Source organism: Schistocerca gregaria, chromosome 8 (genome assembly GCF_023897955.1).
Source record: "Schistocerca gregaria isolate iqSchGreg1 chromosome 8, iqSchGreg1.2, whole genome shotgun sequence".
Lineage (NCBI taxonomy): Eukaryota > Metazoa > Arthropoda > Insecta > Orthoptera > Acrididae > Schistocerca > Schistocerca gregaria.
The window spans coordinates 157,754,460-157,882,520 of record NC_064927.1 but is presented as its reverse complement, the minus strand read 5'-3'; the positions used below and the strand labels follow the sequence as shown (position 1 = coordinate 157,882,520).

General features: G+C 41.9%; 1 protein-coding gene across 1 annotated transcript; it reads right to left on the bottom strand.

The window, feature by feature from the left end:
• Positions 1 to 58,184: 58,184 nt before the first annotated feature.
• LOC126285086 (odorant receptor 83a-like) lies at positions 58,185 to 122,728 on the bottom strand. The gene is made up of 7 exons (XM_049984411.1): positions 122,477 to 122,728; positions 113,871 to 114,011; positions 96,003 to 96,502; positions 91,498 to 91,597; positions 77,838 to 77,951; positions 69,834 to 69,989; positions 58,185 to 58,265 (listed from the first exon to the last, which is right to left on the bottom strand). The coding sequence occupies exons 1-7, from the start codon at positions 122,726 to 122,728 to the stop codon at positions 58,185 to 58,187; spliced, it is 1,344 nt and encodes a 447-aa protein (XP_049840368.1).
• Between the last annotated feature and the right edge of the window lie 5,333 nt (positions 122,729 to 128,061).

Genomic DNA, 128,061 nt, shown 5'->3' with positions numbered 1-128,061 from the left:
TGCGGTGCATTTGACCTGCGGTCGTCGCACGGTGGCGCTGGGAGCAGTCCAGATATGCAGAGGTGTGTTGGTGCATGTCAGAATACGGTGCAGCGAGTAAGTGTGCAGAAGTTTTCAGACGTGCTAATGGTGACTGTGTGTTGAAAATGGCTCACAGAACACGTATTGATGACGTTATGAGGGGTAGAATGCTAGGGCGACTGGAGGCTGGTCAAACACATCAGGTCGTAGCACGGACCCTCCGTGTGCCACAAGGTGTGATCTCAGGATTATAGCTACGATTTCAGCAGACAGAAAACGTGTCCAGGCGCTACAGAACCATCAGTGCCCCCACACGGCCACAGAGTACTGCAGGTAGCCTTGCTCGGGACCTTACTGCAACCACTGGAACAATTGTCTCCAGACACACAGTCTACTGACGACTGAATAGGCATGGTTTATTCGCCTGGAGACCTGCAAGGTGCATTCCACAGACCTCTGGTCACAGGAGAGCCAGTAAAGCCTGGTGTCATGAACACAGTACATGCTCATTGGAACAGTGGTCCCAGGTTACGTTCACGGACGAGTCCAGGTGTAGTCTAAACAGTGATTCTCGCCGGGTTTTCATCTGGCGTGAACCAGGAACCAGATACAAACCTCTTAATGTCCTTGAAAGGGACCTGTATTGAGGGAGTTGTTTCATTGTGTGGGGTGGGATTACGATTGGTGCACGTACACCCCTGCATGTCTTTGACAGAGGAACTGTAACAGGTCAGGTGTATCGGACGTCATTTTGTACCAGTATGTCAGCCTTTTGAGGAGTGCAGCGGGTCCCAACTTTCTCCTGGTGGATGATAAGACACGGCGCCACCGAGCTGCCATCGTGGAGGAGTACCTTGAAACAGAGAAGATATCAGGCGAATGGAGTGGCTTGCCTGTTCTCCAGACCTAAATACCATCGATCACGTCTGGGATGCTCTCGGTCGACTTATCACCGTTCGTCTTCAAACCCACACGACACTTCAGGAACTCCGACAGGCACTGGTGCAAGAATGAGGGGCTCTACCCCAGCAGCTGCTCGACCACCAGATCCAGAGTATTGTGCATGGTGATCATATCCCATTCTGATGTCGGGGTACATGCGCAGGAAACAGTGGCGTTTTGCAGCACATGTGTTTCGGGACGGTTTTCTCAACTTATCACCAATACAGTGGACTTACAGATCTGTGTCGTGTGTGTTTCCTATGTACGTATACTGTTAGCGCCAGTTTTGTGTAGTACCACGTTGTGTGGCACCAAATTCTGCAATTATCCTTAATTTATGAGCATGAGAGTAGAATAGCCGGCACGTATTGAGGACGCTGAGGGGAAAAGTGCATTGTGCAAAACACCATACAACGGACGCTTCAGTCAGTAGCGTCATCCGAGAATTACACTGCTGGATAAGCTTTACAGATACACTCCTGGAAATTGAAATAAGAACACCGTGAATTCATTGTCCCAGGAAGGGGAAACTTTATTGATACATTCCTGGGGTCAGATACATCACATGATCACACTGACAGAACCACAGGCACATAGACACAGGCAACAGAGCATGCACAATGTCGGCACTAGTACAGTGTATATCCACCGTTCGCAGCAATGCAGGCTTCTATTCTCCCATGGAGACGATCGTAGAGATGCTGGATGTAGTCCTGTGGAACGGCTTGCCATGCCATTTCCACCTGGCGCCTCAGTTGGACCAGCGTTCGTGCTGGACGTGCAAACCGCGTGAGACGACGCTTCAGCCAGTCCCAAACATGCTCAATCGGGGACAGATCCGGAGATCTTGCTGGCCAGGGTTGTTGACTTACACCTTCTAGAGCACTTCGGGTGGCACGGGATACATGCGGACGTGCATTGTCCTGTTGGAACAGCAAGTTCCCTTGTCGGTCTAGGAATGGTAGAACGATGGGTTCGATGACGGTTTGGATGTACCGTGCACTGTTCAGTGTCCCCTCGACGATCACCAGAGGTGTACGGCAAGTGTAGGAGATCGCTCCCCACACCATGATGCCGTGAGTTGGCCCTGTGTGCCTCGGTCGTATGCAGTCCTGATTGTGGCGCTCTCCTGCACGGCGCCAAACACGCATACGACCATCATTGGCACCAAGGCAGAAGCGACTCTCATCGCTGAATACGACACGTCTCCATTCGTCCCTCCATTCACGCCTGTCGCGACACCACTGGAAGCGGGCTGCACGATGTTGGGGCGTGAGTGGAAGACGGCCTAACGGTGTGCGGGACCGTAGCCCAGCTTCATGGAGACGGTTGCGAATGGTCCTCGCCGATACCCCAGGAGCAACAGTGTCCCTAATTTGCTGGGAAGTGGCGGTGCGGTCCCATACGGCACTGCGTAGGATCCTACGGTCTTGGCGTGCATCCGTGCGTCGCTGCGGTCCGGTCCCAGGTCGACGGGCACGTGCACCTTCCGCCGACCACTGGCGACAACATTGATGTACTGTGGAGACCTCACTCCCCACGTGTTGAGCAATTCGGCGGTACGTCCACCCGGCCTCCGGCATGCCCAGTATACGCCCTCGCTCAAAGTCCGTCAACTGCACATACGGTTCACGTCCACACTGTCGCGGCATGCTACCAGTGTTAAAGACTGCGATGGAGCTCCGAATGCCACGGCAAACTGGCTGACACTGACGGCGGCGGTGCACAAATGCTGCGCAGCTAGCGCCATTCGACGGCCAACACCGCGGTTCCTGGTGTGTCCGCTGTGTCGTGCGTGTGATCATTGCTTGTACAGCCCTCTCGCAGTGTCCGGAGCAAGTATGGTGGCTCTGACACACTGGTGTCAATGTGTTCTTTTTTCCATTTCCAGGAGTGTAGTTCGAACTTCTAGCACTCTAATTGACATGAAGTATGCGGTATCACATGTTGATACCATTCTATCGGTGTCAAAATTGGTAACAGAATTTGAATATTTCTTCAGACGCCTATAGCTGTGGCGTGGGATCAAGCACACCCAATGGCGAGCGTTCTTGAACCACGCCTCCAACTGCTCTGGACTGCGACCGCCCACTGACGCGGCAATATGGGACGGCCGGTAGCAGCCACGAAGCCCACTAGCGCTCAGAGGCACTTCGCTATGCAGACGCTGCCTAGGAGAGGCATCGTTCATGCTTAAGGGCAGGTTTACTATCTTTTGGTTCAAAAAATCGATCGTTTTTAAATTGCATTTTTGGATCCATAAAAGTGTTTAGAATCCACCCCTGAAACGGTTTTTCCGAATACGGAACGGAAACGTTTGTAATTCGCGGTTGAACAAAAAAATGCACCTGCCTGAAATCAGCCTTTTTCACGCACCAGTTTTTTTCTTTCGGTGGTCAAGCAGAACGCCCTCTATGAGGAAGGACTAGTTTATGGACCCGGAATAGCAGACTGAACGTGAGTTGCATAATATTGCATTTATATGTAGTCAAAACTTCAAACGCGTCTTTCTCGAAATGAATCTTTTTTTTAATGCGCGGTATGGTAACTTCAAATCTACTAAACCGATTGGCATGATTCTTTGTTTCCGACGAAGCTAACTAAATTGTCTGGGAATTGCACCACTTTTATTCTGATCCATCAACTATAAATATTTTTATTTCGCCGACGTATTCGAAAAATCGATGAAAAAAACCCTATTTTCTTCAAATGACCCCAATTTCGTTTCCTCGGATCCAAATAACTTAAGTGAAGTACAACTCCTAAAGAATCATATATACTTCGCTAACGTCAACTCAGTTTTGATTTCAGACGAGCCGGCTGACCTGTGACATACCGCGCGCGGAGGTCTACACCGAAATTTTGTTTCCTTCCGACGGCACTTCCACCTTTGCTGTTTGACAGTTCCAGTCGAAAAAACTCAAATTTTTAGAGGAAATATCAATAAAAATTTTGACCAAATTTGACATTGATATCTGTAACACATCCCGAGAAATAAATTCTCAAAAGACGTGCATTTCTCGGGCCAAAGATAGTAATTCGGAGAGCCTCATCCTTGTTGATATTGAGTAAGCTGGACTTTGTTTCTTGCTGCAATATTTATAATGAGTCTTCATACACCTAGAGAAATACAGGTACAGTAAATCTTCTGTGTTAAGTTGTTGGCAGATCATTTCTGCTCCTGTCCAACTTTCCTAGGGTGAAAGTTTCCGAAGCCCACCTCTCCTTAAAGTTGTGTACGATATCATTCTCAATAAGGGACACATAACAAAAGTGTAACGATCTTAGGAATGGTTGTTGAGTCGTGGAGGGGGGGGGGGGGGGGGCTCGCAATCAATTTCGCATGTCTTGATTTTGGGCGTCATTCAGTGGCGCTACTAATGGCGCCGCGAATCAATGGCGGAACGAGTCGCAAAGAACGCCTCCAGTGGCGTTGGATGGGCGGTAAGAGCAAAACAGCGAGTGACGCCGAACTAGAGGGTATCACAGGCTGAATACAGGACATAATCGGTCAGTCGGCCGATGCTCTGTTTATTTCAAGACTTGGTGTAATTGGTGCAGTCGGAGTTACGAAATTCAGCTGAATACGGCGTCCTGAGCACACTGATTTGTCCGGCTTTGATATTCTACGCTGTGCAGGGCTGGCTGCTGGGAGCCGCAGTGAAAAATTTCGGGAATATCAAATATCTGCCACATCGTGCGTTTATGGCGAGCAGTTCTCGCACTACGATACATCCATCTCTATTGCCTGCGCTTTGTGGCTTGCTGAAATATTTGTTTGGTTGTAATTACCTGAGCTAAGGTTCAATTTCTTCAGATTATTTGCATTTTTGATCAATCGAATATTTGGCTCTGTATGTAATTGTGCCTGCACCGGAAATGCTGCAAGCAACTGCTGATCACGACGTTTTAAGGATGCAGCATCTCATCAACGTCTCTGGTACTCGTGTTGAACAAATTGTGTAAGCGAGGGTTAATAATAAAATCAACGTTATACCTTTCTCAATTGTTTCACCTTTCCTGCCCACGTCCCGTTTCGAAATTCTTGCAAGACATTTCTACACGTCTTTCTCGTATTAACAGCGCCAGACTGGCACATCATGGCCAAAATTCGAACCACTTTTTCCAGAGTAAATCTATACCGCATTAACGCATTAGAACACCTTCCAAGTTTCAGTGCCACACGATAATTGACGCCAACACTGAGCCTCTGTGTGCAGCTGCACTTTAAATATAACCACCCGGTAGTATTCCAGCCTTCCTTTCCCCATAATACATATATTTTGCTCTTCCACTCCATTTTTATTCGTATTAGCCGACAATGTTGTCCGCTGAACTGCTCAGAGATATGTCTTCCTCAGTATTGTGCCAGTTACTGCAGAGCAAATAAAAATATTTGAAATACTGCAGTGCTGTGTCACTAAGAGAGTCTAAGGAGGAAATGTATTGTTGAACCTCAAGCGATGTCTTCTTTTATCCACTTGTACACTATGGATGAATTTTTCTTCCCCTGACAATTTTGTTATTATTTGCCGTAGAAGGTAGAGCATCCAACGCTGCACGATTCAGGCGCTGTCACTTTTTGATTCTATATCTAATTCTTCTATAGCCACATCAGATTTCCTAGAAAGGATGTGCTCCCTGTGGCCGGGATCATTGTCGCTATTATCTGCTAGTATACACTATCGAAATAGCGTCGTTTCCTTGTGCCATAGCCGGCCGGTGTGGCCGAGAGTTTATAGGCACTTCAGTCTGGAACCGCGCGACCGCTACGTTCGCAGGCTCGAATCCTGTCTGGGGCATTGATGTATGCCATGTTCTTAGGTCAGTTAAGTTTAAGTGGTTCTAAGTCTAGGGGACTGATGACCTCAGATGTTAAGTCCCATAGTGCTAAGAGCCACTTGAACCATTTGAACCTTGTGCCATAGAAGGAATGTGCATTTGTTTCCATCTGTGAAAACCGATCACAGATTGGTGATGTTGCCTACAATCAACATGCTTTCTACGATCGCAACTACTAAAAATTTATCATAGATAAACGATGTTGCCCATGAGGAACATTTTTTGTGACCAATTTTATGTTCTCCACAATACAGAGCCATAAGATTTTCAGCGTTACAACTCACTTTCAAAACTTCTCCTAATACATAAATGCAAATATTACTGCGGGTCAGAAGGTACAATGAGTAAAAAAAAATATGTTGGCTGACATATGGTACAACCTGTATAGGCAGCTATGCAGAGACTGGTAACTCGGAAGTTTCCTGCTGACACTTTCTGCAACTAGAGGTGTTAATTATCTCTGAACCTCATAGAGTAAACGTTGCTTGAATGCATCATTACGAAAGAAAGGGCCAGAGAACGTTTTCATCTCTCTAAACGACCCTTAATTTCTATGTTGCTTCAGAGAAACAGCGCTTAATAAAGGTTTAATATGTACGCTTCCGTGGATTAACTAGCTTCTCTCTTCTGGAGTCCGTTAATTCACAATTTCCAGAATTTCCGTGTGGCTCTCCTGCGGGTGAAACAAACAAGCGAACGTTCGTGCCGTCCTCTGTATACGCTCAGTATCACCTCCTGGTGAAATTTGATACGTGTCCCATACAATTTAGCAATGTTCTAAAATGGGGTGCACAACTGATTTCTAAACGGTCATCTTTGAAGACTAACTTCATTTTGCAACGACAATGAACCAAAGTGTGGCACCTGCCTTACAAATGTCTGAACCTTTCTAATCATTCCATTTCACTCCACAAAGAAGTGTTATGTTCTTGTATTTGTAAGATGACTGATTATAATTTTTAATCACTAATATCATTGTCATAGAATATTTAGTATTCTCGATTTCGAAAGAACATAATTTTACAAATCTGTATATTTGTTGCAATCTGCTAACGTTTGCATTATTTTCAAGTCTTATCAGGACCTGGTTGAATATTTGAGCAGCTTTTTCCTGAGAGTATTTCAGTGCAGATAAATGCATCATCTGTCAGTGAGCAGAATGACCGCGTCCGTCAGGCGGACGAAGTATTTTGAGTACTGCATACCCCAATTCGATCGTCTGGATACAGAACCAAGATCTCTATCCACGGTGAGTAAAGAGGGTTTGCTGTTGTAACGTAATATGAGAGAAAGCTAAGATTTGGATTTCACTGGTATGTGTTACTTGTGATTTTATTATATTTTTATTTTTTTACAGTTGCAGTGGTGCCTTTTTAGTGGGCTAATCTACAGTTCTTAGGCAGCAGATAAAAATATATTGAAAACACATCACTGCACTTCCCACGTTATGTTCCGTGAGGCTAGAGTTACTATCTATACACTAAAAAGTGAGTGACTCGGTCTAGGTAAATCCATCCAACTAGTAAAGTCTTCCGCTGTTGTAATCACATGGGAAAAATGTTACGCCAACTGCTGTAATGTGAGTTACTCTTGTGTAATGGTTCCTAGTTTACCTACTCGGTGAACAGATGTCGTGGTGAGCCTGTTTCTGAAAACAACGTTGCAATCGGTTCCACGTTAACTATAATGAGGTTTCGATTCACTACAGGTTAGATATTTACGTCACCAACAGATCACTCTTATACTGATTTCTGTTTAAAAATAGATGGCTTAAATCGAGTTTTACAAGTAAAGAAACCATCAGCAATCTGACTAATCAAATGAATGAAATAATAACTTGCACTATACTTAAATTTAAACTTAATCAACATACATTTGTTATTTGCATTCCCCTGGTAGTAAATGTTTCAATGCTCAATGATATTTCCTTCCTAAAACCCTTTTTCGTGTGCATAACCTCACAGCCTCGCAGAAGATACGACACTTCATTTGCCTACATCTACATCTATATCCATACTCCGCAAGCCACTTGACGGTGTGTGGCGGAGGGTACCTGGAGTACCTCTATCGGTTCCCCCTTCTATTCTGGTCTCGTATGGAAAGAAAGATTGTCGGTATGCCTCCATGTGGGCTGTAACCTGATTTTATCCTCATGGTCCCTTCGCGAGATATACGTAGGAGGGAGCAATATACTGCTTGACTCCTCAGGGAAGGTATGTTCTCGAAACTTCAACAAAAGCCCGTACCGAGCTACTGAGCGTCTCTCTCGCAGAGTCTTCCACTAGAGTTTATCTATCATCCCCGTAACGCTTTCGCGATTACTAAATGATCGTGTAACGAAGCATGCTGCCCTCCGTTGGATCTTCTCTATCTCTTCTATCAACCCTGTCTGATACGGATCCCACACCAGTATTCAAGCAGTGGTCGAACAAGTGTACTGTAACCTACTTTATTTGCTTTCGGATTGCATTTCCTTAGGATTCTTCCAGTGAATTTCAGTCTGCCATCTGCTTTACCGACGATTAATTTTGTATGCTCAGACCATTTTAAATCACTCCTAATGTCTACTCCCAGATAATTTTTGGAATTAACTGCGTCCACTTGCTGACCTGCTACATTGTAGCTAAATGATAAAGGGTCTTTCTTTCTATGTATTCGCAGCACACTACACTTGTCTACATTGAGATTCAATTGTCATTCCCTGCACCGTGCGCCAATTCGTTGCAGATTCTCCTGGATTTTAGTACAGTTTTCCAATGCTAAAACCCCTCGATATACTACAGAATCATCCTCAGAAAGCCTCAGTGAACTTCTGATGTTATCAACAAGGTCATTTATGCATATTGTGAATAGCAACAGTCCTACGACACTCCCCTGCGGCACACCTGAAATCACTCTTACTTCGGAAGACTTCTCTCCATTGAGAATGACATGCTGCGTTCTGTTATCTAAGAACTCTTCAATCCAGTCACACAGTTAGTCTGATAGTCCATATGCTCTTACTTCGTTCATTAAACGACTGTGGGGAACTGTATCAAAAGCCTTGCGGAAGTCAAGAAACACGGACTATACCTGTCAACCCGCATCTATGGCCCTCTGGGTCTCGTGGACGAATAGCGCGAGCTGGGTTTCACACGATCGTCTTTTTCGAAACCCTTCCTGATTCCTACAGAGTAGATTTCTAGTCTCCAGAAAAGTCATTATCCTCGAACATAATACATGTTCCAAAATTCTACAACTGATGGTCGTTAGATATGTAGGTCTATAGTTATGCACATCTGTTCTACGTCCCTTCTTGAAAACGGGGATGACCTGTGCCATTTTCCAGTCTCTTCGAACGCTACGCTCTTCTAGAGTCTACGACACATCGGTGCAAGAAGGGGAGCAAGTTCCTTCGCGTACTCTGTGTAAAATCAAACTGGTGTCCCATCAGGTCCAGCGGCCTTTCATCTTTTGCGCGATTTTAATTGTTTCTCTATCCCTCTGTCATCTATTTCGATATCTACCATTATGTCATCTGTGCGACAATCTAGAGAAGGAACTACAGTGCTGTCTTCCAAAAAACACTAGAGTATTTAATAAAAATAAAAATAATAATATATTAATACATCACCATACTAAAGAATAATATTGTTTTTTATAGGTAAATCTATCCCGCCCATTAAAAAAAAGTCTCTGACGCTCTTTGGGTTTCCTCTCCCGTGCACAGATGTCACTGTCGTTGACAGTTGATATCCTCTCTATAATCTACAACAAATGGCAATACTCTCGTCTGTCGTAGGTTGTCTCTCTCAGGACGTCTATCGTTTGCGGGATGAAAAATGGAATAAAAACATTTTAACTACAACTTCCTCATGACCTGCCTAATTAAAAACGTTTCAGTTTATTTTTATCCCATTTCTGAGCAGCAATAAATTATCTGCATTTCATGGCGCACAAAATACACAATTCTTGTGAAATAAATTCCTGTGAAAATATATACGCAAAAAAAAAAAGATGGCTCAAATGGCTCTGAGCACTATGGGACTTAACATCTTAGGTCATCAGTCCCCTAGAACTTAGAACTACTTAAACCTAATTAACCTAAGGACAGTACACAACACCCAGGGATCACCGGGCTGAGAAAATCCCTGACCCCGCTGGGAATCGAACCCGGGAACCCGGGCGCGGGAAGCCAGAACGCTACCGCACGACCACGAGCTGCTGAATATACGCCAAAAAAAGTTAGCTTACATTGTCTGCCAAGTCGTTAATATACGACAAGGACAACAAGCGTCCCAACACATTTCTCTGGTGCACACCTCAAGTTACTTCTACTTCTGTTTCTCACCGAGCGAGTTGGCGCAGTATTCAGTAGACTGAACTCGCGTTCGAGAGGAAGACGGTTTCAATTCTCATCCAGATTTAGGTCTTCACAAACTGCCTAAATCGCTTCAGTCAAATGCCAGGATGCCAGGATGGTTCATTCGAATAGGAGTTGGGTGTTTTCTTCGCCATTCTTAAAACAGTCCGCGCTCCGTCTCTAATGACATTGTTGTCGGCATGGTATTAAACCCCATTCTGCCTTCCTGCCTTCGATGAATCTACACCCAAAATAATATTGTTGCGTCGTAACTACGAAGGAATCCTGAACTCACAGATTTCTTCCAAATTATAGTATATGCAGGCCTTGGCTAGAAGTAAAAGACAGAATTGGGAGTTCTAGATGGCAAAACGTTTAGAAAAAATAGCGTTATTGGCGCGGCTTGCGTGAGGCATGAGACACTTATGGTAACGAAGCTTTCGGGCAGCGGTTGACGGAGTGAAAAGAGTGCAGAACGGTAAAACGAGGCTCGTGGGCCCTACCCCCTATACGAAAACCTTTTTAATTTTCAGTTTTTAGGCTTCCTACACTTCAAATAAACATAAATAAGGCTCAGTATATTGTTGTTATCTACATTTCCATAAAAGGCATGAAAGGAAATGAGAAGGAAAAGTTGAGATTACAAATAAATTTCCAAGGAAGGATTGAACTTACAGCGTCCACGAGGACACTGCATAGGTCATGGATGATGATGATTTGGTTTGTTGGGCAATCATCAGCGGCGTGGTTATCAGTGCCCGCAGAAATTTCCAATCTTTTTACTTTCCAGTCTCGTCACTTTTCCGAAATGATGATGAAATCTACATCTACATGATACTCTGAAATTCACATTTAAGTACCTGCCATAGGGTTCATCGAACCATTTTCATACTACTTCTTTATCATTCCACTCTCGAATGGCGCGTGGGAAAAACGAATACCTAAATCTTTCCGTGCGAGCTCTGAGTTCTCTTATTTTATTATGATGATGATTTCTCCCTACGTATGTGGGAGTCAACAAAATATTGCCGCATTCGGAAGAGAAAGTTGGAGATTGAAATTTCGTGAATAGATCTCGCTGCAAAGAAAACCGCCTTTGTTTCAGTGACTGCCACCCTAACTCGCGTATCATATCAGTAACACTCTCACCCCTATTGCATGATAACACGAAACAAGCTGCCCTTCTCTGAACTTTTTCGATGTCCCCCGTCATTCCTATCTGGTAAGGATGCCACACCTCGCAGCAGTATACCAGCAGAGGACGGACAAGTATAATGTAGGCTGTCTCTTTAGCGGGTTTGTCTCATCGTCTAAGTGTTCTGCCAAGAAACTGCAGTCTTTGTTTCGCCTTCCTCACAATATTATCTACGTGGTCTTTCCAATTTCAGTTCCTCGTAATTGTAATTCCTAGGTATTTAGTCGAATTGACAGTCCTTAGATTTGTGAGATTTATCGTATATCCAAAATTTATCGGTTTATTTAGTACCCATGTGGTTGACCTCGCACTTTTCTTTGTTTAGTGCCAATTGGCACTTTTCGCATCATACAGAAATTCTCTGTAGATCATTTTGTAATTTGAATTGATCGTCTGGTTATTTTACTTGATGGTAAATTACAGCGTCATCAGCAAACAATCTAAGAGGGCTGCTCAGATTATCACCTAGATCATTTATGTAAATCAGGAACAGCAGGGGGACTATAACACTACCTTGTGCAACGCCAGATATCACTTCCCTTCTACTCGATGATTTACCGTCTATCACTACGAACTTCGATAAGGGCAACAAAAACACCCAGTCCCCGACCGGAGAAAATGCCCAACAAGTAGGGAATCGATCTCGGGACCCAGTGATATACGGGCGGCTACGCTAGCCATTTGACTATTAGCTGCGGACTCGGCCGTTGGAGACAACGCTAGCTATGCCTACGGACTTTATTCGCTCGCCAGCTCTCGACGGAATAATGTTAAAATTGGAATAAAAATAGCCTCTACCGCAAGAAAACAGTTGACGTTCACCGGCGCCTCCTACTATAATGGTGTAACTGTGTATGGTCAGAAGATGGTCACAGTCTGACTGAAACCGCTAACCATTGTATAAAACTGTTTATAATACATTTTTAAAATTCTTTTAGCCACACTTTGTTCTAAAAAATTACAGGGTAACGTGTGTTTTTCGACAGTGTGTCAGAACACAGTGAGAATATCGTTTTCTATTTAAATCTTAAAACAACCGTGCACCTTTAAAAATTGGACGTTTAGGATGTGCAAGATTTTGAGAAAATTACCGCTGCGCCTATTTTCAAGATAAATATCACCTCCGCACGTGTAAATCAATAACTGTAAAATAATAATAGCACCTAATTTTATATACAAAGTCCTCGTGTATGCCTTACAACCCATTCCTGTAAGTTTATTTGCAATCCTAAATTCCCCTTTGCCTTTCATTTTCATGTCTTTTATGAAAATATTAATAAATACAGTAGAATAAGCTTAGTTCGGTCTGTTTGCTGTGCAGTGTAGATAAAGTAAAAATTGAAAAAGGAAAAAAGAACAAGACCGAGTCACCGACCCTAGAATTAACGTTGTCTACTCAATCTGCTTCGACAACCACTGCTAACATAAATGGCTGTGCCCCTTCCTATTCGCACCGGAGGTAATACTTTTACGGTCCCTTGCCTCAGTCTGTGAAAACGGAAGGGTTATAGGGTCGATTTGCAGTCCGCCCGTCCGTTTGTCTGTTAATCCTACCGTTAAGAACCGTTATTCTCAAGAATGGGTAGACCTACGAAGTTCAGAATTACGTCACATATTAATATCTACGGGTTCGGGAAGGTGTAAAAATTTTAAGCTTCTATGTCACTTCATTCAAAAGTTACGGCCATTTGTGTCATATTTTGACACTCGCAAACACACTCATCAAAACCTACAGGCTGCTTCCCGTTGACCTATAATCATCAACTTTGGCAAGAACAAGTATCAACAATACAAGAAAAAAACTGAAAATTGATAATTGGTCATTATATAACACGACCAAGTACTTTTCTTTTGGTAATTTTTTATCCTTCTGTCTGTTTGCCTGTCCGTCTGTTCAAAAATGGCTCAAATGGCTCAAAGCACTATCGGACTTAACATCTGAAGTCATCAGTCCCCTAGACGTAGAACTATTTAAACCTAACTGACCTAAGGACATCGCACACATCCATGCTCGAGGCAGGATTCGAAACTAAGGCCGTAGCAGCACCGCTGTTCCACCCACAGCGGCGCGCGCGCGTCTGTTAAAATCTTTTTTCTCTGTGACAGTTTGGCGTATCAATTTCAAATTTATGTCACGTACTAATGTCTATAGTCGCTTTGGCGTAATAATTGTAAGCTTCAAAGGTAATGCAAGCAAAAGATACGGCCATTTATGCTACATATTTTGATATTCGAAAACACAATCATCAAAACGTATAGAGCGCTTCCCTTTGACTTAGAATCATAAAATTTGGTAAGAAGCAAGGTTTCACAGTACAAGCAAAGGAAAAAATCTGAAACTTGTTAAACTGTAATATAAAATGTATTTTCTTATTTGAACATACACTGCATTCCTCGTAGGTCGAAAGCATAAGAGACGAACGTTACTGCATGCAAACATAACATGTAAGTTGTAGTCATGTTTCAGTAAGTAAATAAAATGGTTTTATTAAATTTTCTCACTCCACATATACAAACTAAAACCCCTGTACCCTTCTTTTCGTATGCTCGGGCTAGTCTGAGAACTGCTGTGGTGATTTTGATACGGTCCTGAAATTCCCGGGACCAATATCTTACCAATATCGATATCGATAAAAGGCAAAAGTCATTGATATTCTCCAATCCCAAGATGTATGAACTACATATATACAAAATTAAGTCCTGCTCGCACTTGGCCATTTTTTCTAGACGCTCCTGTTTCTGTCACTTTCATTTTCGTCGATGCCCTGCATACACTAGAAATCTGAACGAAATCTCTGATGACGAGTAGGCACGGTCCCCTTGTCAGTGACAATTTCGTTTGTTAGTCCGGTAATCGCAGACTGAAGCTTAAGAGACCAGGCGTGAGTGGATTCGGGTATCTCATTTGCAACGAATGGTACTGCAAAGGATAGTCCGGTTTCGTGGTCTGGCTTATAGCATAGTTTAAATTCTTCCAAAAATCCCATGGTGAACCTAATAGCAAGTCTCCTCGCCACGTCCGCATGCAGCCTACCTGTGTGCCTCGAACGACAGAACGATTATTCTGGCAGCAGCTCTTTCTCTTAACGCGTCCAGAACTCCCCGGTGCAGAATCTGAGGGGTGGCAGTGCTGCGTGCTGTTAAAAAGAAAGGGCCGCCCACGTTACGACACTATCTTGTCTCCGTTCGCGTGACCCTGATAGTCTTTAAAACACGACATCATTTCAAAAGCTTGCTTTGAGCCGTGTCACTTGTACGTCGCCTTGTCCCTCCAGAACTTAAAAATTTTATACTGAGATTCCGCCGGTTCCCTTGCCTCTGATCAGAAATGGTCGTTCTCGAATTGTCGTTCCGTTGTTTATTATGTACGGATCTGATTTCCAACGTCCCACCTGTATTGCGAGAGACCACCCCTTGTTTACAAATCGAAAGCGTGCGGCACGAATTGTTGTTGCCGCCCGAAAGTCTCGTCTGTTCGTTTCTAATCACATAACCTCGGGAAAAAATCTATAGTTGTTTGTTCAGCTTCCTACTCCAGCAATACATTGCGCAACTAAACGATACGTAATCCAGGAAGAAATGAGAAATTTTTCATTTGTTGATAATCCTTGCTACTATTGACACAGACTGGAGCAAAGAGTACGTTCTGTCTTTGAACTGAAATACTCAAAACATAAACTTAATCTCACTTCTCCACAAAGGAGTCCAGTGTAAGAAATGTCTTCAAATAACTCCTTTTTCTACATAAGTAGTCTCTGCACCATTGATGTTAAACCACAATCACTTTATATTAAACTATACGTATAAAAGCTTAGTGGACGATCTAAGTTACAATATGAAATAAAGTTTCAAGAGCAAATAACAAAAAACTAATTGACAATCAACTAACAACGGCACGAAAACCAAACACAAATCAGGAAAGCTAGACAAATTTTAAAAAAGGACAACATTTCAAATAATTTGCACGTTAATGTCCTCGCCAGTGACATGCAGCTCCCTTGCTAGAAGGTTATCAACGGTGAAATCGCAACAAAGGAGAAGCTATACATTTGTCATTCAGTAATCAATGCCATACTTGTGACAGCGCAGACAACTTCCCACACAAGTTTTACGAGAAGAAGACTTCAGGAGCTGGTTAAGGACCAGTGACGAAATAAGTAAATTTTGAGTGTGGGGTTGGTTGCCTGGATAGGACAGAGGATCCTGGCGTCTTTCCCTTGACATGTAACGAAACAAACTTACAAAAACTCCCATTTTAAACTGTTTAGATATTTGAAAAATATCAAAGGAGTGCAAAAATATTTTTTTTTGTTCTACAGGGAAAAATTTTTAAATTCCTTGAAATGTGTAGCATTCACAGCCTTTATCTAAGCACCTTCATTTGTATTATTGTTATCATGACAAACACAAGCTCTATAAGTCTTTTGTAAACATAGAGCTGCTAAGCAAATTAAAACTGATAAACTGAAATTACAATACCTATATTTTTCCAATTTAATGCACAAACATATATACTTATATTTTTAATGTAATATTTGTAAAGACGTGAATAGATAGTAAATTATTTTTTGTAATTTGCGTTTTCAATAAATTTACAATGATACTCATCTTGAAACAATGTAATATCCACATTAATTATCTTCGTAGGATACTGAACTTGAGAGTAACAACCCCAAAGAAGAACAATGTAAATATATAACGCTGTTCCAGTGGCTCGAAAGCTTACCTAAGGTGCATTACCCAATAATTTTTAATGTAATACTGTACTCTTTTAATACATTGAGGGTTTAAGATGTGACATAGTACACTGTCTTACCAAAAATTATCGTGTGAATGTTTTTCGTATTAATACAGTATACGGTATATTTTGTGTGCTTCATGCACATTAACAATTGATTTTCACTTTTTCAGTTTTTATATAAACTTGTCAAAAGTAATCCATGTGTATGACTATTAATTACTCGATATTTTCACATATCGCAGGAATAACGGGCTTTGCATTATCTTCCCTTAAGAAAACGCATCTTTACTGTTCTTTCTCTCCTTCTAAATTGATGGATGTGTACTTTTTTTGGTAATAATAACGTTTCTATGGATATACAACAAAGCAAGCCCAGTTACGCAGTTTTGCCCATAACGGTTTCTTAGACAAATCTTATTGACTTTCAGAGTCGAGAAAGTTCTTCCTGCTGTTCCAATTGATATAGAAAAAGAAAAAAGGATCATTGTTAAAGATATAATTGAAGGGAACATTTCTGGGGGGTGTGAAACTGCAAACACTCATCTGCATAACCTGACAGAATTGTTTCATTAGCATTTTTCCATTTCCGAATTGCCACCCACAGCTTGATTCCTGCCTTTATGTTTGAAGCCTGTCAGCTTCATCCTCCACAACTACTTTGCAGTAGCTGTTGAAGACGAGCAGAGTTTTGGTAGAAATCGGTCAAAATATCAGAATGTTCGCTAACGTGTATCTTTGTACGCGTCAGCAAGGCACAAGAGAATTACGATGAATTCTTCGTTACTGACTGCGTATAAATGCTGGCGGTATCAATTGAAAAATGTGACCACTGTGAAATTTCCTCACGGTATGACACGTTTTTTTTTTTTTTTTTTTTTTTTTTTTTTTTTTTTTTTTTTTTTGACAGGGAGATGCCTTCCTATGCACCACTTACCACGCATGGAGACTAGCTGAATCCTATATGCTTTCCTTTGTCTGATAAGGAGATAACCTTTTTAACGATCCCAGTTGAGTTTCACATTAACTGCACGTCGAAGTCTTAGAAACAGAAAAGCTTAAAGAATGATTAGGACAAGGGCATCATTTAGAATTATTGTATTCTTCCTTTACATGATGACTGCTTCCATAACCTAAGAGGTCACGAAGTGCCTCCACCTGTCATAATATCGATGCGTTTATAAGTTCGAATTTAATGCTTCTGAAAATCTTTAACACTGTTTTACTTAACTTTACTCCAATAATTCAGATATCTTTATTCTTTTCAACTGCTTTATCTGTCTCACAAATATCGACATATTCGTCACCTTTGAAAGACTACTGTTTATCACTTTCAAAAGATGAAACCAAATCGTCATTTACTTTAGGTTTCAGGAGAACTTTCAGAGTTTATTTTCAGAGGTCTTGACTCCCGCAGATTGAGAGGACCTGTGACATCTTGTCTGATCAGCTCTTGGTAAATAAATCTCAGAAAAATGATCATCAGCGTTTTGACACCAATATCAATACTAATTAAATCCTACACTGTAAAATCCGTTTCCTTTATTCTGTATAATATTTGCGAAACAGTTTCTCCATCAGAACGTTCAATTCAGCTGCTTTGTACGGTTTCACTAAGAAATTTACCGATTTTACTATCAGAGTTTTACGACACACATAACTCAGTATCTCCACATTATTCGTCAAGAATGCTATAAGTTCTTTAGAGTTACATTTATTTGATTGTCTGATCTCTTTTGAGACAACAGAGTCATCGTAACGGTGCCCTCTAAATGTATGTTCTGTGGTTTCTGTAAAAAGGCAGAAAGTCGTTAGCATGTTATAAAGTTTTCAGATGGTATTGTATTTTGCTGCCTTCTCCTAGCAACTTTGTGGTTGGCATTGTTCCAACTTGTAGTGTAAGCTGGCAATAGCTACGCTGCCTGGTGCAACCCAAACCATTGGGACCACGGCTGTTTGTCTGTGGGGCAGCGAGGAGGAAGTGGAGAGTGTACAGAATGAGGACGAATGGGCTGTGACTGGATAAACAAAGGTAACGTGTCCTTGGTATATAGACGAACTAGCTCCACACGTAAGTATAAATGTGTTACAACGGCCACTGTTGTCGACAAATTGAGTTTTATTTCATTTACTGAAATTGTACGAAATATTGTAACTAGTATTGCTGCAAATACGCAAGGGAAATTTTATGAACGCAAACATATGTTTGTATGAAATACTACAATTTCACTGTTCATTTTCATATCAGGGCCGTCTGGCAGTGTGCTTAGGTACTGGAAGAACTCTTCGCAATATATCTAAATTAAAAGTTATAATACCACAATAGGGTTCCAAACAGTTGAAATCTAATATTTAATCACCATAAGTATTAATAGTTCCGTTACGTGACGAAATAGCGCAAGCAGTCAAATTTTATAACAAAATGTATCAGGTTGTTGTATTTATTCAAGTAATTTAATTAATTTTAATGATTACATTAATTTACGGTGGGACCGAAAAACTGCAACGTGCAGTGAGTGGAGTACGTATTCTTATACACGAAAAATGGAAAAGGAAGATAAGATTTTTGTCACTATACAGCTGTACACGGCCATGTATTGCTGTAACTCAGTCTGGTTCAACGGAAAAGAAGGAAAAGCGGATGCTCATGTCTCTAATATGTACAGGGATTGGTTGTATGTCATCATCTCCTTTTCCCCTGGTGCTGTCCGTCTCCTTTTTCCTGTCTCTGCGTTCACCTCCTTCTCCTCCTCCCCCCCCCTCTCTGGCCATCTCCTCCTCTCTGTCATCTTCTGATTTGCGCTCTCTGTGTCCATAGCCTCCCACCACTTTGCCCATGTCCTCTTCCCACTGACCTCCCACCTTTTTTTATCGTTATTACAAAGTAAGATTCCATAGTAGTAGTCCTACCATAATCTGATAAGCTATAAATACATTTCTGTTTACTGTTGGAACCATCTGTGATGAAGAAAACAAAACAGCACATTGTTGCTATTTAATTTATGTTTAAAACATATGGAATGAGAAAGAACATATATGGGAGAAACAATTTGTCTATTGGTTTAAATGTCCCACTATCGTAGTAAAAACTGCCTGCGCGAAATGAAATAAACCAGCACATTTTACAGCAGAGCATTTTTCTTCTCGCAATCAGTTTTAAGAGAAAACCTGTACAATGTTGTTTAAAAAATATGTAGACTATGTCTGTCTAAGTGTTAAACAGAGTATCGTTTAAAATTTGAGGTAAATACCTCAAGAAATGTTCGAAATTTTTGCTACCAACTTCTCGCTGTTATATATTTCATATGCTTATATTAGTATATCATTTTGAGAGTTTTGGCAACTTTTCCCTATTTCCTCTTTATATATTACATATTTATTTATATGCTATATATACTAAGCAATAGTAATTTAAAACACGCGCTTATTCGAATGTAACTTTGTGTAAAAATTTCACGTAAATCTACCAAATATTTTTCGAGTTTTCAAGCACAAATAAACACAGGCTGTATTTTTGTATATAGTGTGCTCAGAAACAATCTTTAAAGCTTGTAAGAGTGTTGATACGGAGGTTGTACCGAGAAATAACTGTTAAGACAAAATTAGATATGTTGTACAATTTCCGAGCTATTTAGCGTTGAAGTTGGCCAATCAGGTCATTGGCCGCGCAAATTCAAGCACTTGCACAATCTAAAGTGCGGTAATGCACAGACATCTATTCATCTGTGAGTTACAGTTTGTTGAAATGTTCAATAAAAGTTAAAATGTACCTTTTTAGGAAGTCAAAAATTTAAACTAGGTGAGCAACAGCTAAGTTTCTTCGGTTTGAGGGATCTAAACGAAGACTACATTTCGCGACACCACCTATGGCAGCCTGCTTGAATTTGCTCTCATGACAATCTGACTGGCTAACTTCAGTACATATAAATGATAGCAACTGCTATCATTTCATTCATCTTTATACAGAGTGGTCAGAAATAGTCTGAAATGCTTGCATGGGTGTTGCAGGGGAGGTTGTGCTGAAAAATTTAAGCAACAAATTCGATACATTCCGCATTTATGTGTCATAGAAGCATATGCATCTGAAGGAGGAAAATGCGAAGGTCCTGATATATTTTATGAAAAACTACAAAAACAAGTAAATCAGTATATAAAGCTGATCGTTTGTTAATATTAGGAGACATGCAAGAGTAGGTTTTGGCAGGTTTTAACTGAATCTTACTCTGAGTTTACCCCAAACACACATAGTAGCACAAAAGTTGTGGATATTACAGGTCTTTAAAATGGGTGCCAGTTTGCACATGAGTACTATAAAGGTTGGCACTAATGTGGCAACACAATACGAAATAATCAGTTACGTTTATTAAGAATATTTTTCACAGCACCTGGGTATGTGAAGCATCCGGTCTGTCTGAGATAGTGAGCTAGTTGATGAGTTGCAGAGACGAGCATTAGAACCAAAGGCCACAGTATACGAACTGACTGAACAACTCACCAGCATTTTCATCTACCAGTGTTAAAGCGACTGATCCGAGTGAGGTAAGCTTGGCAGCTGTTGCTACTTATGATGCACTTGTAGGAACTATAGAAGTAGTTGTATCCCCAGTCAACTACATGGGTCACACATGATCTTCCGTCATCTCCTTGACAGTCTGATTGACTTGGTTGGTGTGGATAAGGAACAGGCTCGGAAATTAATTACTTATAGCAATACCATTCTGGAGTGATTTCACAATAATGATAATAGATTAATGGCGTTGCACACCAACAGTAATTAAATGGCCCACAATGGGGAGATGAACGGTCTTGCACACTATATTTACAAAGTTACGGAATCCGTTAGAAGATATTTTGAATCACTGCGCAAATATGTATACTGTACTTCTTGTATTGCACTTTCGAATTTAAACATAGAGCGTCCTTTATGGAAATGACTGATTTAGTTGCATTGAAGTCAATTGCAGTAACGATAAAGGATGAGCTCCGGGAGGAAATTTTGTGGACGATTCAGCAGAACAATACTTGGAAGTCATGTAGGATTAGGACATCTAGATTCACTCCTGTTAGTTAGATCACTGTGCTAAATAATTTTTAATCAATGTGAAAGGGAGTAAGATCTCAAGGAAACATTAGTGTAGTACATAGCACAAGTTAAAAGATGTGTAGCAGAGTTAATATTGAATTATACAGAAGAACAGGTAGTGACAGACGTGCTGGAGGGGTTGAATCCTGAAAGCACATTTTGTCAGATCCCTGGGACATTCCACAATTAGATGAAGTAACAAGATAAGTTCAGTCAAGGGAGTCTCTCGATTACTGTAAGAAGAGCTGCATAGCAAGTAATAAAGCCAGGGGAAAAGGCAGACTGAAAGAAGAAGGTTGTACAGAGAGTTTATACCCAGGAAATGGTGTTACGCCCCAGGATACTATCCCCAGCAGACACTAGAAATTCTTCGAAGTGGTAGCTTGGCAGCTCCCAGAAGCCGAAATGCCTGTGTCAATGACCAGCAGATTGCTAGCTGTAGGGAAATGCTGAGCGAGTTATGGCAATCACGGAAGCTAATGCACCATGAAGGAATGGCCAATAGCCCAGGTCTGTGAGCGAAGCATAGTGACATCATGCAACACGAGATACACCGTCATACTAGGGAGAAAGCAGAGTTTCGTAAGACAGGGCCGGTAAAATGCAATGCACTGTCACTTCTGAAGTCATGCTGATGTGGTGAGAAAGCTGCCACCGCTCTGCAGGTCTGCTGGCTTGGCCTTTGTGAACTGGACGCTGTCCATCATCTCCCTTCGAGTGAGTGGGCACTGCTGCTGCTCATCCCTTTTCTGTGACGGACACCATTGCTGTTGGCTCCTGTTTTCTAAACGGGGGCTGAGAACTGACCTTGTGAGCCAGCAAGTATTTCAGGTGGACCCGAGGCGAGACACCTGAGTGTAAATCTTCGACAACCATGAGAGTACTTTGGAGATCACTATGTGGCGTTGGAGGCCACCAGGTTCTACAAGGCGACGGCCACCTGTAATGTTGCAGCCACCACCCGACACTTTGCTGCACCGGCGATACTAGGAGTGGATCACATTCTGGCAATCTGCTGCTGACAAGTTTCAAACAGGAGCAACTGCAGTAATGGATAGCAACTGTGATCGCTATGTACAGATGCGAACTGAGATGGTGACTCTTAGCTCTCAGCTCCAGGCTGAGTTGGCTTTAGTCATATAGCATGAGGCTGCTGCCAAGTGGCATCACTGGGGGGGAGGGGGGTGGGGGGGGGTGGGGGAGGGGTCGGTCACTGGGATGTGAGGACGTCGAGCACATCGCACGTGTCCCACTATCGGTCCACTGCTGTGGCCGACCCGGGTTCTGCCTGCACTGAGGTTGACCTCTCACCTGTGGTCGAGTGGGAGATCATTACAAAGTCTGTCAGGCAGCGAAAAACTTTCAGAGGGGCTGATCGTAGGGCCTTCAGGGTTTATTTGACGAACAGGCTTCGGGAGTTATCTGTGGCTGACGATGTCCCTAAGCCGGATACAGTCGTCCGCCCTTTCCAGAGGAAGCTTCTCGGCCAGCAAAACTGGGGATTCACAGGGAGTGCTGGTAGTTGGGAGCTCCAAAGGCGTGTAATGGGGCCCCTTAGGAAAAAGGCTGACAAGGAAGGGAAGGAAGCCAGTGTGCACTCCGTGAGCATAGCTGAGGGAGTCATTCCGGATGTGGAAAGGGTGTTTCCAGATGCAGCCAACTGCAGGTGGTGGCTCATGGCGATACCAATGAAGTGTGTCGCTTTGGATTGGAGAAGATTCTCTCTAGTTTCGGGCAGCTAGCCAATCTTGCTTGCGAGATTAAGGTGGAGATCACCATCTGCAGCATCGTCAATAGAATTGGTGCAGAGCCGAGTGGAGGATCTGAATCAGAGGCTCATGTCGTTCTGTGACCGTGTAGGCTGCGTCATCAGGTAGTGGGTTTACGGGTTACGCTTAATAGGTCAGGAGTCCACTATACACAGGAAGCAGCTATGCTATTAGGGGAGGCTGTGTGGAAGAGACTGGGCTGTTTTCACGTTAGAGGGTCTCAGGGAACCACAGAAATGGCGTCCGTCTAAAAAGGGTCAGGGAAAACACAGTAAGGTAGATGTAGAAACGATCGGTATTGTAGTTGTCAACTGTCGTATCTGTGTTGGGAAAGAACCACAGCTCAAAGCCCTAACAGAAAGCACTGAAGCTCAAATAGTTATAGATACAGAAAGATGGCTAAAGCCGGAAATAATTTCAGCCGCAATTTTTTCAAACGATCTAACAGTGTTTAGAAAGGATAGATTAAATACAGTTGGTGGTGGAGTATTTATTGCTATCAGAAGTAGTTTGCCTTATAGTGAAATTGAAGTTGATAGTTCCGGCAAAATAGTATGGGTAGAGGCTATACTGGCAGTCGGACTAAACTATTAATTGCATCTTTTAACCGACCCTCCGTCCGCATTTACATTTTTACCCAACCTCCCCCCCCCCCCCCCCCCCCCCCCCGACTGAGAAGGTGTAGTTGCTGAACAGTTCAAAGAAATCTTGAGTCTCATTTTAATTAGGTCGGTGGTGACTTCAATTTACCGTCGATATGTTGGAAAAATTATACGTTTAAAGCCGGTGGCAGTCATAAAACGTCATCAGAAATTGTACTGAATGCTTTCCCAGAAAATTATTTTGAACAATTAGTTCATGGGCCCACTCGAAGAGTAAGTGGTTGCGAAAGCATACTTGACCGCTTAGCAACAAATAATCCTGGACAATAGTGAGTATTGTGATGAATACAGGGATTAGCGACTATAAGGCAGTTGCTGCTAGACTGTATGCCGTAACACCTACAACAATAAAAAAGAAACGCAAGGTACCTCTATTTAAAAAAGCTGACAAAAATACTCTTAAGTGGACCTGGACGTGAAAATGACTGAAAAATCGAAAAAAATTGCTTCCATCTGAAAGACAAATTTCTCCCGTTTCCAAAAAAGTATGGTTTATTACCTTTAAATTATTATTATAGTGTTAAACGCTCGTTGAACAAATGTCTGCACACTGGATCCAGGCAAGGAATATCAACATAAACATACCATGCCTGCGACAGTCATCGAAACAGTAAAGCCAATATACAGGGATCTTGCAGATAAAAAATTACTTAGCATATGTGTACATGGTCGTACACAAAACCCTAACGAGAGTTTCAGCAGCTGCGTGTGGCAACGAGTACCAAAAACAGTGTTTGTTGGATGGACGATACTCAAAATGGGTGTGATGGATGCTGTCATCTGTTTCGATGATGATGTAATCAGAAAGACAAACGTAATTGACAAATTAGGCATCCAGCCAGGAAATAATATGATAGCTGCTCTGACTGCCATAGATCGTCAGCGAGTAGTTGAAGCTGAAAGGGCTGTGGAAAATGCCACTAAAGAGTCCAGAGTAACGAAAAGGCTCCTGAAGAAGTCTACAGAGGAGAAAGAAGCAGCTGGCCAGCAACATTATACCGCTGGAATGTTCTGAAAGAGGCACACAGTGAGTCAAAAACACTGTGAACGTCCTTTTCTCAATTTCTCGAGACTACTTTTTCAGAACATTAGGTACGTATAACTTCACAATGGTATTATCCAAGTTCGCCAAATTTCTCTCAAGTGAAGAATGGCATAGTATCTTTGTATTATGCCTAATACATCGCAGAAATGATCTTTGCTTATCATTCTGTGTATAATTTTAGCGGTATTTTTTAGACAAAATAGTAATTTGGTATAGTAAGGGTTTTTCTGTTTCCTCAGATATACTCCAAACTACAAAAAGAGAGGCATAATGTGTTCCTATGAATGTTGACAGCAGCCTTCCACAGTGTGAATGCTATTAGACTGATGAGGGACCAGAAAATTGTACCAGAATGGGAACGTGCATTATAAAAACATCTACTAGGCAAAATACTGTAGTTTTTAAACTATAACAAATTTCCTTTGAAAGCTTGAGTTAAAGTCATTCGTTGCCGGTAAAAAATTACAGTTTCCTCCGTCGTGTAGATCAAGAGTAATGTGCACTGAGAGCGAGGTATAAAAATGCAGCCCGTTCACGCCCACGCCCCCTTAACGCCTTTTTAAATAGACAGTCTCCACTCCTTCCGATCTGATTACGTAAGCTTAGAAAAGACGTGGAATGATTTCAAAGAGAGAGTTTCGACAGCAGTCGAGAGATGTATACCACATAAATTAATGAGTGATGGTACTGATCAGACATGGTACATAAAATGGGTCAGACCGCTGTTGCAGAAGCAACGAAAAAAGGCTTGCCAAATTTAAAAGAACGGAAAAATCCCGAGATTGGCAAAGTCTGCGCGTGCTCCAACGCAAGATGTTTTTAATAATTTCCACAACGAAACTCTGCCTCGGAATCTGGCACAAAATCCAAAGAGATTCTGGTTATACACAAAGCAAACCAGTGGCAAGGCGCAATCAATACCTTCACTGCGCGATAACAACGGAGAAGTCACTGATGACAGTGTCACTAAATAAGAGTTATTAAACACGGTTTTCTGAAACTCCTTCACCAAAGAAGACGAAGTAAATATTCCTGAATTCTAATCAAGAACTAAGGCCAAGATGGGGAACATAGAAGTAGATATCGTCGGTGAAGCAAAGCAGCTTAAATCATTTAATAAAGGTAAGGTATCCGGTCTGGATTGTATACCAGTCAGATTCCTCTCAGAGTATGCTGATACAATAGCTTCATATTTAACAATTACATACAACCGCTCGCTCACAGAAAGATGCGTACCTAGAGACTGGGAAATTATTCAAGTCACACCAACAACGAAAAAGGGAAGTAAGAGTAATCTGCTGAATTAAAGGCCCACACCACTAACATAAATTTTCAGTAGGGTTTTGGAACATATACTGTATTCGACCATTATGAAGTACCTCGACGAAAACGATTTATTGACACATAGCACGGATTTAGAAAATATCGTTCTTGCGAAACACAACTAACTCATCATACTCATGAAGTAATGAGTTCTATTGACAGGGTATGTCAAATTGATTCGATATTTTCATATTACCAAAAGGCTTACAACACGTTTCCTCACAAGAGTCTTCTAACCAAACTGTGTGCCTATGCAATATCGCCTCAGGTGTGCGATTGGAATCGTGATTTCCTGTTAGAAAGGTCACAGTTTGTAGTAACAGACGGAAAGTTATCGAGTAAAACAGAATTAATGTCCGCCATTCCCCAAGAAAGTGTTATAAGCCCTCTATTGTTCCTGATCTATATTAACGACGTAGGACACAATCTGAGTAGCCCTATTACAATGTTCCCAGATGATGCTGTCATTTGCCGTCTTGTAAAGTTATCAGGTGACCTAAACGAAATTAAAAATGATTTAGATAAGACATCTGTATGGTTCAAAAAGTGGCAGTTGACCTTGAATAAAGAAAAGTGTGTAGTTATTCAATGACTACTAAAAGAAATCAGCTTAATTTCGATTACGCGATAAGTCACACAAATCTGAAGGCTGTAAATTCAAATAAATACTTAGGGATTATAATTACAAATACCCTAAATTGGAACGATCACATAGATAATGTTGTGGGTAGAGCAAACCAAAGACTGCGATTCATTGGCAGAACACTTAGAAGGTACTTATACCACGCTTGTCCGCCCTATTCTGGAGTATTGCTGTGCGGTGTGGGGTCCGCATCAGATAGGGACTGACGGATGACATCGAAAACGTACAAAGAGGGCAACTCGTTTTGTATTACCGCGAAATAGCGGAGATAGTGCCACAGACATGACACGTGAATTGGTGTGGCAATCATTAAAACAAAAGCGTTTTTCGTTGCGGCGAGGTCTTCTCATGAAATTCCGGTCACCAGTTTCCTCCTCCGACTGCGAAAACATTCTGTTGGTACCCATCTACACAGGAAGAAATGATCATCACGATAAAATAAGAGAAATCAGGGCTTGCACAGAAAAATGTAAGTGCTCGTTTTTCCCGCCCGTCGTTCGAGAGTGGAACGGTAAAGAGACAGCTTGAAGGTGGTTCACTGAACCCTCTGTCAGGCACTTTATGGTGAATAGTAGATTAATCGCGTAGATGTACATGGTAGATGTAAAGTGTAAGTGAAATCCCTTGTTTTTTAAGCGTTATTGAGTGTAACTTGAAGATTTAGCCGACATGGACGTTTAAAAAGAAGGTGAAAACTCTGCTCACCTGGAGTTGATCCATTGAGTATCAGGCTGGCTGTGGTTTAATGAGTGTAAGAGGGATGTCCTTGGAAGATCCTAAAACGAATTTCATATCAACGCACTCACACGGGTATTTTAGCCATCCTACGCCAGTTCTGAAGAACTGTTTGCCGCGTCTGCGCCGGGCGAACCTTAACGACAATCCCAGCTGTGCAATAGAGACTTCATTGTCGAGACAGAGTATTGCCTACGCGATGACGTTATGAAAATTCAGATGATGTAAATACAATGAACAAAAAGTGCAAACTTAATACAGACATGAACTGAGCCTAATACAAATTTTCGTAATATGTTACATTATCCAGGCATTTCTTGTGCTGTGTGATTAAAAAGAAATTCGCGCCCCTGAATAAAACAACGAACCTGATAGGATATTATAGACTCTCTTAAATTCGCTTAGGATTTACCCAAATTTATGTATAAATGTGTGTACATCTATCTTCGTGTTGTTTTAGAAATGGGAATCTTGTACCCTTTGTATTTTAAAACCTTTATTTCGACAGAAACGTCTTGAGTAGTGAAGAAGCATCACTCATTCTACCGGACGAGTGTTTCATGCTCCCGGACGATGTGGGAGATTTGACGATTACCTAAATGACGTCCTGGTCGAGTCGTGACATACAGGAAAAGTACAGTCAAGAAACTCGTCTCGTGGATCCCATTCCCCTAAATGTACTCGTAGGGTTCCCATCCGTCCTGATATATCGGGACCGTCACCGTTATAAACCTTCTTGCCCCGACATCCCGACAAGTAACAATTTTGTCCCGATTTTGCAATATAGTGTTACGAGCTTGGCTCAAGTACTGAAGTAACGCCATCTCTTAACGCAACATGTAAATGTAGGCCTCAATTTTATTTATGTCAACAAATGTATGTTCACAACGTCGTCATACAGATTTCGTTGCGTTTCTTATAAATACGTAAAAGGGAAGAAAGACTTGTACAAAAGGTGAAATCTTCCGGAAAATATCATGCGCTAACTACTTCTGCAGCAACAAATTACATGTAATGGTTTTCTAAATAAAATATTAAATACATTTTTACTTCATTTCTACACACCGTCTCATAGTGTTCAGACGAGGGCCCAGCAAGATATGGCAATCCAGCCTATATGGAACAGTCCGCAAACCTCCGTCGGCTCTTAACATATGACTTCCCTGAGAGTGTAGTTTACCTTTCCATCCATCAGTGATAAAAAAGACTGTGTCAGGTAGTCTAATATTCTTAAATACTGAAACGTGTTAAGACATGAAACACTATTATTCAAAAGAAAACAAACATTTTCCTATATACATGAACAATTTTTAAGTCAATGAAATCAGTATATGTGTTAGTTTGTGTGTGTGATAAAATATACTGAGTGTTATATGTGAATTCAAGGGAAAGAGGGAATGAATAGACATCATATAGTGACAGGCTGAATAGCGTTGTCAAATTCATTGTGAAAAACTGTACCTACGCCAAGGAAGAGGGCTGTGTAACCCAACAGTTAGTATCACAGGTTACCGATTTCAGAGATATTCTGTTATTTATTTACGATATGATTTTGTTTTATGAAACATGCTAATGTCTCAGTACTGTCTTGTACTCCATCTCTTTTGTCGTAGGCGTCTAAGTGAACGGATGTAATAAAAGATTGTGCCTTACGATGTCAACTTAGATAAGCTGAATAGGAATATTACGAATATTTACTTTATTCATTTGTATTATTTAATTTACTCCTTGTTCCCTTTTAATAATTTTTAATTTTTTTTCAGCAAATACTCGTACTGGGTCGTCTTATACCATGATGCAATAGAAAGGCCGCCGTTGTCGCTAATTTAAGAGCTCACAGTACATGCCAATGAACGAAACTATCCTCATTCAGTTACATGAGAGTGACGTCCCATTTCGATTTATAGCCGTCATTTTATTCCAAAGTTAGTTTTGACGCACAAAGATGATCACTCATCTTTCCTCGGTCACGCATCATCGTGTTAAAGACAGGCGTACAACACAGACTTCTCCAATTTATGTTATTCATGTCATCGTTAAAATCGCCATTTATCTCTTCCGACTTCTATTTTTACTTGAAACAATATTAAAGGCTTACTAAACGGAAAGAGCGATTATACTGCCTATGCCGCAATGAAATTTCTAGGAGACATTGTTTCTGGAGAAATAATTTGCATTGACCCGGGTAGAGCAGACGTTAGTAAGAAAGTCCCAAGACCATTTAATTTTAAGGCGCAGCTCTCAATGAATTACGTCGGAGGGGATGTAATTTTGTTATTATCCTTCCCAGAAAGAACGTCTCATATAGCTGTTTTGAACGAACTGTGACGTAAGTCTCAATAACAGCGGGATGACGTACTAGGACATGCATTGATACCATGAAATATGCACTGTTAATGGCTAGGCACTAGCCGAAATCTAAATTTGCCTAATGAAACCCGTCAGAAAATAACAATTGATTGCTGTGCTCAGTTGTAAGTCATATCACAGACGCTGAGAGCACCTACATTCCTAATGGAAGATAGCTTGATGAGAAAATGTATTTTAGTTTGTGTGGAAGCATTCACTAGGTTTATATGGCTGTTGCGCACTAGGGAGGGGTTAGCAACAGTACAAATTGTAGTGCAGAACTTCAGCGGAATTTTCGGGACCATTGGACGGTATAGTCGTTAGTGACAGATAGCTCTAGTTCACTCATCATTCATCACGAAAAGATTCAGATAATTTAGTCTAGGGATGGGAGTGCAGCATACACTTATGGCACCATATCACTCAAATCCTTCCAATGCAGAACGCATTAACCGAAACCTCAGGTCAGCCCCTATTACTTGTCGTACTGAGGACCAGTGTCGCTGTCACTGATCACTTCGTTGTGGCATCCAACACCACTTTGAAACGTACCCTTGGAAAAATTATACAAGACTTTGTTTAAACTGAAACACAATATTTTTGGCGCAACACAATCTGACTTCCAAAAATCCCTACGAAAGAATAGCCCTGACTAACATTAACCTATACGTTTCACAAATCACTTACCTCACAAAAATCTTCGTTACTCAAGCTACTGCAATACAGCGAGCGCCACTACTGCCAGCTAAATAAAAGCTTCAAACTACTGAAGCCACTAACTACTGATAGGCATACTTAGCAAATGAAAGATTTTAATACAGAACAAACAATGTATTTACCTTAATAGTCATAATATATATAGCAGTTCATGACATCCAGTCTTACAAATTTCAAAACTCCGCCATCTCTCCCTCCACGTCCACCATTGCTGGCGGCTCACCACCAACTGCGCAACGCTACGCGCTGTTAGCATCCAGCTGCCGCTGCCCAACACTACAATGGCAGACAACAATGCAAACCAGCCACAGATTGCGTACGGCACAGCCAGTGATTTTCATACAGAGCGCTACGTGGCGGCGGAGTTACCAATAAAAAAACCTAAACAGCCTACTTACATAGACCCCATGCTCCCCACAAAAAAATTTACAGTGGCCAATACAGATTTCAAAATTTTTTTCATAATTACAATAACAAAGAAATGAAATGCACACACTTATCGATACAATGTTGGTCAAAAGCTAAAATTTTCTCACATACCATAAAGACAGTGCTGATCATTCATCAAAGTGAAATTGCAGTGTTTTTCTCAAAGTCTGGGTAGTAAAAGAAAATGCACACGGAAGTAGTGGATTTCCATGCAGTCTTGAAGCAGTGCTGACTCTTGACATGCAGACAGGTAATGGGCCACAGCAGAGTCAGACGACGTTGAAGACTATCGGTAGGTAGGTCATCACAGAGCAGACCCACTGTAGTCCTGGTAGAGATTACTATTGGTGGGCCACCAGAGGTGCAGACCCACTGCAGTCCTTGTAGAAATAATGGTATTGGTGAGTCATCAAAGGTGTAGACTCACTTCAGTCCTTGTAGAGATGGCTAGCAGCCATCTGTTGCGACTGTGCAGGTGCACAATCACCATCGAAGAGTCTTGTGGAGAATATAGCAAGTCCATCAACCACCACTTGTGCACGCACAAAGTTTTTGAAATTGTCCTTAGAACCAGCAATGCTGTTGTCCAGTCCCTTGCTGAATTATTAACACACGTGCAAACACTATCAGTTCCTCTTCTCACATATTGTCCATATACTATGACCAACAGAAATGTGCGCAGTGAAATGTAATTTACAAGTTACTTAATTTGATGAACTGGTGTCAATTACAATTTTATAACATGAGAATACAATAACAAAGGTACAATCATTAAAGAACATAATAGTACAGATAACATTTGCAGTAATACAGGCTTTACAAAAGAATCGAAATAACAAATACATCAGTGTTACAAAAATTATGACATAAATACGTACATAAAAGATCAGATTAACTTTTGAAACCTCAACTTCAGACATGAGCATTCGAACAAAACAGAATAAATAATGTGTAAACATCTTTACACAGTAAATAACATGTTATTAATGCAAATTATATTTGAGGATAACAGTATTCCTCATCACAGTGAATGTAGCTTAGTATTAGAAGAGAAAAAATTCTACGAAGCAGTACACAGAGACAGGAAGAAAATAAATACACAAGGGTACACAAACACATAGTGGGATCACACAAAAGGAAAGGACAGGGTTTGTTTTCAGGGTAACATTTGGTAATGCAGTCCAACCCAAAACTTCATTCCATAGATCGTTCCTCTTATTTCAACATTTGCCCCAGCCAAAAAAAAAAAAAAAAAAAAAAAAAAAAAAAAATCCTATCCAAGCATGCTTTCTATATTCTGTTCACATCCTCTTCCAAAAATATTTTTTCTCCACTGTACACTACTTTTGTGGCCAAACCATTTTCTTATAGCTTCTCAATGCTTTTCTTCCAATTCATCGTAGTTAGTTTCTTATATAGTCTACCCCCTCTTAAGCTAACTTAAACCTACTGAGTTCAGATGCTAAACTAAGAGACGAGGCAATGCAGCAGCACAAAATAATTAACACAAACAGCAATGACAAAAAATGGCAATTGGCAAAGCAAGCTACAGTAAATATAAATTACCAAGCAATGCAACATTACAACTGATACGAACCAATGTGCATCAACAAGAAAAATAAATCAGTCGTAAAACTAGCTTAACAGAGTAATACAAAGTTAAATTTAGTAGCACTATGCCTGGCAAACAGCAGCAGCAAATACAATAACTTATAGCTAAACATGACAAAGCTCAAGCAGAAAAAATATTACACTAAAGACAACAATGCAGATAAGGGAAATGTATATTCATATCTTAATGTCTATATGATTAAAGTGGTGCACCACAAAAACTTATTGTAAAAAAAATATTACCATGTACTTGAAAAGAAAATTCTGTATGCAATTCCTGCCAAGGGAAATGTCTTTTTGAGCTCCTTCGTTTTTTTTAAGTACATCATAAAGTTATTATTTACTGGATCTGTAGGCATAAAATATTTATATTAGTATGTCCATTAAATTTTATAGTAACCAATGCTGCAGTGCAGCTAGAAACTAGATATTAAACAAAATAGGCAAAGCAAGGCGTGAAACGTCATTCGCTAGCCATAAGGCATTTCATAAAGCAGTAAACAATCTTTCAACTAACAAGACAATAGACATGAAACGTTTCTCATCATTTCATTTCAGTAAATATCATAAATTAAGAACTCTACAGTGTAATCATGTTTTCAAGTTTGAGGGTGTCGTATTTACGATGCTTTCTACAAAGGAATGTCAATAGCGAGGATAATGGTTTTTTTTCCTCCACCTGTGCCTCTGACAGGCACACACTAATGGCTTTTTTAAGGCGTCTGCCGCGCAGCTGGGTGCCTACGACGCATTACGTGCAAGTCGTCACTTAACTTTCTTACCGAAATATTTACGACACCAGTTTCCGCTACAGTGACAGTCTCATGTAAAAATATTTTCACAGGTTGAGAATTTGCGTTATTCATCTGTAGAAACAAAATCCTATTGATATAACAGTGTCCAAAAAAATTTCGTTCGCATTTTAATACATTCACGCATTTACATACATTTCATAACTCTTAAAGTACGATTCTTGGTTTCCAACAACCTTTTTCACAAACCAGAATCCCTAACCACTATTCATTATTCCTTACCTTATTACACATATACATGTTCGTCGACGCTTCTTCAATATTTCATCATAACAGATATGTAGCATAACCAAATAACTCATATACCATCAGCTTATTGATCATAAACATACCGCAACAGCATAATACACATAGTCATCGTAATAATAACATCATAACACCTCAGCCAACTCTCAAAATCGTCGTAGATTCCTTCAATAATTTCAAAACCTAAAAAAATTCTCTGCTCATGTCAAAAGTGCCATCTGCCTCAAACGTACTTTAAAAATCATGATCTCATACCAAATACATAATTCAAAGCTCTCATAGTATCACAATGGTTCCAAAAAAATATGAACAGTTCACACAGTACAGACAAAATACAGTTTCATAAGTGTCAAGATATCCAACTGTGTAATTGCGTAAACATGTGTCACTGATGTAGTAAAAAAAAAAAAAACAAACATGTTTGTCTCTCTCAGTTAAATGATCAGATAGCTGTGTAATTTATGTGTTAGAGAAATATGGTACCGAAGTGTAAAGTTGTTTAAGAAAATACCATATTAGCTAGGGCTCCTTGTGCTTGCCAAACACATGGTACACAAAGTAAGCTTGTACCCCCTGAGGATTAATGTAATTATATCCTTATTACAGCAATGGAATGAAATGTATCACGGAAAACTTTCAAATATGTTGAAAAATAAATGGTTTAATGCGTGTCCTGTAGCGCTAAATGTGCGTCTTGGTGTAAGACAATCTCTGTGGAAGTGTCGTAGTTATTGTCCTCCGAAAGCTAAGTTCTGCAGAAGTCAATGGACTTACCTCATGATAAACGAAAGTGAAATGCTTTGCGTATAGATACCTTAGTTATTACGCTTATTGCCATGATGAAGTAAGTACTGTACTGTACGTATTGTTGTGCTACAGAAAAGGATGTCTCATTGTAGCTATACCACAAACGTTACTACTAAAACACGTTTTCCTTTCCAGAAGAATTCAGAAAAACTGTGCAGAAATAAAACAGATACACCGCAAAAGCACAATGTAAATTGTGTCACACATTAGTAGCGTCGTGATATAATCGTGTAGCTATCAAAGAAACCAAATGCTAAGTCATCTTTAATCTCACAGAAAGTACTTCAAATAAAGAATGTCTTTTCAACTAAACCAAAATGTTGCATTAAAACCTCATTAACAGTACTGGTAAATGTTCTAAGTATGTCAGCCTTATGGTCGTTACGTAATAGTGCAACTAACAAGCAAGAATGTACACATAACAACAATGTGTCGTCTGTTCACTATAACAATGCATTCGTAATTTCTGTTTAAAAATGTTCCCTAGGTTCTAGACTGGATAGTTAACTTCAAAACATTGTTGCCTGATAACAGTTTCAAAGTGTGACAACGCATACTAGTAACGTGAAGTGAAAAGTTATATGGCAAAGACAAAGTTAAAAAGCAGATTATCTTTCAATAAACGGTTTTACATGTGAAATGTGGTGTAAACCTTTACTCTTCCTAGTACGCAGACTGTCAACTGAAAAGCAATTATCATGTTTTATACGTCGGCAAAGAATGCTAAAACTTTTCTCAAGGTTAGCGTCTCTGTTATTTTTCTCTCAGCCAGCAGGCGCAGGTGGCTGCCTGCGGTGCGACATTGTCTGTTTCTTTGTTGGCGCGCGCCGTTATTGGGATTAGGAGACCTAACTTCTACAAATTCACCTTGTCGAGAAGGCCCTGCCCTGTTTGAAGCTCGCCAGTTCTGATGGAATTCAGGTATGTCGTTTTGTCGGTAGCTTCTGTAATTTCTTTCTTGTCGGTTAAGTGGTGGAGAATTTCTCCCTGAATCGTAATTGCGCGCTGAACTGTTGCGTCTGAAGTTATTCTGTCTCCCTTGATAGTAATTGTTTTGGCTCCCATATTGTCTGTTTCTACGATTGTCTCTGCTATAATCATTACTACGGAAATGCGATCTTTCTCTGTAACTATTACTCTGCCAGTGGCTGTCATGCGGGTGGTGTCTGTTTTGGTCACGATTTGTGTTGTGAGAATAGCCTTGTCGTGTCCAGTTTTTATTTCTTTCATCCCAGAATTGCGATGATGTGACCTGTAATTGTTGTGTTCCTGTTTCCGCGTTCCGCGATTGTAAGTGTCAATTTTTGATTCTTGTAAGAGTCCCTGAAAAGCTTCAATGTCCTCTTCGCAACGTCCTGCCAAAATAATATGTCGTAAATGTTCAGGCAATTTGATTAGGCAAATGCGGATGAGTTCTGAGGGGCTGTATGGGTTTGAAAGATACTGATTCTTATGTAACATGTCTTCAAAATATTTCACAAGACTTGAAAATTCAGATTGGTCGAAATGTTTCATCATTATGATGCCATGTTTTACTCGGTCTTGTGTGGCTTGAGACCAATATTCTGAGAGGAAGGCATGGTAAAATTCTCCTTCACTGTGGCAATCGTGAATGACCGATCGCATACTTACAGCTGGTTCATTCTCTAAGTAGCCACACATAAATTCTAATCTGTGCTCTAATGACCAGTTGGGAGGAAACAATGAGAGAATTGATGGAGCCACGCTTGTGGATGAATGTCGTTGCCAGAATTTTTAAATGTTTTGAATTTACGTGTAGTAATGAACAGCTTATAGTCAAAATCATCGTGTCGGCGAGTAGCATATCGGTCATTGTTACGTCGTGTCGGCGGTTCCATTTCAAAATTCGGTGCACCTTGCCAATTTCTTTCTTGATTTCCGAAATGCTCTGTGTTATTATTTTGTGGCAGTTCCGTATTTTTATGTCCCTCTTCCCGTATTGGAGTGCGAGCGTCCTCTGAAATACGTAATTCTTGAATTACTTGTGTCAGCTAATCTTGTACTTCCCGGATTTCTCTTTGGTGTTGCGTATTAATTTGATTCAGATTTTGTTTGAATTTCATAATTTGTTCGTACTCTTCTGTCTCATTAAAGACTACCGGTTTTGTGTCATTCAGATTATCATCTACCTTCGTAGATAAATTATTTAGCTCATCCGAAAGTTCAACTACTTTCTCTGATAATGAACTAATTTCCTGCATGTGTCTTTCTGAACCAATTTTCAGAGTATCTACTGTGTCCTTTAAGTTTTCTTGAGTTTTTGCAAGTTGCGTAACCGAATCGGTAGATGTAACTGAGTCAATTTTAGCTTCCAAGGTCACATGATTTTCTTGAACAATAGTTTGCAGTTCTTTTATGGCTGTAATGCATTTTCATGCGGCGAAAAAATAGGTTGGAAATGCTCACAAATTTGTGTTTTTACGTCATAACAGACTTTTTGACATTTCGATTCGATTTTATGTAATTCAGTAGTTAAATCTTCACGTGTTTGTTCAAGCGTATGTTCCACTGAGTCTAACGTTTGAAGCTTTTGTTCCATTCTGTCTAACTTTTGAAGATTTTGTTCCATTGTGTCTAACTTTTGAAGATTTTGTCCCTTTTGTTTCTGATTTTGTTCGAGCGTTGTGTCTAACTTTTGTAGCCTTTGTCCCATTTGTTGCATTAACTGTAATAACAGTGCACTGGTGTCTGAAACATGTTCCTCAGTGCTTTTCGGCAGTGAAGTTGCACCGGCAACATTCACATTTTGACAAGACGAAAATGTGTCTTGACTTATTTTAGAAAACGGTGAGGACGCAAAACCTGAATGTACAGTATTTCCTAGATTGTGTCCTGTCATTTCGGATTCCTGACGCGAGATGTTGCCGACCGATCGATCGATAATGCTTCCCTGTTCACTAATTGTTTCACTGCCTACGCAATTATTTGCAGCCCGCTCCATTTCCCTATGCACTATTACCAAATTACTACTTTGAACATTAGCTAATTCTTCACTGTCATGTTTCAGTTTACTTTGGAGCCTAATATTACTTTTTTCACACCCCATTATTGTCTCAATATTTCACACGATAACACAGAAAAGCACAATTTAAAGAGCAAATATAAGAGAACACATTAACATAGCAAATAATATGTAGTTAATTGCAAGCGCAGCTGCGAAATACTTGGCGCAATTCTACATGCATACCACAACTGTTTTACTGTACAACAATGAAAAACTACAACTACAGAGGAGATTCTCTCTACAATTATGCGCTAGCAATAAACAAAATCTACACTAATTACACAAACTACAAGAAAAAAATCTGAAGATTCCAGTGAGGTATCCTCGGCGAAGGGTCGACATATGAAACGTCCCCTTGGAAAAATTACACAAGACTGTGCTTAAACTGAAACACAATATTTTTGGCGCAACGCAATCTGACTTCCAAAAATCCCTACGAAAGAATGGCCCTGACTAATATTAACCTATACGTTTCACAAATCACTTACCTCACAACAATCTTCGTTACTCAAGCTACTGCAATACAGCGCCACTACTGCCAGCTAAATAAAAGCTTCAAACTACTGATAGGCATACTTAGCAAATGAAAGATTTTAATACAGAACAAACAATGAATTTACCTTAATAGTCATAATATATATATATATATATATATATATATATATATATATATATATATATATATATATATCAATTCATGACATCCATTCTTACATATTTCAAAACTCCGCCATCTCTCTCTCCACATCCACCACTGCTGGCGGCTCACCTCCAACTGCGCAACGCTACGCGCTGTTAGCATCCAGCTGCCGCTGCCCAACACTACAATGGCAGACAACAATGCAAACCAGCCACAGATTGCGTACGGCACAGCCAGTGATTTTCATACAGAGCGCTACGTGGCGGCGGCGTTACCAATAAAAAAAACCTAAACAGCCTACTTACAACTTGCCGTAACAGTCACAAATTGACACCTACCAGGTTACTCCCAAGGTATCAAGTGGCCAATCCAATTTGCAATCTATGGTCCATACAGGGCGTTTCGCCTGAAAGCAAGGATCTTCATCAGGTGATTGCCCACTGGGGCTTAGTCAAGACAAACATTCGAGAGCGTCACAGAAGAGAAGCTATGCGGTACGATAAAGAGCGTCAGCCAAGTTCTTACCCGAAGTCTACATTAGGAACATTCAGGGCGTGAGTAAGGCCTCTGAAAGAATTCCAAAAAGTTGTTAATCAGATATAAATGTGCCCTCTAAATTAATAAATGTCTCACTCCAGTTACGGCGCTGTTAGGTGACCCACGAACGGTGATGAGGTAAAAGCTCATCTGATTTAGGTTAAGCCTGGTGCTAAAGGCCAAGTGGTTGCTTTGGTCGCTCGCCGATACAAATGGGGGAGTTTGTGCTATGGTTGGCAATCTTCCAGGTAGTAGTGTATTACCCATTCTGAGCGTGACTATCATGTTGACAGTCTGGTAATATCCCAGCCGCATGACCTACAGAATTGTTCCAATCGTCGTAACGACAGGAGTGTGCTCTTTGTCTCCTACGAAGCATCTATCTCTAATTCAATTACTTCGGGATGTACTTAGATAATTCAGATCAAATTTTGAAGTATGTATAACTTCATGAGGAAGCTGAAAGAACTTATAGGCATAATTTTCAGCTAAGCAAAAACCAATCATATCTGATGTCAGCTTTTTCCAATAAATTCAACACCAAATGTAAATCACTTGGTCTAATGTACGTCCAATTGCAAAATCTATTCGTCACCTTAATTGTATGACTTATTTTACTCTAAAACTGATCAGACTGACATGTTTTCACAGCGCCTTAATTACCAGTGAATGGTAGCATATCATTTGATTAATGTTCTCTGCCAGTTGTTCCAAAATTAATTACAGAATGTACATGTACTGGCTGAGACAATGTAGAGAAGTTATCATTAATAATGTAAATAAATCTGTTGCTGAAACTCACAAGCTTTATGTTGTTGCTTGTGTGCTTGTGCGAAATATGTGTCGACTGTTAGCGTGCATTCTGGCTCTTTTCCTACCCTTTATGATTGCCGCTGATCTCGTCACGGGTTTGCTTTGAGACGTTTACAGTTCATGGAGGTCTTTTAGCAAGATCAACGGCTATTTATGAAGCAATAAACTTGTCATTCTCCTGCAAATGAAAGTAATCAGTGATGTACAAGACGTGGAAAATAATGAATAGGTATTAAAATCTAATAACACGGAGAAAAGAAACAGAAAAAAGTTAAATGACTTCGAGAGAACACAATGAAGTAAGGAAAAGCAAACCAGAAAATAAGGCCGCCTATCGCACTACATGTTCTTGGAACTCCCCGGGATATGGTGCAAAGAGTGCGAGAAGTGAAGACATCTCCTGCAAGAGTTACAGTCTCCCCTGGGCGCTCTTCATTTCCAATACACAGCGCACTCCTAGGTTTTTTTAAGGGTGGTATGTACATCCTATACCTACAGTGTTAAATGTGCAATACTGAAGACCCATTATCTCAGAACCTTTGACAGAAAGAGATATGAAATTTTTAGGAAGTGTAGTTCCACTCCTTTTCTGGTTACTGATCCACAATCATAATATACAGACAAGTAGTTAGATAGTTATGATTTTTTAAAATTTATGTTCATTTTTTAAAAATCTGCTTTAGCTTCTGTAAGTAAAAACCCAATAAAGGTAGAAATCTTTTGGTGGTTCAGCAGCAACAGTATACTAAGAGGTAGCATAGTGTAAAATTAGATATATGTATCTGTAATAGTTCCTGAAATAATGGGTCAAATATTAAAAAAGGAGTCATCTTCAGGAAATCAGGTTTAAACGTTTCATTTTATATTAACTCACATATGGGGGCATGCCAGCTTCTGGAACAGCCAGGCCCATTATCACCATTATCTGGATCCTGTTCTTGATCATCCTGCAAATCTAAATGCTTCTTTCTTTTCCTGTCTCTAGCTTTGTTAGTCATTTACTCTGCTGTATTCTGGGCTTTCATGCTCCTAAGTCGATCCGTTCGCTGTAAGGCTTGCAGTGTGTTGGCTTCTGGAGTGATACCAGGTTACTCTAGTACTCTAATTCTTTCTTATTACCATCATTAAACGCTACCACAGCGTCACAAAGACCCAGTCATAGAGTTTTCATTCCTACAAAGACATTTTTGGTATGGGGATCCAAATGACATTATTGAAAGACTCATTCGGGTTTTGTGTTCGACCATAGAGACTTTTGGAAAGAGGGTCAGAATGAGCTACCTCTCTATATACTGGTTTAATAACCACCGCAGATGATATGCTGTTTTTGTGCCTAAATTGTTCCTCTGTACCCGCTGCCTGAGTTCTGCGGTACTTGCATCATGTACCAGCACCAGGTGCGCAGAGACAATGTAGAGGTATATCATGAGTGGATAATTTGTGAATGAAGGTAGCCTACAGTGCTCTTTTCATCCAATGTAGATCATATGTATTGTTTCTAGTTGCCATTCTATAATAGCGGTGGAGTTGATCAATGTTTTTGTGAAGAAGTCTTCCTTTACCATTTAGAGTTTCTACAAAATGCACATGCAGTACCGTCATTTCTGTTCACACAACAGCTTAACACGAACATTAACATGAATTCAAGTAGTAATTGCTGAAACCACAGTCTTCTAGACTGAATAGCTCCAGACATAAAGATACTTAAGGAAGTCAGTGCAGAATGACTGGATTTTACAAACAATGCATCAAATTGTTCAGGAGAGTTCAAATGTCATTAAGAGGTAATAATAGGAAAATATCACTTTTGGACCAATTTCGCCACACATACTCCTCTTAAGTCGTCGTCACACGGGACGAGGCAGCAACTAACACTGACGTGAATGCCGAAGGGGAAACACAACGTCATGAGACACTGCACCGTCAGCCCACAGGATGAGCAGGGTAAGTGATTTTGAGCTTTCAGCGCTCTCCAGCGGCAGTTGTCGGCTTTATTTGGCTCAAAAGCCACACAGTCTGAATACGAAAACGGGCGCGCGTAAAATTCCGGCGTTAACTCTATGGAATCGCACACTTCCTCCTTCGTACACATGCCAGTCACGTTGTTGTGTCTGAAGTAAACACAAGTAAAAACTTCAATATACATGAATATGTAATAAGACAAAAAGGAAAGCTACATGTCCAATCAGTAAGGACATTAAGGACACCAGCTTATAAAAGTTCACAAAATCGAACACCGACACACCTGACACAGTTCACTTATATTTACATAACATCAAATATGACAGAAATTAGTCTCTTAATTTAATAAAAAAGTTCCGCAACCCGTTAGAACACGAAAAGGTGAAAGAAATTTGGATACAGCGGGACACGAACGTTTTACCCACTGTTTCATAACGTGGAGCCCTATCAACTACATTACGCTAACGTTCTGCAGTGAGCGTCCTTGTATTTTATATAAAAGTTTGCTGAAGCCTTTAATCACCGACATGTTATTAACTGATGTTCAGTTATAACAAATCCTACCATGAACGACACTTTCTTGATGAATCTTCAACCTGTCGTTGACTTAAAACGACGTACATTCATGCCGCGCATATTATAACACTGAAATACGAGAATTCTTTAACCAAAAATACGTCTCCCGTCATTGTATTGCAGCAATTCGTAACGCTAACGACGAGTTCTTGAAAGTTGTGGTGCTTATAAACAACATGTATTCATAGGGTGTAAGTTATAACACTAAACCCACAAAATGTCGGTTTTAGCTGAACACTTCAAATACAATACGGCGTCTCGAAAGTTCTGTTTGTGAAGTGGGGAGCGTTCTTGCTTCTCATTGGTTGTACTTTACACGGAACATTGCTAAAATATGGCAGAACTTATTTTGTGTTTAACGTGACGAATGGCTCCACATCGTGAAATAGCAGGAAGTGACGTCACAAAAGTAGTTAAGCACCACATCAACGTTATATGGTAGACTCGTGGGGCGGCAGCTTAGAGTGAGATGTCTAAAGAGTGTGTCTTATTCTACCGTTTATAAACTCAGAGCCTATCAAACAATATTATATATTTTACGGCGGGAATTAGCACTACATTAGAACGGGCACCGTGTCAGAGATTCAGAGCGGTGCTGCTAAAGTTGCGTTTGCTATCATAAATAGTTGTACAGCACATTAGCTGCCAGTGTACCCTGAAGTGATGAGCAATATGATCACTATACAGATGACGGTAGTATCGCGTACGCTGAGTACGAAAGAGCAGTGCATTGGCGGAGCTGTAATTTGCACTAGGTGATTTAGGTGAAAAGATTCACGACGTGATCATGCCCGCACGACGGGAATTAACAGACTTCGGACGCGGAATGGTAGTGGGAGCTATACGCATAGGACTTCCAATTTCGAAAATCGTTGGGGAATTCAATATTCCGAGATCCACGGCGTCAAGGATGTGCCGAGAATTCCAAGTTCTCAGGCATTTCCTGTCACCACGGACAACACAGTGGTTGACGGCCTACAATTAACGAATAGCAGCGTTTGCCCAGAGTGGTCAGTGCTAACAGACAAGCCAGTTGCGTGAAATAATAGCAGAAATCAAGAGTGGGACGTACGCCGAACGTGTCCGTTAGGACAGTGCAACGAATTTTGGCGTTAATGGGCTGTGGCAGCAGACAACCGACGCGAGTATCTTTGATGACAGCACAACTTTACCTCTCCTGGTCTCGTGACCATATCGGTTGGACACTAAGTGACTGGAAAACCGTGACTGGTCAGATGCGTCCCGATTTCAGCAGGTAAGAGCTGATGATGGTGTTCAAGTATGGTGTAGTCCCCATGAAGCTATGGACTCAGGTCGTCATCAAGGCAGTGTGAAAGCAGGTGGTGGTTCCATAATGGTGTGGGCTGTGTTACATGGAATAGACTGGATCCTCTGGCTCATGTCAACTACTTGGAGACGATTTGCTGCCATTCATGGACTTCAATACATAAACGATGATGAAATTCTTATGGATGACAAAGCGCCATGTCACCAAACCACAACTGTTCGTAATTGATTTTAAGAATATTCTGGGCAATTCGAGCGAATGATTTAGCCAAGCAGATCGTCCGGCATAAATCCCATTGAACATTTATGAGGAATAATCGAGAGGTCTGTTCGTGCCCAAAATCCTGCAACGGCAACAGTTTCGCAACTGTCGACAGCTATAGAAGCAGTATGTCTCAGTATCTCTTCCAGCGACTTGTTGAGTCCATGCCACATCGAATTGCTGCACTACTCCGGGCAAAAGAAGGTCCGACACGATGTTATGAGGCTCCCCATGACTTTTTTCACTTGAATGGAATGTGATTTCATCTGATACATTCCCCGCCGGTGCACTACACCTTTCTGTACTTCATGGTTTTCATCGTCGATGCTGTTGCTTAACAGTACATCAAATTGGCTGACAGCAGAGTGACGTATTCCAGTACACCCGTGCGGAATTGGCGGTCATGATGGCTTTGTGTCCCAAAGGCAAACATTTATACGCAGCACGTTTCACCAAGAGATGCACTATCTCATCCAAAGTGTTCGGCAACCACTGTGTTATGTAAAAGGAGGCGGAGAGTATTGTGTTGACAGTAAGGAAGCAGTAACAAAAGAGAAGGTGGACCAAGAGAGCTCAATGACTTCGAACTTTGACAGCCATTGGAGGTCAACAGAATAACAAATCCATCAGAGATATTTTAGCTTTTCTCATGCCACCCAAACTTCAAATGTAAGTACGAAATGCGAACGAACAGTCACAGAAAAAACAAGACCATGCAGACCTCGTGTACTGAGGGATAGGGACCGTCGAGCATTGCGGATGGTGGTGGTTCAAAATCACGTTAAATTAACGGAAGGAATCACTCGTGCGTTCCAAAGTGAAGTGATGTGATTTTTATTGGGCCCGTAAATTACCTTTTGTACAGATATGTACTTGTAACATAGAACAGGTCATTAGGCTTACAATCTACACTCCTGGAAATGGAAAAAAGAACACATAGACACCGGTGTGTCAGACCCACCATACTTGCTCCGGACACTGCGAGAGGGCTGTACAAGCAATGATCACACGCACGGCACAGCGGACACACCAGAAAACCGCGGTGTTGGCCGTCGAATGGCGATAGCTGCGCAGCATTTGTGCACCGCCGCCGTCAGTGTCAGCCAGTTTGCCGTGGCATACGGAGCTCCATCGCAGTCTTTAACACTGGTAGCATGCCGCGACAGCGTGGACGTGAACCGTATGTGCAGTTGACGGACTTTGAGCGAGGGCCTATAGTGGACATGCGGGAGGCCGGGTGGACGTACCGCCAAATTGCTCAAGACGTGGGGCGTAAGATCTCCACAGTACATCGATGATGTCGCCGGTGGTCGGCGGAAGGTGCACGTGGCTGTCGACCTGGGACCGGACCGCAGCGACGTACGGATGCACGCCAAGACCGTAGGATCCTACGCAGTGCCGTAGGGGACCGCACCGCCACTTCCCAGCAAATTAGGGACACGGTTGCTCCTGGGGTATCGGCGAGGACCATTCGCAACCGTCTCCATGAAGCTGGGCTACGGTCCCGCACACCGTTAGGCCGTCTTCCGCTCACGCCCCAACATCGTGCAGCCCGCCTCCAGTGGTGTCGCGACAGGCGTGAATGGAGGGACGAATGGAGACGTGTCGTCTTCAGCGATGAGAGTCGCTTCTGCCTTGGTGCCAATGATGGTCGTATGCGTGTTTGGCGCCGTGCAGGTGAGCGCCACAATCAGGACTGTATACGACCGAGGCACGCAGGGCCAACACCCGGCATCATGGTGTGGGGAGCCATCTCCTACACTGGCCGTACACCTCTGGTGATCGTCGAGGGGACACTGAACAGTGCACGGTACATCCAAACCGTCATCGAACCCATCGTTCTACCATTCCTAGACCGACAAGGGAACTTGCTGTTCCAACAGGACAATGCACGTCCGCATGTATCCCGTGCCACCCAACGTGCTCTAGAAGGTGTAAGTCAACTACCCTGGCCAGCAAGATCTCCGGATCTGTCCCCGATTGAGCATGTTTGGGACTGGCTGAAGCGTCGTCTCACGCGGTGTGCACGTCCAGCACGAACGCTGGTCCAACTGAGGCGCTAGGTGGAAATGGCATGGCAAGCCGTTCCACAGGACTACATCCAGCATCTCTACGATCGTCTCCATGTGAGAATAGAAGCCTGCATTGCTGCGAACGGTGGATATACACTGTACTAGTGCCGACATTGTGCATGCTCTGTTGCCTGTGTCTATGTGCCTGTGGTTCTGTCAGTGTGATCATGTGATGTATCTGACCCCAGGAATGTGTCAATAAAGTTTCCCCTTCATGGGACAATGAATTCACGGTGTTCTTATTTCAATTTCCAAGAGTGTAGATAATATGAAATATAAAAGTATATAAAATAGCTTACACATTAAACATACATAGGAGCTTTCACAGTATGTTTATAATGTTACATGATACACAATGACTTTAGATGCAGTATATTCATAATATTACTCGGTACAAAAGACTTATGATACATGATACATACAAAAAGAATAATAATTTTGTGAGATATAATTAGCTTATATTATACATCAGTGGTTCCTAATTGTAGTTACTTTCTTTAACACTGGTATCTGTTGCTGATTCTTTTTATGATGAGTTAGATGTATCACTCACAGGATGAACTTGTGATCAATGATTGCTAATGTCGTCAGGTACACTGTAAAATTCCTCCTTGTATCATCAACTTTTTAGAGTTGTGGGTAACGTTTTCTCAGTTTTGAGGTCTCCTAATTTCCTTGGCATTGCTTGTATTAACTTGACGCCAGAGTATTTCGGTCCTTTTTCTAAAATCTTAAATCTGTGTGGAATGCACCGCAATTGTTTTCTGTTCCTTGTGTGTACGAACAATCTCATTAGTATCCAGTTTTGTGTTTATTACGTAATGCATTCACTTGAATATATATAATGATGGAAACTTTAGAATGTTTAGTACTTTGAAACAACTTTTACACGATTCTTGTTGCTTCGTTTTCAATGGCTTCCTTCTGTAAAGTGAATATTCTCTTCATTCCTGTGATAGTTGATTTCCCCCATACTGTGATTCCATGTCCCATGTATGGTTCAAAAAGTCCATGATAGACAGTCCACAAGAGGTCTCGATGAGTATACTGAGTCAGTTGTTTCATTGTAAATATCACTAAGCTTAACTTACTGGAAACAGTATTTATTTGCTGTTTCCAATTCAGCTCACTGTCTATTTTAATGCCCAAAAACTTAGCTGAAGCTACTTTTTCCAGTCCTGTTTCATCTAAGAAAACATCCACATGTTCTTCTTCTTGAAGATTATGAAAATAGTTTTTTCTCAGATTAATAATTAACTCATTTTCAGAGAGCCATTGTGCTGTACTACTGACTGATATGAATGAAGCAGTCCAACTAACATAATGATTGCGTGTAGTGAGTTAAAAAAAGGGGGCACAATAATCTGATAGCTGCTCTTAAGCCACAAATTTCTGAAATAAATGCTAAGCACCATTTGAGGCGTGAGAAGAGCGACGCCACTGTACAGTAGATGACCGGAAACAAGTGATTTGAAGTGATGAATCATTGTATATCCTGTGACAATCCGATGGAAGGGTTTGGATTTGAAGAATGCTTCGAGAACATTACCTGCCATCAGATGGAGCTCCAGCATTGAAGTGCGATGGAATTGTTATTACAGTATGGGGATGTTTTCCTTGGTTAGTATGTGATACTCTTATTGCGCTTAAGGGAACACTAAATACTGTAGGATATGAACAACTTTTACAACATTATGTACAGCGTACAGTGGGGAAACATTCAGCGACGATGAGCGTTTGTATCAGCATGACAATGCACCCTGTCATATACAGCACCTTTGGGGAAATGGAACGTGGAGAATAGCATTTCTCAAATGGACTGGGCAGCTCGGAATATAGACCTGCTCCCTACGGAATGCATTTGGATTAGTTCGAATGTCGACATCCCTCCAGGCCCCAGCGTCTAACATCAGATGCCATCACTGTCTTCCCTTGTTTCGACTCTTAAAGAAAAAATGTGCCGCCATTCCCCCACAAAGATGGAGATACCTCATTGAAAGTGCCTTCAGCAGAGTTCACGCCATCTTAATCCTTTCGAGGGGATATACTTCCACTAAATTTATTTCCTTACAGCGTTTGAGCCGGCCGTTGTGACCGAGCGGTTCTAGGCGCTTCAGTCCTGAACCGCGCTGCTGCTACAGTCGCAGGTTCGAATCTTGGCACGGGCACGGATGTGTGTGATGTCCTAGGTTAGTTAGGTCTAGGGGACTGATGAACTCGGATGTTAAGTCTCATAGTGCTTAGAGCCATTTGAACAGCGTTTGAAGGGTGTTACCATGTCTGCACGCTCCTGGCATCTAGTGGTAGTCTGCTGCACCAGCTGTAGTTTCCGTTTGTTGTGGAATATAGCCTTCAGGATTGTGGGAAGTGCGTATTCCACCAAAAAATGGTTCTTGGGAAGTATGATTACCATCAAAGTAGTTTCTGGGACTGGGAACTATACTTACGACAAAATTAATCTGTCATTTGCGGTCCTTGGAAAGCATACTTACCACCAACTTATGGGTATTCCCAAAGCTTTTGGGAATACGCCTTACCATATCTGTATGGGCCTGACGTCTTGTGGCAGTACACTGCACCAGGTGTATGAAAACTGTTACAACAATCAGTTTTTGTTTGTCGTGGGATCACTACTGTTGTCGGAACACGCTTCGCTTCTGCAGTACGCTTTATTACGACCTTTATCAGTTCACACCTATACTGTGCGATAACATTTCTAGGATTGATTTCACATTGTAGTAAAAATTATTAAATCGGTAACAAATATTTTTTAAATAAAAGAGAACATGAAATAAAAACAGAAAATATTGTTCAATACTTTTTTACGTATAATGACAATATATATCAACACACAAAGGGAAGCCGGGAATCCATTTACAACGATGGTGCAGTGATGATGTACGTACCAGCAAAGTTTTTGGGCCTAAGCCAAAAAATAAAATTATCAAAAAATAAATATAGTCTGTTGGTCACAATTCTAATAGGAGAGAAAAAATATCTTTGCTGAGCTTCGCGAAAGCTGAAGGTCGTACACACCCCGTATTCATTTCTACTAGCAATTGTCCAGATGGTTCTGATCGGACACTGTGAAGTCCGCATATCTTAAGTCGTTGGCAGCTGAGCTTCTCTACAATATTGTAACCAATATGTATGGCATAATAGGTTTCTTTGTGCTCAACTTGTTTTTGTTTTGCATATATTTAGTTCTGTTGATAGCTGAATGGATTTTCCTGAGTTTGTGTAATATGGTTATCTTGTGAATAAATTACCTGTTTCCTGTACTCCACAACACTCCAAGCAATTGGAAATTAGCCGCCCACTGTGGCCGAGTGGTTCAGCCCGGAACTGCTTCAATCCCGAACCGCGCTGCTGCTACGGTCACAGGTTCGAATCCTGCCTCGGGCATGGATGTGTGTGATGTCCTTATGTTCGTTAGGTTTAAGTAGTTCCAAGTCTAGGGGACTGATGACCTCAGATGTTAAGTCCCATAGTGCTTAGAGCCATTTTTTAAATTGGAAATTAGCCTATGGTGGGATTAGAATGGACTGAATTACTTTCGTCAATATCAAAAAGAGAAGAATTTTGATATCCACCACCCTTAAGAGGGTGCACGCTCAAACTGTGACGCAACGATTACCAAACGCTAAAATTAAATTGACCATCGTACTTACAGTAATGAGATGGCTAATTTCTCATAAATACAGTTGCTACAGTAATTATTTGAGAACCCCTCCACACTATGAGACCTGGGAAAGAAACCAAGATCACAATGTGCTAAGCAATAACAAAGAGGTTTATTTGAGTAAGGATACTATTAAAACTTGGATCTTGACACAGAATATTAGATGGCATGTTGTACAAAAACCACGAACAGAGGCAAGAATTGCTGTTGGCTTGCTAACAATACACAAGTGTATTCCGAGGTTGACTACAGCAAACGTGCTGTTCTTGATGCTACTGTTAGTGGAGGGCCATTAATAGTAATGCAGAATTTGCCTAACCCAAAAAGGTGGTTGACCACACATAGGAAGGATGTGGTTTCCATGCAAAAGAGAGACGCTGACTGCGGCTGCTGCAGATGGCAACAAGGTAGGAGATGGTGACAATGTAGCTCAGAATTCCGTATCTGCCAGTGCTGTCATACTTTAGCAAAACCACAGACGTATGACGTGAAGCCGACGAGTGTATGGTGACGATGCCGAAGCTGCAAAGGTCGTCAGCAGTCCAGCGTAACACCTGCTCTACTCCAGAGTGGACCACGATTAATTCGAGTCGGAGTCAAAAGTTAATCTTCGACCGGGTATCTGGATGAGCACAACTCTGCACGAATCTCTTCGTAAATACGGGAGAGATAAAACGACTTTAATCTACGACCGCCCAAAAGGGAGTGTCCGAACCAAAAGACTAATTTGAACGTGGGCGGACGTTATGGGCAGACCTTACAGTCCACCAACTAATCACAGGCCCCACCAAGTCCGTGCGCGGGACAACTCAAACATGGGGTGCAGTGACCGACATGCAAATGTTGTAAATTCTATGGGCTGCATGCGGTGTCACTCCGGCGGGAATTCTGCACAGCCAGAGGGCAATTTCTGCGAATTCTATGCGCCAAGCAGTGCAGGCACCGCAGCCAGCACTTTGCCGTATATCAACAAAACGAGGCTTCTAAAACACCAGAGGGCGGCAACTTAAAAGAAGGACTGTGACTGTGAGGTACCTCACTCTTTCACATATCGGCCTCGATTGCTTCCGGAGAGGTCTCCCCAATTTGTCTCATTTACGTGACCACTGAGCACCTAGCGTCAGCCAACTTCAGCCGTCGCTTGCAGTAGATGACATCTAGTATCAAGGAAACGAATCCAACCCGTCACCTATGAATTTCCCCAGACATGCAGATACTGTGATCTCAATCACCGATTTGTGCCTCGTATTCCATAACAGAAACAAGACGACAACATGTGAACTATGACTCATTTTCATGTTGAACTACTAAAAGTAAGAAACAAATCAATGTCAAAGGTCGTGATGGGCTTGCCAACGAGAGTGGGAGGGGCCAGAAGGGCCTGTCTCATTTAATTTCTGTGCCATTCACATCAGATATTTGTATTGGTCGTCGTTCGCATAGAGGGAATGAAAGTGTTTCGTAACAAGACCCAAATGTCTGCGAATTAAACTGTAGCAGTACTATCGGTGGAAGTACTGGGAGGTAATGAGGGTGTGCGATAATTGTTGACTAATAAAAATAACATCGCACGTAGCACTGATTCTTCCATAGGGAAACCCATACGTGATCTCTCACAGTTACTCCAAAGCTGGCCATTGCACTGAAGGCCATACTTGATAGTCCCACTGTAGTGTTGTGGACGGAAGATGGCGTTCCAGAGAATGGACAACCATGCCAACGATGATGTCAGGGCACCTATGAAAAGAGGTAGTGTTTGGCTGGCAGCCTCACATCCACAATCGCTGTTTACACAGTCACAGACGGTGAAGTACTGCACAGAGAAGATGCGTACCAGACTCTCTGATATGGAGGGTCAGAGAAACAAAGTAAGCAGCACAGCCGCAAATTGTTGTGGTCCGACGGCTTACTATGAACCGTTCTGTTGTTTCTTGGGTGTGACGACAGTGTATAGAGACCGAAACTGTATCTCGAAGACCAGGGTAGAGCCGACAACGTGTGACTTCAGGAGAAGGAACCACTATTTGGCTGTAAGGGCACAACAGTACTGTCTTCGTACTGCATGTCAGTTGGCATGTGAGCTCGCAGCATCCACTGGAAGTGTTGTATAGAGGCAAACGGTATGCAAAGGGCTTCGGCAGAGTGGCCTTTATTGTCAGAGAGCTGCTGTATGTCTAACTCTGACGTATCGTCACAGAACGGTGAGCAGAGGGCTTCGACAGAGTAGCCTTTATTGTCAGAGATCTGCTGGATGTCTACCTCTGACGTATCTTAACAGAAAGTAAGGCCAAGAATGGAGTCATCAACATGCCACTTGGGCGATCGATGTTTTCAAAGATGAATCCCCATTTAGTTGGGAGGATGATTCTCGATGTATTCGCATCTGGAGGGAACGTGGAACATGATTTCGGTACCCAAACATTGTGCAAAGAGATCGATAGTGAGGAGAGTCTCTGTGGTGTGGGCAGGCATATCTACACCACTCGAACCCCACTTCATGAAACTGTACGGGAGAATAGGGAAGGTTCAACTGCTGTCAGGTATCGTGATGAGATCTTGGGACCTGATCTGCGGTTGTTGCGAGGTGCAGTGGGTCCAGACTTCGTATGGATGGATGATAATGCTCGACCTCACAGAGCACGGGAGACTCATGTTTCCTTGGAAACGGAAGATATTGCACGTATGCCGTGGCCTGCTCGTTCACCAGATTTGAATACCATAGAGCATGTGTGGGATGCACTAGGGAGAGGGCTTGCATTACGTCAGCACCCACCAACCACTCTCCAAGACTTGCGAACCGCTTTGGAGGAAGAATGGGCGTTGTTGCCTCAACGTGAGACTGATGACATCATACACAGCATGCACCGTCGTTTTCAAGCCTGTACTGCTGCCATAGGTGGACACACCCCATACTTAGCGCAATAACAAGTTGTCAGAATGTGTGCGTAAATCCGTGAAGTCGGAGAAAACGTAGAACATTTTTGTCTACCGTTATGCATATTCCAGTTGTTTACGTTTGTACTTTACTATCACTTATTTATACTGTTTTGTGGCAAAATACGTGGAGCCTTTCAAAATTTCCGTTCGTTTCTTTAATCATGGACACCAGTGTATTACGAATAAACAGCATAGTTTACGCAAGTTATTAACTGTAAGACAACCGCAGAAAACATTTAATAACAGATCGCTTACATCCATCGTTTCTTTAGGTAATGACGTCACTTAGGACATCATTGGTCAAAACGGTTAGAATAGGACCGTATGCTTGACGAATCGCGATTTTCTCTTTTCGCAAATGATTATAGGCGCCGCATGCATGGACGACACAATGAGGCTTTAGCCAGCAGTGTGTGTAGTTCAGGCCAGAAGTGGTTTTGTTATGTTTGGGAGTGTTTATCGTAGCACGATTTGGATCCAGTCGTTCAGGTCACTGTAAGCGTGAACTAGTATGTGTATGTCAACATTATCAGTAGGCAAGTGATCCCCTTTCTTGTAGACCTTCATGATGAGTATTCTGCCATCTTGCAAGACGACAACAGCCGCGTTCACAGCGCAACACGCTCCAGCGCCATGTACCACCTCGACTGGCCCATTAGATCAACCGATCTTAATTCCGTAGAAAATGTCTGTGACTATTTGCAACAGAGGCTGAAACGTAGCAGTCAACATCCCCGAAATTTGATAGCTCTACGGGATGTAATCTTGAATGAATGAAATGAATGGCTTCCATTATATGTGACACGCCGGAGGAAACTTGAGAAGATTCTTCCTCGCCGAACTGTGGCTCTTATCAAAGCTAGAGGCGACGGTACACGGTATAATGGAGATGTCCTAGAGATGGCTAAATCTTTCTTATACGGTGTGCACACACGCGATTCGTGATTTGAGCGGCGGTAATCAGCGTGTGAGTGAAAGAGACAACGACACGCCGGAGTCTCTGGTGATTGTCGTCCTGCCACGTGGTTTCTACGGAAACCACAATGTCGGCTAAGCTCGTCGCGCCTCTGTCGACCCTCCGACGTACCACCGCAGCGGAGAGCTACGCGTTGTGAGTACTTCAGCACACATTCACTCTATGCTAATTACAGCTGACACTGAGTATGGAGCTGGCTTCAGGATGTTGCTTTGGCCCGTAACGGTGCTGACGGTAAAAAGCTGTGCCCGTTGAATACGCAAAGAACAACTTAAACTTACGTTCCGAATAAGACTGTTTATCATAGTTTGCATGATAACAGCCGCTGCGAACTGCAGTGTGTACTATTTAGCATAAAGAAAACGTCTGTTTTGGGATGTTTTTGTAGCAGGAATGTTTCTCAAAATATGGTCCTCGGTCAGTTACGGATATTATCAATCTTGGGTAGTTTACTCTGTCCCTTGCTTCTGATTTGTGGTAATGTCAGCTTTAAATCGTGCCAAGTCTCATTTGGCGTCGTACTGTACGTGAATATCGTGGTTTTAATGCTCTGTAGCGTTTATTACATTCGATTTACAATTGTAAATAATCCATCCAACAACAGTGTCTTTGCACATGCACTGTTTCCTGTGTCTTCCGTTAGAAAACTCTAATAGCAAAAGATATCTATTAGTGAACAGGAAGCTGTTTGTGGTTTACATTTTCCAAGGACTGAATCTATAGTGAGAATGAAACTTCCGTTCAGTATTGAGTTTCATTGTAATCTTTAAAATGATAATAACATTCGTAGATGGTATCACTTCTTTGAAGACACCAGCTGTCTTTGCAAAGGGAAGAGTACGAGACGAGAAACTATGATTGATGAACGCGTTGAACTAGTGAGAATGTGAAATGAAATTTTCATTCTACAGCGGAGGTAGGAGACGAGGTACTGGTGTAATTGCCGCTGTGAGGAAGAGGCGTGAGTCGTGCTTGGGTAGCTCAATTGGTAGAGCAGTTGCCGCGGAAAGGCAAAGGTCCAGAGTTCGAGTCTCAGTCCAGCACACAGTTTTAATCTGCCAGGGAGTGAGAATGTATTTCATTCGTAGCCCCAAAACCAGTGAGGAAAGCTAGCAGTGAATTACCAACTCCAGTAACGTCTGTCTGGAGACTATGAAGGAGACATTTACAACTGCGTCCTTGTCGTTTGCAGTTGTTACAAGCTCTAAAGCCTGCAGATTACGGTTTACGTGAAACGGTATTTTGCTGCATGACAATGAAAATTTTCTGGATCGCACCGTCTTCAGTGATGGACCGATTTTGTACCTAAGTGGAGATGTGAACACACATACTGCGCGAATCTGGGGGTCAGAAAAGCTGTACGAGATGCTACAGCTGCAACGAGACTCCGCTACATTGATTTTTGTATGTCGTTTCGGCATAAAGTTTATGGGCATTTCTTTTTCGGTGAGGAAGCTGTGACTGGTGTTTCTTCTCTTGATGCGCTAAAAAAGGCGTAACAGTTGCTGAGTCGTCCGGATATTACTTCATTGTTGTAGAGGATAACAAAAACGTGTAGCAAAGGTAGTTATTATATGTAGTAACACATATTAGCAATAATGTAGCACATAGCTGGCACGTGGAACTGAAGAAGTCAGTACTGGGGAGACAGGGATGAAACAGCTTTCTCCCAGTCGAATACCACCGATTAAAACTGGAAAAACATCGGTGCCTAGTTAGGACGTTCCCCACAGCTCCTTATAGTTTTTGAACAATGAATATTAACTCGTGCTGATGATGGTTCCATGATCTTGCGTAAAAGCTGTAGCTGTGAAGCCTGTAATATAATTATATTTATTATGATCAAATTATTCTGTACAGATACAGTCTGTTTATCATTAAAATGTTATTTTTTCAGACTTTGTGCTACATTTCGTTAATTCTACCATTATCACCAGCTACTTAGTAACAAACTCACTATCGTGTATTTTTTATATGTTTATTTACATAGTTTCACATTTGCATGACATAATCGACTAGTAGCAAATTTGATTGCATAGGTGTTCAGACCAGCTTTAAGTGTAGAAGGAACACTTATTTTGTACATATCTGAATAAGACGTAAATCTTACACTAGGAAACGGTCAATAGCAAGACATTACAACTCCGCTGTTTGGATGAATTACGTTTTTGGTTTGTTTATTCAAAAGCAGTTAGAAGCTCACAATTTGCACGCTAATTGAATGAGATGTTGCTTACACAATTGCATGATTGTGGAACGAGGCACGTCTATGGTCTTGTATGTACAAAGCTAATACAGCGGCAGACAGCTGAGGCATCTGTAGGAATACTCAGTTTTTATGAAACAAATTTCTTTTTCTGTGTGTATAAATGGCAGTAGTTTGTAAGAAAAACTTTTTTTTGTATACTACACATGAATTATTTATATTATTTGTGTGACCAGATGGGTTCAGCTTTTTTAAGAAGGCCTTTTCAGTGTATGTCCTGAAATGTTACATGATTATTTTCGTTATCCCATGTTGGATAAAGATTTAGAAACAATTCATGGAAGTTTTTTATAATAATAATTATATTTTTTCATTATTTATATATATTATACAAATATGGATTATATTCATGTAGAAAACAGGTTGAATGCGACCAGTTTTCCGTGTTGTTACTATGGTTTCGTAACATAATATTTACATGAAGATAGTTTGACTAAATAATGAAATACACCTTCTACTTGACCAGAAGATATTATTACATACACAAAAGAAAGACAGGAAACAAACTACTACTAAACGAGCAAATGGGTTTTAACTAACCACTCACTGTTCACACAGATTATGTAACTAACAAACAGTATTGACTTAAAAAATGGTTCAAATGGCTATGAGTACAATGGGACTTAACATCTGAGCACTTATAACTACTTAAACCTAACTAACCTAAGGACATCACATACATCAATGCCTGAGGCAGGATTCTAACTTGCGACCGTAGCGGTCCCGCGGTTCCAGACTGAAGTGCCTAGAACCGCTCGGCCACACTGGCTGGCCAGTATTGACTTAAGTGTTTACAAAACTAACAGTTCATATTTGGTGCTTTGCGAAGTTATACTTGCGTATTAGGAAGCTGTGGCGCTTAAGTGATACAGCACATAAAAGATCACGCCATTGCACATTATTTTAGTATGTTTTGTCGCGTTAAAGTGCCGCAAAATGTTGTATTGGTGGATAAACATGCTACAAATCTACATACCGTGTAATAGTTCATTATGGAAGGGAAGCGAGGTATAGCCCGTATACTTCTTGAGAGATGAAGGAGGCCATATATTCAATGGGTAAGTAAATTTCACAATTTCCTCGAAAGTTTTTTTTTTTCCCATGGAGGCTTCCAAGTGCATCTTACATCAGTTGTGTCAAATCGTTATGTATTTTCGATACACAATGCAGACAACGTATAGACATGGTAATAACATTGCAATACTTAATATGAAAGGCCACAATTATGTTTAAGAACACAAACGCATCTGCAAGCTACATTTGTGGTGTGAACATCTTTACATATTTTTTTATACATAATACAGCAGTTTATAGACACGGAAATAAAATTCAACAGTCTGACTGTCCATGGTGCTGTTTCAAAAGTCAGGTGCATCTTAAACTGTAAGTTAAAGAAGAACATCAGAATCTTTAGGTCGTTTTGATATGTAACGCAGGCAGCATGTAGACCTGGAAATAGTATTTGGACAAACTGAGAGTCCATAGTTACGTTTTATGCGTCAACTTCATCTTAAATTGTAAATTACACTACTATCTTTATGTACTTTCAATACAATTACATACATTTTAGACAGGGTAATAACATTGTGACACTTCCTGTAAGTTAAACAATGACTGCACCCTTCCAGTAGATGCACCTACTGATACACTAGGATGCATATACTGTCAGCTTCTGGTGTTACAATACTATTTGAGTGCTGAATGCTTTCAGTAAGTGTTACCCACTGTCAGGTTATAGCGTACATTCCTTCACCTTCTGGTGTTGGAATGTATTTTGAGTTCTGAATGTCTGTTTGCTTGTTTGGAAGTGTCATCTATTACTGTCTTGCCTACTTACCGTATTATTTTAACCGCATTTGCCTTGTACGGTTATAGAACAATAATACAGACGACTTGGAAATTAATTTGGCACTTTTGAGAGTTCACAGTCATGTTTTAAGTGACAAGTGTTCCTGAACCTGTAAGCTGGATCATTAGTATCAATACTTGAGCCACATATGTGTTGACAAATAGTACAGACAATTTAGATGTGTGAATGTTTAATGTGAGGACTCATTCTGCTATGGACCAAATGCATAAGAAGAACAAAACTATTATCATTGTCAAGTACAGCTTAACGTGTAAGTTACACCAGTAGTGCCACGTGTGTTTTCAAAAATAACTTTGACGTGGAAAATAATTTGAGGGTCCATTGTGCGTTGCACCAAGTGTGGGTACAAGGATCGAATTTTATTCTTTGCATGTGGACTACAAAGAACAAAGTGGTTGACTGGGGGTTAACTGGCTGCTGTTTCGTTTTAATGGCCTGTGATCCACTGTGCTGTATTTGACAGTTACATTTTAACGACTGATAAAACACTGGCCTGTTACTGGGTGATCCAAACGTTTATGTGTGTGTGTGTGTGTTTGTGTGTGTGTGTGTGTGTGTGTGTGTGTGTGTGTGTGTGTGTGTGTGTGTGTGTGTGAGAGAGAGAGAGAGAGAGAGAGAGAGAGAGAGAGAGAGAGAGTTGTGCAAGGTCTCATACAAGTCGACGCTCGACAAAGCTGTGGTTCTGCCGATGAACCAATGTCAAGTTGTGATGCATTACTCGAATATTTATTCACAAGTACAGAACTTGTAATATTTATTACATAATGTAAATATAACATCATCTACGTTGTACATGAAGTTGACTGTTTACAGATTTTGAAAATTTTACACAAAATAGTGCTATGTGTCTACATACAAGAGAAAATACAGCAGTACTCATGACTACTGAATTTTATGCTCTAAAATTGCTCTTGTGGAGTCTCAATGTCATTCATGTGGTCCTACAGATTTCCTCCTTCTTGGTAATGTTACAGTTCCTGCTTAGCAACGCTTTGCTCGGCCTTTGCCTGGTATATGAAGTTCAGCAGACTGTACGAGACGTTCAGTATCTGTAAAACGAAACACTTAAACTGTTATAAAATGTGTAAACATATACTAACATTACAAACATGTATTTTACTGGTACTGACCTCCACTTCTGTTTCCTAGCAGAAATTAAATGAAATTTAAAAAAAAATACTTGTATTACATTACACCTTTCATGTCGAGATGTAATAAAGTTTCGAGTTTTCTCATCTTACATTCACAAGAGAGAAGCCCCAAAAACTATAGAACATGGTTTCTATTGCCAGTAATAGCTATGAGTGTGGAATTGGGAGGGATTCTCAATTATGAACACTGGAAGCGATATCCAGTTGCTACATTAGCTTGATAATCTCCTGGAACCCCAGTAGATTGGAACTGTCTTCAACTTCTTTCTGCGAGAATGATGTCACACATAGAGGTTAGCTAATCATTTGTTTCACACGGGCACATCATGAATATATTACATTTGAACTGACTTAAGACTACTAAAAGATTTTTATTTTAAGGACAATTGACCTATTAAGAATAGGCCCTACTATGTCCATCTCTTGTATCATGGATGACTGTTTCCATTGCTTCCATTATATCGATTCTCTTACTTTTACCATGGTTTGCAAAATTTTCGTCTTCCTTCGGTTTTCAAAGTGTCTTTAATAAGTGTTGTTAGTAATAATTTGTTACATTTTTCTAGTCTGTAGCAGTCTACTTTTTTTTTTTAACGGAATTCTGAAATTTCTGCCATATTTGCCAAAATAATATTTATTACATCGGCTGTGGATAATTTTTTAACGCCAGTTGTCTTTAAGATCTGTGCTTGTCGATTTTATATTGTGAATAAGCTCCCAGCTTGATTTGTTGGTAGTGATGAAGTTGATTTTTAATTTTTTTTTTTTGGAACCCAGCTAATTTCTTAGACATTACACCAATATATAGCAATTTTAATTTTCACATGTTTAACTCCTATAGTACTGTTAACTGAGAGTCTAGTTAGCTTCTGGTTATTTAGCTTATTTATTAGCTATTGTGGTATTGTATTAACAAATGAAGGGCTATACACATCGTTTCTTGCTATGCTTTTATGGTTTCCTTTTATTGTTGGAGATCTGTATGTATAAGTGTAAATTTGTGGACTCTGTTTAACACTGGCCATATGCTGCTTTGTTGTGGATGGTGGAATGTGTGGAAAAGTTTAATATAGTGATATGTTGTGAACATGAAATAATGCTGGCTCTGTTTCAGCAACTTGATGTCAGGGAAAGAGATAGTTCAATTCTTGTCTAGAACAGTGAGCAGGTTCCTCAACCATAGTACTGAGTTTGAATAAAATGCCAGTACCAGTAACACTTTTCATTTTATAAAAATAAAAGTGCAACTAATGCTGAGATTTGATTCAAAATTGGTACTACAGTTGGGAAATCAGCATCACTATGACAAGAAATTAATCAGCTTCTTGGGCTGGCAAGAAAAGAGATCTTTAACTACAACAGTGAGCAAATTAGGCTTTTATCTCTTTCTTCATATATTAGAAGTTACATCTATTGCACAATGTTAATCCAAACTATATAAAAGTAAATATTAGGATCAGAGTCAATGTGACACACATCACTGTGAAATTAACTTGGTTAAGAACTATATTAGACATCTGTATAGTGAAGAGAATTTTTGAACCTTAAACTGTATGAAGACCAATACCTGTAACAATGTAAATTAGCGACTTCTCTACAGTTTGATTTCAGTTGTGCTTGGAAATAGATGCTATATACAGAAACAAAAGAATATCATCACTGAAAGGCACAAGAAGGTGCTTGATAGGCTGTTAATAAATACCAGAAAGAAAGATATAAAAACTTCCCATTATGATGATGGTGGTCCAAACGAAGTCATCAAAAGAACTAACACAACTGTTTCAAAAACAGAAATTATAACGCTAATAAAGGATTTAAACTTTCTCTCCTTAGTAAATTAACACAACCCATGCCGAAGCATTTATTACTCACAGTAAATTATCGACTGGCACAATTAAAGATAATGAAGTTGAGCAACTTAAGTTAGCAGACAAAGCTAATAACATCATCTCCAATGCTATTACTACTAAAGGAGTTGTTAAGTGGGCACATGTAATATGCAATAGCATTAACGTAAATTGTTCCACAATTCTTCAAAAACCTCACCAGGCAAAGGGAAATGTTTGTCACTGATTGTTAAATACAATGTATTTCAAAGGCACTCAACTATTTCGTTTAAAATAACACCGTTTTTGGATGATTCGAAAATTTTAAATGTTTTCTTCCCCATAAGTGGATGCATAAATACACATGTCCGAGTCACTGAAGAGATCTGAGAAGAGTTGTGGATTACATCATACAAGAGATACATTCTAGATTTAGGGTGAACCACGTAAGGGTATGGAGAGGCCCGGAATATGGAGGTAAGAAGTACGTCAGGAAGATAGTGCTTCTATTAAAATTTTGTATGCTGTTAAATATAAAGTCAGTTGTCTCAGAGTTGCGAGTCTGAAATATCGTTATAAATTGAAACTATCCATCAAGCTGCAAAGTTTTGATGGAGGTGCAAATGTTCAAGAAAAAGTTGCTTTGATGTGGCAGCCTAGAAAGCGCTGGATCAACAAAGCGAAGAAAGAACACAACTCTCAGAGCAGCGGACAGTGGTAAAGGTAAAGGTGAAGTAGAAAAAGTATAACAATCGACCGAGGACGAGACACCTGCAGGACAGAAAGTACACTCCTGGAAATGGAAAAAAGAACACATTGACACCGGTGTGTCAGACCCACCATACTTGCTCCGGACACTGCAAGAGGGCTGTACAAGCAATGATCACACGCACGGCACAGCAGACACACCAGGAACCGCGGTGTTGGCCGTCGAATGGCGCTAGCTGCGCAGCATTTGTGCATCTCCGCCGTCAGTGTCAGCCAGTTTGCCGTAGCATACGGAGCTCCATCGCAGTCTTTAACACTGGTAGCATGCCGCGACAGCGTGGACGTGAACCGTATGTGCAGTTGACAGACTCTGAGCGAGGGCGTATAGTGGGCATGCGGGAGGCCGGGTGGACGTACCGCCGAATTGCTCAACACGTGGGGCGTGAGGTCTCCACAGTACATCGATGTTGTCGCCAGTGGTCGGCGGAAGGTGCACGTGCCCGTCGACCTGGGACCGGACCACAGCGACGCACGGATGCACGCCAAGACCGTAGGATCCTACGCAGTGCCGTAGGGGACTGCACCGCCACTTCACAACAAATTAGGGACACTGTTGCTCCTGGGGTATCGGCGAGGACCATTCGCAACCGTCTCCATGAAGCTGGGCTACGGTCCCACACACCGTTAGGCCGTCTTCCGCTCACGCCCCAACATCGTGCAGCCCGCCTCCAGTGGTGTCGCGACAGGCGTGAATGGAGGGACGAATGGAGACGTGTCGTCTTCAGCGATGAGAGTCACTTCTGCCTTGGTGCCAATGATGGTCGTATGCGTGTTTAGCGCCGTGCAGGTGAGCGCCACAATCAGGACTGCATACGACCGAGGCACACAGGGCCAACACCTGGCATCATGGTGTGGGGAGCGATCTCCTACACTGGCCATACACCTCTGGTATCGTCGAGGGGACACTGAATAGTGCACGGTACATCCAAACCGTCATGGAACCCATCGTTCTACCATTCCTAGACCGGCAAGGGAACTTGCTGTTCCAACAGGACAATGCACGTCCTCATGTATCCCGTGCCACCCAACGTGCTCTAGAAGGTGTAAGTCAACTACCCTGGCCAGCAAGATCTCCGGATCTGTTCCCCATTGAGCATGTTTGGGACTGGATGAAGAGTCGTCTCAGGCAGTCTGCACGTCCAGCACGAACGCTGGTCCAACTGAGGCGCCAGGTGGAAATGGCATGGCAAGCCGTTCCATCGGACTACTTCTAGCATCTCTGCGATCGTCTCCATGGAAGAATAGCAGCCTGCGTTGCTGCGAAAGGTGGATATACACTGTACTAGTGCCGACATTGTGCATGCTCTGTTGCCTGTGTCTATGCGCCTGTGGTTCTGTCAGTGTGATCATGTGATGTATCTGACCCCAGGAATGTGTCAATAAAGTTTCCCCTTCCTGCGACAATGAATTCACGGTGTCCTTATTTCAATTTCCAGGAGTGTATGTGGAAATAAATAGGGAGCTTATAAACATTTTATGCATAGGATAAATCAGATGTGGGAAAAGAGATGTGAAGAGGTAGATAGAACCATGTGATTAGAAAGATAGCAAAAGCCTGTAAAATAATGAAGAATTTAAGAAGAAACGTGAAGTAAGGAACAAATATAGCAGTTATCGGCATTATAGAATGGTAAATAATTTCAAGTCACTGCTCACGGTAGAGAGAACCAGGTATCAGGACATAGTACTGCATGAATTATTTTTGGAAAATATAGAAGAAGTAACTACAGTATAAGGAGGAAGATTTGTCAAATAAATGAAAAACAAAAAATCTCCTGGACCAGAAAACATAGCAATAGAATTTGCGCAGAATGTGCTCAGTGTCTTTTGGGAGTGTTTCAGTAAGCTTTTTAATGCTTGCATACTAGAGGGAGAAGAAATGTCCAAGAAATGGAATTTGGCAAATCTAAGTCCAGTTAATAAGAAAGGTTGTAAGAATATATGTTGAAATTATTGTAGAATCAGTGATACAAACTAGATTGGTAGGTTGTGTAGTCAGGTCGTAAAAGATACGACAGAGTGGATGCTGGAATACTTTGAAGAGCAAAGGGGATTCCAGCAGAGCAGATCCTACAATGACAACGTTTTTACTTTAAGGCAAATAATAGCAACGAGATTGAAGTCCTGAGGGGCAGCTGACTTGAAAAGACCTTTGACAGAAACATATATGACATATAGAAGTTTGCAGACAATGTAATCATAGTGAGGACTAAAATTTACTCACTGTCTTTAAAAATTACAGAAGGGTTCAAGCAGGACACTGTTTGTCTCATCCTTTTTTAAAAATATACACCCAGAACGCCTTAGACTTGTGGAGTAGGAAATGTGCAGGAATTGGTATTCAGGTAACAAATGATTAATGTATGTACACCTCATTCTTCATGTATAATCACGTAGGGATGGGTAGAGAAGGGGATGGTTCTTTATGCTAAGAAAATTATTAGAAGTAGTTGATAAATTGGGAATGGAAGTAAATTTTCATAAGACTGAATATCTGTACACTAGAGAAGTGTAGGTAGCATATTAGCTGTTGGCCAGTAAATCAGAACATGTAAAAAGTGTAAATATTTGGGCAGCAACCTATCTGAAGACAGAAGAAATAGTTGAGAAATACTGCAACGGCTAGATAATGGGAAAACAGCAATGCAGAAATCATACCTCTGTTGTAGTCATCTAAGATAAGTTACAAAGTACAGAAGGCGCTCTATAGCAGTATTGTAGAGCCCAAAACAACTTATTACTGGAAAAGAAAGAAGCTAACATTTGTGGAATTGGACTTGTAGGATCGTGTAGATTACCTCGGCGAGACCACGAAAGAAACACGATTAAGAAATGACTCAGATTCAAGGAAGCATATCCTACAGAAGAACTGCAGCTTTCCTGGTATGGATATATAATCCAAATGACAGATGGTAAGGGCCAAAGAAGATCTTAATGTGCGATGTTCAGAGAAGAAGAAGAGGAAGAAAGAAGATAGCCTAGTTAGCTGGGATAAAGGCGACCATTAGAAAAAGAGAAACAGTAGATGATGATGAGAAAGCGTGGGAAAATAGAAACCAATGGCGACTGATATGGGGAATGCAGTGACACCTGTAGGAAATCCACAGGAGAGAGACAGACTAGAGTAGAGAGAGATGAAGTCCTCTAATACCAATAGATTCCAAACAGGAATAAAAATTTTAATTTTTTGCTTGACACAGATGAAAAATGGCTCTCTGAAAAAAATGGCTCTGTTGACACCAATACCTAGTGCCAAATTTAAAATACACAAAGAAAATGTGCCAGTAAGAGCAGTTGTTAATGCAATTAACACTCTAGGTCACACTTAACTTCTAAACAGTTATATACACTGCAACAGAAGCATTAAACTTTTCATAAACATTGTTGTTGTTGTTGTGGTCTTCAGTCCACAGACTGGTTTGATGCAGCTCTCCATTTTACTCTATCCTGCGCAAGCTTCAGCATCTCCCAGTACCTACTGCAACCTACATCCTTCTGAATCTGCTTAGTGTATTCATCTCTTGGTCTCCCTCTACGATTTTTACCCTCCACGATACCCTCCAATACTACACTCCTGGAAATTGAAATAAGAACACAGTGAATTCATTGTCCCAGGAAGGGGAAACTTTATTGACACATTCCTGGGGTCAGATACATCACATGATCACACTGACAGAACCACAGGCACATAGACACAGGAAGCAGAGAATGCACAATGTCAGCACTAGTACAGTGTATATCCACCTTTCGCAGCAACGCAGGCTGCTATTCTCCCATGGAGACGATCGTGGAGATGCTGGATGTAGTCCTGTGGAACGGCTTGCCATGCCATTTCTACCTGGCGCCTCAGTTGGACCAGCATTCGTGCTGGACGTGCAGACCGCGTGAGACGACGCTTCATCCAGTCCCAAACATGCTCAATGGGGGACAGATCCGGAGATCTTGCTGGCCAGGGTAGTTGACTTACACCTTCTAGAGCACGTTGGGTGGCACGGGATACATGCGGACGTGCATTGTCCTGTTGGAACAGCAAGTTCCCTTGCCGGTCTAGGAATGGTAGAACGATGGGTACGATGACGGTTTGGATGTACCGTGCACTATTCAGTGTCACCTCGATGATCACCAGAGGTGTACGGCCAGTGTAGGAGATCGCTCCCCACACCATGATGGCGGGTGTTGGCCCTGTGAGCCTCGGTCGTATGCAGTCCTGATTGTGGCGCTCACCTGCACGGCGCCAAACACGCATACGACCATCATTGGCACCAAGGCAGAAGCGACTCTCATCGCTGAAGACGACACGTCTCCATTCGTCCGTCCATTCACGCCTGTCGCGACACCACTGGAAGGCGGGCTGCACGATGTTGGGGCGTGAGCGGAAGACGGCCTTTCGGTATGCGGGACCGTAGCCCAGCTTCATGGAGACGGTTGCGAATGGTCCTCGCCGATACCCCAGGAGCAACAGTGTCCCTAATTTGCTGGGAAGTGGCGGTGCGGTCCCCTACGGCACTGCGTAGGATCCTACGGTCTTGGCGTGCATCCGTGCGTCGCTGTGGTCCGGTCCCAAGTCGACGGGCACGTGCACCTTCCGCCGACCACTGGCGACAACATCGATGTACTGTGGAGACCTCACGCCCCACGTGTTGAGCAATTCGGCGGTACGTCCACCCGGCCTTCCGCATGCCCACTATATGCCCTCGCTCAAAGTCCGTCAACTGCACATACGGTTCACGTCCACGCTGTCGCGGCATGCTACCAGTGTTAAATACTGCGATGGAGCTCCGTATGCTCCGGCAAACTGGCTGACACTGACGGCGGGGGTGCACAAATGCTGCGCAGCTAGCGCCATTCGACGGCCAACACCGCGGTTTCTGGTGTGTCCGCTGTGCCGTGCGTGTGATCATTGCTTGTACAGCCCTCTCTCAGTGTCTGGAGCAAGTATGGTGGGTCTGACATACCGGTGTCAATGTGTTCTTTTTTCCATTTCCAGGAGTGTAAATTGGTGATCCCTTGGTGGCTCAGAACATGTCTTACCAACCGATCCCTTCTTCTGGACAAGTTGTGCCACAAACTTCTCTTCTCCCCAATCCTATTCAATACTTCCTCATTAGTTACATGATCTACCCATCCAATCTTCAGCATTCTTCTGTAACACCATATTTCGAAAGCTTCTATTTTCTTCTTGTCCAAACTATTTATCGTCCATGTTTCACTTCCATACATGGCTACACTCCATACAAATACTTTCAGAAATGACTTCCTGACACTTAAATCTATACTCGATGTTAACAAATTTCTCTTCTTCAGAAACGCTGTCCTTGCCATTGCCAGTCTACATTTTATATCCTCTCCACTTCGACCATCATCAGTTATTTTGCTCCCCAAATAGCAAAACCTCTTTACTACTTTAAGTGTCTCGTTTGATAATCTAATTCCCTCAGCATCACCCGACTTAATTCGACTATATTCCATTTTCCTCGTTTTGCTTTTGTTGATGTTAATCTTATATCCTCCTTTCAAGACACTGTCCATTCCGTTCAACTGCTCTTCCAAGTCCTTACGATGTCATCGGCGAACCTCAAAGTTTTTATTTCTTGTCCATGGATTTTAATACCTACTCCGAATTTTTCTTTTGTTTCCTTTACTGCTTGTTCAACATACAGATTGAATAACATCGGGGAGAGGCTACAACCCTATCTTACTCCCTTCCCAACCACTGCTTCCCTTTCATGTCCGTCGACTTTTATAACTGCCATCTGGTTTCTGTACAAATTGTAAATAGCCTTTCCCTCCCTGTATTTTACCCCTACCACCTTTAGAATTTGAAAGAGACTATTCCAGTCAACATTGTCAAAAGCTTTCTCTAAGTCTACAAATGCTAGAAACGTAGGTTTGCCTTTCCTTAATCTTTCTTCTAAGATAAGTCGTAAGGTCAGTATTGCCTCACGTGTTCCAGTATTTCTACGGAATCCAAACTGATCTTCCCCGAGGTCGGCTTCTACTAGTTTTTCCATTCGTCTATAAAGAATTCGTGTTAGTATTTTGCAGCTGTGGCTTATTAAACTGATTGTTCGGTAATTTTCACATGTGTCAACACCTGCTTTCTTTGGGATTGGAATTATTATATTCTTCTTGAAGTCTGAGGGTATTTCGCCCGTTTCATACATCTTGCTCACCGGATGGTAGATTTTTGTCAGGACTGGCTCTCCCAAGGCCGTCAGTAGTTCCAATAGAATGTTGTCTACTCCCAGGGCCTTGTTTCGACTCAGGTCTTTCAATGCCCTGTCAAACTCTTCAGGCAGTATCGTATCTCCCATTTCATCTTCATCTACATCCTCTTCCATTTCCATAATATTGTCCTCAAGTTCATCGCCCTTGTATAGACCCTCTATATACTCCTTCTACCTTTCTGCTTTCCCTTCTTCACTTAGAACTGGGTTTCCATCTGAGCTATTGATGTTCATACAAGTGGTTCTCTTATCTCCAAAGGTCTCTTTAATTTTCCTGTAGGCAGTATCTATCTTACCCCTAGTGAGATAAGCCTCTACATCCTTTCGTTTGTCCTCTAGCAATCCCTGCTTAGCCATTTTGCACTGCCTGTCGATATCATTTTTGAGACGTTTGTATTCCTTTTTGCCTGCTTCATTGACTGCATTTTTATATTTTCTCCTTTCATCAATTAAATTCAATATTTCTTCTGTTACCCAAGGGTTTCTACTAGCCCTCGACTTTTTACCTACTTGATCCTCTGCTGCCTTTACTACTTCATCCCTCAAAGCTACCCATTCTTCTTCTACTGTATTTCTTTCCCCCAGTCCTGTCAATTGTTCCCTTACACTCTCCCTGAAACTCTGTACAACCTCTGGTTCTTTCAGTTTATCCAGGTCCCATCTCCTTAAATTCCCACCTTTTTGCAGTTTCTTCAGTTTTAATCTACAGCTCATAACCAATAGATTGTGGTCAGAGTCCACATCTGCCCCTGGAAACGTAAAGTCTTACAATTTAAAACCTGGTTCCTAAATCTTTGTCTTACCATTATATAATCTATCTGATACCTTTTAGTATCTCCATGGTGCTTCCATGTATACAACCTTCTTTCATGATTCTTAAACCAAGTGTTACCTATGATTAAGTTGTGCTCTGTTCAAAATTCTACCAGGGGGGCTTCCTCTTTCATTTCTTAGACCCAATCCATAGTCACCTACTACGTTTCCTTCTCTCCCTTTTCCTACACTCGAATTCCAGTCACCCACGACTATTAAATTTTCGTCTCCTTTCACTATCTGAATAATTGCTTTTATTTCATCATACATTTCTTCAATTTCTTCGTCATCTGCAGAGCTAGTTGGCATATAAACTTGTACTACTGTAGTAGGTGTGCGCTTCGTATCTATCTTGGCCACAATAATGCGTTCACTATGCTGTTTGTAGTACCTTACACGCATTCCTATTTTCCTATTCATTATTAAACCTACTCCTGCATTACCCCTATTTGATTTTGTGTTTATAACCCTGTAGTCACCTGACCAGAAGTCTTGTTCCTCCTGCCACCGAACTTCACTAATTCCCGCTATATCTAACCTTAACCTATCCATTTCCCTTTTTAAATTTTCTAACCTACCTGCCCAATTAAGGGATCTGACTTTCCACGCTCCGATCCGTAGAACGCCAGTTTTCTTTTTCCTGATAACGACATCCTCTTGAGTAGTCCCCGCTCGAAGATCCGAAAGGGGGACATTTTACCTCCGGAATATTTTACCCAAGAGGACGCCATCATCATTTAATCATACAGTAAAGCTGCATGCCCTCGGGAAAAATTACGGCTGTAGTTTCTCCTTGCTTTCAGCCGTTCGCAGTACCAACACAGCAAGGCCGTTTTGGTTATTGTTACAAGGCTATATCAGTCAATCATCCAGACTGTTGCCCTTGCAACTACTGAAAAGGCTGCTGCCCCTCCGTTGTGGTTGTACCTACGGTACGGCTATCTGCATCGCTGAGGCACGCAAGCCTCCCCACCAACGGCAAGGTCCACGGTTCATAAGGGGGGGGGGGGGGGGAAGGGTCATAAACATTATCGGGTCAAATTGTTATGAGATATAGCTGAGCCATCAGACAAATTACCATTCCATAAGGAGCTAGATTTGCTTCTTTTCATATTACCAATATTTAAAGCAACAACCCAGTGGATGAAATTTTTGAGATAATTAAAAATAGTCTTCTATACCTATATGCTTTATAGCTGTCACTACTGTGGGCCTAGATGTATTTTTCATTTACCTAAGAACCATACTATGATGAAAATACATATGCCAGACTTTAAAATTTTGATAATCACTACCAAAACCAACTGTAGTAAAATAAATGACGAATACAGTAAGATATAAAATTATTTAAAGGAAATATATAAAGGTAATAGGTTTTGACACTTTTTGGTGAGTGTATTTACATGTGTTGATGCCATTATGGCTTTATCACGTAAGGACATGATGTAGAACACGTACGTTTTACCTTATGTTATCTGTACATTCTCAGTTTGTATCAGAGTATATCGTGATAGGTAATATTGTATTATTTTAAAAGATAGACTGCCCACTAGTTGTATATTTTTTTATATTGTAGATCTGAAGATGGTCATTACTGACTGGAACCTGTCATCGTCGAAGAACTTTATACATAATGTGGTCAAATACTGGATTAAAAATCATAATTCTAGTACGTTGTTATGTCAAAAAATGTAAAAAATTTAATAACATTTTTATCATGTTAGTAAGCTTTGGTTACTTTAGGGGACAAGCATGGTGCAGTCGCTGCAGCACAGTTACTGACCAACCTCCTGCGCTCGTAGCGTCGTGAAGTGAACCCGGTTGATACACACCTGCAGCAGAGTCATCCTGGAGAGCGTGTAGATTCCGCAGATCTTGAGACTGAGAGCCCTCGAGGTGCTGAGGCACAGCATGTACAGCAGGCGCCAGCAGCGGATGTCGCCATCCGGCCAGCCACCGCCGAAGGCCGAGCGCATCAGCTGCTCGCTCTGTAACACAGAGCATTATGGTTATGGCGGCGTACATCTTTGTCCTATTACGCTGGCAATGAACCTGTGTTTCAGAACAACAGGCAGATGTGCTTTGCATCTAGCTAAGCAGTGACCAATCACATCTTTGAGGAAAATTTGGATTGAAACTGCAGCACCATCAGTACAGGTGCAATGCTGAGAAGCATATCGCCAGAAGACATGGATAGGAGATGAATCCCATACGTGATGTCGATACAGTTTCGTACTATTGCTTAGTGAACAAATTACGAGATTATGTCCATTGAGGCGACAGAAGTCATATATGGTGGCGGTATCGAGTACACAAGATTTAAAAGGGCAGTGCACTGTCGGAGCTGTCGTTAATTTATGTGAAAATATTATGACTGATTATGACCGCACGGGCGGGAATCGACAGACGTTCAGCGCGGAATGTTAGTTGGAGCTAGACGCATGGGACAGTCCATTTCGGAAATCGTTGGGGAATTTGATATTCTGAGAACCATAGTGACAAGAGTGTGCCGAAGTACCAAATTTCGGGCGTCACCTCTCACCACGGAGAAAGCAGTGGCACTCATTGCATTCACTTAACGACCGAGAGCAGCGGCGTTTGCGTTGGCAGTGCTAACAGATGAGCAACACTGCGTGAAATAACAGCAGAAATCAATGTGGGACTACGATGAACCTATTAGTGCTTCCAAATTTGGCATTAATGGGCTATAGCAGCAGATGACCGACGCGAGTGCCTTTGCTAACAGCACATCGCCAGCAACGTCTCTCCTGAGCTCGTGAACATAACAGTTCGACTTTAGCCTATTGGAGAACAATGGGCTCGTCAGATAAGTCCTCCTTTCAGTTGGCAAGAGCAGATGGTAGGATGCGAGTGTGGTACGGACTCCACGAAGTCATGTACCCAAGCTGTCAACGAGACACTTTGCAAGGTAATTTTTCAAACTGTGTTTACATGGAATGTTCTGGGTTCTCTTGTCCAACTGAACCGATCATTGACTGGAATGTTTATGTTCGGTTACTTGCAGACCATTTGCAGCAACTGATGGACTTCATCTTCCCAAACAACGATGTCATTTAATTGTTCGCGATTGGCTTGAAGAACATTGTGGACAATTCGAGCGAATGATTTGGTTCCCAGATCGCCCGACATGAATCCCATCGAACACTTATGTGGCATAATCGAGAGGTCAATTCATGCAAAAAAGCCTAAAAACTATACACCCGCAACACTTTAGCAATTATGGACGGCAAACGTGGCTGGATATTTCTGCCTGGGGCTTTCAATGACTCTTTGAGTCCATATCACGTCGAGTTGCTACACTGCGCCGGCCAAGATATCCGAGACGATATTCGGAGGTACCCAGTGACTTTTTTCAACTCACTGTATTGTAGGACCAAATCAGTGTTCAGGCGAATAATGTCTAAACATTCGTGAGTCTGTTCGCTGATAACACTGTATAAGCTGGAAAGTTGCAATGCCGTGAACAATGTAGTGAAATACAGAAGGGACTGCAGATTATCGACACTTGGTGCAGGGACTGCCAGTTGATTGTCAGCTAACTTTATGTAGCAGACAGTACACAAATAGGCGGAAAGACTCTCTGCTGTTCGAGCACGTATTAGCGATCAGTCACTAGAAACCGTTAGGGTGCCCACAGAAAGAAAGCTCACGCCGGCTATTCTTTCTCAAACGTTTATACAGAAATAATTCTTAGAAAAATTTAGATTCTTTGGTCACTTGTAGCCTCGTATATCAGCTTCATGATGAATTGCCTATCTTTTCGTTAAAGGTCATAGTTATCATAATATTTAGGGATTATGTACATCACTGCACGAAATACGAATAATGTCACCGAAAAAATAAGGATCTCTATGAATTTACGTTTGGTACACATTAGAGTGTATATTGGGAAGAGATCAATGTCTGGCCCCAATCTCGAAGAGATAGACCTTATATAGCATATTCACTTCTGACCGTGCGCGAGCTAGTACGAAATATTCACATCATCATCCCTCATATCTCCTAAACAAACGATAGCTCGCAAAGAGGAGAGCATTTTTTCATATAGTTAACATCTAAATCTATTTTATTTAGTGCAATATACGAGTAACTACAGATTTTTTCAGTCGAATAATGTAATTATTTTTTAAGACTAATCTATAGGTGGTGGAATGAGAATTAGTGTGGCTTTGCAACTAGCTAAATCAAGAAATTATCCGTTTATCTTAGGCCGAGAACGTAAAACAGACAATTTCATAGAAGTAGCCGCTAGTTATCAAAGACTTAGCAGTAAAAGTACAATAATAATAGTAATAATAATAATAATGACATTATTAAGCGACTTGTAATGTATTTAGCCTTAATCTGATCACTGCTGGTCACCATTAACTATACATCTACATATATACTCCGCTATCCACCAAGCAGTGTGTGTCGTGAGGGGCACTATTCGCGCCAAAGTCATATTCCCCCCCCTCCCCCCCCCCCCCCCCAATGACTGTTCCACACGCGAATCGCGCGAGGGTAAAACGGAAAAACGAGTGTCCGAACGTCTCAGTACTAGCTCTTATTTCCCTTATATTTAAAAGTTGATCATTGCGCGACTTGAAACTTGGTGGTAATAATGTATACTCTACATCCTCGGCGAAGTTAGGATTTTGGAATTTAGTGAGCAGCCCCTTCCATTTTAGTGCGTCGTCTATCTGCAAGTATGTCCCACTTCAAACTTTCTGTGAGATTTGTAATGCTCTTCAAAATGGCTCTGAGCACTATGCTACTTAACTTCTGAGGTCATCAGTCGCCTATAACTTAGAACTAATTAAACCTAACGAACCTAAGGACATGACACACATCCATGCCCGAGGCAGGATTCGAACCTGCGACCGGAGCGGTCGCTTGGCTCCAGACTGTAGCGCCTAGAACCGTACGGCCACTCCGGTCTGCTGTAATGCTCTCGCGATGGATGCATGTACCAGTAGAGAATCTTGCCGCTCTTCTTTGGACATTCTCAATGTCTTGAATCAGACCCAACTGCTAATGGTCCCATACTGACAAACAATACTCTAAGACTGGACGAAGCAAATTCAACCGCAGGCGTTCAATACATAATGCAACCATTATTTTTTCTCGGCCAATTTAGGTTGAAAAATGTGGATCATCGTAGGATATTCCCGCTTGAGCCCCTATAGGTTCATGAAGTTCCGATGTATGGCAGTGCTGTACACAGGCTTCAAAAATTACGTCTGTAACGGAGTTGCGTCCCAAGCAGAGGCCTGACATTGAGTTTCTCTTGGCGGAAAAAGCAGATCATTGCGGATATTCATAAGCGCTTGCAGCATGTCTAAGGAGCCTCGGCAGTGAACAAAAGCACAGTGAGTTGTTGGGCGAAGCGTATGTCTCTTCGTTACAAGGCCGCGCAAACCTATTGATGACCCGCGTGGTGGCTAACCGCACACAGTTGTGACCCCTGCAGAGTTCAAACGCGCAGACACTTTTACTCGTGGTGATCCACGGATAGCAATCTAACACCTCGCTGCATAGCTGGATGTCTCTGTTGGTAATACAGACACACTCGTCAACCAGTTTGGGTACTCAAGGACTTGGGTCCGCTGGGTTCCTCATTGCCTATAAGTAGAATATAAAGTGCAACGAAGGACCATCTGTACGGAATTGCTTGAGCGTTACGAGTCAGATCGTGACAGTATTTTGCGAATATATTCACAGACAATGAAACATGAATTCATTACTACGAACTAGAAACAAAGCGGCAAATCATCGAATGGTGACCCATCATCTTTCCTTCGAAGAAAAAGTTCAAAGCTGGTCACTCATCCGGAGAAATCATGGCGACGTACTTCTGGAACTTTGAAGGAGTTATTCTGTTGGATGTCTTCCCTCATGGTGCAACTATGAACCACGAAGTGTATTGTGCTAGCCTCATAAATTTGAAGAAACGAGTTCAGCATGTCTGTAGTCACGGAAACCAAACGAACTTCTCCTTCTCCTTGAAAAGGCAAGGCCTCACACGGATCTGTGCAGCACCAAGACATTGGCGCAAGTACTGGTGATCACGAACGTTAACAGCACCAAATTTTCCCTCCTTGCCTGTGATATCCTCGCAGTGAAAATTCCATCGACCGCAAGGATTCGAGCCGTCTTACCTCCAAGTTGAGCGTTATGGCACAGGCCCGCTTTAGCGACTCTACATCAGAGGCAGGTAAATCATCATATGATCAGACTTTAGACAAGACCACCATTTTTCTCAGAATATACTGTGATGGAAGTAAGCAGGTCTCAGTTATCGTCTTTCCTGATTGTGGCTTCCTCTACATCTACGTATACACTCCGTGAGCCTCTGCACACTGAGAATATGTCTTACCAAGCTTACCGGTTTTCAGGCCTATTCGACTAGCATATTGGTCGAGGGAAAAGTGGCCGTCTATATGCTTCTGTACAGGCCCTAACCTGTCTTATCTCATTCTTATGATGGCTGTGCAAGACATACTATGATGAGATCAAACTGGACGCGCAGTCTTCTTCGAATAGAGATTCGCTATATTCACCCAAAGGATTTGGAAATAACTATGAGCCCTGCTTCGGTTCGTGTTGGTGCCGTTTGTAGGTTTCTGCCCTCTGTTGGAGGCCAGATGGTATCGTTTAGTTGGCATGGTTGCTGTTGTTTGTCTTCTTCTCATGTTGACCGGCGCCACTCGGTTTCGCACGCGTTGTCTGTCCGCTAGTGGCAGCAGCGGCGGTTGTCGATCTGTGGTAACTGCTGCCCTATCTTTGGGGCGACGTCGTTGTTTTTCCGGGTCGTGTGAGTATGAGAGTTCGGTAGGGGTCTCAGGAAGAGCCAGGTCCGCGTAGTGCCAGAACACGCCAGGACCGTTGGCGACACGCATGGACTGCCGGATGGAAGCGCTGTGGTCACGATGGTGCACGATCTCGTCGAAAACCGGATCCAGCAAGCTTTAAGGTGAGTGCATTTCTATACCAGTAGAGAAACCTCCACCATTGTGATATCTCGCGATTCTCCAGTGACTTGGATTCTTGTTGCTGCTCGTGGTGTAGCCGAGGCGAAGAGCAGGGGTGGTTCTTCTACTCTGGTGGTAGTGGTTCCTTTCTTGTTCTGGACGCTCTAAACACAGTATTCTGGTGACGTAGTGCAGACAACCGGTTCCGGCTTTGGCGTATTGTTCTATCGTTGCATTTGGTTTATCGGACATCAAGTACCTTCAGGAAGATTATCATTAGTCATTTGTTAGACTGCCACAAGTCTGAGCTACGATTTTGTGAAGTGAATGCAACTCTTGGCTGCCTGTCTCATCGTCCGCGGAAGTGTTTGTTGCCGGACTTTCTCAGAGGTCGATTCCTGGAGCACCGTCAGAATCAGTTTCTTGTTTCTTAATTAACTTTTGCTATTGTATTTTCTGTTTTACAGCAGGTTTCAAAATACTTTTTTATATTATTGCCATTCCTGGCGTGTAAGGCCTTCAGCCGTGATTGTGGTCGCTTGCCTTAAAATTCTAATTTGGTATTTATATTTACGCAGTAAGCTTTTAAAACCTTATTTACTGCCATTCCTGGCGCCTGATGCCATCTGCTGTGTTTGTGGCTACTTGCCTTTAATACACTCCTGGAAATTGAAATACGAACACCGTGAATTCATTGTCCCAGGAAGGGGAAACTTTATTGACACATTCCTGGGGTCAGATACATCACATGATCACACTGACAGAACCACAGGCACATAGACACAGGCAACAGAGCATGCACAATGTCGGCACTAGTACACTGTATATCCACCTTTCGCAGCAATGCAGGCTGCTATTCTCCCATGGAGACGATCGTAGAGATGCTGGATGTAGTCCTGTGGAACGGCTTGCCATGCCATTTCCACCTGGCGCCTCAGTTGGACCAGCGTTCGTGCTGGACGTGCAGACCGCGTGAGACGACGCTTCATCCAGTCCCAAACATGCTCAATGGGGGACAGATCCGGAGATCTTGCTGGCCAGGGTAGTTGACTTACACCTTCTAGAGTACGTTGGGTGGCACGGGATACATGCGGACGTGCATTGTCCTGTTGGAACAGCAAGTTCCCTTGCCGGTCTAGGAATGGTAGAACGATGGGTTCGATGACGGTTTGGATGTACCGTGCACTATTCAGTTTCCCCTCGACAATCACCAGAGGTGTACGGCCAATGTAGGAGATCGCTCCCCACACCATTATGCCGGGTGTTGGCCCTGTGTGCAGTCCTGATTGTGGCGCTCACCTGCACGGCGCCAAACACGCATACGACCATCATTGGCACCAAGGCAGAAGCGACTCTCATCGCTGAAGACGACACGTCTCCATTCGTCCCTCCATTCAAGCCTGTCGCGACACCACTGGAGGCGGGCTGCACGATGTTGGGGCGTGAGGGGAAGACGGCCTAACGGTGTGCGGGACCGTAGCCTAGCTTCATGGAGACGGTTGCGAATGGTCCTCGCCGATACCCCAGGAGCAACAGTGTCCCTAATTTGCTGGGAAGTGGCGGTGCAGTCCCCTACGGCACTGTGTAGGATCCTACGGTCTTGGCGTGCATCCGTGCGTCGCTGCGGTCCGGTCCCAGGTCGACGGGCACGTGCACCTTCCGCCGACCACTGGCGACAACATCGATGTACTGTGGAGACCTCACGCCCCACGTGTTGAGCAATTCGGCGGTACGTCCACCCGGCCTCCCGCATGCCCACTATACACCCTCGCTCAAAGTCCGTCAACTGCACATGCGGTTCACGTCCACGCTGTCGCGGCATGCTACCAGTGTTAAAGACTGCGATGGAGCTCCGTATGCCACGGCAAACTGGCTGACACTGACGGCGGCGGTGCACAAATGCTGCGCAGCTAACGCCATTCGACGGCCAACACCGCGGTTCCTGGTGTGTCCGCTGTGCCATGCGTGTGATCATTGGTTGTACAGCCCTCTCGCAGTGTCCGGAGCAAGTATGGTGGGTCTGACACACCGGTGTCAATGTGTTCTTTTTTCCATTTCCAGGAGTGTATTTCAATAGCTGTAATTTGTAACTTGCAACGAATTTTAAACAATTCTCAATTTATTGCCATTCCTGGCGTGTAAGGCATTCTGTCCAGATCACAGTGGCTTGCTTTTAAAACATTATCTGTTGTATCTGTATTTAATGGTGATTTGCGAAATTGTAACTCACGCTATTATTTACACTGTTTTTTATTCCTTCATTTATAATGTGTGGTATTTTTTATTTATTGTCGAGTCTGGAATTACTGGTTTAAAATAAATTGTGTGTAATTGTAAAAGACAACCAATAACTGATTACGGCCCCGTCCACAATCGTAACCGAATCCTGCCTCCCTTTGACTACCACCAGGTCTCAAACTACTTCGATTTTTTCCAAGGGTTCCGATTGGAATCGTCGTTTGATGACATTATATGCTTTGTGTGCAACGAGGAATTTGGGCTTTAGCTTCACGTTTCCAATTCGTCTGACATTTTTTGATGTTCTGAGCTCTACGAATATTCTCCTTTCGACTCACACAAGGGAGGCCAGAGAGCATGGGATTACAACTTCTCTCTGCAACCTCAATGACTATCCGCTCACACTCTGTTCTACATAAACTCCAACCTTAATCCACACTGATTGTTCTCCCCAGGTGTAACAGCTTTTACAACCATGGCTATGGTGAATAACACCGCTTTACACTCAAGATGAGCCTAGATAAGAAATCAGAAATATTAGACAATGTAGAGCAACATTGCTAACTACTTCTGTATGCTACATCTCTCACAGCTATTTATTGGTTTGAGGTCATGATCACTGACCTGATTGATGATCCTTTGGCCGAGCAGACAGAAGAGTGCGACCTGGTATGCGTAGAGTGATGAACCCATCAGCATCTTTAGAGATTCCACTATATCCATGTCCTTCTGCAACACCTAAAGCAATATCCATATGTAAAATTTTCTCCGTATAAAATTTAGTATGGCCATGTGGTTTCCGGCACACAGTTCAAATGGCCATTGAGAGATAGCACTGCAGTCACCGAAATATTCAAGATGGCGGCGACAGGAAAATCCAGAATGCAGGATGGAATGATGAGAAATTAAAAAATATCAAAGACGAAAGTGGCAGTAAATTTAAAAATATTTCCATATTGCTAACAAGCCCAGTTACGCTGTTTAAAATGGTGGGAAATTAAAAAGTCCAAGATAATGGAACTATCGCCGTTGTGCTTTCTGACCCCTCTAACGTAACAGCCAAAGTGCCATGGTTCAATGGTTCAAATGGCTCTGAGCACTATGGGACTTAACATCTATGGTCATCAGTCCCCTAGAACTTAGAACTACTTAAACCTAACTAACCTAAGGACAACACACAATACCCAGCCATCACGAGGCAGAGAAAATCCCTAACCCCGCTGGGAATCGAACCCGGGAACCCGGGAGCGGGAAGCGAGAACGCTACCGCACGACCACGAGATGCGGGTAAAGTGCCAAATTCTAAAGTTTCTGAGTGACCTGTATTGAATATCAAAAATACATAGAAATATTCAGAAAACTAGGGTAAATCCGTGTCTGTATTATTAACCAAAAATGTGTACCAATATGTTTTGGAAAAGGATATAGAGCAATAAAAGTTTACTGTAGCAAGTATTCTTGATTTTCACATCAAATAATTACTGCTAATGTAACTTACGTATCAAACTTCACTTGTCGACGAGCATAGTTCAATCATTGTACTACCATGGGGACAGTACACATACTGAATATTTTGTAGTTTGGCTTCATGGTGAAGACAACTTGCAAGACTTCTTAAGACATCTGAACTCCCTCCACGATAAAATACAGTTCACAATGGAAATTGAAAAGGAGGGATGCCTTCCATTCTTGGATGTTTTGGTTCGGCGCAGAGAGGATGGCACTTTGGGACATGAAGTGTGTAGTAAGCCGACGCACACCGATCTGTATTTACGTGCAAATAGCTGTCACCATCATGCCCAGACAATGACTGTTTTCCGAACTTTGACTGACAGATCGCATATTATTTCTGACGAAAGCAGTCTGCAAAAGGAACTTTCCCACTTACAAAGAGTGTTTGAAGGCAATGGGTACTCTCCACAACAAACACAGAGGGCGCTGAAAATGAAACCGAAAGATGTCACAAAGAAAGCAGAAGAAGATGAAGAAACCTTTAAATCGATGGCCTTTCTGCCATATGTGGGTAGTCTCTCATCAAAAATAGGACGCATTCTCGGCAGACACAAGTAAAAGTGATTTTTCGTCCTCCACCCACGACACCTGCACTCGTGGGTTCCGTCAAAGATGATTTGCTGCTCCGAAAATCTGGAGTTTACAAAATTCCATGTGAATGTGGCCTTTCTTACATCGGACAAACAACTCGCACTGTCCAAGAAAGATGTACAAAACACCGAAGGTATACACGAGTTTTACAACCTAACAAGTCGGCAGTGGCAGAGCACTGTATTGATAATGGTCACAGTATGTTGTATGGCAACGTCGAAATTTTGGCAACTACATCATCCTTTTGGGATTCGATAGTGAAGGAGGCAATTGAAATTCGCTTGACGACGAATTTAATTAATAGAGATAGTGGTTTCAATCTTGATAAATCATGGAATCCGGCACTTGCTGTAATAAACTCGCAAAGTCGTCGTCACAGTGCAGCTCACAATGATATATCGATATGCCAACACAGATCGAAGCAACACAGATCGAAGCAAATTATCATTTGTGGGGATTTCAATGTTGATTCCCTGAAAGAGTGTAATAGGAAGAATGACCTTTTAGTATTACTCAGTTCTTTCAATTTGAGCTCCGTCATTGATTTTCCTACTCGGATAACAAAGAACAGCAGTACATTGATAGATAACTTTTTTATAGACCAAGATAAGTTTAAGGACATAAATGCTTATCCTGTTGAGAATGGTCTTTCAGATCATAGTGCACAGCTTGTTACAGTACATGACATAGCTCCATGCAGTATAATAAATCAGACTTTCAAAGCAGTGCGTTCAATTAACAATATAAATATTGCAAACTTTAGGGAAAGCCTACAGCAGCTAGACTGGGATGCAAACTTGAAATATAACTTATTTCACAATACATTTTTAAGGGTATTTGAAAATTGTTTTCCCAAGAAAATAGTTAAACATAATTCCAAGAAAACATATAAAAAACCTTGGCTAACTAAAGGAATAAGAATATCTTGCAACCGCAAAAGAGAACTGTATCTAACAGCAAGATGGAGTACTGACCCCGAAATTGTTCAATATTATAAAAACTATTGTGCGGTACTAAGAAAAGTTATTAAAAAGTCCAGAAGCATGTGTATCATGTCTGAGATCAGTAACTCTGATAATAAAATTAAAGCAATTTGGAATATTATTGAAAGGGAAACAGGGCAACCAAGAGCACAGGAAGACTTTAGTGCAATAAAATTGAATGACAAGTGCACTAACAAACAATCAGAAATTGAAAATATTTTGAATAATCATTTTTTAAATGTTGTGGAGAAAATAGGATCTAGATCTTCACTAGAAGAGGCAAGGCTATTAATAGAAGAGGCCATACCTGCACAGTTTGAAACAGCTGTAATTCCACCAACCTCTCCCTCTGAAATCAGTAAAATAATAAACTCACTGAAAAGTAAAAGCTCTTACGGAATTGATGGCATTTCCAGCAAAGTACTTAAAGCTTGTTCCCCACAGATAAGTAGAATTCTCAGCCACGTATGTAATAGCTCTTTGGAGCAGGGTGTTTTCCCTGATAGACTGAAATATGCCATTGTAAAACCATTGCATAAAAAGGGTGATATGTCGGATGTCAACAACTACCGCCCAATCTCTCTTCTGACAGCTCTATCAAAAATTTTTGAGAAAGTAATGTATTCAAGAGTAGCCTCCCATATTTGTAAAAATAAAGTACTAACAAAATGTCAGTTTGGTTTTCAGAAAGGCTTTTCAACAGAAAATGCTATATATGCTTTCACTGATCAAATATTAAATGCTCTGAATAACCGGACATCACCCATTGGTATTTTTTGTGATCTCTCAAAGGCCTTTGATTGTGTAAATCATGGAATTCTTTTAGATAAGCTAAATCATTATGGTTTGAGTGGGGCAGTGCACAAATGGTTTAATTCATACTTAACTGGAAGAATGCAGAAAGTTGAAATAAGTGGTTCGTGTAATGTTAAAACAGCTGATTCCTCAAACTGGGGTGCTATCAAGCACGGGGTCCCACAGGGTTCGGTCTTAGGTCCTTTACTGTTCTTGATATACATTAATGACTTACCATTCCACATTGATGAAGATGCAAAGTTAGTTCTTTTTGCTGATGATACAAGTATAGTAATAACATCCAAAAACCAAGAACTAAGTGATGTAATTGTAAATGATGTTTTTCACAAAATTATTAAGTGGTTCTCAGCAAACGGACTCTCTTTAAATTTTGATAAAACACAGTATATACAGTTCCGTACAGTAAATGGCACAACTCCAGTAATAAATATAGAATTTGAACAGAAGTCTGTAGCTAAGGTAGAATTTTCAAAATTTTTAGGTGTGTCCATTGATGAGAGGTTAAACTGGAAGCAACACATTGATGGTCTGCTGAAACGTCTGAGTTCAGCTACGTATGCTATTAGGGTTATTGCAAATTTTGGTGATAAGAATCTCAGTAAATTAGCTTACTATGCCTACTTTCATTCACTGCTTTCGTATGGCATCATATTCTGGGGTAATTCATCGTTGAGTAGAAAAGTATTCATTGCACAAAAACGTGTAATCAGAATAATTGCTGGAGCCCACCCACGGTCATCCTGCAGACAACTATTTAAGGATCTAGGGATCCTCACAGTAACCTCACAGTATATATATTCCCTTATGAAATTTGATGATAATAATCCAACCCAATTCAAAAGTAATAGCAGTGTGCATACCTATAACACCAGGAGAAAGGATGATCTTCACTATGCAGGGTTAAATCTGACTTTGGCACAGAAAGGGGTAAATTATGCTGCCACAAAAGTCTTTGGGCACCTACCAAACAGCATCAAAAGCCTGACAGATAGCCAACTAACATTTAAAAATAAATTAAAAGAATTTCTAGATGACAACTCCTTCTACTCATTGGCTGAATTTTTAGATATAAAGTAAAAAAAAAAAAAAAAAAAAAAAAAAACTTAATCATTAGTGTCATGCAATATTTTGTGTAATGTAATTTCTTGTACAGACATCTTTTATTAACCTGACACGTTCCACACCATTACGAAGTGTCGTATTCATGATCTATGGAACAAGTATTAATCTAATCTAATCTAATCTAATCTAATCTACTGCGGAGTCATAGATACAACTCGCGCATTATGCACGTCTCTGCCGCCGACCAACGTCTCTGACGTATTTGCATCTGTGGCCGCATGCGCAGTTGCGCGGTACAACAGTACAAAGGGATGAAGCGAGCACTGGAGCGGCAGCCTTGCGGCTCACTCTGAAGATGGTTAGACGTTATACAGCCGAAATATTAGAAGAAGAAGGAGATTTCTTGCGACCGCACATCCGAAACTTAATGGAACAATATAGAACAAATTCGATCAACGAAAAAAAATTGGTCAGCATGACAGAATGTCAATCCTAAGAGACCAGGTTCGATTTCCGGCTGGATCGGATATTTTCTCCGCTCAGGGACTGGGTGTTGCGTTGTTCTAATCATCATCATTTTATCCCCATCGACGCGCAAGTGGCCGAAGTCGCGCCAAATAAAAAGACTTGCACCCGGCGAACGGTCTACCCGACGGGAGGCTGTAGTCACACATTTACGTTTTAGTTCACTGAAAGGGTGAAATTTACAGCCTCCTTTTGGTACGAAATAAACAGAAAATTTCTCTGTATACTGCCAAGAAACGCTATAGTATATTTGCATTCTCTTGATGTGATTACTTCTGGCTGCATGTTGCTCAATGAATTATTAGCTTCTGCTTCAAAACGTCTTCTGAACTATATCTTGAAAAATCTGTTCTCTTGCAGTTCTTCGTTCTCGTTTTTATACTTCCTTCAAAATCTTAAACTCTTGCAATTTCCTCTTCTGAGTCCAGCTTCAGAATGAGTCGTCTTCTCGAAATTTTGGTTTGTTTTTGCAACAACGGTGAAGCGATTTTTTTTTTAGTTCTGTTCGTCTTCTCGTATTTGTACTGTGTTGTGACTTCTGAAATTTTCCCGGCGTATTTGTTCTTCTAATAATTTCCGGGTATGCAGCCGGATCCCGTCGACATTCTGCCACGATATTTCGGCCCAGAGACGTCCGGCCATCATCAGGTGAGTACACAACTACTGAAGAGCCCAGGTGCAGTCGCGGTATTTATACCGATTCTCGCGCACGTGTTGACATGCGCGGCATAGCCGAGTTGTACGTGCTGCCCTCGGTGGTGAAAGTAAAAGATCATCTAGTCATTGAGTATCGAATGACGCTGTCTATTCCGCTGTGAATGTATAATTTTAATAACAGGATTCCAAGTTTTATCCAGTTGAAAGCCGTTGTCACGATTTATAAGATTATCGGCAAGACGTATTTCCACTGATTCCTTGATTACGGAATCCCAAAATCCGGAAACCGGAGCTAAAATTTTTGTTCCATTGTATTCCATTGAATGTCCCAATGAAATACAGTGCTCTGCTACTGCCGATTTTGACGGTTGCCGCAGACGGGTGTATCTTTCATGTTCTGTACATCGTTCATGGACACTTCTTGTCGTCTGGCCAATATATGCAGAGCCACATTCACAGGGAATTTTGTAGACGCCTGCTTTCTTCAGTTGTAAATCGTCTTTAACGGATCCAACCAGGGGCCGGTTCTTTGCTGGTGGACGGAAGATAACCTTGATTTTATTCTTCTTCAGTAATCGGCCTATTTTCGACGACACATTCCCGGCGTATGGAAGAAACGCAGTTGATTTAAAGTCATCATCATCGTCCTCAGTGCGCTGCTTCTTGTTATGACAGTTGCGCATGGCCTTTCTTATTTGGCGTGAAGTGTAGCCATTCTCTTTAAAAACCTTCTCTAAGTGTTCTAATTCTGCGTGGAGGTTTTCATCCGATATTACATGCGCTCGATGTATTAAGGTACTGAGAACACCGGCTGTTTGTGCTGGGTGGTGGCAGCTTGACGCCTGGAGATACAGATCTGTGTGAGTCGGTTTCCTGTACACAGAATGTCCTAATGACCCATCATTTTTACGGCATACTAGCACGTCTAGAAATGGTAAAGTGCCATCTTTTTCAATCTCCATCGTGAATTTGATGTTCTCATGTAAAGAGTTTAAATGATGAAGGAATTTCTCCAGTTCCTGTCTGCCATGAGTCCATACAACAAAAGTATCATCTACGTACCGCCAGAAGACCGTAGGCTTTAAGACAGCAGACTCAAGTGCTTTCTCCTCAAAGTCCTCCATAAAGAGATTAGCTACCACAGGGGACAAAGGGCTCCCCATGGCGACGCCGTCTGTTTGTTCAAAGAATTCGTCATTGAATAGAAAGTACGTTGAGGAGAGTATATGTTCAAACAAGGCCGTCATTTCTGCACTGAATAAGTTACCAATAAGATGTAACGATTCCATTAAAGGCACTTTGGTAAATAGTGAGACCACATCAAAGCTGACTAATAAATCCGAGCTGCTAAGCTTAACTTCCTTCAAGCGACCGACAAAATCCTCGGAATTACGTATATGGTGGCAACACTTACCCACATACGGCTTTAGTAGTGAGGCCAGATATTTTGCTGTAGAATAGGTGGCAGCACCAATATTGCTCACTATTAATCGTAGTGGGGCACCATCCTTGTGTATCTTGGGAAGACCGTAGAGTCTTGGTGGTACTGCATTGTGTGGTCTCAATCTCTTGATAATTTGTTCAGGTAGAGAACAGTCGTTCAAAAGGGTAGCAGTTTTCCTTGATATTCGGCTTGTTGGGTCCTTTTCAATTCTGCAGTACGTGGAATCATTTAGCTGACAATATATCTTCTCGTTGTAGGCTTCCCTTGTCAGAAGAACTGTGGCGTTACCCTTATCCGCAGGCAATACGACTGTGCTAGTATCTTCTCTGAGGTTGCGGAGAGCAGCTCTTTCAGCTGGCGAGATGTTACTCCGTTGTGGCGCACATTTCAACAACGTTCGGCAAGATTCACGTCGAATCTCCGTGTCAATACAATATCCCTGTGATCTTAAGTTTCTCCACTTTTAGTCGGAATGAAAACTGTCTTCCCTTCCGAAAATAATCAAAATTTCCCTAATTAACTCCTTGCCAGTGCCCGCCTGTCCATATACATCTGAGCCGCGACCAAGAGTGCCTATACTTCCAAACCTTGCGTTTTCTTCCTCACACTTTCCTTTCATTACTACACAAAATACTCCTTCCTCTTGTAATACATGACAGATAATGAACAGTCAAACATGACACCTCTGTCCACCTTAACACTTATGAATAATACAAAGGACTGCCGTTTTTCTTTTGTTACATCTGTATTAACAAAATTCTACACAAATTATACTTAACCTAGCTGATGAAAACATCGTAGCAGTAAGAATTTACACACTCTTGCATTTAAAGAATAAAGCAAAAAAGTCATACAACGTATTACATCACAATTCAATTATATTATGACATGACATGAATTAAAGAGATTAAAGCAAATGGTCAATTATAAACATAGTATACAATTTTAGCATAAAAATTCAATTCATGAATGCTGCATTATGGGGGAAGAAGGGCTGAAAATGTACGTGTTGTATTTGGTGAAGTAAAGCTTTCCTGAAGAATTTCTAAAATCGTCAGGTGATAGATGTTTGCTATTTGCACCACCAGTATCATAAGATCAAGTAGGCCTAAGATAAAAATGTCTTCACGTATTTTAATAAATATTGCTGATCGTAGGGATATGAGAACGTCATTATGGCATTAATTTGACAGTTTACTCTCATGTTTCAGAAATCAAGAGTATGTTACACAATAATTGCGTTCTTCCAGTGACTGACACTTTTTCTAACACGTATTTTAGAGAAAACTGATATAAACAATGCAGACATGGTATTAAACACTGAAGTGACTATTGTGATTGTGCTTACGCATTTTTGGTAAATATTATGCCATTTTCTACTGCCAGTTACCTAAGCTCAATTTGGCCAGGGAGGAACTATCAACTGCTTGCTTTGCATGTTATTTTAGCAGAGCATATTTGTTTTGTGCTGCTATACACCATTTTGTACGAGGAAATATTTAATTTGTGCCTTAGCCTAACCAGTAGGTTATGTCGCGAGTAGAGTCAAAGGTATCTTACAATTAATACAGAAACTTTTGACGCGGAAATATTTACTTGTACCTTGTACTAAGTGCAGTATAATGACTGAATTATTGTCAGCGGTAATCGCTTGATATGAGAAACAAAAAGATTACATTTGTAATACACATTTTTGCTCTATAAACTTTTTGAGTGCATAGATATATTTGATTAATAATACAGATGTGGAACTACCTCTCTGTTGTTCTTCCATTCAGATACTTTTGAACATTGCACCTGTATTGTGGCATCAGAGGGGCTGTAAGGTACAACCTGCTGGTCGTATAGTCTTTTTTTTTAGTTTCTTACCCTTTTGGCTTAGGAAAACTGGGCTGGTTCCACAACCTCTGATTTTTATTTTTAAATTTCCTGTCAACAGCACATAGGATATTTTTCAATTTCTCACAACTGGCATCTCGTATTTTTAATTTCACGAGACCATCATCTTAGATATTTGGCGATGCAGCACCAAATAGGGGCGGCCGCTTGATCTGCATGCTGAACGTTCCGTTGTAATACTACTCAGTTTAAGAAACATATAGTAATCACAGTCATCTCTAAACGATGGAAATGTCAAACTTAACAAAGTTCATATTGGGTAAGGTATAACCTTTTCATCAATAAAAGCTTTCATAACGCTGAATCACAATGGTCTCATTCTATTTTATAATGAAACAGCTTCTATTACCAACTTAAATTACTGTCGTGTATATTTTATCTTAATACCGATTGAAACTAGTAAAGATATCATTCCAAGTCAAAGAAAACAAATGCGCTGAATTACTACTGGTATCGCTGTATGTGCTTCCTGCTATGTTAACAAGAATGTATTTGGTGAGTTAGATATAGTATGACATGAATTAATGTAAGTCGGTATTTCGTTGTCTACAGTAATTTTAATTGTCATGTAATAAGTAATATTGTGGCGTCAACGCGTTTCCAGGGAATTAAAATCTTATTATTTCACGCCAAAATGGCAATACATTCCATAAATGTAACTGAGGCTACCCATAGGAATCAAAAAACTTCTAAGTTGTGCCACAACCAGCGGTCTGTGTGTTGTATGTAACAACATTAATCAGAACCTAAACACCATAAGGCCTCGATCACTAAGACAAATAAGACCACCACTTCGATTATTACATATACACATGATTTTATTGAGAAAATCGAAAAGTTATTTTTTGCAAATAGTATTACACAAGTAAGTTGTAACCCAACAAATAACTTGCAAGCAGCAGCCAGGAAAGCTACCGATTGTAACTGCTTTCTATTCAGTGACAAAAAAAAAGACAAAGACATTGTGAAAAGAATGAATTCCAGACTACCTTCTCTACATTTACAGATTAAAATGTACAAGAATAATGGTCCTGAAACAGCAGTTAACATTATAGAGAAATATAGTTATTTACTGGAGGAAAACGACATAAACTACTAACATATCATTTTATTTCTTGAAAATATTGCTCTGTGAAACGCATTTGTGAACCTGCAGAAGCAATTAAGCGTACATGTACACCTGTCAAAGAAAGGTTTGTTTGCCTGACATACCAAAATGTATAGCTGTTCACCTATAAACTAAAGAATTACGATAACAAAAAAAAAAAAAGAATTTGCTAACGCCTCCCACGATGGAATTATTGAAATTATTGTAGTACTGAAAACTGTACTAAAATACAACTATTGTACTTTTCAAAACAAAATCTTTCTTCAAAATGACGGATTAGCCATGGGATCTTCGATAGCAAATGTACTGGCGGATATTTCTGTCAACTATTTAGAAAATAAATTCTTCAAAGAACTCCCTGAAATTAACGCTAGTGTTGTACACATTATGCCGAACAGTTCTCTTTCCATGGCTCACAACTAGAAACTGACAAATTTGAAATGCCTGTAGCAAAATACATATGGTGTTGCCTTTACAGTGGAGTACCAACAGGATAATACTATTTATTTATTTACGTTGCTCTTCGCATTGATATGAATCAACATTTAAATGCTTTTGGAATTTATCATAAACCTACATCTTCTTACATCATCATTCTTGCTGCATCATGTAATGCTCTCAATATAATAATAATTTAACTTACAAAGAATTTTTAAAATGCAATCATTTAAAGTATTTTATGCATAAATGTCTCGTAACCACACCCAGATGTCTAAACACATATTGATAGTCCTGAAAAATTCATGACTGTCAATTTTTAATAGCTATGAAAATAGTTTAATGTTTAAAATGAAAAACGTGGGCTGCATGTAATAGAAGTGGATTATTCGTGCATCAGTTAGTAAGAAGGGTAATAGTAAGGATGTGAACTATTCATGCCATAGTTATGTTTTGCATGCACTGTACGGTTTCCCCTTTAAATCTTACAACTATTTTCAAGGCATAGACACTAAAAATTCATAATCACAAACTATCAGGGCTATTTGCATGGGGTCAGAAATCAGTATCGGACTAAAAGTAATAATTTGATGCTTTTTACTGCAGTGTCCAAAGGTGGTATATTAAAAATCAATTTTTGTTCAAATAACTATTTTCGCATTTTAGCTGTGTGTGTCTGTATGAAGTTTTCCAATCGGTTTCAGGCACATTGATGAGATTACATATTTTACAATTATTTCAGTGTCTCCTCACCTAATTCAACCAACATATTGTTTCTTCCTATGTATATCTCATGACGAGATTGTGAAAGTAAACATTAGAGATATCTGAGCTCAAACAGAGACTTACCAGTTATCATTCTTGCTGTGAACCACATGTGTCTGGAACATGTAAGGGGATATGATAGTGGTAAACAAACAAACCTCGACTTTTCACCAGAGAGAAAGCTAGATAATACTGTATTCTCATCCAATTCTCAGTTACGTTTAAAGCTTCAAGTCTGTAGATCATGACAATGGTAAACGAAGTACCCTCTACTACATGTAGACAAGGAAATAAGTTACTATTGCATTGATATACATTTCTGCGCTATGTTTAACACTTGAGGCTTCTATTTCATTGGGAGTTGCTTTAAAATTAACCGAAAATTTTGTACTGAATTGACAGAGGGACAAGAAAGCGATGTTTATCTCGCTTCCTGTCTCTCTGCTGAGCTGTGCGCATCTGCTCGCTTACTGCCTGGAATGCACTGCTATACTACCTGCACACATTTTGGTCCTGCAGGCAGCCAAGCTGTCAGACGTTACCAATCCTTTTCACCCACACCCTCACCCCCACCTCTACCCCTATGGGAGTTAGGTGGATCAGACAGACAAAAAAGCATGTTAATACTGCAGAGTCATGAAGTTCAGTTACCTTCACAGTTTCAAGTCTCAAGCTCACTTGTAAGTTAGTTTAAAACCAGTTGTAACAGTGATGAGAAGATCTTCTTTTGTTCTGCAATAAATAGACTCTTTAATCTGTCACTACGTGCTAACGAAGTAGAAAAGTAACTCAGCTGGCTGCAAAATATAAGCTGGAGTAACGGCTAACACGGAATTACAGTTGGTGGAATTTTAATCTCGAGATTTTTCGAATGAATACAGTGCTTTGGGCAAAGCCAGAATGGCTGTCCAGTCCAGTAACCATCATACAAAAAGACACCCAAATATAACTAATTTCGTAATTCGAATCACATATTCAAATTGCTTGCAAAATTCCGAGTTCATTGATAGTAATCACAGACCTAGCAGCCAGTTAATTAAAAAGTCCAGAATGAGATTTTCACTCTGCAGCGGAGTGTGCGCTGATATGAATCTTCCTGGCACATTAAAACTGTGTGCCCGACCGAGACTCGAACTCGGGACCTTCGCCCTTTCTCGGGCAAGTACTCTACCGTCTGAGTACCGAAGCACGACTCACGCCCGGTCCTCACAGCTTTACTTCTGCCAGTATCTCGTCTCCTACCTTCCAAACCTTACAGAAGTTCTCCTTCTCATTCTGGAAACATCCCCCAGGCTGTGACTAAGCCATGTCTCCGCAGTATCCTTTCTTTTAGGTGTGCTAGTTCTGCAAGGTACGAAGGAGAATTTCTGTAAACTTTGGAAGGTACGAGACGAGATACTGGCAGAAGTAAAGCTGTGAAGACCGGGCGTGAGTCGTGCTTCGGTAGCTCAGACGGTAGAGCACTTGCCCGCGAGAGGCAAAGATCCCGAGTTCGAGTCTCGGTCGGGAACACAGTTTTCACCTGCCAGGAAGGTTTAATTAAAAAGTCATTCAAAGAAGTCAGCAATATAACGTAATAAGATAAATGTTCGTCAGTCAGCGGATACCACCGATGCGTTGCCTGCATGGAGGACCATCGATTAATGGGGGCGAAGTAACTGCCACATTCGCCATTTACTTAATTTAGGAAGAGCACAATATAGCGAAAAATTCGGAACTGAATTTAATTTGGAGCCATACTATCAGTGTGACATAATTAACCCAAATTATAAGTCACATGTACTTCTGAGCTGAGGCCTTTTTTCCGCATGTATCGACACCTAGTTGTTTAAAACGTCATCATGCCAGAGGGCGAGTTTGCAGGACGCCACGCTTTTTTTTTTTTTTTCATTACAGAGGGAGGGTCTACGCGCCTTTGAGCCAAATTTCGAACTTAAACATCGCATTTGTTAGTAATTACGGGGTTTTGAAAAAGTGATCATTTAATTCTGTGTATTTAATGCACGTGAAGATAGTCAACCTAACATACTCCATATGTGCGTGATGTGGATGCTGTGAGTTGTGTTGCCTATGTTACAGTGCGTGACAGGTTTTCTGGGCAAGTTTTATTTTTCTCACAGTGTATGAGTCTAATTCAGTGAAATGGAGATGGGCGGGACATGAAGGGATTGTGCAGAGACCAAAGAAATTCTCTACTGCATGCCAACAAACGAGAAAAATACGAGACAAAGACTTATCTGAAGGTGGAAAAATGACATAAAATACATACAGGAGCGATTGGGTGTGTGCCGCTGAAGCTCCCATGCGTGGAAAAGTTTAGGGCCTCAATCCCTTTTATATTTAGCTATAAATTAACATTTTCATGCCATCAGGTGATTCTAAATGATAACAGACTGCTGACATTCGTATCAGCTATGGAGAAATAAAGTTAGAACTTTATGACTGGCCATGCATCTTAATCTACACCGACTAAGCAGTACTTACAACAGCAGTTGCGATGACTTGGAAACAGATGCAGACTGTGGTGCAGAAGAGAAGTACAGAGGTGGCACGACTGAGAATTTCTTGCAGGAGATTCACGCAGCTAAAAAAAAAAAAGAAAAGAATGGGAAACCTCACCGATGCGTTTCTTTTTGTGTTATAATGTGAAAACTTAATATTTAGCCACGACTCTATTAATAGAACTGGTAAACCGACATGTCCCAGATTCTGATTTTTCTTCTTACTTTCTGTGGCTGGTTTCTTCAGTTACAACTTCCCAGTTTTGGATCCAGTCTGCCATCTCCTGTAAACTGACTGAATACATTGCGCAGACACAACGTTTCAAACCCGAATTTTCTTATATTTTGATACTTGCCACTAATTATTGTGGAACACGAAGAGTTTTTGAAAGGCAATAATAAGTATACCAGAGGATACGTCTGAAAAACTGACTTGATCTATTGTTTAGCAATAGAGAAGTATCTTCCAGGACTGGAAAAATGTATTTTACAAATTTGTATATCCTGATGTTTCTTGACAACAACTCTCAAAATGCCTGTTGTTAGTTCTATAGGAATGTTCCCTATTCAAGAATATTGACAAGAAATATTATCAACGAATTTGTAGCGTCAGCGAGTTAATCAGCATTCCATAGTTATCAAGAAGTCTCTATTTTTCGAAGATCATCATATAATATTTCGGATTCTTCGTTTCTGCTTTCTTCTTGATTAGCAACTTCACCGACTGATAGATTACTTCCAACTCTTCTAAAACTCACTCTCGCGATTGTTTAATTTACATAACAATAATTTGATACCTCTGGTGAACGGTTTTTATCCACAGCACAGTAATACATTCTCGTAGTTTGGTGTATCTAGGAATAAATTAAGGCACATCAATAAAAGAAAAGACCTCTGCTTCCTGATATTATTGCAATGATGGTTGTGATTACATTATCATTAATTAATTAAACGTTTATTTATTATTCTTCAGAACAGAGAAGAGAATAAAAAGTAGTATTTAGACATTGTAAACTTAATTCAGAAAGAACAAGAGAAAGAAAATAAGTAGATTATCATCAAAAGTCAAATACATGTAATGCTATACGTAACGGTTCATTATCGTCATCAATAAATTAACAAATTAATATCTCTAGAATCCATACCCCTTACATTCGACGTTGCAAAAATTGTTCCATTTGTTATGCCTAAGTGTTTTTCCTTTAGTCTCTTGCGTCCTTCTCGCTGGAATACCTCAGTTTAATTTTGATTATATCTTTCGTGGTGTTACGACTCATTGCGTACTGCAAATAACCCGCATCCTTTTTGAAAACTGATTAGCAATGCTATCATGTCAACCGATCTTCCGCTGCTGAATGATCATTCTCTCCAGATACTGGGATCCTTTTAGCTGTCAAAAAAATTCGCTCTTCCTTGTGATTCATGAGCTATGTAAGCAGTAATAACTATTTATTTCAGTAGCACGCTACATGTAACTGTATCCGTTCTCACCAGCACTGGACTTTTCACTCTGATCTGCAGACAATTTATTCTGCAATATTGTGTAAACACTACCCTTCCGCAGAGAGCCTGCTGTAACGTCTCGGTGGTTATTAATCTGATTTTTTACTTTGACCACCGTCGTACTATTCTGTGCTCTTCTCTTACATACTCCTATAAGTCTGTGACCAGTATTTGTGTAATATCTAATTGTAAAATCCACCCCGATTACTATTAGCCAATTTATTTAGTTACTTACAGTTTTAACACTGTCAGTGTCTGATATAATTGATCCTTGTCCTACATATAGCTTATTTACAATTTGTAACCAGTTCTTAAAGTCTTCTACATACGCAAACTTGCGTGCTAAGCTATTTCTCACTTAACAAGATGGGCACTGGTTGCTGCGTGAAATAAATTTTTCTTGGATTTTATTTTGTTGCGTTCGTCTCACTATTTGTACGGAGACGCCTTCACGCCACTGATGATGAATTTTGTGTTATAGTGTTCCAGCTATTGAAACAGTGTTAAGATCTGGACTTTTCCGTTCCGTTTCGTTATCGTCAATTTATTAATTGATTGTAAATTGCATTCGGCAACACATTCTCCTAGAAATTTGTTAAACCTTACATGTATATTAACTCTTTCACAAACCTTTCGTGTAGCTTAATTCATAGTGATGTTGTCTAACATAACTGGTACTGAGAAAATTGACTGTAGACGTGATTGCAGAAATTGCTTACTACGCTATTTGAGCCTTCAGTGGTGGTTCACAGAATAATAAACGTTTGAGGACGAAAATTAGGGTAGCGCGTTAAGTTTTTATGGTTCCATACCACAAACGGTAAAAATGAAACCCTTATAGGACAACATTGTTGTCTGTATGTCCACCTACCTGGCTGTCCGACTGTCCAGAGCCGTTTCGCAGGGCGCTATGGCTGGAGACTGTGCTTGCTGTGGGCAGAGACAAGAGAGAATTGGCTGCTGTCCGTGAACAGCTGGAAGCTGCGCTGGCTACTTTCGACAAGCTTCTAGCTAATGCTCAAAGTTGTGGTGATATCGGGGCACCAGTGACGGGAACTTCGATACCTTTGGTGTCACTGGAATCCCCTGATGGCCCAGACGTCACTAAGGCTGCCGATGCACAACATCTGACCGGTCTGTCCTCACTCCAGAGTGGGTAGGAGACAGTGGCGGGTTCGCTTGTGTCACTGGGCGGAAGGTGAAAGAGGGAGCAGGCCACGCAGCTGGTTCCCCACGTCTTAGCAACAGGTGTGAGGTGCTTCCCAGTGTTGATGACAATCTAAGCCAGCAAGGAATGCCTCTCCTGTTGGGCCAGCAGTCGATTTTCCTGCCCAGTCCGGACAGCTACAGAGGGTGGGTACGGTAGTCATTGGGAGCACCGATATTAGGCAGGTGACGGAGCCCCTCATGGAGATAGCAGGCGAGGTGAGAAAGAATGCATTCGGTATGATTGCTGGGATGTGGAGGAGGTCATGCTGGCGTCTATCGAGCGCACTGGGTGCAACCGGCTGCATGTAGTGGGACATGCCGGCACGAATGACACCTGCCGCTTGGGTTCTGAGGCCATCCTCGGCTCTTTTCCGCTGATGTCTGATTTGGTGCAGACAACTAGCAACGCACGTGGGGTGCAGGGTAAGCTGTCTATTTGTAGCATCGTACCCAGGGTTGATCGCGGTCCTCTGGTTTGGAGCGGAGTGGAAGGTCTAAACAAGAACCACAGACGGGCCTGCGACGGTGACGGATATTCAAAATGTGTGCAAATTCCTAAGGGACCAAACTGCTTAGGTCATCGGTCCCTAGACTTACACACTACTTAAACTAACTTATACTAAGAACAACACACACACCCATGCCCGAGGGAGGACTCGAACCTCCGCCGGGAGGGGCCGGACGGTGTCGGATGCGAATTTCTCGACCTCCGTTAGCGGGTGCAGAACTGTAGGGTTCCCCCTTATACGTCAGGCGTGCACTACACGCTGTAAGCGGCTACTAGTGTAACGGAGTACGTGTGGCGTTCCCATGGGGCTTTTTTAGGTCAGAGGACCCCTTGGGAGCAAACACGATTTTCCTGTTAAATCAGCGACAGTGACCTCAGATAATCTTGGTCCTCGCAGATCAGAGATGGAAAAGATTAATATGATTTTAGTAAACTGCAGGAGCATCCAAGGAAAGGTCCCAGAATTAGTATCGCTTATTGAAGGTTATAACGCACAGATAGTATTGGGAACAGGAAGCTGGTTGAAGGCAGACGTCAATGACAACGAAATCCTGAGTTCAGACTGGAATGATTATCGTAAGGATAGATTAGTCGCCACAGGTGGCGGCGTGTTTATTGGAGTAAAAAAAAAAAAAAGATAAACTCTAGCGAGAGTATCACGTATTCCGAATGTGAATTACTCTGAGTGAAACTGAGTATCACAGAACGGTCAAAAATGGTGATCGGATGCTTTTATAGACGCCCTGGGTAAAGATCTTTAGTTGCAGCGAATACAGACAGAGCTTGCAGAGTATCACTAGTAATTTTCCTGATCATGCCGTTGTAATAGCGGGTGACTTCAACTTGCCAGGTATAGATTGGGAGTGTTATGCCATCAAAACTGATGCCAGAGACAAGGAATCGTGTGACATTGTTCTGGGTGACACGTCCGAAAATTGCCTTGAGCAGATAGTTAGAGAACCAGCTCGTGAGGGTAACTTCTTTGACCTCCTGGCAACAAAAAGACCTGAACCTATCGAATCAGTTAACGCTGAGGTAGCTATAAGTGATGATAAGGCTGTGACAGCATCTATGGCGACCGGTCCTACAAGGAATGTTAAGAAAGGTAGGAAGATATATTTTCTCAGCAAGGGTGACAATATAAATTTCAGACTATGATAATACCACAATAAGTGCCTTAATGAACTGATTTCTTTGGTTTTTACGTTTCCATGAATGCTAGCATTTATTGATAACATCGAATCGTTACATTCAAATTATTGGCTTACCTTACAATGGTTTGGTAGTGCTGAATATTCCCAACTAGCTGTTGATATGTTTCACTTTTCGAACTTTTAGAATTCCCGCTGTGCAAGAGATCGTAAGTGGCTCCCTCGTCGAAGAACGACGATGACTTCAGCGGTACCTGGACATTTGAGTCCTGGACTTTACCTTCAATGATTGTCACCTCACTTGGTGTATGCTTTAGAGCTGCAGTTGCGCCGTCAGCGAGATGGTCATTCACGACTGCCAGTTCGGCGACCACTTGCAGTATCAGTGCTATCAGGGTTCCATCCACGAGCACAGTAGTCTCTGAAACAGCCAATCCGGAAGCCATTTCTAGGCTGTACACTATCTCATAGACGGGCGAGGACCGAAGGTCGAATGGCAGCCATATAGGAAGGGGAATAACTCTCTCGCTGGTAGAAATGTTCTTAGATACTGCAGCCATTATGTTCCTGACAATGGGAGCCAGAAACCAGTACGCATTGTTGATTCTGTATGTCACCTGTAAAACCAAGAAAACTGTCTTAAATTGCTAATCATAAAGTAGCTCAATGATTACTACTAGCTCATCATAATTAGGGAATTAGAGGTTTTGTGAGTGGAAAGAAGCGAGGTAGAGTTAGCGTCAACCGCTTCGACTGTTGACTAGTATTCAGACAAAATATGAAGTGGCGTATGAAGAGTCTAGCTTAAGGAGGCCTGGCGTAATGGGTGATTGTCTTCAAATATATAGAAAGTCACTTAGTGAAGCAAGTGTCAGATTTCGAAAGAGTAACTACGAGTAGTATCCCACCGAATCTCCTCCTTTGTGGTTTAGTTTGTCGTCGATACAGATGTCCATATGTTTCGAGAGCCCCACTGCCATTTCGCAGCTTCAGAGAATGAAGAACCCGAAACGTACGGTGCCCAGAGTTCATAAAATGACAGATACTGTGGATGTTAAGCGGATCGCTGTCAAATGATTTCTCCGCAGCTTTGGCTACTATGGTATGCCATAGATCTACATCTACATACATACTCCGCAATCCACCATTCGGTGCGTGGCGGAGGGTACCTCATACCACAACTAGCATCTTCTCTCCCTGTTCCACTCCCAAACAGAATGAGGGAAAAATGACTGCCTACATGCCTCTGCACGAGCCATCTCTCTTATCTTATGTTTGTGGTCTTTCCGCGAAATATAAGTTGGCGGCAGTAAAATTATACTGCAGTCAGCCTCAAATGCTGGTTCTCTAAATTTCCTCAGTATCGATTTACGAAAAGAACGCCTCCTTTCCTTCAGAGACTCTCACCCGAGATCCTGAAGCATTTCCGAAACACTCGCGTGATGATCAAACCTACCAGTAACAAATCTAGCAGCCCGCCTCTGAATTGCTTCTTTGTCCTCCCTCAATCCGACCTGATAGGGACCCCAAACGCTCGAGCAGTACTCAAGAGAAGGTCGTATTAGTGTTTTATACGCGGTCTCCTTTACAGATGAACCACATCTTCCCAAAATTGTACCAATGAACCGAAGACGTCCGAATATTTAATCGACGTGACTGTGTCAAGTGCTACACTACTAATGGAGTATTCAAACAGTATGGGATTCTTTTTCCTATTCATCTGCATTAATTTACATTTATCTGTGTTTAGAGTTATCTGCCATTATTTGCATCAATCAATAATCCTGTCCAAGTCATCTTGTATCCTCTTACAGTCACTCAACGACGACACCTCTCCGTACACCACAGCATCATCAGCAAACAGCCGCACATTGCTATCCACCCTATTCAAAAGATCATTTATGTAGATAGAAACTACAGCAGACCTACCACACTTCCCTCACCTCCGATGAACACTCACCAACGAGGACAACGTACTGGGTTCTATTACCTAAGAAGCCTTCACGCCACTCACATATTTGGAAACCAATCCCATATGCTCGTACCTTAGTTAGGAATCTGCAGTCTGGCACCGAGTCAAACACTTTTCGGAAGTCAAGGAATATGGCATCCGTCTGATACCCTTCATCCATGATTCGCAAGATATCATGTGAAAAAAGGGCGAGTTGCGTTTCGCAGGAGTGATGCTTTCTAAAGCCGTGCTGATGCATGGACAGCAACTTCTCCGTCTCAAGGAAATTCATTATATTCGAACTGAGAATATGTTCGAGAATCCAGCAACAAACCGATGTTATGGATATTGGTCTGTAAATTTGTGGATCCGTCTTCTACCCTTCTTATATACAGGCGTCACCTGCGCTTTTTTCCAGTCGCTTGGGTCTTTACGTTGGGCAAGAGATTCGTGACAAATGCAAGCTAAGTAAGGAGCCAATGCAGAAGAGTACTCTCTGTAAAACCGAATTGGAATCCCATCAGGACCTGGCGATTTATTTATTTTCAACCCATTCAGCTGCTTCACAACCCCAGGGATGTCTATCACTATGTCCTCCATTCGGGAATCTGTACGAGACTCAAACGGTGGTATGTTTGTACGATCCTCCTGCGTGAAAGATTTCTCAAATGCTAAATTTAAAATTTCAGCTTTCGTTTTGCTGTCTTCCGTTGTCAGGCCAGACTGATCAGTTAGTGACTGGATAGAAGCCTTCGACCCGCTTTCCGATTTTACGTAAGACCAGAATTTCCTAACTTGTATTCGACAGTCTATTGAGCACAAGATATGGATTGAGAGTAAAACGAAGCTGGCCGGTGTGGCCGTGCGGTTCCAGGCGCTTCAGTCTGGAGCTGAGGGCTATGTTGGTGGTAGCGTAGATATTGACAGCGCTAGCAAGCCGGAAATGTCTCGGTGGATGAACGAGACAAAGTGTGTAATATAACGCCCCATCTTTTTCCGCATCCCTTCCCATAATACTTTTCCCCAACATCCTAAAATCTAACGGCGAAGTGGCTGGAAGAGAAATATCTTAGTACTGAAATCCTCAACAGTCGCGTAGGCGGAAGAGGTCACGCTCGACGAACTGGCTGTACAGGCGCTGCTCTACTGTCCTTCGTCTCGCGGCAGTTTGTTGCAGTTCTGGTGTCTGAAATCACATGTCTGATACCCATGTGCCGTGATGAATGACTCCAGTATCGTAGTGAGTGGGTTGCTTCCTCGCAACCTATTGTGCTATTCACAATATATATAAATGACCTCGTGGAGCCGGCCGTTGTCGCCGAGCGGTTCTAGCCGCTTATTGTGAAACCGTGCGACCGCTACGGTCACAGGTTCGAATCCTGCCTCGGGCATGTATATGTGTGAGGTCCTTAGGTTAGTTAGGTTTAAGTAGTTTTAAGTCTAGCGGACTGCTGACCTCAGATGTTAAGTCCCATAGTGCTCAGAGCCATTTTAACCTTATTTTTTCTTTTTTTTTCTTTTAACCTTGCGGATAACATCGGAAGTTCACTGAGGCTTTTTGCGGATGATGCTGTAGTATATCGAGACGTTGTAACAATAGAAAATTGTACTGAAATGCAGAAGGATTTTCAACGAATTGGCGCATGGCACAGGGAATGGCAATTGAATCTCAATGTAGACAAGTGTAATGTGCTGCGAATACATAGAAAGAAAGATCCTATATCATTTAGCTACAATATAGCAGGTCAGCAACTAGAAGCAGTTAATTCCATAAATTATCTCGGAGTAGGCATTAGGAGTAATTTAAAATGAAATGAAGATATAAAATTAATTTTCGGTAAAGCAGATGCCAGACTGAGATTCACTGGAAGAATCTTAAGGAAATCCAGTCGAAAAGAAAGGAAGTAGGTTACAGTACACTTGTTTGCCCACTGCTTGAATACTGCTCACCAGTGTTGGAGCCATACCAGATAGGGCTGATAGAAGAGATAGAGGAGATCCAACAGAGAGCAGCGCGCTTCGTTACAGGATCATTTAGTAATCGCGAAAGCGTTACGGAGATGATAGATAAACTCCAGTGGAACACTCTGCAAGAGAGACGCTCAGTAGCTCGGTACGGGCTTCTGTTGAAGATTCGAGAACATACCTTCACCGAGGAGTCAAGCAGTATATTGCTCCCTCCTACGTATATCTCGCGAAGAGACAATGAAGATAAAATCAGAGAGATTAGAGCCCACACAGAGGCATACCGACAATCTTTCTTTCCACGAACAATACGAGACAGGAATGGAAGGCAGAACCGATAGAGGTACTCAAGGAATCCTCCGCCACACACCGCCAGATGGATTGCGGAGTATGGATGTAGATGTAGAATCACGTTATACAAAATCAAGTGACTGGAAATTTCTCTTGTCATCTTCCTAAAAGTCCAGTGGGGACGGGATAAGGTCGGTGGTAGCAGGCTTGAGTTAGGCTGGAATCTACTACTCTGTACCCGCACGCTGGCGGCAGGTATGTGATGGTCGCCTTACTGACAACTCACAAGACTTCTAAGGGATCCGCTCCTGCATCTGCAACTAGGCAGGCCTATTTAGGTTAACCCGCTGCCCACCTTGAATGGGGAATGCACTAGAAAAGGTGGGCTAAATGTCGGTAGTCACATTTGTAACTGGCTGGGAATCCACGCTCAAAAGGTAATTTCTAATTTGCGGAAGGAAACCAAGAAACAACAATATGACTATGACTACTGGAACATGGAATGTCAGGACTCTTCTGGACTTAAATTAGATATAGACATTGCTGCCTTGAAACCAGATTATCAGGCGACGGGCAGCTCAGGGTACACCATCTTTCGGAAAGGAAAGGATGCAGGAGAACCACGCACCCATGCTGTACGATTTGCAGTAAAACCAGAAATAACGAGGTAACTTCGATTAACCCTTACTGCTGTCAATGAAAAAATTACGACTCTTCGAATTCCCCTCGCCGGGGATAGCTTTGTCACCCTTGCCTATGCTACCATCTTAGGCAGTGAGGAGGACACAAAGAATCAGTTCTGTCATCAACTGACATCTCGTCAAGGTACCAACTGAAGATAAGATACAGAAGTTGCTGCCTTAAGTGAAACCAGATTATCAGGAGAAGGACATATCAGTGAGGCTAGCTTTGGGTACACCATCTTTCGGAAAGGAAAGGACGCAGCAGAACCATACTCCCATGCTGTACGATTTGTGGTAAAAGTGAGAGAACATCGATTAACCTCTACCGCTGCCAATGAAAGAATTACTACTCTTCGAATTCCTCTCGCTGGAGACAGCTACTCGGCGACTTCAGTGTTAGAGTCGGAAAAGAGAATAGTTTACCAGGAAACATCATGGGTAATCAAGGTGTTAGAAATTACAATGCAAACGGTATGGTGTTTCTATGTCTCTGTGCTGAGTACGATATTTTTATCACCAACACGCAGTACCGCTTACCTAATCGGTATAGGACCACATAGATGCATCCACACTCCAAAACACTGGCATCTCACTGACTATGCCATCACTCGGGAGCGTGACAAGAAAGACATCCTGGTCACAAAAAGAGACAAAGCATCATCGATTGCGGGACTAATCACAAACTGCTGATGTGCTATCTCAGGTTCCATGTCCGTCGATCAACGGCCTACAGAACGAAACTGTTCACTCTAACTTGCAAGACACACTTTTGGCTCGACTTAGCAATCCCCCAGTTAACATAACTCATCAAATGAAACGTCGTGTGGCTGGGGCCTCGCGTCAGGTAGACCGATCGCGTGGTGTAATTCTTTTGAGGTGATGCCACTTCGGCGACTTGCTTGTCGAAGGGGATGATATGATAATGAAGACAACACAACACAACACCCAGGCCCTGACCGAAGAAAATATCCAACCCAGCTGGGAATCTAATCCGGGCCGCTTTGCATGGCATTCCATCGCCCTGACCACTCAGCTATCGAGGCGGTCCACTTTCCACGCCAACATCAAAAAGACTGCAGCCGATGTCATTGGTTTTAATTCAAGGAAGAAGAATGACTGGATTGGCGACAACAATGAAGTGATTTTTATTTATTTAATCGTATGGCTAGAGCCCTCCCTCGGGCAGACCGTTCGCCGGGTGCTGGTCTTTCAATTTGACGCCATTTTGGCGATCTGCTGATGATGAGAACAGCACAACACTCAGTCCCTGGGCGGAGAAAATTCTCCGACCCAGCCAGGAATCGAACCTGGGTCCCAGAGGATTGACAATAAAGTGATTAAGAACCTCATAAGTGTTAAGTGGGATGCTTACCTGTCTCTAGCTCAAGATCTATCCTCCGTGGAGAAGAAAACGCACTTTAAAGAGCTTAAACAGAAATGTCAAACTAAAATAGGAGCAATCAAGAGCAACTGGTGGCAACAAAAAGCCAAGGAGCTCCAAAGTCTGTGAGATTCCAGGGTCTTGGGGAATTTTTATGCTGGAATAATAGAAACACAAAGGGTTGATCGTTCCTCATTAGGAACTCCGACAGCCGCCAATAGCACCATCGTTTTAACTGACAGTCAAGATATCTTGAATCGCTGGAGAGGGCATTTCAGCTCACACTTAAACCGTGCAGCTGACGACTTTCACGAACATTTCACACAACATTCAACACGAGCTAGTATGGCAGTCCCACCGACATTTCATGAATTTAGCATGGCTCTAAATAGCATGAAACCAAAAGAGGCACCGAGCCTGACATCACCCTCCTCGAGGTCATTCAGAGTGGTGGCTTGCCTCTGAAAAACCTCTCTTTTCCTGTGGCCGAACGGTTCTAGGAGCATCAGTCTGGAACCGCGCGACCGCTACGGTCGCACTTGCGAATCCTGCCCTCAGAATGTATGTGTGTGATGTCCTTAGGTTAGTTAGTTTTACGTAGTTCTAAGTTCTGGGGAACTGATGACCTCAGACGTTAAGTCCCATAGTGCTCAGAGCCATTTGAACCATTTGAACCTCTGTTTTTCCTGTTGCTTTTAATTCGAGAAACCTGTAAGGTATCAGCTGACATGAAGAACTACAGAATTGTCGACATCTTGTCGATCGAAGCATATGTGGTAACTATCGTGGCATATCCTTGGCCTCCACGGCTGCTAAAAGTTTTGTTAGAATTCTGTTGCATCACGTCCAGATTCTTTCCAAGACTGTATATTCTGAAACCTAGTGTGGATTTCGCCCCTCCAGAAGAACTATTGGTATCATCCTTTGTGCACGACAACTGCAGGAGAAGTGACAGGAACAACATAAGCCTTTACTATTTGTGTTCCTGTGACCTAGAAAAGGTCTCTGCTACAGTTCCCACAGGTAGGTCTTAGTGTTTTGGCTGCCCTAAACACTTTGTTAAACTAATCTAAGCTTTCCAAAATGCCATGTCTAGGCAAGTGCTATACCAGAATAAAATATCTCACAAATTTCCTGTTACTAATGGACTCAAACAAGGATGTGTCCTTGCGAGAATGTTGTTTACTCTGTACCTAGCAGCCATGCTTTGTGAGACATTGTCTGTAAACAATGCAGGAGTAGAAATCATATGCAGATTTGATGGAGAGCTATTTAATCAGTCCAGATTGCACTCTAAAAGTTTCACAACTCTCATTCAGGTAACTGAGCTACAGTTCACACATCAGCAGAGCTGCAACTGACTGTAAATTGTTTCGATACGACATACAAACAGTTTGGCCTAACCATCAACATCCAAAAACAAAGATACTAGCGCAGCCAGCTCCCCAATTGCCTTTCCGGATCTCAATATCTCTATATCCAACACACCTTTGGAACAAGTAATTAAGTACGACTACCTAGGAAGTATATTACCAATTAACTGCTCGTCGGAATGGACGTATAGAACAGGATGCATGCCACACATGTTGCTTTTTGACGTCTCCTAAATTGGGTCTTCCTGAATAAGATCTGACACTATGCACCAAACTGATGGTATGCCGAGCAGTTGTTTCTACCCTGCTCTATGGTTGCGAAACTGCACACTATATCGCCGTGGTCTTAAAAAGCTATAACTATTCAACCAACAGGAGCTCAGATACATTATGAACATCGTATGAGGTGACTTTGTATCAAACACTACGGTTCTTGAAAAAGCCAAGATGTATAGTATAGAAGCCACCGTTATTGTCACTAACACAGATAGTTTGGGCATTTCCAGCGGATGAGAAACAACAGACTGCCTCAGGAAATTTTATATTGTAAAGTGAACACAGCTAGAAGGGCCCGTGTTGCTCCTCTGAAGCGCTATAAGAACCATGTCAAGAAGAACCTAAACAGTCTGAACATTGACCCAAGTAATTGGTGCGCTGCAGCAGAAAATCGTAAACAATGGCGCACAACTACTTCAGCTGCTGTCTTACATTTTGAGCAGGAACGTTAGAGGCAGGAAAATGAAAAATGTCAGAGATGCAAACTTCGCCAGGCCAGCCATACCCTCCACCCTCTATTACATGTAGTGGATGTGGCGGCATGTTTCATGCCAGGATTCGCCTGATAAGCCAACATAGGCATTTCCGTACGTGAAGAGTCATGCAGTAAGCCTTAGAAACATGTTTATTTAAGATTTTAAATACTGCTAATTATCCAGGAAATAAAATATGGGGCTAAAACTGTTATTGCAGGAGGCAGTTTAGGATGGGTTTATTTTAAAAGTACAGTTATGTAAGACTTTGACCTCTTGCACAACAGGGCCACCGACTAAATATCCAATATGCAATTGATATTCTATTTCCATTGAATAATATATGGGCAAACAACGAGAATGTTTGTAAAATAATACAATGCAGAAAGAATATAATGTCATTGTAGTTCAGAGTTGTAATTTAACTGACATCGATAGGAAATGTATATATAAAATTCAAAGAGCACTTCTTGTGACGGTTGGATGTGATAGCTCGATTTACTTTGTCTTAGGGGATGATTATTTGACTCCAGTATGTTACTCTTGGTAAAAACACAAAAAAATAATAAAGTTGTCTCTGATGTACTAATCAAATTTCAAATAAGATTAGAATGGTCATAGTGGCAACAAATGTAAATAATATACCCTCACTACAAACGGCTAATTTAACAAATAAGGTTTGTTGTTCTTAGAAGTACAAGAAAAATTTCATAGCGCAGTGATAAACTCTGTATAATTAAGTGAATTGAAATTTACATCGACCTTCAAATACGGTGGTTGATAAAAACGCTATATACATAAAATAGCTGGAGAACAAAAGCAGTGTCCACAGCTACAATTAATCGAAATCAAACTACACACTATCACAAAGAAGTGGTGGTCTTAAGCACTGACAAGTGACGGAAATAATCAAAGTCCCCACTGGTAAATTGAGCTAAAATCACTCAGTGCAGAGAATCCAAAGCCCAAATGGGCTTCACTGGCAAAAATACAGGCCATAGTGAACGACAGACTGAAATAAATTAGACCCCTGACCACTGCAGAATATCCCTAAGTCCCTGCTGAACTGATGCGAAATATTTCTGTGTCTCGACAGACGAGGCGAAAATTTCTATCACCGATGCATTCTAAATAATGGGAAAGAGTACGATGGCAGCCATCCTTTTAAGCCTTCGATGTACCCCTCTTCAGAAAATCTAACTTTCTGTGCCACCTAACGACTTCATGAGGTCATCAGCCTCTCTTACAGCTTTTTATATGCAGTTATATGCAATTAAAATCTGAATGTGTTGCTATATCTGCACTAAAAAATCAAAACAAAATTAATATCTTATATTTAATTATGTATACAGTAGTTTGCCTACAAACTGATTTCAAACAATTGAAACAATCAGCAGCACTAATCAAAATAACTCACAGTTTTTGTGCCTTCACTGTTTGTAATACAGACACACGTGGCACCTCTGCCTTACAAGGATCTTCTTGATCTTTCCATTGCCACAGTGATAATTAATGTGGGTCTAATCAATTTCGAATTTAATGAAAAATATTCAGAATCATAAAAGAAGAATCTGAGGCTGAAGTAGTGAAGGCAGCAGAAGATCAAGTAGGTAAAAAGACAAGGGCTAGTAGAAATCCTTGGGTAACAGAAGAAATATTGAATTTAATTGATGAAAGGAGAAAATATAAAAACACAGTAAATGAAGCAGGCAAAAATGAATACAAACGTCTCAAAAATGAGATTGATAGGAAGTGCAAAATAGCCAAGCAGGGATGGCTAGAGGACAAATGTAAGGATGTAGAGGCTTCTCTCACTAGGGGCAAGATAGATATTGCCTGCAGGAAAATTAAAGAGAACTTTGGAGAAAATAGAACCACTTGTATGAATATCAAGAGCTCAGATGGAAACCCAGTTCTAAGCAAAGAAGGGAAAGCAGAAAGGTGTAAGGAGTATATAGAGGATCTATACAAGGGCGATGTACTTGAGGACAATATTATGGAAATGGAAGAGGATGTAGATGAAGATGAAATGGCAGATATGATACTGCGTGAAGAGTTTGATAGAGCACTGAAAGACCTGAGTCGAAACAAGGGCCTGGGAGTAGACAACATTCCATTAGAACTACTGATGGCCTTGGGAGAGCCAGTCCTGACAAAACTATACCATCTGGTGAGCAAGATATATGAGACAGGCGAAATACCCTCAGGCTTCAAGAAGAATATAATAATTCCAATCCCAAAGAAAGCAGGTGTTGACAAATGTGAAAATAACCGAACTATCAGTTTAATAAGTCACAGCAGCAAAGTACTAACGCGAAGTCTTTACAGACGAATGGAGAAACTGATAGAAGCCGACCTCGGGGAAGATCAGTTTGGATTCCGTAGAAATACTGGAACACGGGAGGCAATACTGACACTTCGACTTATGTTAGAAAATAGATTAAGGAAGGTAAACCTACGTTTCTAGCAATTCTAGACTTAGAGAAAGCTTTCGACAATGTTGACTGGAATACTCTCTTTCAAATTCTAAAGATGGCAGGGGTAAAACATAGGGAGCGAAAGGCTATTCACAATTTGTACAGAAACCAAATGGCAGTTATAAGAGTCGAGGGACATGAAAGGGAAGCATTGGTTGGGAAGGGAGTGAGACAGGGTTGTAGCCTATCCCCGATGTTATTCAATCCGTATATTGAGCAAGCAATAAAGGAAACAAAGGAAAAGTTCGGAGTAGGTATTAAAATCCATGGACAAGAAATAAAAACTTTGAGGTTCGCCGATGACATTGTAATTCTCTCAGAGACAGCAAAGGACTTGAAAGAGCAGTTGAACGGAATGGATAGTGTCTTGAAAGGAGGATATAAGATGAATATCAACAAAAGCAAAACGAGGATAATGGAATGTAGTCGAATTAAGTCGGGTGATGCTGAGGGAATTAGATTAGGAAATGAGACACTTAAAGTGGTAAAGGTGTTTTGCTGTGTGGGGAGCAAACTAACTGATGTTGGTCGAAGTAGAGAGAATATAAAATGTAGACTGGCAATGACAAGGATAGCGTTTCTGAAGAAGAGAAAATTGGTAACATCGAGTATAGATTTAAGTGTCAGGAAGTCGTTTCTGAAAGTATTTCTAGGGAGTGTAGATATGTATGGAAGGGAAACATGAACGATAAATAGTTTGGACAAGAAGAGAATAGAAGCTTTTGAAATGTAGTGCTACAGAAGAATGTTGAAGATTAGATGGATAGATCCCATAACTAATGAGTAGGTTATGAATAGAATTGGAGAGAAGAGGAGTTTGTGGAACAACTTGACAAGAAGAAGGGACCGGTTGGTTGGACATGTCCTGAGGCATGAACGGATCACAAATTTAGCATTGGAGGGCAGTTTTGAGGGTAAAAATCGAAGAGGGAGACCAAGAGATGAATACACTAAGCAGATTCAGAAGGATGTAGGTTGCAGTAAGTACTGGGAGATGAAGAAGCTTGCACAGGATAGAGTAGCATGGAGAACTGCATCAAACCACTCTCAGGACTGAAGACAACAAAACAACTAACCAATTTCGAATTAAGTGAAAAATATTCGAATTCATATGCAATTAATTAAACTTGGGAATATATATATACATATATATATATATATATATATATATATATATATATATATATATATATATATTAACTCGAATATTATTCACTTAATTCGAAATTGGTTAGACCCACATTAATTATCTCTCTGTCAATGGAAAGAACAGGAAGATCCTTGTAAGACAGAGGTACCACATGTGTCTGTATTGCAAACAGTGAAGGCACAAAAACTGTGAGTTATTAGGATTAGTGCATATATCATCAGCACTAATCAAAATAACTCACAGATATATTACAAGCTAAATGTAGCTCTAATCAGTTTAGAATTAAGGAAAAAATACACTAATTTTCAATCAATCAGTTCAATCAGTTAAACATGAGAATGAAATACGTAATTCTTAAATACTAAATGTTGTATAAGGTGTGTAATAATGTCTGCCAAGACATACTGCCTTGCTATTGATGTATTTGTCTTTGGTAACATGATGCGCTGATTTAAATCAGAATTTCAATTAAAATGTGTCTCACAGGTTATATTTAGTAATAATATTATTAATAATAGTAACTATTATTATATAATTCTAATTATGTTATGAAAAATGTGAAAATCTGAGTCGATCGAATCAGTGAGCGCTTGAAATTGTTAGCTCTATCTCCTCTGTGTAGTAAAAATTGTAAAAGTTATAAATTACTTACTGGGTTTCAGTTACAGAAACTTTTTCGGTGCTGTATCTTCTCATACACATTACCTACAGAGCATATCTGTATATCAACAGAATTGTCCTAACTTCCTCTCCAATATGATGTATTGTGCTTTTCTGTGCCTATAATAGTTTTTGTTGCATATGCAGAAACGTCAATGGTATAATCCACAGTTGTGGACATAGCTGAGCGGTACTGACTCATATCTGGAGTGCTGAAATGTGACAGAAGCTTTTATGGGCCCCTAACCTAACTCAGAGGCCTACTCGCTTTGCACCCATGACGCATAGCGTAAAATCCAGATGCACCATCCGATCAAAATGAATCATCAATATTCGGATGTTACACATCGCGTCGTATTCCATAGCTTAGTGGCTAGAAATGAGGGCTGTTACACAGCTTTGGGGTCTTAGTTATTTTTCTGTTTTTTTTTCTGTTGAAGGAGATACAGCGATCTGTACTGATTGTTAAAAATTTTAATGGCCTTGATCACACTAAAATATGATTTAAACTTGCTTATTACCAACTCTGGTTAACTAAACACCATCCTCAGATAATGCTTAGTATGTAGTCGGTACCTGAGTATGATGTTACCTATAGCACTACTATAACTAAATTTAACTCAAATCTACGGAATGATCACTACTCCATGGGTTCAGTTATGTTGGTACATCTTAGATCCCAGACTAGATTAGGTAGTCTATCTAACTCGATCTTGCGCCCACATACACTGTACGGATGCACTCACGTGATTGATAGTGGGTGGTAGCTGGTGGTTCCACAACTGCTGGATTTTGGATGAACTGGCTTCTAGAGGGTCCAAATCTTTTAGTGCGGTAATACTTTTGAGACAGTTTCATTCATCACATCGTTTGTGATACAGTGAAATCGTTTCCCCTCTATACACAACATGGTAATCGTGAGTTTGCGTAGCACAGTGCTTGATAAACAGTAGTCAACAATGCAGCATACGTTGGCCTCCTTTTATGAGCATCTGTCACCAGAGAAGAACTGCTTATTACTAATTTCGTTTATTGGCAGCTAAATAGGTGAATGCCTCTTCGTCAGAGTGTTTGTGAGTTATGAAGTTATCTCTTAATAACATAGCAATATGGTGGCTAAGAAGCATGATACACTCAATGCACGGAATACAAAAGAAGTGAATAGATTAATTTTTAAATCAAATCAAGAGAAAATAATTAAAAAATCTTCAAATCTAAAATATCACAGAGCAGAGTGATGTATATGATATGCAACAACCAGCTACCAAACAGATACCCATTAGCGACCAATGAGCATCTCTTCCATTGTATGGAAGGATGCACTGAAGTTCCTAAATGTGGAGTGATCTTGTCGAAATCGTGCCACAGTAGCCTCACCACGAAAATTAACTTCCATTACAGCAGATAAACTGCAATCATCTGACCCAGTTCCTCACGCTTAGTCGCTTCTGTATAACAGCATGATCTCTGTCAGACAGAGGCCTCCTTCTTCACCATATCAGAAAAAAGCCAAGAACCGCTTTCACTTCTCCATCCAGAGCCAGAACAAGTAATATGACATAATGGCGTCACTGATTTAGAAGAAACAGAATCAGATGGCCGAACATCCGAAGACGAATCCCACTGACCATAAGTAAAATACGGAAACACCCTGTAGAACTGTAATGTAGATGTTACTCTGTGAAAGTTATTCTTAGTGTCTGTTCGTAAATATGATTTGTGATAATGCCTACGATAAATAACAACAACTCCGCAAGCACCATACGGTGCATGGCGGAAGATGCCTTGTACCGGTGCTAATCATTTCCTTTCTCATTTCACCCACAGCTGAAGCGAGGGAAAACCGACTGTCTTTATGCTTCTCTACAAGCTCTGATTTCTCTAATTTCATCTTAGTGTTTCTTAAGCGAAATATATGTTGATGGCCGTAGGATCGTTCTGCTGTCTATCGTCAATGCCTGTTAACTAAACTTTCGCAAAAAGAACGTCCTCTTCCATCAAGGTACAGTCATTTGATACAGGAATTGTATTCGCAATTACGAATAGGAACCACCTTTGTCTGTATATTGGAATGACGACAGTGAAAATTTGTGCCGGGCCGGGACTCGAAGCCAAATATCACGCTTTACGCGAGCAGTCGCCTTAGCCGCTTCGGTCGTCCGAAACATGAATCACAGCCAGACCCTTATTTTGACATGTGGTCGTCTATATGTCACAATCTGCACTCGTATGTTATGTATATACACGTCCAGGAAGGACATATTTATTGAGGGTCGAGGGTCTGGTACTGGCGTATAAATACGAAATATCTGTGCCTGTATTATTATAAAGTAGATGTAAAGGTTTCTTCGGACATGCACGCCTGCTTGTCCCAAGGAAGATAGCATGATATTTGTTAATAACATAGAAACTACTATTTCGTATATATTGAGGTGATAAACGTCACGGGATATCCCCCAATATCGTGTTGGGCCTTCCATTTGCCGGTGTAATGCAGCATCTCGACTTAGCACGGGCTCAACAAGTCGTTGGAAGTCCCGTGCAGGAATATTGGTCCAAGATGCCTCTACAGACGTTTATAATGGCGAAAGTGCTGTCAGTGCAGGATTTAGTGCACGAACTGGCCTCTCGATTATGTCCCATAAATATTCCATGATAGTCAAATCGGGTGATCTGGGTAGCCAAATCACTCGCTCGAATTTTCCAGCCTGCCCTTGAAACCACTCGAGAACAATTGTGGCCAGCAGACGTGGCGCATTATCATCCATAAAAATTGCGTCCTTGACTGAGAACATGATGTCCATAAATGGCTTAAAATAGACTCAGAACATTTGATGCCAACACAACCCACACTATTATGGAGCGACCGCCAGCTTGCACAGTGCTTTGTTGACAACTTGGACCCATACCTCCGTGGGGTCTGCGCCACACTCCAACCGCATCATCAGCTCCTACCGACTAAAATCGAGACTCCTCTGACCAGCCCACGGGTTTTCCATTCGTCTAGCGTCCAATCCCTAAGGTCACGAGCCCAGGAGAGGCGTTCCAGGCGATTTCGTGATCTTAGGAAAGGCACTCGCATCGATCGTCTGCTGCCATAGTCCATTAATGTCACATTTCGCAGCACTGTCCTAACGGATTTTTTCACCGTACGTTCCACATTGTTTTCCGCAGTTATTTCACACAGTTTTGATTGTCTCTTAGCACTTACAACTCTAGGCGAACGGCGCTGCTCTCGGTCGTTAAGTGAAGGCCGTCGGACAGAGTGTCGAGCGTAGTGAAAGGTGATGCGTGAAATTTTGTATTCTCGGTACACTCGTCACACTGTGGATCTCGGAATATTTGATCCCCTAACGATTTCCGGAATGGAATGTCTCATGCCTACAGTTCCAGTTACCATCCCTCGTTCAAAGTCTGTTAATTCTAGTCGTGCGGCCATTATCAAATCGTAAACCTGAGCATAAATGAGAGCTTCGCCAATCCACTGCCCTTTCTACCTTGTGTACGGGATACTACCTCCATCTGTATTTCTACGTACTGCTATACCATGAGTTTTGGCACCTCATATGCATTCATTTGAGTTAACACAGCACTCGCTTGCTGATCAGATCTACTATTAACAAGTCTAGCAGCAGGCTACTGAATTTACTCGGCATCTTTCTTAAATATGATCTGATGCGGATTCCAGACACTTGTGCAGCTCCTACGACTAGGTTACACGGATGTTTTGTACTCTGTCTCCAGACGGATAACGAAGTGATAACATGCCTCCATTTTTACCGATTGAAGTAGAACCTAAAATACACTCTTGGAAATGGAAAAAAGAACACATTGACACCGGTGTGTCAGACCCACCATACTTGCTCCGGACACTGCGAGAGGGCTGTACAAGCAATGATCACACGCACGGCACAGCGGACACACCAGGAACCGCGGTGTTGGCCGTCGAATGGCGCTAGCTGCGCAGCATTTGTGCACCGCCGCCGTCAGTGTCAGCCAGTTTGCCGTGGCATACGGAGCTCCATCGCAGTCTTCAACACTGGTAGCATGCCGCGACAGCGTGGACGTGAACCGTATGTGCAGTTGACGGACTTTGAGCGAGGGCGTATAGTGGGCATGCGGGAGGCTGGGTGGACGTACCGCCGAATTGCTCAACACGTGCGGCGTGAGGTCTCCACAGTACATCGATGTTGTCGCCAGTGGTCGGCGGAAGGTGCACGTGCCCGTCGACCTGGGACCGGACCGCAGCGACGCATGGATGCACGCCAAGACCGTAGGATCCTACGCAGTGCCGTAGGGGACCGCACCGCCACTTCCCAGCAAATTAGGGACACTGTTGCTCCTGGGGTATCGGCGAGGACCATTCGCAACCGTCTCCATGAAGCTGGGCTACGGTCCCGCACACCGTTAGGCCGTCTTCCGCTCACGCCCCAACATCGTGCAGCCTGCCTCCAGTGGTGTCGCGACAGGCGTGAATGGAGAGACGAATGGAGACGTGTAGTCTTCAGCGATGAGAGTCGCTTCTGCCTTGGTGCCAATGATGGTCGTATGCGTGTTTGGCGCCGTGCAGGTGAGCGCCACAATCAGGACTGTATACGACCGAGGCACACAGGGCCAACACCCGGCATCATGGTGTGGGGAGCGATCTCCTACACTGGCCGTACACCTCTGGTGATCGTCGAGGGGACACTGAATAGTGCACGGTACATCCAAACCGTCATCGAACCCATCGTTCTACCATTCCTAGACCGGCAAGGAAACTTGCTGTTCCAACAGGACAATGCACGTCCGCATGTATCCCGTGCTACCCAACGTGCTCTAGAAGGTGTAAGTTAACTACCCTGGACAGCAAGATCTCCGGATCTGTCCCCCATTGAGCATGTTTGGGACTGGATGAAGTGTCGTCTCACGCGGTCTGCACGTCCAGCACGAACGCTGGTCCAACTGAGGCGCCAGGTGGAAATGGCATGGCAAGCCGTTCCACAGGACTACATCCAGCATCTCTACGATCGTCTCCATGGGAGAATAGTAGCCTGCATTGCTGCGAAAGGTGGATGTACACTGTACTAGGGCCGACATTGTGCATGCTCTGTTGCCTGTGTCTATGTGCCTGTGGTTCTGCCAGTGTGATCATGTGATGTATCTGACCCCAGGAATGTGTCAATAAAGTTTCCCCTTCCTGGGACAATGAATTCACGGTGTACTTATTTCAATTTCCAGGAGTGTATGTTAAAATGCAACGCGCAAAGTATAGACGGGTTACCAGGCTTATTGTGAGGTAAACTCCGTTCTTAGGAGCGCTCACCTGCATAAAGCGGCGCAGCTTGACGGCTGTGGCTTTGTAACGCGCCCGATGGCCGGCCTTGTCGGGGAACCGCCGGCGAGACGCCGCCAGCAGACGCAGCAGCTCCGTCAGGCGCTGACCGTCCAGCGAAAACGAGAACATCTGCACAGGGCAACCAAAACACACACATCAGTTCCCACTGACCAGGGAAGAATCACCAAATTAGCAACAACTGTCAAGAAACTCGAATAGATTTTTATAACACTGCTGCAACCAAAAACACCAAAGGTAGCGAAATCAAAGAGAGCTTCACTCCAAGTTTTAACGCAGCCAAAACCTCTGAGACAAACAGAAGCTAAACGATGTCAAAGTTAGCGTAAGGAGGGCTATGCGTGAAGCGTTCAGTGAATTCGAAAGTAAAATTCTATGTACCGACTTGACAGAAAATCCTAGGAAGTTCTGGTCTTACGTTAAATCAGTAAGTGGCTCGAAGCAGCATATCCAGACACTCCGGGATGATGATGGCATTGAAACAGAGGATGACACGCGTAAAGCTGAAATACTAAACACCTTTTTCCAAAGCTGTTTCACAGAGGAAGACCGCAGTGCAGTTCCTTCTCTAAATCCTCGCACAAACGAAAAAATGGCTGACATCGAAATAAGTGTCCAAGGAATAGAAAAGCAACTGGAATCACTCAACAGAGGAAAGTCCACAGGACCTGACGGGATACCAATTCGATTCTACACAGAGTATGCGAAAGAACTTGCCCCCCTTCTAACAGCCGTGTACCTCAAGTCTCTGGAGGAACGGAAGGTTCCAAATGATTGGAAAAGAGCACAGGTAGTCCCAGTCTTCAAGAAGGGTCGTCGAGCAGATGCGCAAAACTATAGGCCTACATCTCTGACGTCGATCTGTTGTTGAATTTTAGAACATGTTTTTTTTCTCGAGTATCATGTCGTTTTTGGAAATCCAGAATCTACTCTGTAGGAATCAACATGGATTCCGGAAACAGCGATCGTGTGGGACCCAACTCGCTTTATTTGTTCATGAGACCCAGAAAATATTAGATACAGGCTCCCAGGTAGATGCTATTTTCCTTGACATCCGGAGGGCGTTCGGTACAGTTCCGCACTGTTGCCTGATAAACAAAGTAAGAGCCTACGGTATATCAGACCAGCTGTGTGTCTGGATTGAAGAGTTTTAGCAAACAGAACACAGCATGTTGTTACCAATGGAGAAACGTCTACAGACGTTAAAGTAACCTCTGGCGTGCTACAGGGCAGTGTTATGGGGCCATTGCTTTTCACAATATTTATAAATGACCTAGTAGATAGTGTCGAAAGTTACATGCGGCGTTTCGCGGATGATGCTGTAGTATACAGAGAAGTTGCAGCATTAGAAAATTATAGCGAAATGCAGGAAGATCTGCAGCGGATAGGCACTTGGTGCAGGGAGTGGCAACTGACCCTTGACATACACAAATGCAATGTATTTCGAATACATAGAAAAAAGGATCCTTTATTGTATGATTATATGATAGCGGAACAAACACTGGTAGCAGTTACTTCCGTGAAATATCTGGGAGTATGCGTGCGGAACGATTTGAAGTGGAATGATCATATGAAATTAATTGTTCATAAGGCGGGTACCAGGCTGAGATTCATTGGGAGAGTCCTTAGAAAATGTAGTCCATCAACAAAGGAGGTGGCTTACAAAACACTCGTTCGACCTGTACTTGAGTATTGCTCATCAGTGTGGGATCCGTACCAGATCGGGTTCACGGAGGAGATAGAGAAGATCCAAAGAAGAGCGGCGCGTTTCGTTACAGGGTTATTTGGTAACCGTGATAGCGTTACGGAGATGTTTAACAAACTCAAGTGGCAGACTCTGCAAGAGAGGCGCTCTGCATTGCGGTGTAGCTTGCTCGCCAGGTTTCGAGAGGGTGCGTTTCTGGATGAGGTATCGAATATATTGCTTCCCCCTACTTATACCTCCCAAGGAGATCACGAATGTAAAATTAGAGAGATAAGATAAGAGCGCGCACGGAGGCTTTCAGACAGTCGTTCTTCCCGCGAACCATACGCGACTGGAACAGGAAAGGGAGGTAATGACAGTGGCACGTAAAGTGCCCTCCGCCACACACCGTTGGGTGGCTTCCGGAGTATAAATGCAGATGTAGATAGATGTAGATGTAGGTAAAACCAACAGAGTTTCTATTGCTGTGCTCATTGTTTCCCTACCAGGGTGACAGGTGGTACTGTGAGAGTATGCAACAGTAGCCAAGACAGTCAACTTCACAAAAAATTTGTGTAGGTAACCTGCTACAGCTGTGAGAGATTAATAGAATAACGTTTTTATTTGCCATCCCATGTATATATCACATTTTTCTTGACTGGTTTCGGTTATTTCAACCATCATCAACTGGATTAAAAATTATAACACAATAGGGTGTAGAAAAATTTCCGCTACCAGTCAAAATAAAAGGTTATTTATTTGTTACACGAACGGTTTCGGGCTTGCGCCCATTTTCAGGTGTTTATATATTCACGTACATGTTTATATTGCTGGAGATCACTGTCTAAATACACATTTTTGTCATCTAGGAAGTACAATGTTGAAACTACTAAAAGCTATTACAAGTAAAAAAAGGTAGCTAGAACTCTTTTGAACCACACTGTTGTCAGAGAACTTGGATCTTTGGATCTAGGAATTACGATCATGTTACACCCATGAAATTTTGAAAGCTATTACAAATTATGCAATGACAGTTACAGATTTTGTTTACAATATGACTTTTTCAAATTAGGATAATGACACTTGAGCTGTCGTACGACTACTACATCGAAATTCCAGAGAATATTACTTTGTTATTATATCAGAGGATAATTAGTTTTTGTTTTTGAATATTTCATGAAATATGTGAAGATAAGATTTGTTTGCAAGCTCCACTTCTTCATTGAGAATATGGTCTGGTGAGTTAGAGCTGTGGATTTAAATTTCTAGCTCTTCGACCAGATTCATTTTTTTTCCTTTGTTTACAGTGTGTAGTATTTGAGGTTGTTTGATAATTGTTTTGTATTTATATAGTTATCTTCAGCAATATAAACATGTACGTGAATGTATAAACACCTCAGGATGGACTCAAGCCCGAAACTGGTCGTGTGGCAAATAAATAACCTTTTATTGTCACTGATAGCGGAAAGTTTGTCTACACCCCATAAAGGCATCCAATATGGATAAAATTCATTATAATACAATGTTATGAAAATGCATATTTCTCATAGAACTTCCTTTTGCATACCAAATGTAACAATGAAAAAACGTGGAATGTAACCAGATTTTGACAATATCTTGAAAAACGTAGATGCGTTGCACATAGGCCTGAGATGGAAGACACCTGTTAACTGACAGTAATATACGACCCGCTCCCAGCTCCTCACTTCTTACTTTATTTCCACATTCCACAAAAGACTACATTGCTCCCCAGTCCATAGATTAAAGCTGGTAGTTTGTTGGGCTCTGTAGGTGGTGCGATGAGCTTCTTGTCTGGTCTTGTAGTTACCTGGCTGCAAACAATGACAGCCTGTGTTCAAAAGTGCCGGACGTGGTGACCGAGCGGTTCTAGGCTCTTCAGTCTGGAACCGCGCTACCGCTACGGTCGCAGGTTCGAAACTTACCTCGGGCATGGATGTGTGTGATGTCCTTAGGTTAGTTAGGTTTAAGTAGTTCTAAGTTCTAGTGGACTGATGACCCCAGATGTTAAGTCCCATAGTGCTCTGAGCCATTAGAACCAATTGTGTTCGAAAGTACATCACTGTTACGGATGAGAAGCGCCGTGACATGCCGACCAGTATCAACCCAATCCTCTATGCTCTTTGGGTGGTGTCAGTCTAGACTACAACTGTACTTCCGCCCTGAAGTTGCAGTAATGTGCGCCTAAGCTCCACCATTACTAGTTAGTCGTCTTCAGCTGTTGATCTCAACATTTGTCACTGCATTTTTTCCTCAGGTTCCCATGGTATGGGTTGATTGAGGTATCGGGAGATCTTGAACTTTTATGATGTGCCATGAGCAACATTATCTAATAGGAGACTCATACAATGAGTATGATGATGAAGAGGTCCCATAGTCCGAGGAGCGTAGGGAACGATCCGGGAGACCCGCACCGCCGACTAGGTAAGGACGTAGCGGAGGTGGTCTGCCATTGCCTTCCTCCGACCGTAATGGGGATGAGTATACTGCAGACTATAAGTGAATGCGTACGTAAAGTTACTTACGAGATCCACATACATCAGCGTTCGTCGTTCAGGGTCGCAATTATTGAACTATATGAAAAAAACCTAAATTTGATACCCTTCGGCATGCACACACTTTATTCAACATGTAAACGCCAATACTTGTTTTGTAAATAAAACCACATTTTCTTACTGCAACTTAAATTATTTTTCGCAGCAGCGTTTCGTCTTTTCTTGCTCTAAGGCATCTTCAGTGGGATAGATTCTTTTGATCTGCGCTTCCTCTCATCTGGTCTGGAGGTCGCACTACCATTTTATTTTCGAAGCATAAGCACAATTTTGTATTCCGAAATTTTTCACACTGTTCAATATTTTTCTCCTTCTTTTTTGTTGTGTACTATTATTCTTCTGCCACTAGGTATAGCTATTCGTTCGAACACTGTGCTTTTAACAACGTTAATATTGTAACTTCCTTGTTTTGTAAATAAAACTGCCTTCTCCTGCTACTAGCTACTTTATTTCTCCCAACGCGTTTCACCTTTTCCTGTTCTAAGGCATCATCATAGAGTTTTGTTAGTTTTAGATTATTAAACAGTTCACTTCGCAATTTTTTTTTGTAAAAAAAGTAATTACTTACGATTTGCTGATCTGCGTTTCCTCAAATCTGGTCTGGAGGTCTCACTACCACTTTTATCACTGCCATATAATCACATCTTTGTATTCTCGCCTTCCACACACTGTTTACCATGTTTTTCACTCATTTTTGTGGTGTACTATTGTTCTTTTATCACTCGATACAACTATTTCCTCATACACTGTTTTTCACAACGAAAAAATTGCGACTCCATTCCATGTTTCATCTTCTTTGGTACGTTTATCTGTTTGTTGCCAACCTGTTAATACCGAGTATGTGTATGGGAGAGAGAGAGAGAGGGGGGGGGAGGGGATAGAGCCAATTCTTATTTTCGGGGGGGGGGGGGAGGGTCGGGCGGGTTCAAATGGTTCAAGTGGCTCTAAGCACTATGGGACTCAACATCTGAGGTCATCAGTCCCCTAGACCGTAGAACTACGTAAACCTAACTAACCTAAGGACATCACACACATCCATGCCCGAGGCAGGATTCGAACCTGCGAGCGTAGCAGCCACGCGGTTCCGGACTGAAGTCGGGCGAGCGGGTGTACTAGCTGTTAGCGAGTGGTTGAAAACTTTGGTGACAGATGATTTGACTTTTCGTTAAAATATTCTGTGGAGGGGTTCATGGACGAGTGAGTGTAAAGACGTTGTGTTCTATTATTATTATACTGGACAGTATTATTATATTAATACTTTTTGCGAATGTTATTCTATTATTTTATCTATTAGCGTAAATAATGAATTGCTTGGCATGTGTACTTGGTCATTCAACAGGATTTTCCCCTCTGCTTTGGTTTTCTGTACGTGGTAATTTTCTTCCATAGTTAGGAGGTGTTTTTTATTGTTGATTCTAATTATTTTCATGTCATCTTCTCTAGGGGTTGGTTTCTGGTCATTTTCTCTTAGGTGTTCTGAAAATGAGAAGACACACATGTATGGCAAGAGGTGGGAACACGTAAGGTAGTCGGGAATACGGTCAAACGTGACCTTTTTGGTGGTCCACGGAGAGTAGAAGGGCGTGTCTCTCGGCCTCGCCTTTGTCGCCGCCAACCCGCAACGCATCTGTACTTAGCGGGTTATCGTCAGCTCAGCCCCTGCGTTAAGGCTGGTTTCCGAGGCAGCCGGCTCAGCCGACAGCCGGAGCCCGGTAGCCAGCTTGGAGGCACAGACGATAGCAATAGTGGTCGCTCCCGACATGCACCTGTTGCTGCGTCCGCCACAACTTCGACAGCGAATAATAAAATTCTAAAATTCCGCCGCGCGAGTATTTCTACCCGTACGGAGCGGGCTAGAAACAGTTCCGTCTTCGCCAGCGAGCGAGAGATGGACCATCATCGTCTGGATATCGCCTCCATCCTGACATCACCTTTAGCACCTGGACGGCTGCGATACCGCGACTTGTGCTCCGATCCATGGCGTTCTGCGCCGGGGGCAAATCGTGCAGCTCGTGAAACAGAACTGGATATGTACTTTGTTTTGAAGACGGACTTTCCATTGCTCAGGAGAACATAACCTACGCTCTCAAGAATCTATTTCCGTTTCATTGTAGAACAATTTCTTCTGACGAAGTTTCCTTCACATTGCTAAGAAGAATTTCTGAAGATCATTTATTTACTTTTGTTGTAGTGCATCAGAAAGGCAAGCTGTTTCTGTCCGAAGTTTACTTGTTCAAGTAAACAAAGTTTAATTACATCTATTTGTGATTTTGTGGAAGTATTCCGAGTCAGGAATACTCCATAGGGAGACATAATACTGCAAGGACGCACTGACCCCCAAATCTCTGAGCACAGTAAACAACCCAGACAACGTTATTGTAAAACTACATTCATTCTCCATGTACGTCCTTCCAGGGGTGCATTCGGCCGTTTTTATGGCTGACATTGCACGACATAATTTACTAGGGTCTTTCAATAAGAAATCCCTCACATTTTTTAAACAGCCACTAACATACATAGACAAACGTCCTTGTTGGTGCTTCACATTTGATGTTTTTTCTGTGCGCCGGTGAAGTTTAGAACCGTTCTGGCTGATGGCAGACCCGCAGTACAGCGTCAAAATGGCGTCTACATACGACTCTTGTTACAAGCAGCGTGCTGTAATTAAATTCCTGTGTGCAGAAAAAGAATGGTGAACATCCATAAACGTTTGTGTGCAGTGTATGGCGACGTTACAGCTGATAGGAGCGCACTTGGGCGATAGGTAAAGAAATTTACGGCCTCAGGAAATGCAGAATCAGAGCTAAATGGTTCAAAGCACTGTCAGCCGAGAACTACGAGTACATTGCATCCACCCCGTGCCGGTGGAGAAGGAAATCCTCCCTCCGACAGGGATAAGAGATGTGGTGCAGCCGACGGTCTTCCAGTTCTATTCTTGCATTCATTCAGACGAGTCAGTTCAGGCTCTGTAGCTCAGACATTCCTAATGTTCCAACAGATCCTGTAATAATGATAAGGAACACAGTACCTAGAGTTCCGTTCAGAAGACAACACTTCCGACTTAGCAAACGGTATTGATGGAGCAATAAATACAGCAAAAAATGATTAAAATGGCCCTAAACACTATGGGACTTAACATCTAAGGTCATCAGTCCCCTAGACTTACAACTACTTAAACCTAACTAGCATAAGGACATCACACACATTCATGCCGGAGGCAGGATTCGAGCCTGCGACCGTAGCAGCACCGCGTTTACTGATTGAAGTGCCTAGAACCGCTCGACCACAGCGGCCGGCAATAAATACAGTCTGAAAAATTATTTTCCGTCGTGGTGAAAAAATCGTAGACTGCCAAGAGACAGCCATGTTATTTAGATTTCATTGTATTATGTAAGGGACATCAAGCATCATGCATCATGCAGTTAGCAGGTGTTAGGTGGAGTTTGTATCATAACTCTGAATAAATGTTGTTCGTTATTTCTTATTCTGTAGCCACATTTCTGTTCTAGTCAAGCAAATGTTTAATTAGTAATACTGGCGTCTAACCTGCGAGTAACTAGCATGTAACCTGCGTGGCAGATTTTTGGGCTGCGTTAATAGCAACATTCAGTTACAACAACCCAAAAACATGTATGTGGGGTCTGCTCTTTCGAACAAATCAGAAAGAACGAACACCACATACATAATTAAGAAATGAAAATGAGCCTATGGCATCGTTGGGCGGGAGGCCGCTATTCGGGGAAGTTCGGCTGCTTAGTGCAAGTCTTGTTTCATTTGACGCCACACTGGGCGACTTGCGCGCCGGGGATGAGGATGAAATGATGACGAGGACAACACATCACCCAGTCCGAGGGCGGAGAAAATCTCCAACCCAGCCGGGAATCGAACCCGAACCCGTTTGCATGAGAGGCAACCACGTTACTACCCAGCTAAGCAGGCGGACCATAATTAAGAGACGACAGCCAATGACCCCTACAGTGCAGATGCATACCAAGTTCGAACTCTTGTGGAAATCGATAATATGCTGCGAGTAATGAGGTTCAGGAGTGGGGGCACTACGTCAGTAGTTTGTGGTGTAAGTTGAGAGTTTTGGTCTGACAGGAGACGTGTTAGGATAGTCTGTGAGGTTATGGTGACCACTGTGCTCAGACGGTGGTGTACTTGTCAGTACATCCACCTAATAATCAGGAGACCAGGGTTCGAATCCCTGTCCGGCACAAATTTTGAACTTACCCCATTGATGTTGACCATTGGCCACTGGAGGCAAAGGTCTTTGATTTCTCTGTGTCTTGATCCCAAAAACAGTTAGTTGTATTACTTACTTTGCAAGCGAGGCCAGCGTCAATGAGGCAGTTGTAGGCTATGAAGGAGAGCTGCGGGAGATCGCTGGGTGTGTCCATGGTGATGCTGGCGAAGGCGCCGAGGAAGTTGGCGACGTGTGAGACCATGACGAAGGCGAGAATCAGTCGGTGGCGCAGTCGGCGGCCCGGGGGCGGCACCCACAGCCCAAGCAGTCGCAGCTCCCACAATACTGACGACAGCGGCCACAGCACCTCTGACCCCTTCACCTCCATCTGCAAGTCGAACCACTCGTCTTGGAACACAAATCTTCCCTGAAACCAGACACTGCAATAGTTCAAATGGCTCTGAGCACTTCTGAGGTCATCAGTTCCCTAGAACTTAGAGCTACTTAAACCTAACTAACCTAAGGAAAAACTAGTAGAAGCTGACCTCGGGGAAGATCAGTATGGCTTCCGTAGAAATGTTGGAACACGTGAGGCAATACTGACCCTACGACTTATCTTAGAAGAAAGATTAAGGAAAGGCAAACCTACGTTTCTAGCATTTGTAGACTTAGAGAAAGCTTTTGACAATGTTGACTGGAATACTCTCCTTCAAATTCTAAAGGTGGCAGGGGTAAAATACAGGGAGCGAAAGGCTATTTACAGTTTGTACAGAAACCAGATGGCAGTTATAAGAGTCGAGGGGCATCAAAGGGAAGCAGCGGTAGGGAAGGGAGTGAGACAGGGTTGTAGTCTCTCCCCGATGTTATTCAATCTGTATATTGAGCAAGCAGTAAAGGAAACAAAAGAAAAATTTGGAGTAGGTATTAAAATCCATGGAGAAGAAATAAAAACTTTGAGGTTCGCCGATGACATTGTAATTCTGTCAGAGACAGCAAAGGACTTGGAAGAGCAGTTGAACGGAATGGATAGTGTCTTGAAAGGAGGATATAAAATGAACATCAACAAAAGCAAAACGAGGATAATGGAATGTAGTCGAATTAAGTCGGGTGATGTTGAGGGTATTAGATTAGGAAATGAGACACTTAAAGTAGTAAAGGAGTTTTGATATTTGGGGAGCAAAATAACTGATGATTGTCGAAGTAGAGAGGATATAAAATGTAGACTGGCAATGGCAAGGAAAGCGTTTCTGAAAAAGAGAAATTTGTTAACATCGAGTATAGATTTAAGTGTCAGGAAGTCATTTCTGAAAGTATTTGTATGGAATGTAGCCATGTATGGAAGTGAAACATGGACGATAAATAGTTTGGACAAGACGAGAATAGAAGCTTTCGAAATTTGGTGCTACAGAAGAATGCTGAAGATTAAATGGGTAGATCACATAACTAATGAGGAAGTATTGAATAGGATTGGGGAGAAGAGAAGTTTGTGGCACAACTTGACCAGAAGAAGGGATCGGTTGGTAGGACATGTTCTGAGGCATCAAGGGATCACCAATTTAGTATTGGAGGGCACCGTGGAGGGTAAAAATCGTAGAGGAAGACCAAGAGATGAATACAGTAAGCAGATTCAGAAGGACGTAGGTTGCAGTAGGTACTGGGAGATGAAGAAGCTTGCACAGGATAGAGTAGCATGGAGAGCTGCATCAAACCAGTCTCAGGACTGAAAAGCACAACAACAACAACAACAACAACAACAACCTAAGGACATCACACAAATTCATGCCCTAGGCAGGATACGAACCTGCGACCGTAGCAGTCGCGCGGTTCCAGACTGTAGCGCCTAGAACCGCTCGGCCACTCCCGCCGGCCCCAGACACTGTAGCAGGTGACACTATATCAATGTGAAATGCTACCTGCTTTTAGTACGAGGCTTCTAGCTCACTCTAAGCCGTCGGTGTGTATGAAAGACGAAGCAGGGAAAAGTGCATTGCAAAAAGCACCATATCACGTCACGCACCAGTCAACAGTGTCATCCGAGAATTCCATATATTGGATCAGTTCTGTTGTGCATTTCGAACATTATATTAGATGCACTTTTCATTCCAGTGGATCCGTAGTGAGGAGATCCTCCAGGATGTAAAACGTATCGAAAACCAAGAACACAGAATAAATATTTACAATACGCATTTTATACCTTTTACGGATCCAACGTGCAGTGGTCCTCGCCGATGTGGAACAAGTCAAATAAACCTTCAACATATTTTCATCTAAAGTATAACAGCAAACTTGTCGCAGAACATATAACTGTTCAGTTCGCTAAGGCTACAGTAGCCCTGCAACATCACATAGAAAAATAATTTTACGATACTTATTAACAGTACTGTGCTGAATTTGCACAGATGTCAGATTCCGCATAATACCCGCATGTATTATACGAGGGCTATTCGGAAAATAAGGACCGATAGGTCGCGAAATGGAAAGCACAGTGAAAATCAAAACTGTTTTATTTGCTACAGTTATCTACGACTTGCAGCTACTTGTTTCCACAGTCGCCGATCCGACTTAAACGTTTGTCGTGGCGTTGTACCAGCTTTCCAATACCCTCGTTATAGAAGGCAGCTGCCAGTTATTTCCGCCAATTCTCTACGCTACCCTGTGCCAGAATGTTGTCTTCATAGCCAGCGGTTCATGTGAGCAGACATGAAACTCAGAGGGAGACAATAACGGGTTGTATTGTGGGTATTCAAACTTTTCGAATTGAAAACGCTGCAGGAGCATCATCATTGCCCCTGCAGAATGCGGCTGAGAATTGTCTTGAAGAAGAAAACGCACGACAGTTATGTAATGATGGGTGCATAGCTTCAGGCAAAATTTCTCACCAGGCCCTCGTACTTGACGGAGACATTATTGTTCTAGGTATCTTTATGTTCTTCCCGTGTGCTCAGAACCAAAAAGAACGACGTAACGCGATCGACGGGCTTATTAGAGACACTGCCCAACACAACTGTGCAAAACATCAGATTTTCACTGTGGTTTCCATTTCTCTACCGATCGTTCCTTACTTTCAGAATAACCCTCGTATTATAAGTAACAGTAACACATTAGATGTTCTACTAAGAAATTCATCAGTGCAGTACGTGTTCACCGCCAACAAATCCTGTAGGCTCCTCTGTACCTAATTGATGGTTAAACTTTTTATAGGTGCTGGCAAGTTATTGAGAATGTATGTTCTGGCACCTTTCTGGATTAAAGCAAGCCACCTGGAACCTTTGTGAATGTCATTTTTATTTCTATTACTGATTCCATGAATATGAATGCTGGTCTCAGAAAGAGCTCTATATTTTAATGACAAATTTCATTAAGTAATAAATGAATTGAGAAGCAGTAGTCAGTATCACTAGTTCCCTAAACAAGCCTCTGAATGATGTTGTTGAGTTCATACCACAGACAATTCTTATTACACGTCTTTGGACTCGGAAAACTGTAACCTGGCTTGATGCCTTATCCCTAAAAATAATTCTGTATGTCATGGAATGAAAGCCAGTATATTATGCTAGATTCTTAATTTTTATGTAACCTATTTACGACAACATTTGCATTGTAAATAGAAATTTTACGCGCTTCTACAGTTCTTTGGTATGCTCATCCCAGCTGAATTTACTACCGAGCAGTAATCTGAAGAACGTAAAACTGTCAACTTCTTCCATCTGTTTGTCGTCATGTTTTAGGCTTATACGCAAAGGAAACCTCTTACAAGTACTAAACTACATATAGTCTGTCTTTTTAAAGTTTGCTTGTTCAAGGATCATTTACTAATATCCCTTTCTGAGACTATACTCCCCGCCCCCCTCCCCGAGAATACTTGATTTTCTACTTATTGCAGTGTCTGTATCATCTGTAAACAAAACAAACTTGGCATCTCCTCGAAATGTTCACTCAGAGATGACTAGAGATTTAATTTCTATTGCGTTTTAAAACAATATTATCACTGACAATGTTCGACACCCATCTGCGGTCCGCTTTTACTAGGATATTCATACTACCATTGTTCTTACATCGTCGGGGGATTACGGTATCAGTCAACCGAAATATTATTGCTTCGGTCGGCTTATCATGAGTCTGTAATCTGGATTGATTGTGTAAACATAGCTGATCTGAAAGCATTGACAGTGATATGCGTTTTCATCAGACACCACTACACTTGCTCATTTTAACGTCACCACCCGTTTCCGATAACGACCGAGCACAATACTGTCGTGGTGGAATAGTACACCACTCCTTGTAAACACATGGGACCGTCCGCTGTGATATACCAAACAATACGGGAAACTTAATTCGGCACGTCCAAATACGATCACTCCTTTCTGCCAGTTTGTCAGACCTCCACATCCATTGCTTTGCAAATTCCATACAACCAAATGCCACGTACACACCAGTTCACCGAGGTAGATGCTTACATGGCCAGCTGGTAGCAGTTCTACAGCGCTCCAGAGCAACTAGCGCGATCGTTTAAGGGGTACATGGCCCACTATGTTTACCCAACATTCAGCAGTTTTGGGTGGTCCTGAGCAAGAAGCAGAAACTGAGACTGAAACGTTAACAAATTAAGATAAAAAGGAATGAAAGATTATCTGTCACTGGGAATTGATTTATATGAATGGGGCAAGCTGAAAATGTGTACTAGATCAGGGTTCGAACGTGGGTCCCCTGCTTACTAAGCAGATGCACTGACAACTACGCCATCTGGACACAATGATCACCAAAACTGCACAGACTATCCTAGCACGCCTCCAGACAGATCAAAATTTTCAACTTATACCACACACTACCGATATAGTGACCCTGCTGATTAGTCTCATTGATTCCCATAAGAGTTCTGTCTTTGTGTGCGACTGCACTGAAGGAATCGCTGGTGTTCATCATCTTAATCATACAAATACGTGGTGTCTATTATTACAGACATGTCCAATGATCACTTCAGTGCAGACACACAACAAGCTCGAACTCTTACAGGGATCGGTGACATGTCGCCAGTAATGAGGCTAATTAGCAGGGGTTAAACATCGGTAGTGTGTGGTACAAGTTGAGAATTTTGGTCTGACGGGAGGCATGTTAGGGTGGTCCGTGTGGTTATGGTAACTACTTTGTCCAGACGGGATAGTGGTCAGCACAACTGCCTAATAAGAAGGGGACCTGGGTTCGAATCCCAGTCCAGCACAAATTTTCTGCTTGCCCCAGTGATAAAAATCAACGCCCACTGGTACGTAATTAAGTGTCGTCCTGTTGTGTTGGGAAAGCTTTATCCGTTACCACGATATAAGCAACATAGTTCAAAAAACCGTGAAAAAGCCTCTAAATGATCGGTCGTCGCCCGGGTCAACAAAAATCTACATCGGTTTCCAAGCTATGGCGATCTAATGTCAGAATCATGGTATAGTAAACGTTGAGAATCAGAACGAAAACTGCTTCTATCGTAGCACAAAAAAGAGAGAGTTAGGGATATAAAAGACGGTAACCAGCTATGCGACCTGTCTAGCAGTTTAAAAGTCATTTAAATCAAAATTTGCGCTTTCTTACGGCTTTACTCTAATATCCAGCGCTCTGAGCTCTCTCAGATTCACCCCATATCACAGGTACGGTGAGAGGTGTAAGAACAAACACAAGTTTATGAACTTATAGAGAGTGGAATGCGTCTACAATAGGATGTATCTAAGACTGGGA

What these genes read in the sequence shown, in the direction of transcription:
- LOC126285086 (XM_049984411.1), bottom strand. Translation starts at nt 122,728, where the DNA reads ATGGAGGTGAAGGGGTCAGAGGTGCTGTGGCCGCTGTCGTCAGTATTG. An exon ending in AGCTGCGCCGCTTTATGCAG is followed by an intron (nt 96,503 to 113,870) that starts GTGAGCGCTCCT and finishes TTGGTTTTACAG; the next exon opens with GTGACATACAGAATCAACAA. An exon ending in CCAGGATGACTCTGCTGCAG is followed by an intron (nt 58,266 to 69,833) that starts GTGTGTATCAAC and finishes TTCGTTTTACAG; the next exon opens with ATACTGAACGTCTCGTACAG.